Source organism: Cenococcum geophilum, assembly GCF_001692895.1.
Source record: "Cenococcum geophilum 1.58 unplaced genomic scaffold K441scaffold_9, whole genome shotgun sequence".
Classification (NCBI taxonomy): domain Eukaryota; kingdom Fungi; phylum Ascomycota; class Dothideomycetes; order Gloniales; family Gloniaceae; genus Cenococcum; species Cenococcum geophilum.
The window spans coordinates 3,248,503-3,392,183 of record NW_027137567.1 but is presented as its reverse complement, the minus strand read 5'-3'; the positions used below and the strand labels follow the sequence as shown (position 1 = coordinate 3,392,183).

The 143,681-nt window shown below is 39.6% G+C and overlaps 15 protein-coding genes across 15 annotated transcripts; 11 read left to right on the top strand and 4 right to left on the bottom strand.

The window, feature by feature from the left end:
- Positions 1-25,080: 25,080 nt before the first annotated feature.
- K441DRAFT_546405 (transferase family protein) lies at positions 25,081-30,335 on the bottom strand (the record flags this gene model as incomplete). The annotated part of the gene is made up of 8 exons (XM_067642861.1): positions 25,081-27,240; positions 27,316-27,734; positions 27,799-28,021; positions 28,079-28,501; positions 28,576-28,628; positions 28,693-29,383; positions 29,468-29,853; positions 29,915-30,335. 8 exons carry the CDS (start codon positions 30,333-30,335, stop codon positions 25,081-25,083), a joined length of 4,776 nt encoding a protein of 1,591 aa, XP_067507366.1.
- Positions 30,336-45,707: 15,372 nt separating this feature from the next.
- On the top strand, positions 45,708-51,540 carry K441DRAFT_655800 (ABC transporter-like protein). Its single transcript, XM_067647919.1, has 18 exons — positions 45,708-46,276; positions 46,325-46,529; positions 46,580-46,615; positions 46,687-46,755; positions 46,808-46,872; positions 46,932-47,091; positions 47,137-47,480; positions 47,531-47,774; positions 47,821-47,902; positions 47,950-48,140; positions 48,187-48,333; positions 48,383-48,558; positions 48,648-48,999; positions 49,057-49,369; positions 49,432-49,524; positions 49,611-50,143; positions 50,197-50,660; positions 50,772-51,540. The coding sequence occupies exons 1-18, from the start codon at positions 45,879-45,881 to the stop codon at positions 51,268-51,270; spliced, it is 4,371 nt and encodes a 1,456-aa protein (XP_067507365.1). The 5' UTR covers positions 45,708-45,878; the 3' UTR covers positions 51,271-51,540.
- Positions 51,541-78,141: 26,601 nt separating this feature from the next.
- K441DRAFT_373277 (uncharacterized protein) lies at positions 78,142-79,097 on the top strand. The gene has a single exon (XM_067641469.1). It carries the CDS (start codon positions 78,227-78,229, stop codon positions 78,764-78,766), a length of 540 nt encoding a protein of 179 aa, XP_067507364.1. The 5' UTR covers positions 78,142-78,226; the 3' UTR covers positions 78,767-79,097.
- Positions 79,098-80,544: 1,447 nt separating this feature from the next.
- Positions 80,545-83,063, top strand: K441DRAFT_685468 (meiosis induction protein kinase-like protein; the record flags this gene model as incomplete). Its single annotated transcript, XM_067651888.1, has 3 exons — positions 80,545-80,715; positions 80,766-81,515; positions 81,567-83,063. 3 exons carry the CDS (start codon positions 80,545-80,547, stop codon positions 83,061-83,063), a joined length of 2,418 nt encoding a protein of 805 aa, XP_067507363.1.
- An 8,332-nt stretch (positions 83,064-91,395) lies between these two features.
- K441DRAFT_373153 (uncharacterized protein) lies at positions 91,396-91,956 on the top strand. The gene has a single exon (XM_067641468.1). It carries the CDS (start codon positions 91,428-91,430, stop codon positions 91,815-91,817), a length of 390 nt encoding a protein of 129 aa, XP_067507362.1. The 5' UTR covers positions 91,396-91,427; the 3' UTR covers positions 91,818-91,956.
- A 26-nt stretch (positions 91,957-91,982) lies between these two features.
- K441DRAFT_373065 (uncharacterized protein) lies at positions 91,983-93,964 on the bottom strand. The gene is made up of 3 exons (XM_067641466.1): positions 92,802-93,964; positions 92,361-92,745; positions 91,983-92,305 (listed from the first exon to the last, which is right to left on the bottom strand). The coding sequence occupies exons 1-3, from the start codon at positions 93,763-93,765 to the stop codon at positions 92,227-92,229; spliced, it is 1,428 nt and encodes a 475-aa protein (XP_067507361.1). The 5' UTR covers positions 93,766-93,964; the 3' UTR covers positions 91,983-92,226.
- A 1,444-nt stretch (positions 93,965-95,408) lies between these two features.
- K441DRAFT_373150 (uncharacterized protein) lies at positions 95,409-98,759 on the top strand. The gene is made up of 4 exons (XM_067641467.1): positions 95,409-95,928; positions 95,989-96,350; positions 96,565-97,796; positions 97,854-98,759. Exons 1-4 carry the CDS (start codon positions 95,499-95,501, stop codon positions 98,584-98,586), a joined length of 2,757 nt encoding a protein of 918 aa, XP_067507360.1. The 5' UTR covers positions 95,409-95,498; the 3' UTR covers positions 98,587-98,759.
- Positions 98,760-100,088: 1,329 nt separating this feature from the next.
- K441DRAFT_694364 (uncharacterized protein) lies at positions 100,089-101,407 on the top strand. Its single transcript, XM_067652721.1, has 2 exons — positions 100,089-100,586; positions 100,645-101,407. Exons 1-2 carry the CDS (start codon positions 100,489-100,491, stop codon positions 101,087-101,089), a joined length of 543 nt encoding a protein of 180 aa, XP_067507359.1. The 5' UTR covers positions 100,089-100,488; the 3' UTR covers positions 101,090-101,407.
- A 2,962-nt stretch (positions 101,408-104,369) lies between these two features.
- K441DRAFT_489960 (HET-domain-containing protein) lies at positions 104,370-105,179 on the top strand (the record flags this gene model as incomplete). The annotated part of the gene is made up of 1 exon (XM_067641970.1): positions 104,370-105,179. A coding segment is annotated over one exon (810 nt), but the record flags the coding sequence as incomplete, so codon positions are not given.
- Positions 105,180-107,811: 2,632 nt separating this feature from the next.
- K441DRAFT_372904 (SIR2-domain-containing protein) lies at positions 107,812-109,990 on the top strand. The gene is made up of 7 exons (XM_067641465.1): positions 107,812-108,067; positions 108,159-108,400; positions 108,450-108,760; positions 108,892-109,019; positions 109,072-109,495; positions 109,547-109,726; positions 109,781-109,990. Exons 2-7 carry the CDS (start codon positions 108,178-108,180, stop codon positions 109,961-109,963), a joined length of 1,449 nt encoding a protein of 482 aa, XP_067507357.1. The 5' UTR covers positions 107,812-108,067; positions 108,159-108,177; the 3' UTR covers positions 109,964-109,990.
- A 298-nt stretch (positions 109,991-110,288) lies between these two features.
- On the top strand, positions 110,289-111,162 carry K441DRAFT_694360 (uncharacterized protein). The gene has a single exon (XM_067652720.1). The coding sequence runs from the start codon at positions 110,641-110,643 to the stop codon at positions 110,962-110,964; it is 324 nt and encodes a 107-aa protein (XP_067507356.1). The 5' UTR covers positions 110,289-110,640; the 3' UTR covers positions 110,965-111,162.
- Positions 111,163-112,113: 951 nt separating this feature from the next.
- On the bottom strand, positions 112,114-113,223 carry K441DRAFT_655791 (uncharacterized protein). Its single transcript, XM_067647918.1, has one exon. The coding sequence runs from the start codon at positions 113,002-113,004 to the stop codon at positions 112,552-112,554; it is 453 nt and encodes a 150-aa protein (XP_067507355.1). The 5' UTR covers positions 113,005-113,223; the 3' UTR covers positions 112,114-112,551.
- A 165-nt stretch (positions 113,224-113,388) lies between these two features.
- Positions 113,389-116,338, top strand: K441DRAFT_685466 (uncharacterized protein; the record flags this gene model as incomplete). Its single annotated transcript, XM_067651887.1, has 5 exons — positions 113,389-113,545; positions 113,605-115,169; positions 115,328-115,369; positions 115,406-115,948; positions 115,982-116,338. The coding sequence occupies 5 exons, from the start codon at positions 113,389-113,391 to the stop codon at positions 116,336-116,338; spliced, it is 2,664 nt and encodes an 887-aa protein (XP_067507354.1).
- Positions 116,339-116,939: 601 nt separating this feature from the next.
- On the top strand, positions 116,940-118,237 carry K441DRAFT_547698 (uncharacterized protein; the record flags this gene model as incomplete). The annotated part of the gene is made up of 6 exons (XM_067642926.1): positions 116,940-117,083; positions 117,141-117,285; positions 117,340-117,402; positions 117,458-117,559; positions 117,613-117,753; positions 117,804-118,237. The coding sequence occupies 6 exons, from the start codon at positions 116,940-116,942 to the stop codon at positions 118,235-118,237; spliced, it is 1,029 nt and encodes a 342-aa protein (XP_067507353.1).
- Positions 118,238-118,673: 436 nt separating this feature from the next.
- K441DRAFT_655785 (uncharacterized protein) lies at positions 118,674-120,097 on the bottom strand. Its single transcript, XM_067647917.1, has 3 exons — positions 120,001-120,097; positions 119,673-119,952; positions 118,674-118,994 (listed from the first exon to the last, which is right to left on the bottom strand). The coding sequence occupies exons 2-3, from the start codon at positions 119,832-119,834 to the stop codon at positions 118,833-118,835; spliced, it is 324 nt and encodes a 107-aa protein (XP_067507352.1). The 5' UTR covers positions 119,835-119,952; positions 120,001-120,097; the 3' UTR covers positions 118,674-118,832.
- Positions 120,098-143,681: the final 23,584 nt, after the last annotated feature.

The window sequence follows — 143,681 nt, the reverse complement described above, 5'->3', positions numbered from 1 at the left end:
TACCTAGATTCTCTATCACGGATTACCCAATAGGGTAATTCTTAGCAATCAATCGCAATCACTTCAATCAATCAGCTAATTCTCATCAGTCGATCAATCGCAACCAGGATTTTGGCCAATCAATCGCAACCGGGGGCCCCTGCCTGCGATTGATTGCCTGTCGAACACACTGCACTAACCACTCGTTTACGCGTCTGGTGCACTTATAAAGCACTAACTAATTAGGGGGGAGGTGCATCAGTATATAGACCACGTAGTCTGCTTTATATAATTGACAGTTACCACCATCCTAAAGAGCATACGATACTATACGTATTTCGTGCCCCGGGATACGACTTACTCGTGCTATTAAGTTAGTACGAACACTACCCTAAGCCTATTAGTAATTCTTTGTATAGGTACTCTATCCTTTATACAACCTAATATACTAGATCTTTTATCTAGTTTCTGTTCTTACTATGCGATAATTCTTTACCTAAACTCTTCTATAGTTTCTTTTAGTTTACGTCTTATAGATAAATCCTTAAAGTTTTCTTACTTCTTAATCTTAGTATCTATATTTTAATCCTATTACTAAGCCTTACTTGCAATTTCTTTAATAGTCCTTATTCTGTTACTAAAATCTTAGTCCTATAGGATTCTTAATCCTAAGCTTACTTCTATCTTAAGCTTAGCTTTAGCCTTAGTTTAACTAGGCTTTTATAGTGTTCTTATCTCATCTTAAAAGTCTTAAATCTTACTTATCTTATCTTAAGAGTCTTATATCTTTAAGAAACTTCGTCCTAAGCTTATTTATATATCGCTAAACTAAGCTATTACTCTACTCTATCGGTTATTGTCCGTTATAGGTCCTTAAGCTTACCTTATCTTATCTTAAGAATCTTAGTCGTCTTGCATCTCTTCTTAAAAATCTTAAGTCTTTAGCCTTTTGCCTTTATTAAGTGCTAAAGTAGTTTACTATTTTACTTCTCTTACGTCTTATAAAGCAATAGACATTATATCTAGTAGGGTCTTAATCCCTACTAATATTCCCTATTCCGTAGTAGAATTATCCTCTACCTCTTATATAATATCTGTTACAGACGCTTTAAGTACAATATTATGACTACTTAGAAAAGAGACGGAAGAAGCTAGTTAGTTAATCTAGGCACGGTCTAAGATAGAGCCGGTAGAACTATATAACGAGGAATGGTAGCCAAGGTTATATAATGTGCTACGTATTAAACGAGAGGAACGAAAGGAACTTACGTACCTTACGTATAAGACGTATATCACGTACAAAAAGGATTTTATAGGAGTACGGTTGTGTATTTAAGGACCCTTAGTCCCTACCTAGATAGTTCCTTCCTTATAGTAATTCTTAGAATATAATTAGAGTTAATCTATTAGGCAACCACTCTACTAGTTATTATTACGTTGTTAACTCTTATACTTGCATTTCCTACACACCTAGCCCAATAATAGGACCCACTGTAGTTCTTGCTATAAGGTTCCGTTATATAATTACTACCTAGTTATAGTATTAGTATAGAAAGTCGGATAACATGCCACCAAAAGCAGCCACTATAACGCTATTAACGGCGGCAACTATATTAAGATTAGGTAATGACACCAGCATAGCAGATACTGACTTACAGCAACCTATAACGGTTGGATAACTATAGGAGATAGTTAACTAGTTAACAAAGAATAATATAACGTTAGAAAATAGGATTAACGGGATAGGCGCAGCAAAGGTTAAGTTACTATTAATTAAAAGGTACTTAGGAGAGAGATTAAAGCTTAAAGGATTTCTTATATAAATATACTTTAAGGTAGTATAGGAAGGAGCAAAGCTGGTAACATTTATAGATCAAATAGCCTATACAGGACTATTCTTAATAGGAAGAGCACTTAAATAGTTTAAGCCTTACCTTATAGAGATATAAGCGAATGGTATAATAACCACTAACTAAGAGGTATGGTTTATGTTCTTAAGCTAGAATAGATTTGTAGAATAACTTATATAAATGTTTGGAAACCTAGAGGCAATAACTACGGTAGAAAGAAAACTCTAAGACATTATATAATAAACCTTAGTAATTAAGTATATAACGCAGTTCTAGACGTTAGTAACGTAAGTAAAGTGGAATAATAGGGCGCTTATAGTATAGTATAAACAGGGACTTAAGGCTAAAGTCTAGGACGTAATTATCCTAATGGAAGATGTGGATACCCTAAGGGAACTAATAGATTAAGCAATTAAGATTAATAATTGGATCTACTAAAGGGAATAGGCTAAGAAAGGCTAGGATAGAGTTCTATAGTTATATAAGGCGCAGAGCACGTAATAACAAAAGCTAAGTTAAAAACTATAGTATGGCGCAGAGCTAATGGACCTAAGTGGTACTAGAGAAGCCTATAAGAGATAGAATAAAAAACCGTGGAAACCTAGAGGATAAGGATTAAGTAATTAAAGGTCTAAGGAGTAGAGGCCAAATTAGGGATCTTAGCAGCAGAAGACATTTAGGCGAACTCTATAGCAAGAAAAATAGTTTAGAGAAGGAGCTTATATAAATTGCGGAAAATAGGGTTATTACGTTAGAGACTATAGAAGTGGGTAGAGTTACTATATAGTAAAGAGTATAAGACTAGTAGACGATATATACGTATAGAGGGACAATAATATACTACGAGGAACAAAAGAATATTTAATTAAAAGTTTTGCGTTTTGTTATAATAACGCATACCAAATTTATAAAGACGCTAAGTATAGCGTAAGCTATTAGCTATAGGAGCTAGCACCTATAGGATATAGAGGAACTAATAAATTAGTTTGTAGATCGGATATTAAGGACAATAAATTTAACGTAGGCGAAATATTCCGTAACGATAAGGTAATAAGAGCGGTTTACTAGGAACACGTAGCCATTGAAGATGTTATACTAAAGGTAGAGGATAATTCCACTACAGAACAGGGAATATTAGTAGGGATTAAGACCCCACTAAATATAATATTTATTGCTTTATAAGACGCAAGAGAAGTAGGATAGCAAACTACTTCGGCACTTAATAAAGGCAAAAGACTAAAGGCTTAAGATTTTTAAGATGAGATAAGAGATAACTAAGATTCTTAAAACGAGATAAGGTAAGCTTAAGGACCTATAATAGATAAAAACCAATGGAGCAGAGTAGTAGCTTAGTTTAATAATATACGAATAAGCTTGGGACGAAGTTTCCCATAGATATAAGACTTTTAAGACAAGATAAGAACACTAAATAAGCCTAGTTAGACTAAGGCAGGAGCTAAGCTTAAGTTAGAAGTAAGCTTAGGATTAAAGAATCTAAGGGATTAAGAATTTAGAGTACGAATTAGAACACCCATAAGTAAGAGGTAAGGAGCTTCTTTATAGATCAGAGAATCTATAGTATAAATAGCAATTAGACTAGGAGACAAATATATAGACCTAGAGGACTTACTAGTAGAACATAGTGTTCGGACTAAAGATTAAAAAGTTAATACTAAGATTAAGAAGTAAGAGAACTTTAAGGATCTAAGCGTAAGACGCAAACTAAAAGAAACCATAGAAGAGTTTAGATAAAGAATTATCGCATAGCAAAAACAGAAACTAGATAAGAGATTTAGCATATTAGGATATATAAAGGATAGAGCACTAGTATAAAGAATTATTAATAGGCCTAGGGTAGGCATACTAAGAGCTAAGTGGCTTACTAAACTAGAAGAAGAAGAGGATCTAGAAATCCTAACTAGGTTTGAAGAATAATATATAAAGGGCTATTATAATATAGTAATAAGAAGATACTTCCTTACGAATAGACCGTATACACTCTAGCAGCTATATTAAAAGTAGTATAGATAAAGGCACAATAACGAGTAGGAAGATTTCTATATATAGTTAAATAAGAAAGTTATCTAGGACCACCTAATTATAAAAAAGGCTATAACACACATTAAAGAAGCCTTAATTATAACGTTAAAGGATCTAGAGGAATAATTAGAGGATTAGAGAAGTAAGAGACGTATCTTAGTACCTATAAACAAAGTTATAACGTTTAGATTAGCATAATAAAGGTTTAAACTTAAGGATAAAGACGAGTTAAGAGTTAATCTAAAGCACCTAGCACACTATACGTTATTATAGATTGCGTGTATGGACAATATATACAAAATGCATAAGAATCCAAAGGAAAAGAATTGGAAATACCCTATAAGGATATACTGGATAATAGATAAGCAATAGTGCAGGAATACCAAATATATGTATAGATAGCATCTAGCAGAAGTTTAAGAGGAAGAAAGCTTAGTACTTTAACTAGGAAGATTTCTTATAGAAGAATGCTTAGACGGATAATAGTGGTAGGAATACCTAGAGAACACGTATTTATAGTATATTAAAGATAAAAAGCGAACTAGGTATTAGCTAAAAAGTAAGCTAAGTATATAAGAATTAAGCAGCTAATAGTTAGGAAAAGTAGAGGCCTATGGGACTAAAGGGAGCCAGTAGTAGAGCCTTAGACCCTTAAAGGAATTTAAGAACAACACCTAAATTTATAAGTAAAGTGGCAAGATTAATAGTTCGAGGTATTAATAGATAGTGAAGCAACAAGAAACTATATCTCGCTAATAGTAGTTAAAAGGATAGGATTACCTTATAGACAAAAGAAGGAACCTTACCTATTAGTAATAATTTTAGGAGATCTAATAACCTATAGAGGAGGGATTATTAATCTTAAAACAGGACCTATTTAAATAACTATTAAAGGAAGACGAATTAAGATGTCTTTTAATATCCTACTATTAGGACGGGATGAGGCAGTATTAAGTATGCCTTAGTTATAGGAATACAATCTAAAGATTGATTAAATTACAGGTTAGGTTAATATTAGGGATACTTAATAACGTAAAATACGATAATAAGCTAAGATAGTATAGTACCAAGTCGGAGTAATATATAAGGAGACTAAGCGAGGCTTAAGTTATATACTAAAGAGATACCATAAGTATAGCAAGAAACTATGGTCACTAGAAAGTAAAAAGCTATTAGAGTATGCAGCGTGGGACTATAAGATAAAATTGGAGCTAGAAATAAGTCTAAAGTTCTTTCTAATCTATAAGCTTACCGAAGAAGAAGGTAGAGCATTAAAAGAGTTTATCTAGAAAAACTTATAAAAGGGATACATTAGACCATTATAGTCATTAGCGGATTATCTAGTACTATTTATACTAAAGAAGAATAGTAAACTAAGGCTATGTATCGACTATAGATAGTTAAACAGCATTACTAGAAAGGATAGGTATTCTTTACCCTTAATTAGCAAAATTTAAGACAGAATAGGTAATACGCAAATCTTTACGAAGATAGATCTAAGATAGGCGTACCATTAGATTAGAATTAAGGAAGGTAACGAATAGAAGGCAGCCTTTAAGTCAAAGGAAGAACTATATAAGCTATTAGTTATATAATTCGGGCTTATAAACGTACTAGCAACGTTCCAGAAGCGTATTAATAATGTATTAGGAGAATAATTAGATAAATTTATTATAGTATACCTTAATGATATTATTATCTACTTAATAACTAAGGAAGAATACGGGGAATACGTTAAATGGGTTTTAAAGAGACTACAAGAAGAACAGATGCCAGTAGTAATTAAAAAATACGAGTTCTTTACCAGGAAAACCAATTTTGTTAAATTTATTATTAAACTAGGCTAACTTAGTATAGATCTAAAGAAGATTAAGGCTATAGTAAATTGGTAAGAACTAGAGAATATTATGCAGTTAAGATTGTTTTTAGGGTTTTGCAATTACTGTAGAAGGTTTATAGCATAATAGTTAAAGGATATTAAGCCGTTTACGTAATTAATAAAGAAAGAAGAACTATAGGCATAGGGAAAGGAATAAAAGGAACTCTTTAAGAAAGTTAAAGAGTTATTTACCTAGGAACCAGTTCTTAAGATCTATTAGCTAAAACTAGAGACGGTTATAGAAATAGATGCATTAGACTATATACTAGGGGCGTACTTTATATAAAGGCATTAGGATAGATAGCACCTAGTAACATATTATAGTTAGAAGATAATACTACTAGAGTTAAACTATAACATCTATAATAAGGAGTTGTTAGGTATAGTTATAGTATTAAAGAAATAAAGAGCATTCTTATAAGGCACAGAAAAACTATTTATAGTTAAAACGAATTATAAGAACCTAATAGGATTCCTAATAATAAAGGAACTTAACTAAAGATAGGTTAGATGGGCAGAGATGCTTACAGAATACTATTTCGAGATTTAGTATACTAAGGGTATAGACAATACGCGGGTAGACGCTTTAAGCTGTAAAGCTAAACTATAAAACGACGGAAAGCCATTAGGGGCTTTACTACAAAAGGATATAGACGGATTAATTAGGTATAATTATCCGAAAATTATAGCAACTTAGGAGAACGATAAGTTAGAAAGAGTCTACGAGATACTAAAGAGCTTTTAGGTATAAAGAATTCTAGAAGTATAACTAAAAGATCTATAGACAGATATATACGAAAACCAAGAAGTAAAGTATATCCTAAGAAGTATAGCAGAGCAGTTTATAGAGGACTTCTATAAGGGATTAACTTAAGAACATAATAGAGCTATGGGCTTAGTGTTAAGACTTTAGGAGGAGTATATTATTAACAGAATCTAGAGAATAGCTAGGAAGGTTATAAAAGAATATCTAGATTACTAAAGGAATAAACTAATAAGGCATAAGCTATATAGAGGGCTATAACCTATTAAAATACCAGAGAGACTATAGGAGGTTATATTATAGGACTTTATTATTAAGTTGCTAAAGTCAAAAAATCCTATTACTGGATAAGATTATAATGCGATCTTAGTAATAGTAAACAAGCTTATAAAGTAGGGATACTTTATAGCATATATAAAAGAAATCTTAGCGGAAGATATCGCTAGAATCTATATTAAAGAAGTGTTTATAAGATATAGAGCACTAAGTAAGATTATATTAGATAGAGATCTAAGATTCGTAGTAGCATTTTAGAAGGTATTCTTGGCGGAGCAAGGAGTTTAAGTAGTAACTTTTACCGCATATTATCTATAGACAGATGGTTAAATAGAAAGATTAAATTAGACGCTAGAATAGTATCTAAGATATTATATTAATTACGCATAGAACAATTAGGTATCGCTATTACTAGTTATATAGTTTGCATACAATATAACACCTTAAGAAGGAATAGGCATATTACTATTTAAGGCAAATTATGGGTATAAGCTAAGAACATTATTATTACTATAATAAGTAAAGAAAATAAGTAGTATAGCTAAAGAAAGAATAAAGACGTTAATAAATCTTTATATAGACCTTATAGAATTAGTAAAGAAGGTACAAGAAAGAATAAAAAGGTATTATAACGCTAAGAGATCTAAGGGACCAGATCTTAAGGAGGGAGATAAAGTATAGCTACTACACAAAAATTTCAAAAGTCGACAACTAAGTAAGAAGTTAGACTACGTTAGACTAGGACCTTTTAAAATTACGTAAAGGATTTTACCGGTTATATTTAAGTTAAACCTACTAGCTAAGATAAAGATCTACCCTATATAATATATTGCAATATTAGAGCCAGTATATAGGAATATTAAGCCACCGGTTTATAAAGCAGACACGTATAGAGAATAAGAAGAAAACGAATGGTAAGTTTTGAGGATCATTAGTTACGAGGATATTAATGATAAAATATAATATAAGGTTAAGTAGATAGGCTATACTAAGACTACCTAGGAGCTACTAGAGAATCTAAAGAATGCTATAGAAAAGGTACAGGAGTATTAAAAGAAATTAGGTTAGGCAGTATTAATAAAAAAGGATCGCTAAAGAATAAGTCACCTAAGGGGGACCTAAGAAGGGCAGTTGCCAAGCTATTCAAATCTATTTCCTTCTCTATTAGAAGAGAATCCGTTCTTTTATTACTAAGTTCCTGTAAATCTTACTCTATAAGTTTCTACTTCTTAGAACAAACCTTCTTATAAACCTTCTTAAGACGAAGTAAACGAGTAGACGCCGCAATACGAGCATCTAGGGCCTTCTGTTCCGTATCACAAGAACGTTCTAATTTAGTAAGGGCTTAAGATAGTTCACTATCTAGCTATATAGCAGTAGATTAAATATAAAACCCTAAGATAAATTAATTAGGGAACTAGACAACTATTAAGAGTAATAAGTCGCGCATATTTAGTATTAGAAGTAAAGCGAACGTCACAGGATAAATAAATATTCGCTTTAGTGTACTCTAAGTAAGAGGACGGTTGTCGCGAAGATAGGTTCGCTAACGTAATATAAACTAATCCCTTTTTTAAGCAGCGAGAATATAGAGACGGTATAATCTTACTAAGAGATAATATTATAGTAACAGTGCGAGCATAACGTTAGGCGTATAAAGAAGAAATTACTTTAGGTATAATAAGCAATAATATTAACCAAATTAATTAGACGGATATTATACCTCTAGTAAATAACTTAGAGATATTTTAGATCTTTAAGGACGAAGATAAAAAGGAGGGAGATAGTATTATAGACGCTTTAAGTACAATATTACGACTACTTAAAAAAGAAATAGAAGAAGCTAGTTAGTTAATCTAGGCATAGTCTAGAATAGAGCCGGTAGAACTATATAACGAGGAATAGTAGCCAAGGTTATATAATGTGCTATATATTAAACGAGAGGAATAAGAGGAACTTATATACCTTATATATAAGACGTATATTACGTATAAAAAGGATTTTATAGGAGTACGGTTATGTATTTAAGGACCCTTAGTCCCTACCTAGATAGTTCCTTCCTTATAGTGATTCTTAGAATATAATTAAAGTTAATCTGTTAGGCAACCACTCTACTAGTTATTATTACGTTGTCGACTCTTATACTTGCATTTCCTATACACCTAGCCTAATAATAGGACCCACTGTAGTTCTTGCTACAAGGTTCCGTTATAACATCTTTAAGGTTTATATACTCCTAGTAAGCTACTTTTATTACCTTATTATTATAGAATATTTCGCCTACGTTAAACTTATTATCCTTAATATCCAATTTATAAACTAGTTCGTTAGTTCCTCTAAACTTTAATAATTTTAGCTCCTATAGCTAATAGCTTGTGCTATACTTAGCGTCTTTATAAATTTAGTATACGTTATTATAATAAAACGCAAAACTCTTAATTAAACATTCTTTCGTTCCTTGCAGTATATTATTATTCCTCTATACGTATATATCGTCTACTAGTCTTATTCCTTTTACTATATAGTAACTCTAACTACTTTTATAGTCTTTAATATAATAACCTTATTTTCCGCAATTTATATAAGCTTCTTCTTTAAACTATTTTTCTTACTATAAAGTCCGCCTAAACGTCTTCTACTATTAAGATCCCTAGTTTAGCCTCTACTCCTTAGACCTTTAATTACTTAATCCTTATCCTTTAGGTTTCNATANTNNNTTATTNTATTTNTTANNTTNTTTNNTACTACTTANGTCTATTAGCTCTGCGCNATACTATAGTTTTTAACTTTAACTTTATTATTACGTGCCCTGCGCCTTATATAACTATAGAACTCCATCCTAACCCTTTTTAGTCTACTCTCTCTAATAGATCCTATTATCGATTTTAATTACTTAATTAATTAATTCCCTAAGAGTATCTGTATCTTCTATTAGAATAATTATATCCTAGATTTTTACCTTAAGTCCCTATTTATACTATGCCATAAGCGCTTTATTATTCCATTTAACTTATATTACTAACGTTTAAAACTATATTATATACTTAATTACTAAGGTTTTTTATATTAGGTTTTTAAAGCTTTCTTTCTACCGTAGTAGTTACCTCTAGGTCTTCAAATATTTATATTAATTATTCCGCGAACCCGTTCCAACTTAAGAATATATACTATACCTTTTAGTTAATAGTCGTTATACTATACTCCTATACCTCTATAAGGTAAGACTTAAACTACTTAAGTGCCCTTCCCGTTAAGAATAATTTTATATAAGTAACTTAATCTATAGGCGTTCCTAGCTTTACTCCTTCTTATATAACCTTAAAGTGCATTTACATAAGGAATCCCTTAAGCTTTAACTTCCCTCCTAAGAATCGCTTAATTAAGGGTAACTTAACCTTAGCTACTCCAATCCCGTTAATCCTTTCTTTAAGTATCCTATTGTTATCTATTAATTAATTAACTATTTCCTATAGCTATCTAATAGTAACTAATTGCGAGTTAGTATCTGCTATACTAGTGTTATTACCTAATCTTAAGGTAGTCGCCGCTGTGGACGCCGTTATAGCTACTGCTTTTAGTAGCATATTATTTAACTTCTTTTACTATAACCTTGGTAGTAAATATATAATAAAGCCTTATAGCAGGAACTATAGTAGACTTATTAATAGGCTGGGTATATAGGTATAGAATAGTTAATAACATAAATATAACTAGTAGAGTAGTTACCTAATAAATTAACTCTAATTATATTCTAAGATTTACTATAAAGGAGAGAACTATCTAGATAAGGACTATGGTCCTTTAAATACACAACCGTACTTCTAAGAAATCCCCTTTATACGTAAGGTACGTATTATATATACATTCCCTTTATACACTGCGTATACTACGTATAACGTTATATAACCTTAGTTACTATTCCTCGTTATATAGCTCTATTAGCTCTATCTTAGACACTACCTAAATTAACTAACTAGCTTCTTCTAACTTCTCTCCTAGTAGTTATAATATTGTACTTAAAGCGTCCGTAATACGTAAGGTATTAGCAACCTACCTATATAAGCGAGCTTTAGAATACTTTTAATAGTCTACTAAATTTAGGTAATAATATTGAGCTATAGGCTCTAGGCGTTAAATGGACCAATTAGAATTTTCTATCCTAGGGATAGAAAATTGCTATTAGCTTAGTTAAATGCGGGGGAGTCTTAGTAAGGTAAATCTAACTAATTAAATAACTTTAACCACTAGTTAAAGTTCCTTAATATCTTCACGCCGCGTATATATACTACTCGTCTCTCTATACGCAAAATTAAAACGCTCTTTTCCCTCTAAATTTTTTCCTTACTAAGGTTTTTTTAATAGGGTTTTATTAAGGCTTAAGTATATAAAGGATTGGGGACAACCCTTTTTAAAGGGGGGGTATTATTAGTAAAACCTAAGTAGATAGTTATATAGCTATAAGGTATAGGCGACCCTAGGGTAACCTAGGGGTAACTCGCCTATAAGGTACGTGCGTTATATATACCTAGGGAAAACCCTTCCTACCTTACATATAGACTCCTCCTTTTCCTTAAGGATTTGTCTCTGTATATACAATATACCCTATTATTCTATTATTAGACTCCCTATCCACATCCTTACCTTACAATAAAATAGTTAATAGTAAAAGGCTTTGTAAGTATAGTAATAATAGAAAATAGTTCCCTATAGGCCCTTACGTAGTATAGCAGTAATATTTTAGGGTTAAGAGAGTTGGTAATAGACTTTTAGTATTACAGATTTAGGTTAGGAATAAGACTTATTACCTATATTAGAATTAATAATAATATACTATTTCAATAATTTAAACCGGTAGATCTATTAATATTAGTTACTATAAGGCCATCTAAACATTATATAAGAATGACTTACTATAGTATTAAGTAATTGTTGGCATTACTCTAGAGTTCCTAAATAGTATTACGTGACCTTAGTTTCGATAGAGAGCTTTATCTATTAAGAATCTACTAAAAAATTAATTACTACCTAGAATGATAGCAATATCAATCTAGCTATTAAGCTAAACCTTAGAACTTATTATTGTAGATATATTAGTTAGCTTATATAATAGTAGGTTTATAAAATATAGGGGGGAGAAAGGATCTCGTTCTATAAAGGATTAATAATAAAAATTAGATTTTGCAAAGGATATGCTTAAAAATTAGCAAACTAAGTTAAATAGTATAATATCTGCTTAAATGAAAACTAGTTTATAATTTTCTTATTAGGAAAGGTTGTTTTTTAATAAAGCCGTTATAATTAAAGCTGCGATTATGCTATAAGGCCGCTATTACGTTTAGCTTTATTTTTAATTATTAAGGCGCTAGTATATTACCTAACTTACTAAAAGTACGTTTATAGTTATAGTGTTACGGCACTATTCCAGGCCCTAGTTAGGGGCTCGTCTTAGGGCTTAGCGCTATATATATAGGCGTGTCCTTTCCTTAACCTTTTCCTAGTCCTTATTTTAAAATTCTAATAACCTAGCTACTAATAGATTCTATTTTATTGACTAAGCTTTTATATATAGCTTATTACTAAAATTAAAAGAATATTAAGCACTATCTAGCTAATATTTAGATATTGCTCTATTATTATAATCTAGTAAAGGGATATGTTTTAAGCTAGTAGGTACTTCTCTAGTAGTAGGTTAAGCTTTTTCTACTCCTTATACTTATTGTCGTTATTATTATTACCATTAGCTAAAGAAAAAGAAGAGGGCGTGGTATTAAAGCCTATAAGGCCTCTAGTAAAGTTATTAATATTAAATTGCTAGCTTTAGATCCTTTAAACTACCTACTTTTTAATTCGCGGCTTTTTACCTTTATATTAAAACTAGAGCCCCTAAAAGGAGGCGTCGCCTTTAATAATCTATTCGGGCCTATTTACCTAGGCGTTTTAGAAGAATTGCTTTAGATTTAGGTGTAGAAGAATAGCTATATAGTTAATAGGCATATTGTTAAGCTTCTTATAATTTTTTTAAGCTTACTCTACGCCGCGTTAATATCAATATTATAGTAAACCTTAATCGTCTCTTAATTAGGATAATCCTCTATTACCACCTTAGCTATTTAAGCTTTAGCTTCTTTAAATATCTTTATAAGCTACTTTATATAAGGATACACCTCCTAAATTACGCCATTACGCCTAGATCTACCTCTTACTTTAAGCTTAAGAGTTGCCTTATAAAGCGGCTAGAGGACCGCAATATACTACTTAATAATATCGTAATTATGCATAGTAAGGCCGCCGACTTTAACGTAGAGGGAAGGCTCCGGAAGCTTTGCTTTTAATAGCTTTTTCTATTATACTTAAGCTGCTTTAATAGCTGCGGTCTTCTTATTCTATTTATTAATGTTATACGCTATTATTGCTATTATAGGTCCTTAGAGATTACCGGCCCGTATAAGCGTTAGTAGGTAGTTATTCTACTAAGTCTTAATAGGTTTATCTACCTCGCGGACTATAAAGTCGTCGCGCGGTAGTATATCGTTATTATTAGCGACCCAGTTAATCGAGGCACTAGCACGACAATACAACGCGCGCAAGCCTATAGAATTTGTAGTCTATAAATGATGATCTAAAGCTAGAGAAAGGAAAGAAAAAAAAAGAGCAGCGCCGTTTATAGTAGGGTTCCTTTATGCGGCCCTCTAGTTACGTAACCGCATCTCTTTACTAAGTTCTGCCAAGTTCTGCCAAATTCTACCAGTACTGTAATAGTTATCCTCTTACTAAAATTAATAGAGCGCTTTGTATATTTAAGGTAAATAGATTAAGTAGATAAAATTAATAAGGGTTTTAAGCGGGCCTTCTTTTATTTTATTTTATCTATTATATTATACTATATATAATACTGCGTATGCAGCCTCTAGGCTATAGCTCTATAGCTCTATATATATAAATCCTTTCTAGGCAGCTTAATATATACTAGTAGCTATATTCTAGTAGTTTATAAACCCCTAAAAGTTTATAGCTCCTTAGTAAAGTACTAAGTTACTAATAACTATTATGGCATTAGTAGAAAATAGCAGAACTTAGTTAGCAGAACTTAATAGAAATTTATAATTATGTAACTAAAGGGCTATATAAAAGAACACTACTTTAAACGGCTATAAGAACTGCTCAAAACTAGAGACACCCCTATATCTTAAAATGACCTATTAAACAGACTTACTATAGCTAGAGTACCTTAACCCTTTTTTTTTAAAAAAATTATATACCGTTTTAGCTGCCATTAAGCGCTATGCTAGGTCTTTTATTATAGTAGAATTATATAGAGAGCTTGTCTATAAATAATAACTTAACCAAATAAAGGAAACCATTACTCTCTCTATTATATTCCACCCCCCTAAGGGGACTTCTGCCGTATAGTGTATCTAAAGCCACACGTACTATATACTAACTCCACCCCAATTAAATATCCCCTAAGTAGTAATGTTAAGGCCTCTACCTCTTGCGTACCATAGCGTATATTTATATTAAAAGGATAGCAAATCTAATAAAGGTAGGGGCTGTGGGTAAGTAGCTTAGCGCCGCTAAAACTATAGTGTTTAACACTAAAACGTGGTTTTTCTTTATTGTAAGCTAGTAGTTATAGTGCAACGGCCGTTCCTCTAAGTCGTTAACGGCTGTAATCTTAAGCGTTAAGGTTTGAGGTATTCGGATTGAGGTTAAGTTGTGTTCGTATAGACCCTATATACGCGTTAGATTTGATTTAATTGGTGGATAAGAGACTGCCTTCCTCTCTCTCTCCCTATTGTGCGTGGCCGCTCGTGTCGTCGTCTACTCGAACTCGTCTTAGCTTCTTAATACAAGTCGGTTCACCACTCCGACAGGTAAAGATACTAGACACCGGACACTACGAGAAGGTGCGAGTCTATTCGTCTGGTGTACCTTAACCCTTAGATATAGGAAGAACTAAGTACTAAATCTTTAAGCGCTAAAATATGTCCTATTAACCCTATTAATAAACTACTATAAGTAAACCGAATGGGCCTTTCTCTATAGGAATACCACGAAAAGGTAAAGGACGTTATTAGCCCCTAGTCCCTTAAAAATAGATTACTTAAGTACTAGGAACGACTAGTAGTAATAAAAAAAATAGAACTTATAAATCTAGCTTATTGCTAAAGTATATACCTAGGTCTTTACGGCCTACCCTAAGAAAAATAAGACCTATAAAATTATTAGTAACCGTTACTGTATAATTATAGCACCTGCTATACTAACCGCGTGCTTACGCGGTTCAATATACCAAGTACGCGTTTACGCGTTCGGTTCGCTTACGCGTCTAATACACTCCTAAAACACTAGCTTAGGGGGGAGGTGCGTTAGTATATAGACCACGTAGCCCACCTTAATAGAATCGACAGTCATTACCGTCTAAATAAGCATACGATACTATACGTATTTCGTGCCCCTAGACACAACTTACTTATACCATTAAATTAGTACTGATACTGATCAGTAAGCGCGCACAGATTAGGAGATACGCACTTGCTTAGAAGACGTCCAACGCTCTACCTTGTAAGCCCCTATTTCAGTTAAAGAGAATTAAAGTACTCTAGATTTGGAAGACGTCTGACGCTCCACCTTACCTAGAATTACCTTAAATCTACCCTGGTTTTAGAAGACGTTTACGCTCCACCTTAATTAGAGATATTGACTACTGTACTAGTAGTTAACGCGACCATATTAAGAACACGATTATACTAAGAACGCGACTACCACACCCTACTAAAATACCCCGGCCTCCTCTCTGACCCCTTATGGAGACCTCTTACCCTTTTACGAACTGTTACGGACCCGTTAATCACTTTTACGGACCATTACGGAGACCTCTTACCCTCCTGCAAACCACTACGGACCTATTAAGACCCTATGGAGACCCCCTTACCCTTCTACGAACTGTTACGGGCCCGTTAACCGATTTTACGGACCCTTACAAGACCTCTTCTACCCGCTACGCATTATACTATACTATATAGTATGGTAGATATTAGCAAGCAGGTTAATAAAGGTTAAAAGAAGTGGAGACAAGGAGTCAACGTTACGTCTATAAATAATATTAACAACTATATTAAATTTAAAATCCTTAAGTACGAATACTTTAAGCTTATAAACGTTGACCTATAGAAGCAATACTAGGAAGACTTTACGGACTTTATAAAAGCCATCTTTAAGGAATGCAACCCCACTACTATCCGTAACCTACGGACCCTTTTATATAACTAAGGCGTATAGGTTAAAAGGAACAAATGGGTTACTGTTGCACGGTCCTTATATAATATAATATATAAAAAGGACCAAACGGAATAGACTAAGGAAGAAATCTTAGACGAGTATAACACTATTAAGGAACTCTTTGCTTCTTCTAAACTTAATATAATTACTAGCCTTATACCTAACCCTCTTAACTAAATTTGTCCTATAAACCTAAGTAGTTTTAGAATTAATTTTACTAGCTAAAGTATACCTAGTACTTATGTTACGGACTATAATACCCCTATAACCTAAATTACGGACTATAATACCCCCGCGAACTAAAATACGGACTAAACCCCTTCTATTATTTAAACTATAGATCTATAACCCATATATCCACAACCTATAAATCTATAAGCTATAGACCCATAAACTACCTAAGTAAAGACCTATGGTAAGGAGCTAGCTAACCTAGCTAAGCTCTATACCAACAAATCTAAGTACAGCAGTAAAAATAATAACTTTAACTTTAAACTGACTATCTTTACGGACCTCTGTTAGAAGGCCGATATTCCTAAATAGGAGTTTAGCCAAGCCTACTCTACTATGCTGCGCGGCCTAGCACTTGACCACTACTACACTAACCTTAAGAGTAACCCCCTTGGTATTTCCTTTAATAAGCTATATAAAGCTATATATAACTACTTTAAAGGGCCGGAATATAGGCGTAATATCCTTACCTAATAGAATGCGACTAAGTTACGGACCGTAATGGATAAGAATACCGAAAAATTAACCATAGAGTGCCTACAAATCCTTATTAAAGACCTCCGCCACCTATAGTACGGTCTTAATATTAAGCTTTAAATGGACGACTTCTTGCATAATAAACTAATTACGGCCTGCTAGGAAATAGAACCCTATAAATACGCCTATTATAAGCCCGCAGACACCATAGCTGGCCTTATTAACAATTTATGGTCCTCTATTATAACGTATAAAGCCTTAAACCCGCTAGGTAGTACTTAAGCCTTTATTACGGACCTATAAAATCCGCAAACTAACTTAGATGCCTACTTTACGGACCGCCGCTACCGCTAGCAGCACCCGCATCAACCAGGTTCTACCCGCAACCTTTATAGCAACTCCTATACAAAAGTATACCCCCACAGACAAACTAATTAGAAGTGCTTTGTGTGCGGCAAGGAAGGATATTAGTCTATAAGGCATACCTAAGAAGAACGTAATAGGTCTAAGAAGAAATTTAATAAACGGATTAACTAGTTTATCTTAGAATACAAAGGAGAGAAAGTAGAAGAGTCTCTTAACGAGTCAATGGAAGCCCTTATAATTAATTTTAACTTAAACACTTAGGAATAGGAGACCTTAAAGACGTTCCTAACTACTTTCAGACCTTTTATGGATAGTTAAGCCTTTAATACTATGACCATATTAACCAACCGTTCCTTTATACACTCAATTGCACCTAAAAACTGGCCCGTAAGTATACCTATTAGACCCGTTACGGACGTTACGGACCGTAAATAGGACCTATTTATATATATCACTACAAAACACTATACCCCTAAAGAATTCTATGGCGTTATAATCAATACAGGTGCCTCTAAGAAGTCTACTATAGGTTATAGATAATACCTTACATATAAGACCACCGTAAATAATAATACGGATATTAATACTATACAATCTGGGGCCGTAAACGTCTAATTTGGCATCAGCTCAACTATATTAATTGGATCAGTTACAGTTGAGACCCCAATTAGCCTAGTTAACTTCCACGTGGTAAAAGCGGACACCCCTTTTCTACTCTGCCTTGCAGATATAGATAGGTTATAGGTCTACTATAACAACGTTACGGACACCGTAATTGGCCCTATAACTGCCCCAGGAAGCAAATATATTACCCTACCAATTATATAACGTTTTAGACACCCGTTCCTTATATAGGGAGAGACTTTACAGACCTATATTTAGGAATCTTTTAACTATAACCCATACTACCTCACTAGTACGGAGATCCACCGCCTACACCGCCGCTTCGGCCACCTGTTAGCTAAAAAGCTATATAGAGTCCTTGAACGTTCTAGACACGACAACGTTAATAGGAAGGCAATCGACCACCTAACTAAATACTACTCTTTCTGCCAGAAATACGGACGTTCCCTAGGTAGATTTAAGTTCACCCTTTATAAGGACCTTAATTTCAACCACTTAGTATACGTAGATATTATATATATTAACGGCAGTCTAGTATTATATATAATTAACAAGGCAACCCACTATTAAGCCGCCCGTTAATTGCAAAATATATCCACAAAATATACTTAGGACATTTTACGGACCTACTAGATTAATATATACCTTAGGCCTCCTAAGTATATTACCTACGACGCTAGTAGGAACTTTATTAGCAAGAAATTCCAGCAGTATACTATGGCCATGGCTATATTAATAAAAGCCGTTCTAGTTAAGGCATACTAATCCGTTAAGCTTATTAAGTGAGCTTACCTAGCTTTATAGAGAGCTTACTAGATTATTACGGACAAGTATAAAAATATCTAAAAGGAACTGGCTTTATAGATAGCCGTAAAAGCCGTTAATAACACCGCTAGCCCTAACGGACTAGTACCTACCCTCTTAGTCTACGGAGCCTACCTAAGGATAAGTAACCTAGACCCCCCTACCCCATCTATTACGGAACGAGTAGCTACAATACAAAAGGCAATGGCTAAGATAGTCAAACTACGGGCCAAACAAGCTGTTAATAACGCCCTATACTACCGCAACGGACCTAATACAACCCTAGTATATAACCTCCCGCTTAACTCTAAAGTCCTTATGTGGCGAGAAAGCGGCAATTAGACTAGACCTTACCGTCTACTGGCCGTAGAAGACGAGACCTGCTATATACAGCTCCCTAGCGGACCAATAAGCTTTAGAAGCACGTCTATAAAACCCTATTTTCGGCCCAAAAGCACCTATAACGTTAAGCCAGACGAACTAGAAGCACCCGCTAAGCTAGATAAACTAGAAGCACCTACCAAATTAGATAAACTAGAAGCACCCGCCGAACCAGATAAACTAGAAGCACCCTTACCTACCAAAGAAGTCCCCTAGAAACCTACTAAGCCTGCAAAACCTACTATAAAGCGTGGCCGAGGGCGCCCCCAAAAGTACCCCATAACTAAAAACCCTATAACGGAGAATTACCTAACCTCCGCAGACACCTCCGCAGGTACATCTGTAAAACAATATCCGCCTGCGGATATATCAGTTCTAGTATAGGAAACCCCCTTTACGGACTTACGACGCAAAGAGATTAACGGACTACTTAAGAAGGGCGTCTTTACGGTTATAATAGAGAGAGACGTTCCACAAGGCGTCCGTATATTTAACTCGCGCTTTATTAACAAAATTAAGCACCCTAGTACTAATAAAGCCTTTAAAAAGTTAAGGCTTATTATACAAGCTTATAATAACTAGGGAAAGGACCTTATCCTTATATAATCGCCTACAATTTAACGGGTTAGTTAACGGATTATACTTACGCTTATACTAGGTCTACAGAAAACCAAACCCGTAGCTCTCTACTTACGGGATATCTTACAAGCCTATATACAGTCTAATACCTACCTAAGTAGGGATATCTTTATACGGCTACTACTTAAGCTTAATCTATAACTAGGAATAATTTTATAGGTTATAAAACTACTTTACGGAGTACCAGAAGTTAGAAACTACTAATTTAAGATATACTACTAGCACTACGTTAGTAAACTTAAGATGGAGTAGTCGACCTATAACCCTTGCCTTCTATATACCCTATTAAACGGCCTTAGCATCGTTAGACTCTAAATAGACGATACCCTTTTTTTAGCGGACTAAACTTTTATGGATATAGAAGAGACCGAACTATAAGAGGCTAAGTTCCTAGTAAAGCCATAGGAGTAGTTAACTAAGTAGACTCTAATTAAGTTTAACAGAGGCTTAATTACACAAAAGGGCAACTTAATTTAGCTAACTTAGGAACGCTAAGCTTAAAACCTAAAGCCTATTACGGTAAAGCCTATAGACCTTACTAGTTCCCGCGGAGAAACCCGTAAAACCGTAAATATAAAGGACTAATACGCTGCATAGCGTGTAAGAGGTGCCTATATTGCTATAGTCTGTCAACCTAAATCTGCCTATAACTTATCCTTTACGGCCTAGGCAGTAGATCTGCAAGAAGAAAATATTAAGCAGCTTAATAAGCGCATTTAATGGCAGATTAATAACGCGATAAGAGGACTTACTTTTATACCGCTAGACCTAAATTCTATTAGCGTAATGGTATTTATGGACGCCTCCTTCGCTAATAATAGGGACCTATTATCGCAAATTGGCTTCATAATTATACTTACGGACCGTAATTAAGACGCAAATATACTGTATTAGTCTTTAATTAAATGCAAGCAAGTAACCCGCAGTGTACTAGCTTCTAAACTATATATACTAGCCCATGGCTTTAATATAGCAGCCGTAATCAAATTAACGATCTAGAAGATCCTATAATTGGAGCAGCTACCCCTAGTTTTATGCACTAATTTAAAGTCCCTCTATAACTGCCTAGTTAAACTAGGTATAACATAAGAGAAGAGGCTCATAGTTGACCTAATGTGCCTATATTAGGCCTACGAACGACGCGAGATTACGGAGGTTAAATGGATTAGCAGCGGAGATAACCTAGCAAACGCTATAATGAAGGCAAAGCCGTGTTAAGCTCTTAAAACCCTAATTAATATAAATAAGCTTAACCTAAAGGTTATAGAATGGGTAGAGCGAGACTAACGGAGCATTTANGGTTTAGTTACGGCCCGTTNGGAAGGCCGTANNGTGNATTTACNGCCCGTTAAAGGGCGTATAGTTTATTTTACGGACCATAAGTAGGACTTACGGCTAGCTTGGAGCACCGTTCGGAAGGTAACCCAAAAGGCACCTCGGGAGGGATTTCCTATGTATTTTCTTACGTCTTTTATGGTTCTATTAAGGCAATTACGGAGGCTATACGCAAGTGGTTCCATTTTCCAAGTACCGCTAGTATATAATTATAGCACCTGCTGTACTAACCGCGTGCTTACGCGGTTTGATACACCAAGTACGCGTTTACGCGTTCGGTTCGCTTACGCGTCTAGTGCACTCCTGAAACACTAGCTTAGGGGGGAGGTGCGTTAGTATATAGACCACGTAGCCTACCTCAATAGAATCGACAGTCATCACCGTCTAAATGAGCATACGATACTATACGTATTTCGTGCCCCTAGACACGACTCACTTATACCATTAAATTGGTACCGATAGTTACTACTAGCCTAAAATAGTTATAAATATTAACCGTTATATATAGAGCTGTAATAACTACTATATGTTTATAATTCTAAGAGATAAAACCCTAGAACTATTAAAGCCACTTCTAATACTAAAGCGCCCCTAGTAGTATATCTCTATAGACTTTTATAAACTACTAATAATCTATAACAGGTATAATATAGTTATAATCCTAGTTAACTAGTTTAGAAAACGCCCTTTCTTAATTCCCTATTACAAAAATATTAATACTAAAGAGGCGGCCTAACTATATATCTACTATATTCACTAAATTTATAGACTACTAGATACTATTATATCGGACTATAGGCCGTAGTTTATATTAGCCTTTTAGAACAAGTTTACCTAGATCCTAGGGATTAAACTAAAACTTTCTATAGTGTACTACCCCTAAATAGATAGTTAGACAAAGATTATAAATTAATACTTAGACTAGAGACTTTGGCCCTTTATTAACTACTTTTAAAATAATTAGGGTAAACTATTACCCCTAATAGACTACGCCCAGGTAACCCTACCCTATAACTCTATAGGATTTATACCTATTTAACTAAAAATAGGGTATTTGCCCTAAATAAGATTTAATTAGGATAGGCTAAAAGGACCACGGATTATATGTAGGAAACTATTTTATAAAGAAGCCTAGCAGTACGCTAAGCGCTTAGAAAAAGCCTAGATAGTAGCCTATACAAATCCAAAAAAGGCCTAGAAATTAATAGAATAGTAGGCAAATAAGTATAGGCGTAAGCCCGACTTTACTATCCCATGCGCCGTCAAGAAAGGTCCAGTAGGAAGCGAATTAACCAAATCGTCTAGATTTAACGTAGTCTTAGCAAAACAAAGCTAAAGACTTAATTAATTAATCGTGATACCAACTCGTGATAATAAAGTTCAAAATTGATCTATACTTGACTCTACGGTCCTTTAATTCAATCAAGGTATTCCTGCATGTTTGCGGCCCATTAGAGTGATATAATCTAGGTAAGAAGTTATAGACTCTGTAGTAGAGACGTTTGTTAAAAATTTTAGTGTTCGCGCACGGGCCATATTCGCTATTGGACCTTGACGGCGCATAGGATAGGTGATATAGTTTAGGTTATAATAAAAAACTAAAAGATGGAACGGCTTAGCTATCCCTTCGCACGTTGGAGTCCTACACTTGGCGCCAAGCCTAGGAACATCGTACACACGGGCGCCCAACGGGCGCCTCTTATTGGCCAGGCCCTTATCGATACCGTAGGACGCAAACCAACGTGCGAAGGGATAGGCTAGACTATTAAGTAGCAGGACTATATAAGGTCCTTTAAAAAATAGGCAACTTATATAAAGTAAAACTCCTAAATTTAATTAAGGTTTACCTTATTTTCTTACTAAATAAGCTATAGAAAGCCGTAAATAACCTATTACCTGTGAGGTGATAAGCTCCGCACCACTTAGCCACACAAACCCACAAAAGGTAAGCGAGTGACTGGCTTGACGCCAGGCACGGCTGTGCGGAACAATATATATAAGCGAGGTGGCTCGGTTACCTAACATTACCTAAATAAAAGAACAAACCTCCCCTACTAATTTAAGTTAATAGCGACGATAAATAGGAAGTTAAAGAAATACTAGTCTATAAACTAGTAAGGAAAACGCTAAAGTACTATATTAGTTAAAAAGGCTATAACCTAAATCCTACTTAGTGCCCTATATAGAACTTTATTAGCAGTCCCCATAAGCTTTAAAAATTCTATAGCTATTACCTAAATAAACTAGGACCTTTAAAGAACCTAGATAAGTAGATAAAGTGCTAGTATAGCGAAGATAATAAGCTACTGGAAGAATATAAGGATAAGAACGCCTTATAGGTATAATATGGATATAAAGCCTAAGGGCAGGCTTTACTAAAGGGGGGGGGTATGTCACGGCACTAGCAGAAAACAGCAGAACTTAGTTGGCAGAACTTGGTAGAACTTTATAGTTATATAACTAGAGGACCGTATAAAAGAATCCTATTTTAACCAGCGCTACTCTTCTTCTCCTTTCCTTTCTCTAGCTTTAGATCCTTATTTATAGACAATTTAATTATATAGGCTTACACGTTCCTCTTGCTGTACTTACACCTCGATTAACTAAGTCGCTAATAATAACTATTAGGTAATAAGAAAATAATAGAAAAGACTATAAGAAATAAGAAATCCTAACACTTGTCCCTATTCTTTTACTCTCTATTATCTATTTACTAGGAACTTAATAGGAGTTACCTTTTTCTAGAAATCCTAGCCACTTTCTAGTAGTTATTTCTATTTTATTTAAAAATAGAAAGACTATTTCTTTTTCTTTTCTTATATAAAATAACTTTTTTAGAGAGAGAGAAGAGCTTAGTTGCCTTTATATTTTCTTTCTCTCTTCTATATATAGGCTGTAGTTTAGTAGTAGGGGTTTAGGGGTTTATATAGCGTTATATTCCCTAAAGTATCTACCTTTTTTATCCTTCCTTATTGTTTTAGAGAAGGATTTAAAGTAGCCTTTCTCTAGCTTAAGCTACAAAAAAACTAATTATAGCTTTTTAGGATATTTATTCTTAGGGGCTTTAAGAGAAAAGGAATAGCCTCCATTATAGATTCTAGTATAGTGTTTTCCTTTATTCTTATTTTACTGCTAGTTGTTTTTCCATTATTCTAGTATCTTTTCTCTTGCTAGTCTCCCTATATAGGATAAAGAAGTATAAGAAGTTTATATCTTTCTTCTAGATACACGTAACTATGCGTGGTTGATACAAAGACATTTGGATGAAGAAACAGAATATGTCGGTGGTCAAAGAAATAGGGGCCGTCGTGGAACGTGCGTAGGTGTCACGGGACGAACGTGCGCGGGTGAGACCCGTGACATACTTATACAGCCAAACGGTCGATTTAGCACTATATTACTGCTAAAGTCGCCAGGAATAGTCCCAAACATAGCTTAGCGTACGTTTTAGGTTAGGCTGAGGCCGTTAGTACCTTAGTACCTTATTCCAATTAAGCCCTATACTAAGTTAGTAGTATCGTCGTCGGAGGCTTCGGCAGCCTCAGTAGTCGCAACTAAGGGTATTTCCTCCATATAATCGACAAGGTTAGCTTTAGCAAGATAGTAAGATATATCGGAGGCGGTATATTAATAATAGACGACGTAGCAGTAGTAGGTGTTAACTTTTCCGCGATTAAGTATATTATATTACGCCTGCGTATATTATATAATTGCCTAAACCTTAACCACTGAATATATATATAAACGACCCAATCTACCCAAACAAATAAGCCCCCATTTAGATTAATTAATTGCCTAGTTTAAGCCCTATAGATTAATCAATTGTTTGGTACAAATAAACAAACGATGGAAACAGGCAAACAGCTGTTTGTTTATTAGCAAGTCTGGACCCGAAGGGCCAGCACGATCAAGAGGGTATGTAGCCCTGCGTATCCTTGGTAGCGACAGCAGCCATTCATTACTTTGACGTTTGACAGGCCTGATCAGTCTCGTCTCGCACGTGGGAACAATGTGGATGCATCATCATCGGTACCGCAGGAGAGACAGCGATTGAACATTTACCCATCTACAGAACGATATACAGCAATCTGGTTCAGACTTAAAGTGACGAACATACGGAGTAGACCTATATGAAACAAGTACCCAGACCAGCCTTAGCAACTATCCACAATCTTTGCATACTTGGTGAACTCTTCATCCGTTTTAAACATCTCCAACTCCTCAGGGAATGTGCCTAGTACCAGCTCCACGCCTCCATCCTTCTTCATGGGAAAGATGACCAAAAACCGGAAACGGCCGTTGCCCCGTTCGAGTTGCGGTCGCATGGTTTCAGGTGAGCCTCCGTTGGCGAAGAATTTATCTCCAAAGGAGATCTCACTCGTCTGGAATAGGATCATGTTGGAAATCATGGCGTGCATATGCGCGAGACCCATGTTGGCAGTAGAGAACCTGCTATGGTCTGGCAAAGACTGCAGAAGCGTAAACGCATCGTGCACAAGCGAGGGCGTGATACGCGCAGCAGACCCGCGGAGCAGATATGCGATGCGTCCAATGCTCGTCTCGGGCGAGCAGAGTGTCTCGATGGGCATGCTGGATCGATTCAGTATGAGCATGCTGCCCATATACGTTGATGGCAACAAAGAAGAGAAGTAAGGGCGGCCATCAGTAGGTAACTCCAGAATGGACATCTTGTCGGGTCCAAATGTTTCTCCCCGGAGCTCCTTGGCCACACGGTATCGTGCTCTGATCGCAGAGCGCCAGAAGAAGGCTTGCACAATATCACTGATAGATGTGATAACCCCCTTGGCCTCTGGGTCGGCAATTACTTCTTGTTTAAGATTCTGCACGTTCTCGGGTGGAATCAAAAATAAGGTAGTGCTCAAGGCTCTCTCAGCGCAAGGCAGTGGCCAGACGGAGTGCAGAGGGAAAACAGGTGGCCGAGGGAGAGCTCCTTCCTTTGGAAGGCGAGACTTCTCAGTCTTAACTATACCGTTCGTCTGATTCTCAAGGGGTCCCTCTGGGGGAAAAAATGGCAGAAAGCCCCATGTACCAGAATCTACCTCATGAACTGGTCGGGCGTACCCTTCCTGTTCATGTAGGATCTCTGGAAAGCTGTGACTGAAGCTCTCCGGGTCGTACCAGTCGCATGTTGCTGACTTGTCGCCTTGCAGATATCTGCAGTTCTCGGCCCAGGCCTTGAGAGCGACCATAACACCGAGGCCATCAAGGCAGCAATGGTTCAGGTTGGCGGCGAGAATACAGCCGCCTTCGACAAAGTTGGCTTGTGCGACCAAGATGTCAGCGGGCATCTTCGGGAACGGATCATCTGGTAGGACAAGTTCGTCCTTGAAGGCGGATGGCACGAACCCTGCATCTCGCAACTTCTCGAATGGCGGAAGAACACGAGACAGATCCTTATAGATCAGACGATTGCTAACCGAGGCTGACAATGAAAGGGGGGGAATTGTGACGCAGAGGTCGCCCTTCTTGTAACCAATTTCTTGTTCCGAGCAATTCATCATCTTGCCGCCGAGGGCTGGAATAAGTTTCAATGTGCGATTGAGACCCTCCTGTAGATTCGCAAAGACTTGTTCGAAACTGACCCGTTTATGTAGAGGAAAGTAGAAAACCAATCCCATGTAGTGATTCGGGTTGACGTAATCGAGTGCGTTCAACTTGAACGATTGCCGCGCCTTGTGTTGGGCAATCATCCTTTTCATCTTGGCCAAATCGTCGTCAACAGGGTTCCCTGAGGCCGTTCCGTTTGTACTTTTCGCCTCGGCTGCTAAACGTGCAAGAGCAGCAGAGAACTTGGCAAGGGTGGGATTGGCGTAAAGGTGTCGAAGAGCAAGTTGATCCCGTAACCCCGTGGCTGCCCGAATGGTCTTGACAGCCGCGAACACACCGAGGGAGTCTAGCCCGAGACCGAACACGTCGTCATCTGGCGAGGCTTCTTGAATTGCAGGCAATGAAGAGGCAATGATCTCGCGGATAGAATCCTGAATCGACTCAACCGAACTTGTATCGACGGTGAAAGCAACCAGGTCATCACTTCGTGAGCTATAGAAACGCTCAATGTAGTCAGCATAAAGTGCCAGAGTGGCGGGTCGCTTGACAGTCCCCTTGTCTGTGCGGATAAAGAGTTTGTCTGGCTCTGTAAAGGTAATGAAGTCCCTCAGCAGCTGGTTCTTGTGTCGAGACAGCGAATTTGCTTTTTCGACTGTTGCCCATATGCTGTCGAGGAGCTCGTCGGTTTTGGATGACGGATCTTTCAACTCAATAAGCAGGGCTGCCTGGGGCTTTCCGGTCCCAATCTGCGGCGCAGTGCTGCGTTAAATATGGGGCGCTCCTTCTTGCGACTTGGGGAGAGTTTGAATGGGCTCACTTACAACAAGGCACCCGTTGATTGCAGGGTGTGTGGTGACAAAGGCTTCCGTCTCCAAGGGCGATATTTTATACCCATTGGACAGGACGACGAGATCATCGCTTCTTCCCTTGAAGGCCCACAGATTCGGCTTGGTGGGATGCCTCATGTATAAGTCTTTGAAGTTGACGGATTGCTTGTCCGGAAACGTGTGGAAAATGCCCTGGAACAAGGGCCAGTGCTCGTTGCGATGCACCCAATGCTCATAGGTATCGGGCTCCACTTCTTTGAACTCGAAGCCGGAGTAGGGGTGAAAGGCGAACCAGAACCAGTCTTCCCTTGGTACCACAAGGTTACCAATGAACAGACCCTCGGTTGTACCGGTTAAGTTCAGGACTCTGATCACGTCGTTTACTTTGCCAGCACTGACTGGGCTAACGGGACCTGAAGAACAAGAGAGTTAGTGCTATGACTGTGAAGGGGGAAACAATAAAAAGAATATGCTTACCGCCAGATGCACATATGAATTTCGATGACTTGAGCATTGCTAAGACTTCAGGAGCCTCACCCAGCTCATCGACAAGTGACGGGACCATACTCCAGATGTCGATCTTCCCATGGTCTGCGAGAGATTCCACGAGGTTGATATTGGGCAGAACACCCGCAGGTCCCAAGACGCAGTGCAGGTTGAAGAGGGCAGGCATAAGGATGTCCATGATGATACCGGCACCCTAATGTCATGAAATTAGCCCACAGGCTTCCAGGGCAGCTAGGAACAAGATACGTACGTGACTCATAGGGAATGACGAGTAGATCCTATCGCCTTCCTCCCAATCAGATGTCCACGGGGCCAACCCATCATCGCCCTTGGTAGGCGGGAGCAGCCGCACCGCATCCATCGTGCCAATCAGACCGTGGGACCATGGAATAGGCTTCGGCACTCCTGTGGTCCCAGAGGTATGCAGGAAGCAGAATGGGTCATTGGTAGCTTCCTCAAACGTCTTGGTGTATGGGAAAGGCTCGGTAGATTTAGCATCGAGAAGCTCGTCGAGTATAGGGAGATCTAGAACTTTCATGGGGCGTTGCTGCAGGACGTCTTTCACCAGAGGAATAGTGGCCACCTCACCAGGTTTGACCCAGATGTTGCATTTTACTGCATTGAGGACTGCTAGTGCCCCTTCTGTGTTGTTCTTGGGCGAAAGGAACAAGGCCTGCGGGAATGAACTGCGTCAGCCAGCCGAATTCCAAGTGATATTCATGGTGGTACGGAGGAACGTAGACTCACCGCGTAACTAGCCTTGACACACGCGTAGGTCAACAGAATGTGTCGAAGATCATCTTTGTATAGTCAGTCATGGACTGGAACAAGAATGCTCAGCTTGAGGCTTTCTCTCCAACTTACGCGGTCCAATATAGCCCACCGGCTGGATCGACGTGGGTTTTCCAACCTGGTTGTGAAGCCACCAAGCGGTTTTGTCAACCGCCTTTGTAAAGGCGTGAGCAGAAATATGCCGAAATCCAAGGGAATTATCGGAAAATGTCGCTACTGAGAATATGGTGCGATCTGGCTCGGCAGAAGCCAGGCTGTCCATGATCTGAGGGATGAGCCTTCTGCCGTATGGTGTCGAAGTAGTCCCATTCGTATATGAATTGGTTGGCTTCTTCACAGCAGCTTCCACACCGGACACAAGGCTGGGAGAGCGCCCATTGGGTGTAGAGTATCCACTGACTCCTGAGGCCACACTGGGTGAAGAGTATCCACTGAGGTACCCACTGAGTCGTTTGGGTGCTTGTAGGTAGCTTGCTGATGTCTCGCTGATACTAGGAGCATTGGCCTCACGCGGCTTCTCCTTGAAATAGCTGGGTCGGCCGTCCTCGTACACGAGTTCCAGCCTGGGATCTTTCTTGAAATCACCCATTGGAGCGCTGATCCACTCCCCATCCGCCAGTAAAGCGACGCTACAATGCCATGGAGTCGTAAATCCGGTCTTGGTGTTCAGCAGACTCATGGATACCTTGTGCTCGCCTATCGATTCGTGGATAGAAAGCCGCAAATGGTTTGGAAAGGCGTTCTTGACCGCCCCAGCAAAAGACTGTTTGAGAAGTGGTTAACCAGAGACATTACTAAATATGCCATGCTTGCAAAGGTCTAGAGAGGGCAGTTGGAATATACTTACATATCCTCGGATCAGCATTTGCTTGGCAAGATACTTCACGTCTCTCTTATAGCCGTTGCTGGTTCTATTCTGCCCGAGTGTGAAGATATGCCTTAAATCTGACTCCAGGAATCTTCGGTATCCGAGGTAAGTCAACTTTGTATCGGGATTCGTGGCAATTTCGTGATCGGTGTCGAGGTCAGGTCTGCCGTATTTATCAAGGAGAAATCGGCGAAAATTGGTGCAATTGGCGACGTAAGTGATCTCTCTTAGCTTTTCTGGCAGAGGGAAATCGAGCAAGTCTTTCATTCTGGAGAAGCCAATATAGTTAAACCCCTTCTGGATAGCCATTTTGCGTAGAGCCTCTCCGTAAGCCCAGGTATCGCGATCCGATATGGACAATAAGTCTGACAATGCAAAAAACAATTACATTAGCGAGGGAGACGATTGAATTGGTATTGGACACACCATTGTATGTAATGCCGTCCGAGATGATGGTGACTTTAGCGCCAGGTGGGTACACGTCCCGGATGCGTGTGCACATAGAATTCAACCGTTCAAGAGCCAACTCTTCGGCTTTATCAGGTAGAGTACCGAGCACTTTGTACACCTTGTTTGCCGACTTGAACGGGAATGCTGGGAGGCACGCTTCCACCCGTGTCCCCGCTATGACGAACTGGTCAATGACTGACAAGAACTTGGCCGCGCCCGCGGCGAGTCGGTCCTTCGAGTCGTCGAATTTGTTGAGCGCGTACTCAAAAATTATATCCAAGATCAGATGAGAAACATCCCTCACCTCCAGGGTGGTAGGCGCGGCTTGGGAGGATTGCTCATCAACCGGAGAAAGCCCAAGAAGGCCCAGGCCGTTTGTGGAAGTTTTCACCTCCATGGTGGTATGCGAGGCATCGGAGGAGTTGTCGTCGACCGGGGCAAGCCTAACGAGGCTGTCTATCGGTTTTACCTCCATGGCGGTCTGTGAGGTATCGGAGGATTTCTGGTCCATCACCGCGACGGAGTTTGTGGTTTTGGGATTGATGTGCATGATTGGCAAAGTGACGTTGAAGTCCAAATATAACCAAGACGGAATTACGAGTCAGAAGAAGAACGACTCAAAGTACAACTGGACTAAAAGGCAGCTAATATTGGAGGCCGCTAAGTATTTATTCTCCCACCAGATGCCTCACCGTGATATGAGCCCGAATACGATGACGCGGGCCTCACTGAGGCAATATAATTAAGCCGTCTCACACAATCATGGCACAGCATCTTATAATAGAGCTTTGTGCTGTCCTCGTGAACATCCTTCCTAGATTCCTTCGCCAGATTCTCAGGCTTTCGTATTACCCGTATCGAGTGGCTTACTGTTGGCGATCCCGGAAGCACAAGATCTTTGTGTCGAACGGCCCGACTGCTGTTGCAAGATTGCAAGACTCTGTTTTAAAGAAGATGGCCATAATAACGCTGTATGAGGCTAGGCAAGAGTTCCAACAAAGTCTTTGCACGCTAATAAGCGCCACAAGGTGGTGAGGATGTCAAATCCTGCCGATGCTTCTCCAGGTTCCTGGCCGGTTTTTGTGGCGTAGATGCCATTGATGATGTGGTGTTTCACGGCTCGGAGTCGCACACGGCTCGGAGTCGCACACGACACATACGGGTTCTCCCCCCTCCGTGCACGGTCCCACTCAATGCACGGTTTTCCTCACCAAAATTTGCCTAAATACACCTTTTTATACCACCTATAACTTAATAACCTTTTAATAGAATTTTATAAAATTTTAAATATAGCTTATTAAATATTAAAACTATAATTTTATATAAATATATTATAATATATTATAAAATATATATACTTAAAGTTAGGTTAAAAAAGTACTTTTTTAATAAAACTTAATATTAATAATATTATTATTAATAAGGCCATTATATAGCTAGATTTTATATATATCTATATTTATAATATAAATAAGCTTTTTAATATATAGGTAACCGGCTTATATATATAGTTAGCTTGTATATAGTTCTGGGGAAATTTTTATAGAATTTTTTTAAAATGCTTATAACTTAATCACTATAATAGCAATTAATATAAAAAATTTAATATAGCTTATTATATAAAAGGTAAAAGCATTTATAAAATAAAAATTTAAAAATATTGTTGGTTATAATATAAAATAAAGAAGCTTACTTTTTATCCATACTAAAAAATTTCAATTTTTATATTAGATATAATAATAAGCTTAATTGTATTTTTTATACTTAATTTTACTTATAGTAAAGTATTTTATGGCTTTAATTTATTATATAAAAACTTTATTTATAATATAAATATATATATTTTAATATAATTTACTTAATATATAAATATTAAAAACACTTATTTATATAATAAATATAAATATATATAAAATCTAGCTATATAATAGCTTTATTAATATTAATATTAATAATACTAAGTCTTATTAAAAAAAGTACTTTTTTAACCTAATTTTAAGTATATATATNTTATAATATTTTATAATATTTTTATATAAAATTATAGTTTTAGTATTTGATAAGCTATATTTAAAATTTTATAAAATTCTATTAAAAGGTTATTAAGTTATAGGTGGTATAAAAAGGTGTATTTAGGCAAATTTTGGTAAGGAAAACCGTGCATTGAGTGGGACCGTGCACGGAGGGGGGAGAACTCCTACACCCCCGTTGACATTCGCGAATGTCCACGGCTAGGCTGCAGCCAAGCCGTGGATATATTCGAATATCTTACCCCCCACTAATTAAGCCGCTAATACGCGCGTACCATTAGCTTATTAGGCCAGCCGTGCGCCTATATATTTACCCTATATAGTAAGGTTACTTATCCGCTCGCTAAGCGGCCGGTAGGTATACTTTCTCTACCTCTTCTCTCTGGTCTATGTCTGTATATATATATATAAAATAGAACTCTCCCCCCCTAGGGCGCTACTTCTCTATTAGCGTCCTATTTTAAAAATAGCATTAATTAGTTATATAGAGATTAATATTATAAATAATACTAAACTACGCTAACGTGTAAAGTATTCTCGCCCTTATATATCTTAAATTATAAGCTAAAGTAGAAAGAGTATAAGGTAGGTAGGTAGGTAGGTACTTTATAAAGTTGTATACTTATAGCTAACGCGTGCCTTCTTTTTAAGCCTTTTATAAGTAGAAGTAGTATAATAATAATAATATAGTAATAGAGGATAAACTACTTCTATCTCTTTATTAAGGAGGTTATAGGCTAGCTACTAAAGGCTAAAAGCTATAAGGCTAGTAATAATATACCCTAAAATAAGATGTGGCTCTTTTAACGCTTAATTTATAGCTGTATTATAGCTATAATAGACCTCTATTAAGTATAGGAAGCTATAAATATATTACGGAACCCTACCGCAGGGGCCTCCATAGGAGAGCCCCGTGCTCTCGCATACACCTCACGTACAGCTTATGTCAGCTACGCGTAGGTATATCACCTCCTTACGCCCTCGACCCTTACGATCGATCGCGTAACGTCTTATAGACTCCTCAAATACATACGCTTATAGCCACTGCCCCCGTCCCATGACATTACGTTGCGCCTTTTTACCACCAACGCTCAGCCTACGACCAATTCTACGTCTTTGCAATACTATAGGCGCTGCTAGAAATAGCGTGTCTATAAATTACCTTACTTTATATTTCTAAGGAACCTATAATAGTAAGACAATATTTCTTACTAGCTATTATATTAAACCTAAAGAATAACCTAATACCTACACTTAACCTACAACGCCAATTAATCCTAGGAGAATTTAATTTATTAGTACTAGCCTTAACCCTTAAGGAGACAGACACCGATAATATCTTATCTTTTATTAACTATATAACTACAGACAAGCAAACAGAAGGGCGACTACCCATTAAAATCAAAATACGAGACGCTAAGACGTTTGCAAAAATGGTAGTACGAGACCCTAATAAATACTACTGCCTTCTATAGAACTACCACCTAAAGCTTATACAAGCCAAGATGCGTACTACTTAAGATCGCGATATTATCCAAGACCTACAAGCTCGTAAGGCGCTTGCTAATAACACACGTTAAGAAACTAAAGATAACCTCCGCGTGTCTAAACGCGACGTCTAACAGTTAAAGAAGGCTAAGATTACACTAATTGCTACAGTCACTAAAAAAGAAGGCATAATTAAATACCTATAATCTTAGCTTAACGAACACATTTGTAATAATATTAGATACCTCTCTACTATATATAACGCTACCTAAGTCTCTACGCCCCTAGCAACTTTACCTACTTAACGCTTAATAGAGGGCTAGTGTTAAGCAGCTTTACCTAATAGGAACCCCTACTAAAGCAGTAATAATAAAAGCTATAATAACTGGACCTAAACTGCTACTATAGGGTCTAATATACGCTACCCTAATCCCCTAGTCTTTTAGGGAGACCGCAAGGAATACAGCTACTAGAAGATACAAATCCGCGAAAAATTAACTTAGAGCGCCTACCTTTTTTTTACGGAAGATACTAAGATCGGCTATATTATTAGGCGAATAAAAGGTACACTATTTAATAGACTCTTCGCCTAATGGGAGACTAGTAGCCCCTAAAAGTAGCAATTCTACTAAGAAGTCCTTAACGATCTTAACTTAATATACCGTAACTACAACCTACTAGCCACCAACTGAGCTAAACTACGTGCCCTAAAGATAAGCCCTACTAAATTATTTAACGAATTTTATATTAAATTTTAGGAATATACTAGAGCCCTTACCTAAGATAATACTAAAGACCAAAAGGACCTTCTTAAAAAAGTTACTTATCGCCTTAGTCACGCAGCCGCCAGCTATAACTACAATAACGTTTATAATATAGTAGCAGCTCTATAGAAAATTGAATAATAACTAAATTAGATTATTACCGCTAACTCTTACCTAAAGACCTCTCTATAGAAGCCCTCTAGGCCTACTAAACCTATATACACTAAGCTACTAACACCTACTACCTTAAGTACCACGGGAGCTAATATTGACTTCTCTATACTAACCTTTCTATAAAAACTCCTAGACGGAGAGCGCGAGCTACTTTAGAAACTAGAACGCTGCTATAGATACTATTAAGAAGGCTATTATTGTAATAACCTAAACTACCTAATAGCTAGGTTTAGTAGCCGCCGTCTAATACCTAATATAATGCCCTAAATACTAAATATATTACTACGCGCCACTACTATATAAGACGAAGACGTAGTAATAGTAGTAGAATCGGATATAGAAGCGGAAAATGCTAAGTCCTTACCCTAAGTCGCGGGTTAGGACGCCCTAATAATAGAGAGATCTATATATCGGCCTACTTAATAGATAACTTAGTAAAAATAAACGGATAGAAATAGATAGTTTTACCTATAATAGGAACTACTACCAAAAAATAATATAAAAGCCGTTTTATAATTAACTGCGGAGCTATTAATAAATTTATAGATACCTAATTTATGCGTACTTATAGCCTACCTACCTTACCCCTTACTAAAGCCCGCGCCCTATAACTTGCTAATAGTAGTTCTACCGTATAGAAGATTACCTATATAGTATAACTCTACTTAGATATAAACGGGCACCAGAAAGAGCTCTAGGCCTATATTATACCACTTACTAACTACCCTATTATCCTTAGAATAAGCTGGCTTAAATAATATAACCCTACTATTAACTAGGAAAAGAAAAAAGCAACCTTTAACTCTAAATACTGTAGAGAGACTTGCCTAGGACATAGCCTAGCCGCCTCTATTTACTCACTAGGATATTAACCTAAGAAACCCCTTATTACCCTACCTACGACCAACTGCTACTATATAAGTGCCGCAGCCTTCTACCGCATAGCACGTAGAAAAGGCTAAACCATTACTATAGCCTCCTAATTACGACTATATAAACTTAATAAAAAATAAGACTATGTCCTCTATAGTAATAGAATAGACATAGTTAACCTTCTAGAAGACGACGCCCCTGTAAAACTCTACAGACTTTTACCTTTAGACTTTAAGAAGTTTATAAAACTTAAAAAAGGATTTACTAATAAAGAACTCCACAAGCTCCTCCCTAAGAGGTACTATAACTTTATCGACATATACTCATAAAAGAGCGTAGATATACTCCCCCTACATTAACCCAATAACTATACTATTAACATTAAATAAGGAAAAATGCTACCTTATAAGAGACCCTACCTAATATCTAAAGACGAACTTCTAGTTATAAAAAAGTATATTAACAAATACCTTAATAAAGGATTTATTCGTCCTAGCATATCCCTAGCAGCCACCCCTATCCTTCTCACTAAGAAGCTAGGAGGAGGTATTAGATTCTATATTAACTATAAAGGACTTAACGCTATTATAATTAAGAACTAATACCCCATACCGCTTATATATAAGACTTTTAAGCGGCTTAGTTAAGCTAAAATCTACACTAAGCTTAATATTATTGCCGCCTTTAACTATTTCCGAATACGGGAAGGTAACAAATAGAAAACCGCATTCGCATTACGCTTCGGCCAATTTAAATATACTATTATACCCTTCGGCGTATATAACGGCCTAGGCACCTTTTAAAGCTATATTAATAACGCCTTACGGGACTACCTTAATAACTTCTGCTCTGCGTACCTAGACGATATACTTATTTATAGTAATAACCCTTTTAAGTATACTAAGCACGTTTAAAAAGTCCTAGAGCGCCTTAGGGACGTAGGACTTTATATTAATTTAAAAAAGTATAAATTCTTAGTTACAGAAGTAAAATACTTTAAACTAATTATTATTACTAAGGGTATCTGTATAGACCTTAAGAAAGTACGCATAATTACTAAATAATAAGCCCCTAACTGCATTAAGGACGTATAAGCCTTCCTTAGTTTTGCTAACTTCTATTAGAAATTTATATACAACTTCTTAGGCGTAATAGCACTACTTATAGCAATAATATAAACAAAGGGCCTTTCTATAAAAGGAAGAAAAACGTACCTATATTTTACCTAGACGCCTAAATATAAGAAGGCGTTCTAAGACCTTAAAAATACTTTTACTAAAGCACCTACCCTAGCTTACTTTGTACTAAAATAACAACTTTACCTTAAAACCAACTCCTTAGACCACGTTAACGCAGGTATTCTCTCCTAGATAGGTAATAACGGCCTCCTCCACCTAGTCGCATTCTACTTATCTAAGCTTACACTATAAGAGTATAACTACAAGATCTATAATAAGAAACTTCTCGCAATTATATAAGCGTTTAAGGAATTCTAACTGGAACTCTCCTTAATAGAACCTAATTAGCTAACTAAAGTCCTTATAAACCATCGCAACCTTAAATACTTTATAACTATAAAGTAGCTAAACTAACGCTAAGTACGCTAGAATAAGTTCCTCTCTAATTTTAACTTTAAAATTATATATAGACCGGGAGTATAAAGTACTAAGCTAGATAGCCTAATACGCCGCTTATAAAACCTCCCTTAGTTAAAAAAAGACCCTTAAAATTAGTTTTAGTAATAGATAATCCTAAAAGCACGGAATCTGGCCCTAGGTATGCTACCTATAACAGAGCTAATAGCACCTTAGCTTTGTACTATAGAACTAAAGTTACCTCCTAAAATTAATAAGCTTATTACTACGGCATATAATACTTCTATTAACCTATTACTATATTAATTTATTACCGCAAAGACCGCTAGCGCCCATATACTACCTACTAACCTCTAAAGCCTAGGCTAGATTAATATAGCAGCCTTAAAAGTAAAAGAGAACAGACTCTATTATAGAGGCCGCCTATTTATCCTTAACTTAAAGAACTTATAACGGTAATTAATCTAAATAGCCTACAACCTCCGGTTAAGCGGCCACCTAGGTAAAAGAGAAACCTATAAGCTCCTTAGCCGATACTACTTCTAGCCTAAAATAATAGACTTAGTTAAACGCTTTATAGGTGCCTACTATAGTTATAAGTGTACTAAGGCCTTTAATATAAAGTACTAAGGACTACTATACCCCCTACTAGTACCTATATAACAATAGGCGGATATCGCTATAGATTTCGTTGTTAACCTACTACCCTATAAATAACACGGCCGTACCTATAAGAACATCCTTATAATAATATACCGACTTATAAAAGAGCGCCACTACGTCTTAACTAAAGGCGTAGCCGTCAGCGATGTTACTAACGCCTTCTTCTATAAAGTTTATTAACTATATAGGTTACCTAACTTAATTACGTCCGACTAAGGTATATAATTTAACTCCAATATATAGAGACGAATTTACTAACACCTTAGCATCTTCGTTAAGATATCTATATCCTTTTACTATAAAACTACCGGGCAACTAAAAAACGCTAATGCCAGTATAAAAGCATACCTATAATAGGTAGTTGCCTATAGTTAAGATAACTAGGTAGATTACCTCCTACTAGGTAAATTCGCAGTAAATAACCATATCTTAACCACTATAGGACTTACCCCGTTCTTTACAAACAAGGGTTATTACCCCTAATCTAGCATAAAGCTACCAGAACCTATTAATAAAAAACTGCCATATAGAAAACGCCTTAAGATGCTACTTACCAACTAGTATATAGACTGTATAAAAAATCTACTTAACTACTATAAGGGAGAAATAGCCTAGGCTTAAGCAAAGTAGGCCTACTTCGCTAATTATTATAGAACGCCACCACCGGAGATGCGTATTGGCGACTAGGTATAGCTAGATATATATAATATCTCTACACAAAGGCCTATAAAGTCACTTAATTATAAGAACCTCGGCCCCTATCTAATTAAACGAGTTATTAATAAGGGAGCCGCATATAAGCTAGAACTCCCGCCTACCCTAGCCACCCGCGGGATATAGCCTATATTTTACCTATAGCTACTACACCTCTATTAGCCTAACCCCTTACCGGGGCAGATATAGCCTAAACCCCTACTAGTATTAATTTAAGATAAGAACGAAGATAAGAACTATAAGGAGTGGACCGTTAAACAAATTATTAACTTTAAATACTTTAGCAAAGGTAGAGGACGACGGCTTTACTATAAAGCTATATATACAGGATTTGATATAGATTAGCCAGAATGGTAACTATAGGAAGACTTTAAAAATGCAAAGGATCTAATTAGTGACTTTTACTACGCGAACCTATAGAAACTAGGCCTAAGTAGAGATTTTATACCTAATCCTCTATAGGAGCCCTTATAGAGTTAAACCGTTATATATTACCACGTAAGAGCAAATTACCGTTAGATTACGGTAAAGTGCGATCACGTGACCGGAATATCGTTAAGATATCTAGGAACTTTAACCGGCGGTTAAAGTTATCTAATTGGTTGGATTCTTAAATACTAAGCCCTATTATATAACGTTGTTTTAAGCCTTTAGCAATATCCCCTTTCTTCTTTTCTATACCTTAAGTGTCCCTTTTATATATATATAGTAACCACAGCGTCGCTAGAGCTCCGCCTCTATAGGAGGGGGGTAGTATTACGGAACTCTACCGCAGGGGCCTCTATAGGAGAGCCCCGTGCTCTCGCGTATACCTTGCGTATAGCTTATATCAGCTACGCGTAGGTATATTACCTCCTTACGCCCTTAACCCTTACGATTAATCGCGTAACGTCTTATAGACTCCTCGAATACATACGCTTATAGCCACTGCCCCTATCCCATAATAAGATATTACTAGCTACTAGTTCTTATAAAAGGATAATATTAAGGAGTCCTAAGATTCTATAGTAAAGGGGCGTATAGCGTAATAAGGAGTAGTTTATAAGTAAGGGTAGGGATATACTACTTAATAGATATATAAAAAAATAAGTTTAAGGATATCTACTATAATCTATAGTTCTGTAGATACTCTTTATTAAAATACTACTTTTATATACTTATAGATATCCTACTAGGCTATTATATACTTACCTATAGTAGTAATAGGTGCTTTACTAAGATCTTAAATCTATTTACCTTTAAGTTTAAGGGTAATAGCCCTACCTACTATATACCCCTTATATTTACTACTTACGCTAATAAGTAAAACTACTATAGCCACCTTAAAACTATTAGAGCTCTATATAATAAGAAGCTACTTATCTATATACTTAGTAGGCTAGCTTTCTATTTTCTATACTATAGTCAAAACTCTTTATAACGATGCGGGTCGTACAGCCGACCATATTGTAATATTAATGGTATTGTTATATATGGAGTCACGTGTTGGGTTAATAAGTAGGAAAAAGGAGGCTAACGCGTGGCTAAGCATCCTAAAAGGGTGTAGGGCATTTATTTCACGGGCTAAGTATAACCCCTCCTATACAAAATCTCTACTGGTTATAACGATTTTAGTGGAGAAAACTTAACGATATTGTAAATAGTTAGTATATCGTAATATTACACCAAAAAAATTTGGATTAAGGGGTGTAGATCGTAATATAGAGTATATCGTTGTAATTAGATATTGTACTAAAGAGTTTCAACTGTACTAAAATATTAATAATAAGCTATTTCTAGACTTTAGTAAGTAGTTAGTATAATATAATATATACTTAATTAAAAGTAGTACTAAGGGCTTTAAGGCGGCCTTTTTATATAACTTATAGCGGAAGTAGGTTACTAAGGCGTTTTAGTATATTAGCGTCTTTTTATAGAAGAAAACCTATATTAGATAAAACGCTAGGACAAAAATAGTAAAGCTAAAAAGGGTTAGTAAAACCTAGATTAAGTACGCTAGTAGATAAAACTAATAGTAAATAGTTAGCTACTATTTAAATTTACTACTATAGGAGTTTATATAGATAATAGCTGGCTATACACTATAGATAGGTTACTTTAATATTTATAAGGTAAGTGTCTCCCCCCCTAATATATTACTATTAATAATCTAGCTAGGGCTAAATACCTAAAAGGGTTAGTTTAGCCCAGTTAGATTAATAACCTTATAATTATAGGTATTATAAACCTCCTATTCTACCTTTAGGAGGTTATCCTATAGGGCTTAGTAGTCCTCTATAAAATATTTATAAATAGCTCTATATAGAACTATTTAGTCTTTTATTATAAGGCCTATCCACCCTTTATATAGGAGGTTAAAGCCTACCTATAATAGGAGAAAGATAGCCCTAGCTAGCTATATTAGTTATTATAAACTATTTAAAGGCTATAGACGTCTAGAATAACTAGATAGTATATAAACTATAGGCGTTATTTAACTATATAACTAAGTCTTAGTAAGTATAGTCTTTATAACTTTAATTACTTATATCTAGTAGTCTTACCTTCTAGATTAAAGTCTCTTTAGTACCTATATATCTATATCTAATAGTATACCTATTAGTACTTATATCTAAGCTAGTATATATAAGCTTAGGTAAGTACTATAGCTTCCCCTTTACTGGCGCCGCTATATCAAGGGTCTAAGTCTAAGCTTAAGCTTAAGCTCTAGCCTAAGTAGCTATTTATATATTATATATACTATATAGTAAAGTCTATATAGGTCCTTTAGCGTAAATAGACTAAAAGGCTTCGAGGTAATCCTTTTATAGTAGCGCTAGATTCTAAATAGAGTATTAAATAATATAGTATTTAGTATAATAAACTTTAATAGTACTCTCTATAGCTTAAGGTTATTAAGGAGATTAAATTGATCGCGTAGGCCTAAAGGGTTAGTAAGGAAGCGGCTATATAGTAGGTTAATCTATAATAGGAGTAGATATAGTATTTACTAAATTAGCTTTATAAACGGCTTTAAGTAGGTAAAAAGGCTTTAAAATAGTTATATATTATCTATAAGGAGTCCTATTAAAGCCTTTATCTATAACCCCTTAGGGGCTTATTTTAGTACGCTATAAGTTTAGTAGGGTGCTTATATAATAGTAGCGCCTAACTTAAAATATAAATATCTTTATTAACCTATAGCTAATTCTCACTGTTTTAGTATAGGTAGAGAGCTCTAAGCTAGCTATATGTATAGTATTTAATAGGTATTAAAGGTGTAGTATTACTAATAATTAAAGATTAATTATAGATATAACAGCAGGGTTTTATAGGCAATAGTAATTTACTATAATAGCTAGTAAAGTGCGTAGTCGGCTAGCCGTTGGCATATTTAACTAACTTATTTAATAAGCCTAGGTTAAAATCTTTTAATAAGCAATCTGCGCGCAACCTACGCGTAATCTATATAATTATCAACTTACCTATATAACCTATAAAAAGATTTATAAAGTCCCACTATCTTATTATTTTACTACCTTACTATATAATATAAACTCTTTTTAAGTAAACTTTTTATAAAATAAATTTTTATATAATTAGGCTTTTAATGGCGTTATTAAGGGAAATTAAGCGGAAATTAAGCGAGGTAAAGAAAATTTAATTATATATTAAGTTATATATTAAATGCACTAAATATATAATTGGCGTAATTAATAAGCAACCTACGTACTTTTTACCGCATATACAACCTTACTAAAAGGTAGCGCCACACTCTAGAACTTACGTATACCTATCTTTTTATTAAAAATGACTAATTTTCCAACTTTTAAGTCCTAATTACTACTGCTTAGCGAGCTAGAAGTGGATTAATTTAGCTTTTTACCCCCTTTCCCTAATAGAAAATTCTTTTAAGAGATAGTTTTAACTTATAAGCAAAATAGGTAAGATAGGGATAGAAATACCAAAACTATAAAATATAGACCTTTTCTAGATTTTTCTTCTATAAAAAGCAAAAGCCTAATAAAATAAGAGGTATAAGTATTTTTTCTATATTTCCTTTAGTTAGATTTTCCTTAGTAAGAGAAGAATTGTCTTTTAGGCTTTTCTGCTAGTAAAAGCCTAATAAGTACTTTTTTCTAATAGTTTTTTCTACTTTTAATAGAGAAGGAAATAACTAATATAGTCTTTTACCTAGTTTTTCGACTACCTTTTAGTCTAATTTCCCTAGAAACTCTCTAATAGGGTTAATAAGAAAAAAGGAGATAGAAAGATAGTAAAAACTAAAAAGGCTTTTTACTTAGTTTTTTACCTCTATACTAGGAGATAAGAGACTTAAGGAGGTTATTATCTACTAAAAAAACTAGGAAGCCTCTTTATAAGCTATAAGCTATAAAATACCAAAGGATCCTTAGGATATTAAGCCTAAAAAGCCTTCTAAAGGTAACTTTTTTATATAGAGATAAGTAATAATAAATTCTTATCTACTTTATTTACCTCTTTTTTCTATCTTTCCCCTACCTATCTAAAAAAGATATAGAAAAAAGGGAAAAAAAAGAAGATACTTATAATCTTCTTCTAAAGAGAACTACTAAAAAAAGATACTAATGCCTAAGCCTATAATGGCTAGTATGTTTTCCCCCTCTGTCTCTAAAACAATACCTATAAAAGGCCCTAGAAAACCTAAACTAGGCCTATATAGTATTAGAAGAAGAAGAAGAAGGAGGAGGAGAGTAAGTTAGACTACTAGGGGACAATATATAAAATATCCTAGTATAAGAAACCCCTTTATAAAAGAAAAGAAAAGAAAAGAAAAGAGAGAGATACCCTAAAAGGCCTATTAGAAGAAGTAAGACCTCTCTATAAGGAGGTAGCCCTAAAAACCTAAACTTATATAAGATCAGATACCTGGAACTCGGTTAACCCTAGAACTCGGTTACCCCACCAAAATTAACTTACTAACTTGTTAATCTATTTTCTCTATAATGAGTTTATTAATATAGACCAAAACAAGCAGAACTTATAAATAGCTATCGTAGATTCCAAATCTGGTGTTTATAAATCTATACAAAGAGCAGTGTTCGTATATAGTGTCCCTTTGTCAATTTTAAGCGATTAATTAAATAGCATACTACCAAAACAATTTATACTCTAATACAATTATTAACCAGCTCCTATATAGAAGGTTTTATTTATTAATTGGGTGCTTAAACAAGACCTATAAAGATTTACTCCTTTATATTTATAATTGTAGAAATATAGTAGCTTAAATATTTAATTAAAATGGCAATACTAAGCCCTTTAGTAAAATATAGGTAATTAGCTCTTTTAAATTAAATATTTATTTATATAATTAATAGAAAGCATATAAATTAATAGGGCATAATTAAAGTAAATTTAAATGTTTTATAATCTTTATAAGAGGGTATAAAGGAAGGTTAATATATAGGCAAAAAAACCTAGAATATAGATGAATTTAGAGTTATATTAAGTATATATATAAACATAATAACTATAAGAAATGCCTCTAAAAAGAAGGTTTTTATATAGTTATTAAATAAGTATAAATAAGTACCTATTATAGGGATAATATTTGCCCCTAGTTAATTAATTAAATTTTCTATAATCAATATAGTTATACTAAGCTAAAGTACTTTAATAAACATATATAGCTTTAAAAAATAATTAAATAACTAATTACATCATATTTAGGTGGTTTATTTATTTATATTTATTTAAAACCAAACTATTTAGTAATAAAGCCTAATTATTTTCTTTAATAGCTATATAAGCTAATATATAATCAAGTTTTTGTTAAAATATAAAATAAATATATATAACTTATTTTTTTTATTACTTTATTTAACATAATAACCTTTAAATCTATTATATTTCTCCTTTATTAGATTAGGATATTTAGAGTAGATTATAAATCCTATATCTCTTAACAATATAGCTTTAATTAAGGAGCACTATTTACTAAGTATTACTATAAGACCTAAATGGAAGGTTTTATAGCAAAAATGATTAAAATTTGGTATATCTTTTTTAGTATATTTCTCTATGAAATCTATAAAATAGCTTTAAATCTTTTTAGGTTAAAAATAAGACTATAATAAAGGTTTAAGTTTCGGATAAACTAATAGTAATTAGTTTAACATTATAGTCACCCTAAAGAAGCCCTATAATGTGTCTTAGGTAGTTTAAAGCCTTTATAACAAGTATACACTTAATTAAAGATTTAGTTATTTTTATAAAAAGTAAGTCGCTAGCCTTAGCAACTTATTATAAAGGCTTAAATATATAATAATAATTCATTGCTTAACGTCCGATTCGGATCCCTATTGGGCCCACGCGGACTACTCCTTATTTACATGTGGGGAGAAAACTTAAATTAAGAAAGACTCAAATTAAGAAAGACTCAAATTAAGAAAGACTCAACTTAAGAAAACCCCGTGATCCATCTCCCCGCCTTTTGGGACTCGCCTAACTGCATAAGTGCTGTAAGGCTGTGGTAATTGTACATAGAAATCGCATGGAGCTGCATCGGGTGCATATACTCCCTATTGCGCACGGTTTTTGATAGGGGGGGCCGTCTCTGACCGGTTTATGTTACCCCCTTGCATACCGAAGACCAGCTGGGATAGTAGCTGACGTGTGACAATATATGAAACTTGCGCATCTGCTAGGCTTTCAACACGGCTGAACGGTCACCAAGGAACTAGCCCTTCGCGAACCCTGTTCCGAAGATCGCGCAATGGGCTGAATGATTTTGTTCTCTTGTGCACTTTCGTGTAGGGGTTCTCCTCCTCCGTGCACGGTCCCACTCAGCGCCCGGTTTTCCACACCAGAACCTATAACTTAGTAACCTTCCAATGGAATTTTATAAAATTTTAAATATAGTTTATTATATACTAAAACTATAATTAGCTTATATATAGTACTAAAATATATATATATAGAAAATATATTTAAATACCTAGAACTAAATAACTATAATAGCTATTAATATAAAAATTAAAATATGGTTTATTATATAATAACTTAAGCTTTTTATATAAAAATTAAAATATATTATATATTATAGTATAAACTAAAAAAAACCCTACTTTTCTATATAGTAAAAATTCTATTAAATATAATAATTAGCTATATAATTTTTTAAATAACTAATTTTAATAAATTAGAAAGTAGAAGCCTATATCGATCTAGAAAAGAGACCGAATCGGGCAATAAATAGAACAAATAAATTAATAATTTTAGTTAATATAAAATATATTATAACTTTATTTATAAAATAAATATATAAATTTAAAATATATTAAATATTATTATAATAGATATAAAAAAGAATGATTTATATAATAGGCCTATTAATATTATTATTGGTAATTTTAAAAAGTACTTTTTGGCTTTATTTTTAGTATGAATATTCTAATATTCTAAATATTTTTAATATATAAAATTCTATTAAAAGGTTATTAAATTGTAGGCGGTATAAAAAGGTGTATTTGGGCATATTTTGGTGAGGAAACCCGTGCGGAACCCTACTTCATCGTGGAAAACGCCATTCTCTCGACCTTGTCCTATACACTATACCGACATTTCCCGTCGCTTCTCTCGTATCTTCCTCTGAGTTGTTGTAATGGCAAAGGAAACGATGACTGAGCTTGCGAGGACACTGTCATACCACAGCGTCAAGAACGAGAGGGGAGAGCTTTCCAACCCTTTCCTTGGACCTGAAAATCCTTTGCTGGTTCCAAACTCTGGCAAGTTCAGCTTAAAGGCATGGCTTCAAACACTTATGAGCATTACGTCGCGGGATCCTGAACGGTATCCCAAGAGAGTTGCTGGCGTAGCTTATAAGAACCTATCTGCCTATGGATTTGGGGAGCCGACGGACTATCAGAAGACTTTTGGGAATTACCCTTTGAAAGTACTGAGTTCGTTCAAGAAGCTTGTTGGGAAGGCGCAGAAGACCAGAATTCAGATCTTGCGTGATCTCGATGGCTTGGTCAGAAGTGGGGAGATGCTTCTGGTACTGGGAAGGCCGGGGAGGCAAGTGATGCTTTGAAAGAGCAGGGAGAATACTACTAACAAGTGTAGTGGTTGTTCGACGCTTTTAAAGACCATCTCGGGAGAGACTGATGGTTTCTTTGTCGCTCAGGACTCTCATCTCAATTATCAAGGTATTCCGAAGGAGACCATGCACAAGGACTTCAGAGGAGAGTGCATTTACCAGGCTGAGGTCGATGTACACTTCCCTCAGTTGACCGTGGGTCAGACTCTCGACTTCGCTGCTCGTGCCAGGGTATATTGAATGAAATTCATTAGCGTTAATACTTGGCTGACTCTTGTAAGGCTCCCCGCAACCGCTTGCCTGGCGTGAGTCGAGATGTGAGTGTCCATAAACCATCTTCTCTATAGAAACACTGCAGCGAAGCCCATTATTCTAATTGCTTCCCTAGATGTACGCGGAACATCTACGCGATGTTATCATGGCAATCTTTGGTCTCAGCCATACGGTCAATACAATGGTCTGAAACCCTCATATATATCTTCACTTGCTCCAACTGACATGCATACAAGGTCGGTAATGATTTCATTCGAGGCGTCTCTGGTGGTGAACGAAAACGTGTTAGTATCGCAGAAGCGTAAGTCATCCGCCAAATGGCACGTTCATAATTATCTTGCTAATACATACTTTGTGTAGTGCTATTGCGGGCAGTCCCCTGCAGTGTTGGGATAACAGTACACGTGGACTTGACAGTGCTACTGCTCTTGAATTCGTGCGAACACTTAGGATGTCAACAGAACTAACCGGAGCGACGGCGATCGTAACACTCTATCAGGCCTCACAGTCTATCTATGATGTAAGTCTCACTATTCCAGAATCATTACTAGACTAACGTTCGAAGGTGTTCGATAAAGTTGCTATACTATACGAAGGTCGCCAGATCTACTTTGGCGATATTCATGCAGCCAAAACGTTCTTCATCAATCTAGGCTTCCAATGTCCATCACGACAAACAACGGGCGATTTCCTCACATCCCTGACCAACCCAGCAGAACGAGTAGTCCGCGAAGGCTTCGAAGGCAAGACACCATACACACCAGATGAATTTGCTGCTGCATGGCAAAAAAGCGAGGATCGAACACGTCTACTCCAGGAGATTGAGGAGTTTGATAGCCAATATCCAATTGGAGGGCCGTCACTCGATGAATTCAAGCAATCGCGGAAAGCTTTGCAAGCAAGATCACAGTATGCTGAAGCCTCTACTTTCGACTTGTGCCTATACTGACCCAAGGCAGGCGCGTACAATCGCCGTACACCCTTTCGGTTCCAATGCAGGTTAAATTGTGTATGCAACGAAGTTACCAAAGGCTAAAAGGAGATCTGGCTGTCGCCATCACGGGCATCATTTTCAACGCAATTATGGCGCTTGTTATTGGCAGTGTATTTTACAACTTGCCCAACGAAACTAGTGCTCTCTACAGCCGTGGCGCTTTACTCTTCTTCGCGGTCTTGTTGGCAGCTTTTGCTAGTGCATTGGAGGTTCGTTTATGTTTCAGAGCCCATGGAGTTTTACTAACATGAGTAGATTTTGACTCTATATGCACAACGTCCAATTGTGGAGAAGCAATCCAAGTATGCCTTTTACCATCCATTTGCTGAAGCGATTGGTTAGTCGAAGATACAATATTTACTTGCTTAAGCTAACGCATCGAAGCTTCTATGATCTGCGACCTACCAAATAAGATTGGTACAGCTGTTGGATTCAACCTTAGTCTTTACTTCATGACCAACCTACGACGCACCCCTGGTCATTTCTTTGTGTTCCTGCTCTTCTCCTTTGCGTGTACACTCACTATGTCAATGTATTTCCGTTGTATCGCTGCACTATCTCGCACATTTCCACAGGTAAAGCCATCTTTCCGCCTATTGTGCTTGCATGCTGACGACTTAGGCTATGGCACCAGCTTCTATCTTCAGTCTAGCACTCGTTATCTACACGGGCTTTACAATTCCCACCAAGGACATGCACCCTTGGTTTCGATGGCTTAATTATCTAAACCCTGTCGGCTATGCTTTCGAATCACTAATGATCAATGAAGTACGAACACCATACTCCTATGTATCTACCAAATCTAACAGGAGTCTAGTTCCACAATCGTACAATACCTTGTACGCGATATGTTCCTCAAGGTCCAGGCTATGGCGACGTTTCTCCAGACGAGAAAATCTGTGCAACCACCGGAGCTGCTGCTGGAGCTGACTTTGTCGATGGAGACACTTACTTGGCTGTCAACTTCAATTACGAGGCTGATCATTTATGGAGGTATGTGTTACCTCCGAAGTTCTTGAGAACGTTTGGAACAGGGCAAATGGAGTCCAGGAAAGGACGACCATACTAACAGGTACTCCCAGAAACCTTGGTATCATGATTGCACTGATGGTCTTTGGCTGCTTTGGCTATCTTGTAGCTACAGAGTACATCTCAGCAGAGAAGTCCAAGGGTGAAGTCTTACTTTTCCGACGAAATCGAGTACCAAATCTACAGCCAAAGCCCGACGAGGAAGCACACGGGGATGATAGACTCAACGTAGAAACGCTGGCTCGAGAGAAGACGTTGCCTGACGCCCCTGCTAGTATCCAGAAGCAGACTGCGGTTTTCCATTGGGATAGCGTCTGTTACGATATCAAGGTTAAGAAAGAGGAGCGAAGGCTCTTGGATGAGGTCGATGGTTGGGTTAAACCTGGAACTTTGACAGCTTTAATGGCACGTTCCCTCCCCCCGACAAGAGAGTGGAACAAGATGGCTAACGATTGCCTCCAGGGTGTTACCGGAGCCGGCAAGACCACTTTACTCGATGTACTGGCTAACCGTGTAACGATGGGTGTCGTAAGCGGTCAAATGCTAGTCGATGGTCGACTTCGAGATGCAGGTTTCCAACGCAAGACTGGATATGTTCAGCAACAAGATTTGCATCTAGCTACATCTACTGTCCGAGAGGCATTGACTTTCAGCGCTATTCTGCGGCAGCCGAAGGCTGCTCCTCACGCTGAGAAGCTCGCATATGTCGATGAAGTCATCAAGGTTCTCGAAATGGAGACATATGCTGATGCTGTTATTGGGGTACCCGGAGAAGGTGCGTATCTGGACCAAGCCTGAGAGTAGGGAGGGAAATATTATGTGCTAACAATTGTCAAGGTCTGAACGTCGAACAACGAAAGCGCCTGACCATTGGGGTCGAACTGGCTGCCAAACCTGCTCTGTTACTCTTCCTTGACGAACCTACTTCTGGTGAGCTGAACTGTTATGTCCAAGTAGATCGTTCTCCTAGCAACGAATCATTGGATCTGGAGGAGGCCTTGCTGACTAGTATGTAGGTCTTGACAGCCAAACTGCTTGGTCCATCTGCGCCCTTCTCCGAAAGCTCGCCGACAACGGCCAAGCTATCCTTTGCACCATCCACCAGCCCTCAGCCATTCTATTCCAAGGATTCGACCGCTTACTCTTCCTCGCCATGGAAGGCAAGACTCTTTATTTTGGTGAAATCGGCGAGTCTTCGAAGACTTTCACCAGCTACTTTGAACGCAATGGGGCTAGGCCATGTGGTCAAGTCGAAAACCCCGCCGAGTGGATGCTCGAAATCACTGGCGCAGCTCATGGCTCGGAATGCACTCAGGACTGGCCAGCTATCTGGAACAACTCAGAAGAGCGTAAGGCTGTCAAAGTCGAACTTGCCCGTATGAAGGAAAACCTGTCTCAACAGCCAATATCAGTCAATGACCCTGATGCACTTCGACCATTTGCTGCTTCATTTGGTACACAGCTCTGGACTGTGCTTATGCGAGCCTTCCAGCAATATTGGCGTACTCCTTCATATCTATACTCCAAAGTCGCTCTCTGTCTCTTTAGTGTAAGTCCGAACCGGTCCAAAAGCATCACGAAACGCGTCTAATACTAGCCCAGGCATTGTTCATCGGGTTTTCCTTCTGGAAAACGCCCAACTCGCTCCAGGGACTACAGAACCAACTCTACGCTGTTTTCATGCTCCTCACAATCTTCTCCAACTTTTGTTCACAAATCATGCCCCATTTTGTGACGCAACGCGCACTCTACGAAGTCCGAGAACGGCAATCCAGGACTTATTCCTGGAAAGTATTCATCCTGTCAAATATCCTCGTTGAGATCCCTTGGAACTCCCTTATGGCTGTGCTCGTCTTCGTAAGCTGGTATTATCCCATCGGACTGCGCCAGAATGCCGTGGAGGCAGATCAGGTGGCCGAAAGAGGAGCACTGATGTTCCTGTTTACTCTGACGTTCATGATCTTTGCTGGGACATTTGCGCATATGGCTATTGCAGGGGTTAAGACTGCGGAGGGGGCGGGAACTATTATTAATCTCTTATTCTCGCTTTCATTGATCTTCTGCGGGTATGTCAAGTCGGCCCCTCCTCACCTTTCCCTCCTATCTGCTACCTCCAGATATCCTCCCCAGACCCAAGCGTCACTTTCAAAAGGCCTATACTGACAAAACCCTCCCAGTGTCCTAGCAACACCCGAAGCCCTTCCCGGCTTCTGGATATTCATGTACCGCGTCTCCCCCTTCACCTACCTAGTCTCCGGCATGTTATCCGTCGGCCTCGCCAACGCGCGCATCTCCTGCTCCACAGAAGAGTTCCTGCGTTTCTCCCCTCCCCCGCTCTCAACCTGCTCCAACTACCTCACACCCTACATCGAAGTGCATGGTGGCTACCTCGTACCTGATAGCATGAACTCAACCACTGAATGTGTGTTTTGCACCGGCAGCGAGACAAATATTTTTTTGAAGGGCGTGAGTTCAGAGTATGGGGATCGGTGGAGGAATTTTGGGATCTCTTTAGTTTATGTGGTATTTAATATTGCAATGGCTATAGGGCTGTATTGGCTTGCTAGGGTGCCAAAGGGGAAGAGGGAGAAGAGTGATGACGTCTTGAAAGATAAAGATAGCGGAAGTCTCGAAAAAGTGTCAAACGGTACCGAGAGCCCTGCAACAACTTCATAAAGGTAGCGGAAGGGCAAAGAAGGAAAGAAAACCCCACCCACCTTCATACATGTTTAGCATCTATATGCGGCTGTGCAACTAGCAACATCTTTCTCTTATCAAAATCTATAGAATCCCTATTAACGTTCTCAACCCTTGATCTAACCCGCCCTACTTTCATCGGTGCCAGTACAGTGTGTCCAACAGCCAGCGTCCAGCGAGCTTTGAGCAGAGTTGGTAACAAGCAAGCTAAAAGGCCCGATTTGGGCAAGCAAGCAAGCTAAATGAGCCCCAGCTTGCTTGCTTGCTTGCCCGCTTAATAGGAAATATATATATAAAATTTTAGGTTAAGAGTTAAATCTAATGATATATTTTTAAATATAAATACTATAAACAAATACCGTTTATTCATTTTTCTGTGCCGAGCGTATATATGCTTCGCACATGTACTTTCATATAACGCGTTACGTGCAACAGCACGTACCTCTCGCATCCTTTTAGAGCCTCCCTTGGAGCCTCCATTAAAGCCTCCGTTAAAGCCTCCGTTAAAGCCGTCCTTAACACCACACTAAGCCTCGTAATCAGGGGTCTTAACAATTAAATCTTATCGCGATTAGATCCGATTATGGTCTTATCGATAAGAATTCCAGAATCGCGATAATCAAATCGCGATTGCGATTATTCTTGGCATTCCCACAATAAAATTCCAACCCCAATATCCTTATATTTTAAGTTCTATTCGTATAAAATAGCTTTTAACTTAGATTTATCCCTTCTTACTCCATTAATTACATCCTTAAGAACCTACAGTCGGCACCGAAATGATGTGAACACTGTGCACGGACGGAACGCCAAACATCGCCCACCACCAAAATCCTCATAGAAATCGATGAATCGTATTCAGCTCACCACATTATGGTTCGTCGTCTCCCAATTGAGGTTGTAAATTAAATTAAACTCCGACTTGATTATAACGAGACGATTACCGACATAGCAAAAGCTCTAAAGGTATTGAGAAACTCGGTTTATAAGCTCCAATTAAATTTTAACCTTTGGGGTTAACCGTACGCGCCACCTAGTGTTAAGCTAGGTAGACCAAGTACTCTACTAGAGTACCAGAAGCTGGTATAAGGCCTTAGCATGGTACTAAGTGTCTGCTAACGTTGTTATCTAGAGACTGCTTAAATTCCTTAATAGCAAACCTACCGCGTATATCAATGAGATGCAAGACTTCCTATTTAACGAATTTAATATCCAAACCTCACCCTCTACTATCCGCCGTATCCTCTAAGCCGCTCGCTAATCTAAAAAGGCAGTCTCTAAGCGTGCTGCTTAACGTAGCGCACCGCTCCGCAGTGCGTGGCAGGGTAGGTAGAAACAGTGGTTTACTAATCAGCTTATATTCCTTAACGAGTCTGCTGTAAATAAAAGGACTAGTGATAGGAAACAAGGCTAGGCACCAATAGGGATAGATTATAAGGTATTAATGCCATATAGAAGATCTAAAAGATAAAGTATTCTACTAGCATTAACAGTTAAGGGCTATATAAGCCATGTTATCTTTTAGGGAGCTATTACTGCTACGCTTTTTAAAGATTTTATAGAGCGCCAGGTGTTACCAAATTATACACCGTATCCAGGACCGCGATTAATTATTATACTGGATAATACGTCTATCTACAAATCAGCACGTCTTTAAGAGCTCTATAAACGTTCAGGTGTTATACTAGAGTTTTTACCACTATACTCACCAGATTTTAATCCTATTAAGGCAACATTTAAGGATCTAAAGGCTTGGATTAGGAGGAACTATATACTAGCATCTAAGTTTAAGAGCTTTAAAAACTTCTTAGAGTTTGCAATTGGTCAAGCATATAGAATACACGCAGAGGCGCACTTTAGAAATGCAGGATATATTGTAGATTAATATCAGCTAATCTATACAATTTGAAGCTCTCTAGCGCTTAAACTCCGAGATCTTCTCTCGCAAATCGTGGCATCGATTTCTATAAGGATTTTGGTGGTAGGCGATGTTTGGCGTTCCGTCCGTGCACAGTGTTTACATTATTTCGGTGCCGACTGTAACACTCTTATAAAAAAACATCTCTAGTCTATAAATATTGCCGTAACCCATATAAGGATAAACTAAAGAGAAAGAACGGGCGGCTATTATACTACTATAGGATCTATCCAAACAAAATAAAAGAGAACGGTTATCCCTTAACAACTAACCTTCGGAACTATCTTTTTAGCAAGCATTAAATTAAATATAATGCTCGGGAAAATTATATAAAAGGAGAAACATATTAACAGCTTACTAAACTCTATACTAAAGTAATAGAGTTAGACGTTTATATAACTAAGATTAAATCTATAGTCCTAAAGAAGATCTTAAATAAGGATATTCTAAACTAGGCACTTATAAATTTAATTATTATATAAAACCTCCCCTTTAGTATAGTACAATGGCCAGAATTCTATATTCTCTATAGAGCCTTAAATCCAGAATCAATTAAGCCTAGTATCCTTTTAACAGCGCTTATAACAGTTATTTTATATATTAAGGAATTATTTATAAACTAGAAGGATATTATATAAAAGAAGCTATAGTTAGCCCTTATTTAGATTTATATCTTAATTAATATCTAGATATCTCTAAATAATTACCTCCTTCTTATAATCTGTGCTTACTTTATAAATAACCAAAAAGAGCTAAGAAAATCTCTTTTTACTCTTTATACGGTTTTAGGACATAGTGGAAATAACTAATAGAATACTCTTTTTTTAGTCCTTTAGGAATACGGGATTATATATAAACTTAGAGCTCTTATTATAAATAATTCTAGAATAAATAACACTCTCTATTATACGATCTCTAATTTTATAGCTCTTTAGAATATTTATTAGGATCTATCTATTTAATAAATTTATTGCTAAGGGTATATTATTAACCTTGCTATCTAGGACTTTCTTTTTTAAGGAGTAATTAATATTTCTATAATTAAGTTATATAAAGAAGATAAGATAAACGGAATAGATCTTAATAAAAAGGAAAGAAAGAAGAAAGAGTAGACTTTTTAAGCTATAGGAGTACTTAGAAAGCTCTATAATATCGCCGTCTATAGCTATACTTCTGCGGGTTATACGGCTAAGTTTAAGCAAATTATTGGAAGGATAATTCCGCTAGATAATTATATAAAATGGAATTCCTAGTTTAACCTTCTTAATATAGCGCTTAAAGTGGGGTTAAAAGTTAATAAGTACGTAAAGAAGAACCTAAAAGCTTTTAAGGATAATATACTTTTGCTATAGGACTAGGTAAACCTTTGTATAATCTACTTCTTTTTAAAACTTTTCTATTAAGCGACCCTTAAGACATAAGGTAATTCTATACAAATTAATTAAGTTCTCCTTACTATAGATATTCTTCTTATATATATTAAGCGTGCTTTTATTACCTATAAGAAGAATAAAGACTTAGTTACTCGAATTTAACGTTGCTAGGAAAAGTATACTTTATACTACCAGTATATAGATAATTTACCCCTCTATACTGCTGCACTTGTCCTCTATCCTACCTATTATATAAGATATATTAAAGCAAACTAGAAAAAGGCCTAGTAGACGCCAGCCTTATAAAAGGTTAAAGAGTTTTAGAAGTAATATAAAGAGACTTATTAAGCTAAAATACCGTATAATTATATTAAAAGTAATCTTCTTTAAGAATAGGAGCCTCTTAATAAGTATAATTAAATTCTAGAAGGGCTTAGAAATAACATTAGAGCAAATAAAAATAAAGATAAGTATAATAATTACTGTTTTAAAGTATTATACGATATTTAAAGCTAGCTAGCACTTTAGTGGTGGTGCCAGGATCAGCAATAAAAGAGATAGCCCCTTCTTTTACGATTTACAATTAAAATTCTTTTAATTTCTGCTATAAGCGATAAGCCAGAGAGGGTATTTTCTGGAGGACGTCGTACGATTACATAGGAAAGAATATTACTTAGACTAGAGAATATTGAAAGAACTAAGTATTTAAAAAGCTAGTATAGAAGTAGTATCTTAAAAGGGTAGAAACAAACCTCTATATAAGGTAATATTTAGGAAGGCTTCTAAGAATAGTCCTTGTAGCTTTAAGTTGCTAGTAGGCAACTTCTAACGCTAAGAACAGCAGAAAACGGCAGGGTAGGTAGAAATAAGGTATTACGGGTAAGCTCCGTGACAGCTGTATATATATAGATTAGTATAAATACTCAGGCAAGGGTCTTATTAATAAAATAGCTATGGCTTAACTATGGCTTAGCTGTGTGGCTTAACGATTATCGCGATTTTACGCACGATTCTTAGCGATTACGATTATTTTATCGATAAGAATCCCGTAATCGTTAAGACCCCTACTTGTAATAACTATCTGCACTATATTATTACTATAAGTTATAGCTATAAAGGAGCTTTAAGGTAACTCCAGCCTTAATTTTATATATACTAAATATTTCTACACAAAATTAATTAAGCGGCTAAGCAAGCAAGTAAGCCAAACGATTTAACCCAAACAAGCCAAGCAAGCAAGCTCAAGGTATCAAAAATTGCAAGCCAGCAAGCTAAGGCCTCTCAGCTTGGCTTGCTTGCTTATTACCAACTCTGGCTTTGAGGCCTTACCTCTCTCTCGCTGCCACCAATTAAATCGCTCGCTGTTCGCTGCGTCAAGATAAGTTCGCTTGCTGTTCGCTGTCAGCCTAATTTCCTAATTAGGCAAATTGTAGGGATGTAATAGTGTTTTATACTAGATTTTTAGCAGCACCTTTATATATAAAATATTAACATTACCCAATTAAAAACCAGCCTTAATTTATCTAGTATAGTATTTAAATACAGTGGAAAGCGCTGGGTGCGTACACGGAGGTTTAAATAAGGTAGTAAGGGCTCCGGAGGCTCTATTTTAGTATTAAATTTTAATTTAATGTAAAGCTTTAGTCAAAGAAGCTTACCAAGCTAGTGTTTCTACCTTTATATTTAACTTATAGCCAGTAAAATTAATATTAAAGCTTATTAACCAGGGCGTAGTTAAGGCTCTATTAGTGTTAATATAGTTAATTAAACTGCTTAATAAAAGGCCTTTAAGCAGCCACCATTTCTAACATTAATCTGCTTTAATTATATCAGCTAATAATCTATTACGCTTATTAGTAACAATCTTTTTAGCTTAACTAAAAACTCATTTATATATAGAGCTTATAGCTAGTATAGAAAATATATTAAGAGCAATTTTAGTAAGCATTAAATAGAGGATTTAACCAACTTTAAGCTACTAGGTAAAAGGGTTCGGAATAATATTGTTTACCTTATCGCCGTTATTAGTACGGATCTTAATAAACTTAAGGCCTGCGTTATAGTAGTAATTAAGCGCACTAGCGAGCTTAATACGCTTTTAACTACGCCTAGAGGAAGTAAGGCTCTTGTCTATAACCAACAACTATATATATTTATTAGCTAAATCGGTATTAGATATATAAGGAACTTCCTATATTATAGCTTAATTAGTTCTTTATCTTCCTTATCTTCTCAATTATTAATATAGTTAATAAATATAGTTTCCATACACCGCTTAGCGTGCTTTTACTATTAAGGCTACCGTTTCCACTTATCGTAAAAGTAGGCGCGTTTAAGAGACGGATAAAGGATTACTGCGGCAAAGTAGTAAGGGCTCTTGTCCTTTATTTTATCGAAATATTTATTAATCTTTTAGATAGCTATATTAACACCTAATTTAAGGAAGGGATTGCTTTTGTTTTTAAGGCTCTACTAAGTTTACTAGAGGATTTAATAAAAGAGTTTTATATTAGTAATTGATTTCTATAGAGCGCTATATAAGCCTTTAACACTAGGGCTATTAGCGTCGCCTTTTATACACTTAGTGGCTAATATAAAAGGCTTTAGAATTTTAATAAGCTACTTTACCTACTTCTAATTATTATTAGTAAGCGAGTCCTGCGTTAAATTATAGCTATTATTAGCTGGCTTCCTCTAAGCAAGTAAATATTTATTAATCGCCTTTTAAAGAAGTAATGCGCGGCGGAGCATAAAGTAGGTAGAATTTCACTAAACGCCTCCGTCCTTAATAAGTAGAAGCTCTATATAATTAAATAGCTCGTTCTCTATATAGGCCTTAAGCTAATTCTTAGCAAAGTCTTCGCGGCGTCCTAGTAATTGCATAATGTATTTAATAATATTATAAATCTTGCTAATGAAGCCTTTCTACCATATAAGGTTAAATTTGGCTTAGTCGCTCGCACTAATTAAAAGGCGTTTAAGCTTGCTTACGCCTTTACTATATATTAGAGCCTTAATAATAAGGTTAATAATATAACTAACGTACTAAAGCCGTTCCTTTTTACGCACTAAGAGGCTTTATAAGGGGTAATTATAGAGGTTGTTATTATTATAGGTACTATTGGTTATTAAGTAACCAAGCTTATAATTAAATTAATACTTTTTAATTACCTCTGCTAAAGCCGTTATAATATTCTCAGCAGTATATAATTCTCGTAGTTGTAAAAGCCCTAAAAGTACTAACTAAAGCTTACCGTCTTTATTAATAAAATGAGCCACTATACTAAGTAGTAATATTCCATTTATAAACGTCCAAATATTATAGCTAAGGTGGATTTTGCTAAGCGCGGTAAAAAGGAGGTCTTTAATATTAATACGTTGCTATTTAAATAAGGCTTTAATCTAATTGCTTAATAACATAAGCGCCTTTATAAAACACTTTTATATCTAAGGATAATTGAATATAAGTAGAGCGCGTATATAGGCACTAGTGGCTTAACGGAAGGTAATATCCTATATGATCGTCTAATTAATATATGCTGAAATATAGCCAGCTTCCCGAAACGGCTGGCGTTTATAGCCACCTCCTAAAGTAGATAAAGCTTAAGCGGCTACTCTAAATAGGCTTAGCGCAATTAGTAATTATATATTACTCTTATAGCTTCTAAGGCCTATATTAATATTATACTTTAATCTTAAATGGCTAGTAATATAATCGTTACTATTAATTATAAGTAAAGTACTTGGTTTTTAAACTAGGTAGCAGATTTTATATAGCTAGAGTCTCTTTATGCCTATAGAACCGTCCTAAAAAAGGTCTGCTCTATACTACTAAATAGCTAATATTAAAGCTTTGCTAGATATTAATCGCTTATAAAGAACCCAGTATCTATATTTACTAATAAGCCTATCGTGCTTTAATAGGTAGAGATAATTCTAGTTAATAGAAAAGATATAGCTATAGTTCTAATTAGCTAAAGGAGGCTTTCGTAATATACTAGCGGAGAAAGAATTGTTTTAATCGCCCGATTTAGTAATATTATTAATTAGGAGGGGGGAGAAAGCAGTTAATTAACAAAGCCTTAATATTAAAGAGCTTGATTAACCCGTAGATTATAAAGATAATAAAGAAGAAATAGAAGAAGAAGTATTAAAAAAAAAAGCTCTGCTACCTAGTTAGCGCGTAAAAAGTAAGGTTCTTTATATAGTAGCAGTTAACTTTTAGTAAGATATTACGTAGGGACCCTAACGCGTACGTGGAGAAATCGGGGGAAATATTATATTTACTATAGATAAGCGAGAGTTTCCTAGGAGTTTCTTACTAGCTATTCCTCTAAATATTAACCGAATATCCTTATAATCTATAAAAAGCTTTAAAACACCAAAATTCTTCCTTACCTTACCTTACCACTAAGGCAGCAAGCTGTCAGCGCGCTGTCGACTTTATCGCTCGCTAACTCTAAATAGAGACCGCTCGCTGGTTGCTTATATTATCAGCTTCTTAGCAGCGTCGCCACTAGCGACGCTGGCTGTTAGACACACTGTACCAGTATAAAGGCACAAAGAAGGCACGGGTTAGTTTAAATCCGTCGCATTTCGACCAAACTGTTCTGGCTCTTAGGCTAAGGGGATCGTGCTTTCCCTTATATATCGAGGATCCATAAACAGGATCAGCTTTAAGTGGTAAGGTATTAAGAAAAAGGATTAAGCTTAATAAGTAAGGTGTCTTTATACTTTACCTTCTAATACCCTTTTAATATATAGCCGCAACCTTACTAATATAACTTTGTTATAATAGCGCAATTTAGGAGAAAGAAAATACGCCTATAAGCTATCTAGCTATTACTTCCTTATAAAAACTAATTACAAGGCCGGGGGAAGGTAATTAAGATGTTAATCTTTAACGTATATAGGTTAAATTATACCTAAACAATACTACGGTATTAAAGAATAATATTATGGACGTTTTTAATAATTGTATAATAGCTACAAATGCTATTATAAAGTGTCCCTCCTATTTATTAGGTAGTAGAGCTACGCCAATTATACAGTATAGGACTACTAGATTTAAAAGCATATATACTAAATCTTAAGAGATAAGTCTCTTTAATTAACTAATTAATTACCTAACTGTATATAATAGCCTAAGGGTAAGTATAAAAGTAATGTATTAGTGATGTAGGGGATTATAAAGATCGCGTCTTAATAGTTAAAGACGATAATAAGCTAAGGCCCTATATATTAAATCTTATACTAAAAGGTTATACAAAATTATACTAGAAACACTAAATTACCTATAATACTCGCGATTAATTATAAACCAGCATAAAGGCTTAGAAGTAAAGTTGTATAAAAGCTTTTACTATATATACGACCTTACCAAAAGGTGGTGCCGCACTTTAAAACTTACGCACACCTATCTTTCCATTAAAAACAATTGATTTTCCAACTTTTAAGACCTAATTCTTACTACTTACGTCTTCGAAAATCCCTTTTCCTTTATCTAATATTTGTCTAAATTAATAGGGCCCTTTTTATTACCCTTTATATACTAGAGCCAGTCTAGAATATAGCCTTAATTAGCTATAACCTCTATCTTAAAGCCTTCTAGTGTAGATTTAGTTGGAATATTAATAGTTTTAAAAGCTTAGCCGGTAAACTAAGTAATCGTTTTATTAATAGCGAGGTAAGTTTTAGGCTTTTAATATTGCTAGAAGTGGTCGCGTAAGGTATTACTAAGTGTCGTAATTTTATAGAAAGGAGACTCCTTTATCTTATTATTAGGGCGCTAAGGTAGTAATATATAAAGCTTTAAATTAATCTACTACTAATAGTCTTTACTAATATGTTTCCTAATAGCAAAATAATTAACTCCTCTTCTACGGGTTTTTGTTTAATATTCTTTAATATCTAATTTTAGTAATAACCCTATATAAATTGTTACTGCTAAGTATATAAGAAGCTCCTTTATAGTAGTTGGCTTCTATTTATAAGGTCTTTAAACTTTCCTACTTTTATCCTTATATACTCGTTTATATAAGCTGCTAGCTCTTTAAGTAAGTCGTCCGTCTATATAAGCTTAGATAAGGTAAAAGGATCGGTTAGATCTATATAAGGTAGTAGATTTAAAGCTTTATTAGTATATGGATTAATAAGTAAGGGGTTAAATTTAAGCAGTGGCCAGGGCTCTAGCGGTAGGATTTTAGCCCGCTTATTCTTTGGAACAATATATTAATTAGGTTACTATAAGGTAAGGATATAAATAGGAAGTCTAATAATAGAACAATAGGTATATTATATAGACAGAGACAAATCCTTAAGGAAAAAGGAGGAGTCTATATATAAGGTAGGAAGGGTTTTCCCTAGGCACGTATAGAGCACGTGCCTTACGGGCAAGTTACCCCTAGGTTGCCCCAGGGTCGCCCATACCTTATGGCTATATAACTATCTATTTAGGTTTTACCTAATAATGCCCCCCCCTTTAAAAAGGGTTGTCCCTAATCCTTTATATACTTAAGCCTTAATAAAACCCCATAAAAAACCTTAGTAAGGAAAAATTTTAGAGGGGAAAGAGCGTCTTAATTTTGCGTATAGAGAGATAGGTATATATACGCGGCGCGAAGATATTAAGGAACTTTAACTAGCGGTTAAAGTTATCTAATTAGTTAGATTTGCCTTACTAAGACTCCCCCACATTTAACTAAGCTAGTAATAATTTTATATATTTAGTATAGAAAATCCTAATTAGTCCATTTAATAGTGTTACGGACGCTTTAAGTACGATATTATAACTACTTAGAGAAGAGACGGAAGAAGCTAGTTGGTTAATTTAGGCACAGTCTAGGATGGAACCAATAGAACTATATAACGAGGAATAGTAACTAAGGTTATATAATGTGCTACGTATTAAATAAGAGGAACGGGAGGAACTTACGTACCTTATGTATAAGACGTACATCACGTACAAGAAGGATTTTATAGGAGTACGGTTATGTATTTAAGGACCCTCGGTCCCTACCTAGATAGTTCCTTCCTTATAGTAATTCTTAGAATATAATTGGAGTTAATCTGTTAGGCAACCACTCCACTAGTTATTATTACTTTATTAACTTTAACTTGCTTTACCTATACACCTAGCCTATTAATAAGCCTACCGTAGTTTTTGCTATAAGGTTCCGTTATATAATTACTACCTAGTTACGGTAATAAGTACAGAAAGTCGAACAATATGCCACCTAAAGTACCAGCCATAACGCCATTAACGGCGGCAACTACTTTAAGGTCAGGTAACAACACCAGTATAGTAGACACTAACTTATAGCAACCTATAACGGTTGGACAACTATAGGAGATAGTTAACTAGTTAATAGAGAATAATGTAACGTTAGAAAATAGGATTAACGGGATAGGCGTAGTAAAGGTTAAGTTACCATCAATTAAAAGGTACTTAGGGGAGAGATTAAAGCTTAAAGGATTTCTTATATAAATGCACTTTAAGGTAGCACAGGAAGGAGCAAAGCTAGTAACACTTATGGATTAAATAGCCTATACAGGACTATTCTTAACAGAAAGAGCATTTAAATAGTTTAAGCTTTACCTTATAGAAATATAAGCGAACGGCATAACAACCACTAACTAAGAGGTATGGTTTATATTCTTAAGCTAGAATAGATTTATAGAACGACTTACGCAAATGTTCGGAGACCTAGAGGTAACGACTATAGTAGAAAGAAAACTCCAAGACATTATATAACGAACCTTAGCAATTAAGTATATAACGTAGTTTTAGACATTAGTAACGTAAGTAAAGTGGAATAATAGGGCGCTTATGGCACAGTATAAATAGGGACTTAAGGCTAAAGTCTAGGACGCGATTATCCTAATGGAAGATGCGGACACCCTAAGGGAACTAATAGATTAGGTAATTAAGATTAATAATTAGATCTACTAAAGGGAACAGGCTAAGAGAGGCTAGGATAAAGTTCTATAGTTATATAAGGCGCAGAGTACGCAACGACAAAAGCTAAGTTAGAAACTATAATATGGCGCAGAGCTAATAGACCTAAGTGGTACTAAAGAAGCCTATAAGAGATAAAGTAAACTATAGAAACCTAGAGGATAAGGATTAAGTAATTAAAGGTCTAAGGAGCAAAGGCTAAATTAGGGATCTTAGCAGCAGAAGACATTTAGGCAGACTCTATAGCAAGAAAAATAGTTTAAAAAGGGAGCTTATATAAATTGCGGAAAATAGGGTTATTATATTAGAGACTGTAGAAGTAGGTAGAGTTACTATATAGTAAAAGGTACGAGACTAGCAGACGATATATACGTATAGAGGGATAATAATATACTATAAGGAACAAAGGAATATTTAATTAAAAGTTTTACGTTTTGTTATAATAACGTATACCAAATTTATAAAGACGCTAAGTATGGCGTAAGCTATTAGCTATAAAAGCTAGCACCTATAGGATGTAGAGGAACTAATGAACCAGTTCGCAGATCAGATATTAAAGACGATAGATTTAACGCAGGCGAAATATTCTATAATAATAAGGCAATAAGGGCCGCTTACTAGGAGCGAGCAGACCTTAGAGATGTCATACTAGAGGTAGAGGATAATTCCACTATAAAATAGGGAATATTAGTAGGGATTAAGACCCCACTAAACACGATGTCTATTACTTTATAAGACGCAAGAGAAGTAGGACAGTAAACCACTTCGGCACTTAATAAAGGCAAAAGGCCAAAGACTTAAGATTCTTATAATAAGATGTAAGATAACTAAGATTCTTAAGACGAGATAAGGCAAGCTTAAGGACCTATAATAGACGATAACTAATAGAGCAGAGTAATAGCTTAGTTTAGTAATATATAAATAAGCTTAGGACGAAGTTTCCTATAGGCATAAGATTCTTAAGATGAGATAAGTGAGATTTAAGACTCTTAAGACGAGATAAGAATACTAAGTAAGTCTAGTTAGACTAAGGCTAAAGCTAAGCTTAAGACAGAAGCAAGCTTAGGATTAAAAATCCAAAAGGGTCAAGAATTCGGAGTATGAATTAAAACACCTATAAGCAAGAGGTAAGGAGCTTCTTTATAGATTAGAGAATCTGCGGCATAAACAGTAATTAGACTAGGAGATGAATATATAGACCTAGAGGACTTACTAGTAGAATATATTATTTGGACTAAAGATTAAAAAGTTAATACTAAGATTAAGAAGTAAGAGAACTTTAAGGATCTAAGCGTAAGACGTAAATAAAAAAAAACTATAGAAGAGTTTAGGCAAAGAATTATTACATAGTAAGAACAGAAACTAGATAAAAGATCTAGTATATTAGGACGTATAAAGGATAGAGCACTAGTATAAAGAATTACTAATAGGCCTAGGGCAGGCACACTAAGAGCTAAGTGGCTTACTAAACTAGAAGATAAAGAGGATTTAGGGATCCCTACTAGGTTCGAAGAATGATATATAAAGGGCTGTTATAATATAGTAATAAGAAGATACTTCCTTACGGACAAACTATATATACTCTAGTAACTATACCAAAAGTGGTATAGGCAAAGGCATAATAATAAGTAGGAAGATTTCTATATATAGTTAGATAAAAGAGTTATCTAGGACCACTTAATTATAGAGAAGGCTATAACGTATATTAAAGGAGCTTTAATAATAACGTCAAAGGATCTAAAGGAATAATTAGAGGACTAAAAAAGCAAGAGATGTATCTTAATACCTACAAACAAAGTTGTAATATTTAGATTAGCACGATAAAGGTTTAAACTTAAAGATAAAGATAAGTCGAGAGTTAACCTAAAGCACTTAGTACACTATATATTATTATAGATTGCGTGCATAGACGACATATATAAAATGCATAAGAATCTAAAGGAAAAGAATCGGAAATACCCTATAAGGATGTACTGGATAACAGACGAGTAATAATATAGGAATGCTAAATATATACATAAATAGCATCTAGCAGAAGTTTAAGAGAAAGGAAGCTTAGTACTTTAACCAGGAAGATTCCTTATAGAAGAATGCTTAGACGGACAATAGTGGTAGGAATGCCCAAAAAACACGTGTCTATAGCATATTAAAGATAAAAAGTGAACTAGGCATTGGCTAAAGAGCGAGCTAAGTGTAATAGGATTAAGCAGCTAATAGTTAGGAAAAGTAGAGGCCTACAGGACTAAAGGGAGCTAGTAGTAGAACCTTAGACCCTTAAAGGAATTTAAGGATAATACCTAAATTTATAAGTTAATTAGTAAGATTAGTAGTTTAAAGCGCTAATAAATAGTGGAGTAACGCGAAACTATATCTTACTAGTAGCAGTTAAGAGAATAGGGCTACCTTATAGATAAAAGGAGGAACCTTACCTATTAGTTACAATTTTAGGAGATCTAATAGCCTATAGAGGAGGAATTATTAATCTTAAAACAGAACCTATTTAGATAACTATTAAAGGAAGACAAATTAAGATGTCTTTTAATATCCTACCATTAGGACGGGATAAGGCAGTATTAAGCATGCCTTAGTTATAGGAATATAATCCGAAGATTAATTAGATTATAGGTTAAGTTAATATTAGGGATACTTAATGCTATAAGATATAACAATAAGCTAAGATAGTATGGTACTAAGTTAGGGCGATATATAAAGAGACCGAGTAAAGCTTAAGTTATATACTAAAGAGATACCGCAAGTATAGCAAAAAACTATAGTTACTAGAAAGTAAAAAGCTGTTAGAATATGCAGTATAGGACTATAAGATAGAATTAGAACTAGGAATAAGTCTAAGGTTCTTTCTAATCTATAAGCTTACTGAAGAAGAAGATAGAGCACTAAAAGAGTTTATCTAGGAAAACTTATAAAAGGGATATATTAGACTATCGCAGTTATTAGCAGGATATCCAGTACTATTTATACTAAAGAAAAATGGCAAACTAAGGCTATATATCGACTATAGATAGTTAAACAGCATTACCAGAAAGGATAGGTATCCTTTACCCTTAATTAGCGAAATCTGAGATAAGCGTACTATTAGATTAGAATTAAGGAAGGCAATAAATAGAAGGCAGCCTTTAAGTTAAAGGAAGGACTATATAAACTATTAGTTATATAATTCGGGCTTATAAACGTATTAGTAACGTTCCAGAAGTGTATTAATAATATATTAGGAGAACACTTAGATAAATTTATTATAGTATACCTTAACGATATTATTATCTACTTAATAACTAAGGAAAAACATGGAGAACACGTTAAATAGGTCTTAAAGAGACTATAGGAAAAGCAGATGCTAGTAGTAATTAAAAAATATAAGTTCTTTACTAGGAAGACCAATTTTATTAAATTTATTATTAAACTAGGCCAACTTAGCATAGATCTAAAGAAGATTAAGGCTATAGTAAATTGGCAAGAACTAGAGAACATTATGTAGTTAAAATTATTCCTAGGGTTTTGTAATTACTGTAAAAGGTTTATAGCATAATAGTTAAAGAATATTAAGCTATTTACGCGATTAATGAAGAAAGAAGAACTATAGGCATAGGGAGAGAAATAAAAAGAACTCTTTAAGAAAGTTAAGGAGTTATTTACCTAGGAGCTAGTTCTTAAGATCTATTAACTAGGACTAGAAACGGTTATAGAGATAGATATATTAGATTATATACTAGGGGTATACTTTATACAAAGATATTAAGATAAATGGCACCTAGTGGTATATTACAGTCGGAAGATAACACTACTAAAGTTAAACTATAACATCTATAATAAGGAGTTATTAGGTATAGTTACAGTATTAAAGAAATAAAAAGCATTTTTATAAGGCACGGAAAAACTATTTATAATTAAGACGGATTATAAGAACCTAATAGGATTCCTAATAATAAAGGAACTTAACTAAAGATAGGTTAGATGGGTAGAGATGCTTACAGAATACCATTTTAAGATTTAGTATACTAAGGGTACAGATAATACGCGGGCAGACGCTCTAAGCCGTAAAGCTAAACTACAAAACGATAAAAAGCCATTAGGGGCTTTACTGCGAAAAGATATAGACGGATTAATTAGATATAATTATCCGAAAATTATAGCGACTTAGGAAAATAATGAGTTAGAAAGAATTTATAAGACGCTAGAAAGCTTTTAAGTATAAAGAATTCTAAAAAAAATAGCTAGAAGATTTATAGACAGATATATACAAAAATTAAGAAGTAAAGTACATCCTAAGAAGCATAGCAGAGCAATTTATAGAAGAATTCTATAAAGGACTAACTTAAGGATATAATAGAGCTATAGGCTTAGTATTAAGACTCTAGGAGGAGTACATTATTAACGGAATCTAGAGAATAGCTAGAAAAGTTACTAGAAAGTGTCTAGATTATTAAAGGAATAAACTAATAAGGCATAAGCTATATAGGGGGCTATAACCTATTAAAATACCAGAGAGACTATAGAAGGTTATATTATAGGACTTTATTATTAAGTTGCTAAAGTTAAGAGATCCTATTATTAGATAAGATTATAACGCAATCTTAGTAATAGTAGATAAGCTTATAAAGTAGGGATACTTTATAGCATATACGGAAGAAATCTTAGCAGAAGATATTGCTAAAATCTATATTAAAGAAGTGTTTACAAGATATAAAGCACTAAGTAAGATTATATCGGATAGAGATCTAAGATTTATAGCAGCATTCTGGGAAGTATTCTTGGCGGAGTAAGGAGTTTAAGTAGTAACTTCTACCGTATATTATCTACAGACAGACGGTTAAACGGAAAAATTAAATTAGACGCTAGAACAGTATCTAAGACATTATATTAATTACGTATAGAATAATTGGGTATTACTATTACTAGTTATATAGTTTGCATATAATATAACACCTTAAGAAGAAATAGGCACCTTACTATTTAAGGTAAATTATAGGTATAAGCTAAGAATATCGTTGTTACTATAATAAGTAAAAAAAACAAGTAGTATAGCTAAAGAAAGAATAAAGACGTTAATAAATCTTTATATAAACCTTATAGAATTAGTAAAGAAGGTATAAAAAAGAATAAAAAAGTACTATAATACTAAGAGATCTAAGGGACCAGATCTTAAGGAGGGAGATAAAGTATAGCTACTATACAAAAATTTTAAAAGTTAATAACTAAGTAAGAAGTTAGACTATGTTAGACTAGGACCTTTTAAAATTACGTAGAGGATTTCACCGGTTATATTTAAGTTAAACTTACTAGCTAAGATAAAGATCTACCCTATATAATATATCGCAATATTAGAGCCAGTATATGGGAATATTAAGCTACTGGTTTACAAAGTAGACATATATAGAGGATAGGAAGAAGATAAATGGCAAGTTTTAAAGATTATTAGTTATAAGGATATTAATAATAAAATATAGTATAAGGTTAAGTAAATAGGCTATACTAAGACTACCTAGGAGCTACTAAAGAATTTAAAGAACGCTATAGGAAAGGTATAGGAGTATCGGAAGAAATTAGGTCAGGCAGCATTAACAAAGAAGAATTGCCAAAAAATGAGTTACTTAAGGGGGACCTAAGAAGAGCATTTGCCGAGCTATTCGGATCTGTTTCCTTCTCTATTAGAAAAGAATCCGTTTTTTTATTACTAAGTTCCTATAAACCTTATTCTATAAGCTTCTACTCCTTAAAACAAACCTTCTTATAAACCTTCTTATAAACCTTCTTAAGATAAAGTAGATAAGCAGATGCCGCGATTTAAGCATTTAAGGCCTTCTGTTCAGCATTACGAGAACGTTCTAACTCCGTAAGGGCTTAAAATAGTTTACTATTTAGCCGCATAGCAGCAGATTAAATATAAGACCCTAAGATAAATTAATTAGGGAACTAGACGACTATTAAGAGTAATAGGTTGCGTATATTTAGCATTAAAGGTAGAGTGAACGTTATAGAACGAATAAATATTCGCTTTAGTGCACTCTAAGCAAGAGGACGGTTATCGTAAAGATAGACTTGCCAACATAACATAAACTAACCCCTCTTTTAAATAGCGAGAACACGGAGATAGTATAATCTCACTAAGAGATAATATTACAGTAATAGTGCGAGCACGACGTTGGGCGTGTAAAGAAGAAATTGCTTTAGGTATAATAAGCAATAATATTAACTAAATTAATTAGACGGATATTACACCTTTAGTAAATAACTTAGAGATATTTTAAATCTTTAAAAACAAAAATAAGGAGGAGGAAGATAGTATTACGGACGCTTTAAGTATAATATTATAACTACTTAGAGAAGAGACGGAAGAAGCTAGTTAGTTAATTTAGGCATGGTCTAGGATGGAACTAATAGAACTATATAATAAGGAATAGTAACTAAGGTTATATAATATGCTATATATTAAACGAGAGGAATAAGAGGAACTTATGTACCTTATATATAAGATATACATCACGTATAAGAAGGATTTCATAGGAGTATGGTTGTGTATTTAAGGACCCTCGGTCCCTACCTAGATAGTTCCTTCCTTATAGTAATTCTTAGAATATAATTGGAGTTAATCTATTAGGCAACCACTCCACCAGTTATTATTACTTTGTTAACTTTAACTTACTTCACTTACACACCTAGCCTATTAATGAGCCTACCGTAGTTCTTACTATAAGGTTCCGTTATATATAAAAGAACGCTAGGAAACTATCTACTATAATATAATACTGGCTAAACTAACGCTAAAGAGGTGTATAGGAGTTAAAGGTACAGAGGCTAACTAAGGCAAAAAAAACCTAAGCTGTAGCATAGTTAACGCTATAGGGGGTAAATACTCTAGGGCTCTAAAAAGGCCTAATAAAGGTAGAAAATATAATAGAATACTTTTAAGAATAGGAATAATAGGACTAAAAGACTGGCTCTACTAGGTAAGTGTCCTAGTAGGCAGCCTAAGATGTAAATATAGCTGGCTAAGACAGACACCAAAACACGTAATACTATTATACCCCTTACGCACCAACCGAAAACTAATACTCTTAGTAGCTGGCATAGAGAACTATAATACACTACTCTTAATATAAAAAGGCCTTAAGGCGGTTACTTAGTGGCTTATTAGCTAAAATATACTAAACTAGTTCTGGGTTATAAAGGAAATAGTAAGGGAGGGTAGAGGGGGGGTAAGCAACGGGCGCCCCCTAATAACTCTACAGTGGTAAAGTAAAGTTTGCGATACTAGCGCGTCCGTAGGCTTATTACGGCAGCAGTGGTTCCTAAGAAGGTTAAAAAGTAAGGTAGTAGAGCACTATAGGTGACTTATAGGCGCCTTATAGGCGAGTCCTAAAAGGCAGGGAGATAGATTATAGGGTTTTCTTAAATAGAGTTTTCTCCCTATATATATATAAGGAGTAGTCCGTATAGGCCTAATAGGGATTTAAATCGGACGTTAAGCAATAAATAATAATAATTAATTAACTATTTTCTATAGCTGTCCAACGGTAACTAGCTAAGAGTTAGTATTTACTATACTAGTGTTATTACCTAATCCTAATATAGTTGCTGCCGTTAACGGCGTTATAGCTACTGCTTTTAGTAGTATATTATTTAACTTCTTTTATTATAACCTTAGTAGTAAATATATAATAAAGCCTTATAGGAAATACTATAGTAGACTTATTAATGGGCTAGGTATATAGGTATAGAATAGTTAATAATATAAATATAACTAGTGGAGTAGTTGCCTAATAGATTAACTCTAATTATATTCTAAGATTTACTATAAAGAAGAGAAACTATCTATAGAGACTATACGTCCTTAAATATATAACTCCTCCCTATAGTAAAGGGTTTAGTATATTAGTACGTTAGTACGTTAGTATGTCGCGTTTCTATATTCCCATGTTCCCACGTTCTAAACTTATAACGTAACTAGCTACGTAACTCGGCTACCCCTTATCCTATAGCTCGATCGGTGCCAGCGCTTCCCGTACTATCTTAACCAACCCGTTTATATCTTTCCTTAATAGTCGTACTACTGCCGATATAAGGTCCGTAACAATCGCGCTCCCTATAATAAATTTTGGCTTTTAGTAATCTAAAGTCTAGATTGTTAAATATTTAAGGCGTCTCTACTACTATAGTAGCTACTATAGTAATAGAGATATCCTATATTTTAGTAAGTAATTAAGCCTATTTTATATAAGAATCTTATACTATTAGTACTTACTAAATTACATACTTATAGGGCCTCCTCCCATCTATAAATACTCCCTCCTTTATACCTTTTTTTCTTCTTCCTTATAAGAGCTAGAGGTGCTCTAATACTCCTCCTTAATCTCTACTAAGGGATTTATTAGTTAACGTAGTAATATAGATAGTATTAGATAAGGTAAAAAAGGAGATAAAAAGGACGGAGGAACCTTTAGTAGGTATTAGTTTAGTAATATTAACAGCTAGTTTTTATTACCTAAAAATTGCGTTATATAACGATATTTAGGAACGTAAATATATACCCTGTCCTATACTTATACTACTATTAAATATTTTAATTTTATACTTAGAGCTGCTTATAATAGGTATTTTTAAAAGATCTACTAGTTTAAAACTCTATAATTTAATATTATTAATATTTTATATAGGGGTCGTTAATTAAGCTCCCAGGATATAAATTTTAAAATTTAATACTACACTAATATTACAACCTTTTTATAGTGGCTAAACCACCTCTAATATCTTCCCCCCTTTTCCATCTCTCCTATTACTTAGCGCTAAGCTATTATATTATTACTAAGTCATTACGTTATTATATAATTAATTTCTTCATTACTTAACATCCGATTCGGATCCCTATTGGGCCCTCCTTATTGCGTTGTTATATATACAAACTAATAAGGTAACAATATAGTTAATTAATTATATAAGACATTACTATTATAGCTGTACCGCCTCCGCCCATTAGGGGGAAGGGTCTTGGTGTATAGTTATATCTCTTCTTATACGCGTATTTAATTGAGTTAGGGTAGTAGACTTACTTTAATTCTAGTTATACAACGATTTAGTTATTAGGTATTGAAAATATTTACTATATAAAGCTTTAAATTAGAATTATAATCTACTATATTAGATCCTATATAGAGGGCTTTATATTAAAGCTCTACAATCTAAATATATACTAGATTTATAACTAATATAATCTTTAAGTCTAGCTTAAGTAGGGTACCTTAGTTACTATAGTAGATCCTTACCTAGTAGTAACTAAGGCGCCTTAATCTTACTACTACTTTTAAATTAAGTAAAAGCTCTATATATGGGGGTCTTAGGGGGTCTCCCTCTAGAAAACCTTATCTCTATATATAATAAAGCTCTAAATTAAGGCTTTGAGTTAATTAATTAGCTTATTACTTATAAACTTGGGTTAAAATTTTCGTTAGGGGGTACCAACGATCCGCATATTTAATTCTATTTATTGCCCAATTTATTCCCTTTTCTAGGTCTATGCAGGCTTCTACTTCTATATATAAGAAAAATCCCTAGTAAGGGGAAAACCTAGATGTATCCCTCCAGTTAGTCTAACGCGCTCCGCCTTCGCCTAGCCTGTTTGCCTTTGTAATATGTCTACTTTTCGTACCATGCTTCCAAGGTATCTTGGAAGGTCTAGGGGGTAGCGGGAGGGTCTAGTGATTCGCCTCCTTGCCGCCTTCGGCTAGGCGGGGGTGTCCAGTCCCTAAGGGGCTGGAAGGGGGGGTATCCTCCGGTGTCCTCCTGTTGGATCTCATATGCTATCTGGAACTGCTAAAGGACTCCTTGGCCCATAAGCCATTGTGCTGCTATAGAGAGTTTCGATAGAGCTTAAATAGTCGTACGCCAAGAAATGTGGCTAAGGCTATCCGAAGACTATCCGGATAGTCATACTATCAACTGATAGGTCTATCTGGCCTATCCTCCGCAAGTCTGGTCCCGGAGCAGCCATCGTTTGTCATACCAGCCTGCTGAGTTAAAACTCATGGCCAATACGAAGTCGAGGTTTGGGCCTTCGAAGTTACACGGCAAGTGACATTGGAAATTCTGGAGGAAGGGATATATTTTTATTTATTCAGCTTCTTGCTAACTTGTAGCAGGTAGTGGGTCGGTAAGTTGGGACCCTCAATAAACTGGACTCCCCATTCTAACAGTTGCTAGGCCAAATCAGTTGGTTAGAGTGTGGTGCTAATAACGCCAAAGTCGCGGGTTACCCCGTATGTGTCCAAAACAGATTCAACGTTTATCTTAGTAACTAACACGAGTTCCAGCGTACTGACCATTCCACTGCGAGTATTCTTTTTTTCCTTCTTTCACTTTTATGAAACAGTCGAATTATGAAGTTAGATGGAGCTTACAACCTCTCAAATCGGTATTATCACGGCGTAACCTACGCCTTCTACTGATCAGAGTTTGTCTTTTTACTTTACTATCTCTAGGCAGTTGGCGTACGTCGCGGCGGTGTGCGCATTCGATGTGCACGGATTCGATATACGCACATTCGGTGTACGCACATTCGGTGTACGCGCAGTCGGTGCACACGCGCTCTCGGTGTGCACCTCCGGGTAGATCGTCTATATCATTCAAGATGATCTAGCTAGTTGAGAGAAAGAAGCGGCGTTTGGGAACTATATTCGAACGAGCAATTTGCACCATCTGTTTACACAATAGATGAGACCTCAAATCAGGATATTGGTCCATTCTTCCCGCGCAAGAAACATTCATATCAGAATGAATTGTAGATTCGATGAAGAGTTAGATGATCCTCCGCCCCCTGATGATCCATGTTGGGAACTAAACTTTCAGCGGCTGCCTTGCCAAACGGCATCTGCTAGCAACAGAGATACTGTACAGTACAGTGATCGTGATCGTGATCGTGATTTCATTTACCCTGACCTCTCCCTAGTCGGGATATGCAGGCTACCACTACTACGACTATCACTACTGAGTTCCTGTGTATGTACCACTACTTACAGACAAAATTGTTGCCTCGTCGGGGCCTATGTCTGTACCTCTACTGCAGGTCACCACTAGGAGGTATCTCCACTAATTCTTTGGCATGTTTTTCTGCCATCATGTTCTTCAAAGTCTCAATTTGGGTCGTTTAAGTCCTTGCCGCAACCCAATTGTACCCAGTATCATAACTATGATTGCTGTGTATGTTCATCAGAAATTTGGTGAATGCGGGGAGTGCTGAGATTAGAGGGCTTGATAAAGATTATGTCGCTGTGTCGCTAAAATTGTGATGTTGATTATCAGTGTGGTATATCGAATCGAGAAGGTTTCAACGGTGACGGTCGGTTGTGGAAACGCTTGCGTGGGTCTTCTACCGAAAGGATCCGCTTTGGCGGATTGCTATGTGATTGAAGCGTCGACGAGCTCGACGGATATGGCGAGGACGATCGAGGAGTGATCGGACGCGAGCCCGGTTTTGATTCTGGTGGGGATCTAGGCAAGGATTTGAGGACAGAGGCATATGTCGGTTTTGCGGCGGTCGTCGTTCCGGTGATCGCTGGTTTTATAGTTGGTAGGGGTTGGGCTTATAGTAGTGTTCTCGGTTTGGGTGACTGGGAATCTGCTTTAAACTCTTGTGTTGGTCGCGCGTCGACTTGAGAATCGGGTGATGTTGGATGGCCTTTGCTGGCGATGGGGTCTCGGTTTGGGCTTGAGTCCTCATAGCACATCTGCATCTCTCGACGCATTTATGCCCACATATAGTCCTCCTCATGTAATTCCAACAGCTTCTCCGAAGTGTAAGGTTCGGTTGGGTCCCATTGTGTTATCTCCGAGGGGCAGGCGAAGCAGCGGACTGTGTCGCGCTACCCGCCGTAAGGGTGATAGTAGAACCCGAATCTCGCTAGTTGCTACAGGGTGATATTTGTGTGCGGCCAGTTTTTAAAGGAGAGCTCTCCTGAGGATAGTAGAATAGGTTGTGGTGATGCGGATGATTTGTTCGTCGAGTTTTGGTTGTGGGCAAGTTCCGGTCGCTCTCTGGGTCGCTATCTACCTGGCTGCTTAGCTAGGATTGATACGGCTTGATTGGGACCGAGGGAGGCGGTTTCTGAAATTCCATTATGGTTCTGCCCCCTCTATTGTGGGAGTACACAATCGGCTTGTTCCCGCGCAACCCTGCGGCGCTTGGCATAGACTTTAGAATAAGGAAAGTGGTTCGAGCCGCTATTGTGGGGGCCTTTCTAGAAGCTTCGACAGAGCCTCAGCCCTCAGCATCGTCGCTAGGTGGGCGATCCTGTAAAATCTATAAAATAGGTGACTATCGCCTTTAATCGACTGAGCAATGCTAAACCTCTGTAAAACCTGTCAAGTACGATCTTTGACCAAAGCTCGAAGCAGAAGGAGGACTCAGAGCGAGCGACCATCTACCCAAGCTTCGCGACGCGATTCCAACAAGTCGTAGGCTGCGTAGCCAAGGCTCGCTGCCGCTGCTGCAGCTGGCTGATTGGAGTGAAGACATAGCATACGACAAACACTCCCACCTGCATCCATCTCCATTGAGTGGAAGTTAATGGTCAATAATAAAGCAGTTGCTAGGGACACAGAACCGAATCTAGTTTTTGCGCCGAGTGATTTCTGGACGACTGTTTTGCGACCGAAATTGAACAAGCTAGAAAGCCAGAAAGCTACCCCAGAATAAGTCTTTCAGAGTGGACGACACTACCGTCGTAGTTTCCGCCACAGACCGCACAGACCGCAACCTTGTCAAGCGCTTCCATAATCTCGACATTGATTGGACAATCTTGGAGAAGCAGCTCCAAACCTGGAGCTATTTATTCTGTATCGGAATGAAGCTCAGGATCGATATATCGTTCAATTACATGGAGACTGGTGATGCGGTTGGGACATCAACTTGACAGGTACTCTTCAGCCTCTCAGTACAGCTCTCAAAGCAAGCCATGCAGCCTCTAAAGAGAACGCTACGGGTTACTAGTCAATCCGGCGCGATGTATACAATATCATGCGATGTCCCGGGCCCCTTTACCACATAGGACCCCATTACTGGCGCAACAACGTTGGCAAGAAACACTATCAGCTCAAGACACACTACCTGAAACGCCCTATTAAGCACGTAGAGGAAGGCGGTACACTACGGACTCACGATAACGACTAGATAATTTTCGCGAACAGCTATATACTGAAGAGCAATAGAATGTAGAACGTCAGCGGAAGCATAAAGCTTCTTCCCTAGCTAGTTGTCCACCTATCAACATTACTAACGTTCTGCCCCCTCAAGCCTCAACCATGTATTTAATAGCATCAACACCGGGGTCTATAGAAATAGTACCATCTAGGTCTTCCGCCCATCTTGAGATTTCGGGACCACTAGATTTTGCCGTTAAGAGGTACAGTAGTTGGCAGTACTCGCAGGTCACTAATAAGACCCTCAAGATAGAGTACTAGAAGGCTTGTAACTTAACATTGGCTGAAGGTCTTGACCTTGAATTGGTATATAAGGATCGAAATTCTGAGTTCTATATTAAGAAAGCGGTGAAGAGTAGCGTTGCACGACGGTTTTTCCGCGATATCGAGACTTGGGCCAAAAAATGCAATACAGTAGAGTATAACATATTTCTCATTGGGATAAAATGTTACAGTTGCTTTCACAGTTCTTTAATAAAAAGCCCAGCATGCCGAAAATGCCCCTCGGCACTTGGCTTCCTTGACCCTACAGTCTTAATACACCACTCCAACAATGCTCCGAAATCTTACTGGGGAGTGTTGCTGTAAGGTTGCTAGTTTCGTTTGATGAACGTCTTTAATCCTGCAAAGAACTCTTTAATGAGATTCAAGTCTAGCGAGTAAGGCGGTAGATAGAGTAGCTTTACTCCTACTCCGGCCCCGGTGCATAATTGCTCGATTTTGGCCGAGTGATAGAACGAAGCATTGTCCACTATAAGGACTGACTTTGGTTCGGGCCACCTGCCATGATGATACAGCAGCAGCTCAATGAAATCCTTAAAAACGGCCGTATTAGTTGGTCACTGGCATACGCGTGCAAGGACAGGCCATCGGAAAGACACTAGGCGGCAGGAATATTGTTGCCACCTTAGGCTCTCTTCGACAGCTGTTTAAGAGGGGCACGAAAAATGGGAACCTGAGAACTTGGAAATAATGTGGAACTGCGGAAAACATATATCAGTAAGATTGCGCCACGCAAAAATTATACAGGCTCCCCAGCCGCGCTAGTCTACAGGGTTAGCCCGGGTATTATTGGCCCTAGTGAGCTCATTAGTACTAAGGGTAGCAGATTTACTGTAGAAAACAGCGTTACAAACCGCTAGAATTAGGGGCCGGTCTGGTCGGATCTTTTAATGAGGTAGTGTCGCGATTTGGAAAGTTGAACAACTGGCGAGGTGTTAGGTGCGGTGAGAGGAGCTGGATTCCAGTTTGGGCTCGGACTCCGCCATGACAGGATTTGCTCCTGCGCTGTTTGGATCAATGGCTGCGGATCCGTGGAGCCACACCCGTCCGACAGCCATGGGTGGGATTGAGGTTAAATGAAGTGACATGAGTGATAGGTGGTCGAGCTTTGGAATCGAAAATTCGAAACTTAGAAAGACGTCTGGCGGGACCTGTAAAGCGCAAGGCTCACACGGCTGCGCCGTTCGCGAATTGCCTTTCGCGAGTTAGGGATTGATGCCCGAAATCCAACGGCCATTCCTAATTGCGAATGGAGGGACACAAGGAGACTCAGGTGTTGTTGGCATACCTTATTCCGCGAGGCTGATCTGCAGTCAGAATGCGCAGAAATAGAGCACAGCAGCAGTTAAAATATATCGGTGCTTCTTGGGTTTCGAAAGGGGAGTTTCGGTTCGGAGATATTGTGAATGGTAATTTTTCGCACGAAAGCACTCTACAGAGGGTATTGGAGTTGGTGTCCGACTCACGTAGTTCAGCATCTAAAAAACGGTCTCGGGTCAAAATCTTCAAGGGTAGGTAGCATGTCTTACGTAGCGGGTGTATCCGTCAGCCCACTTGCATCATCTCACGCTCAGGCTGGATCCCAGAAGCAGGATTGCAGTCAGAAATGTCCTGTGAGCTGGCCGGCGATCCCGCACGTCTTGTGACAAAAGCGTAGGGTGGGACTTCATTTATTTTGATGACATCTGATGAAATTGGTGCAAACGAAGAAAAGTGGTTTCGGCCAAGAAATGAGTATGGATGGGGTTACAGACCATGTAGGAATCCCTCGTCCGTGGCGGCGGAAATTATCGACGCAAATAATAGGGTCATGGGCTTTTCGCTGGGACGCGCCTGGAAATTCGATGCTGCTGTCAGTGTCGATGCATGAGCAGGCCATCTCGATGATTACTGCATGCAATCCTCTGCAGCGGGCTGACACCACGACAAGCTTCTGCTCGAGTCGCGAGAAGGTCCTGAGTTGAGAAAGGGCAACTGCTCCGCAGCAATGTCGCCAGTTAAACCTTGGAGTCTTGGAAGCTGTTCCTGGTTTACCGTGATAGTGCCCCCCGTCCCTGCGTTGCGGCAAAGGGCCACCGTGCAAGAGCTGTGCGGGCATCGCATCGACTTCTGTCGGCCGGCAGATGCTTGTTGCTTGTTTCCTTCTCTCGGATACTCTTCCAAACCCGGCGTGCCACACTCGGGCAGCCTCGTCGGAGCTTGATGCCACCCGCACCATGGCGAGATTTCAGCGTGGTGGGTGAGGACGATCGCAGGCGCGGATGGTGGGTTGTCGCATCGCCCCTCGCCTACCAAAGTGCTCGAGCTGCCCATCTGGGGGTTCACCCAGTGCTGAATCGCTGGTCTGGCGCGGACCCTGTTATTATGTTTGGAAGCCAGGTGGATGCCGCGTGCGTTACAAGCACTCTGTCCCAAACGATCCCCGTGTGGGCGGCGTCGGGAGCGAGGCGGGTGTGCCAACCAGCACCCGCCAGCCCTAGTCCTCCAATTAGGGCTGCAGATAGTCAGGAACCCGGCAGCTCAAACAAGGAACCGCCAAAGAACGAGGCTAAAGGATTCCACCACTCGGCGCGGGACAGGGATGAGTGGCCAGCACAATCTCCTGCCCCGGCCACCGAGCATCGTCGCGAACAGGAGAAAAGGGGCCGCAACTCTGAGACAACGTGGCCGCCATCGAGTTGCTTGCCAGACGCCTGTCCAGCCTGCCGTCAAAGCTGCGAGGGGAGACACTGGGATGGCTAGATCAACGACGGTGCGCAACGGAGGAGCGGAGGGGGGGGGCGGGGGGGGAACTGGGGACTGAGGACTGTGGGCGTGACGCGAGGCAAACACAGCAACGCGCGCGCGATATTACTTTCGGACTTTTTGTGGCTATGGCGATGGCGACGATATGTACACGCACCCTGCGAGATGTGGGATAATGATGGACAAGAGGCATAAGAGGGATAAATTTGGCACAAGCGGGACAGCGTGTGCATAAAAATAAAAGGAAATTAGAGGCACTCTCTGGCACGAAATGCTAGATCAAATTCGAAAATGCAACAATAAAAAAAGGAGGCCTGACCAATTGCTGCGACTATCTTTTCTGCCTCCGTGCACGTTCTGGGAGTGGTGCAACACGGGCGCTGCTCAGGCTCGCGGATCCAGCCGGCGCCTTCTCTGCCAGCTCGCAGGCCCTGCTCGAAAGCAGTCATCGGTATCGTCAACCTCAGCCCCCCGTCCCACCCAGTGCAAAGACGTACTGCTCGCCCAAGACTTGCGCTGTGCTAGCCCTTCTGAACCGTGCTGGCTTACCGGCTCTCCTGTGCCCTCTGCCTGTCACCTCTCCCCCCAGCGCGCCGCCACATCACACTTTCACAAAAACCGACCCTCTCCGCCATGGGCTGTCCGCGACCAACTTCGCGCATTGATCGCGCTCACGCATAGTTAGGGGCGAATCGCGACCACTCAAGACAACTCTGCAACCACCACACCGCTCCCGTCCTCCGCTCGTTAACTAAGCCAGTCGTGTTGCGTGTCTGACAGTTTGCGCCAAATCAGTCCTGTCGCCGGCCAAGCTTCCTCTGCCAACGCAGCACGGCGCGCCTTCACTTTTCCTCAGCTTCCTCTCCTTGGATGGCCAACAGCCTCTGACCCAGCAACCTTCCGCATACCATTTCCAGACCGAGCCGCCAGATCTTCGTTGCTACCCTTCATTCTCGTTTCTTCCCTAATCTCAAATGCTCTAGTGGGTCCAGCCCAGCTCAAACTCACCCGAGATTGACGGAAACGATTCATGCCCACTGTTCGTCGCTCGAGTCCCAAAGAAACTTCCCAATAATCAGTAGATCCGACTTCCACTGGTGCCGAGCCTGCGGGCGATCATTCCCTCGCTTCAATTCAACTTTCCAAAGCCTCTCGGCCGCTTTCGAGGCCCCAGCAAGAAACTAGGGACGTCGTTCCGCAACCTCCTTTTCTGCATCTTTCTCCACATCCTCTGTCTCTCGGACGCACAGTCCCCAAGCCAATTACCCTGGTCATCAAGCCACTCAAGCTATGGTCACGCCGTTGTTCCTTTTGATCGATTAGAGCGGATCCTTTCCACGGAAGTCCATCCGCCTACCGTGGTCCTGGAGCACGTTAGCCCGCAAGCCTTTTTCCCAGCCGTTCTCCGTCTTTTCTTTCTCCCTCCCGCTGCTGCATCAACCTGGACCCTGAGTATCTTGCTTCCTATCTGGAACCTCGAACTACATTGATACGCATTGAGCAATAGTTAACTCAAGCTCGACTCGCGCTCACGCCTTCTTGGATTTACCGCCTTCCTTCCCCCCATCATCCTATCTACTCTGAGATGAACACTAAAAGATCGTAATATCTCTGCTATAGCACTATCGGGAGGGCCCTTCGGTCGGTGAGCTGAACACTCCGTCTCTCCTTTGACATGACCCTAACTCTCTCCTTCTCACAGTTCTTTGGATTACACAGTAGGATTCTCAGAAGAGTATAACCGTTCTGTGCAGTTCAAAGCGTAACCCGTCGAGATGCTCGCATACGAGACACAACACCGGGGCTGGTCTCAAAATTCTAATTCCGCTGTCTGCCTAGAAGATAAGTTCGAAATTTTGAACGATATTGGTGATGGCAGTTTCGGAAGCGTCGCGCTTGCACGCGTCAGAAGCGCAGGCGCTCACATTGCTCGGAGAGGTACTTTGGTATGCAAAATCCTACACTAATATGAAAGCACGATACTAACGCGTAAAAGGTCGCGATTAAAACGATGAAAAAGTCATTTGAATCATTCGCACACTGTATGGAGCTACGCGAAGTCATCTTCCTTAGGTCACTACCAAATCACCCACATCTTGTTCCAGCACTAGACATTTTCCTGGATCCGTACAGCCGGAGGCTCCATATTGCTATGGAGTATATGGATGGCAACTTGTACCAGCTGATGAAAGCGAGAGATCACAAGCACTTGGACGCACACAGCGTTAAGAGCATCCTATTTCAAATCATCTCTGGACTTGAACACATCCATCAACACGAGTTTTTTCATCGCGATATTAAACCAGAAAACATTCTGGTGTCGACATCAGCGCCTACAGACTCTGGGAGCGCGTTCCGACGGTACTCTGCGTTAGTGACACCGCCATCAACGCCGCCCGTTTACACGATTAAAATTGCGGATTTCGGTCTAGCACGTGAAACACATTCAAAACTACCATACACAACTTATGTTTCGACAAGGTGGTATCGAGCTCCGGAGGTTTTGCTTCGTGCCGGAGAATACTCGGCGCCAGTCGATATTTGGGCCATCGGTGCGATGGCCGTTGAAATCGCCACATTAAAACCTCTCTTCCCTGGTGGAAATGAAGTTGACCAGGTCTGGAGAGTATGTGAAATTATGGGCAGCCCTGGAAGTTGGGTGAATAAGCATAGTGCACGTGTTGGTGGTGGTGAATGGAAGGATGGTGTTAGGCTTGCCCAAAAGTTAGGGTTTTCTTTCCCAAAGGTAATGCTTCCCACTACAATGGATTTTGAAATGCCGCTTACGAACATACAGATGGCTCCACATTCTATGGACACAATTCTCCAAGCGCCACAGTGGCCAGCAAGCCTAGCACATTTTGTCACATGGTGTCTCATGTGGGACCCGCGGAACAGGCCAACTTCATCACAGGCCCTAGGCCACGAGTATTTCGCCGACGCATTCGATCCTCTGCGTCCGAAATCCTCGGCCTCGCGACTTCTCGGCCGTAAGCAATCTGATCTTAGCGGCCATATATCCAAGGATTCTCCAGATTCAACGCCAGGCTTGACTTCGAAGACATCTTCGTGGTTCAGAAGATCTTTGGTTGCACGAGAAAGCGCCCCAACCGTCCCACAGCACACTGTCGCGCGTCCTGTATCACCCCGCCCTTCACCTGCGCATTCAAATACAGATACAACCTCTTCTAGCAAAGCCCGTACCAGTGCGAACAAGCGAGCCACGTGGACGAACGGTGTACCGTCCAATGCTGCACCTATCCCCATATTACCCTCTATCAAGCCAATCTCCCCATTGTCGGACGCAGTGACAGCCCAAGCTAGTGTTCGCCCCGCCGATGGTGATGAAAAGGTTGCGAAGAAGATTGGACGTCAATTATCTGTCGCCTCTCACGGCAATCATTATGCAGATATTCACCGCCAAGAAGCGGAGAGGGCATTAAACGGCCAATCTGGTCTTGCGTCACCTCCCAATGGGCAGAAAGAGAGTTTCTTTTCTCATCTGCGTAAACGGGCTCGTCGATTATCAGGTCGATATCAACCCCCACTATCACCCAACTCTGACGACATCGAAGCTAATGCCGGATGTGCACCTTGGTCAAGCACTCGTCAGTCAATGGTGGTAGATCAGGCTTCAGGTCCAAACCCGTCTTCTCAGTCGGAATATTCCGATTTGGATAAGGCCTTACAAAATGTGAGGTACAGCCTTGATGCTTCGGCACAATTAGCTAATACATCAAAGACTTCATCTCGTGTCGCAGGCAATCCTGTGCTTAAACGGCATCATTCGTTACCGCATGGCCAGGAGGCTAGGTCCTCAGAGAATAGTCCTTCCGGTGGACCAATCTCCAGCCGGACCAGGAGAGCTCTTCAAAAGCAGTCCAATCCCTCAAACCGATATGAAACTCCAAACGAGGAAGAGGAACTACTTGACGAGGCTCTAACTTCCGCGCACAAAGCCGCAAAACGATTAGATCGACATACTCAGTCTGGTGCAGATACGTACAAATCTTCAACAACATCTGTGCAAACAGTGCGACCATCAGTGCAGCAATCCTCAAGTAACCTGGGTCCATCAGCATCTTACCTCACTCCTTCACCATCAGCAAATCGAAACGGGGTCAGTTTCGGACAGAACGAATATACGACACCTACCAAGCCCGTCGATATTAACAAAACTCGTAACAACAAGGAAGAGATTACCTCTAAGTGGCCTACCCCACCGTATGAAGAGAATGACTGGGCTACGGCGGCTGCAGAGAGTATCTTTGCTACGCAAGCAAGATATCGGTGATACTCATTATATTAGAATCTTTTATACTGTTGCATTCGACTTTCACGTATCTTTCAACTATAAAATTAGTGTAATATGGTCAATCTGGCGGATTTTTATCTCTTCAAGTCTTCAGCTCGACTCTACCATCATCACGTTGACGCAACACGAGCTCCGTCAGGTACGGTCCCATCGCTGGGAAGGGGAATGAAAATGAAGGTCGCATTTGGATGGTGTTTTGGGCGTTCCAAGTCGATCATTCAAGCCTTTCGCTACAACATATTTTCCTTGATATCCACTTTCCCATATATTATATACTCTTCTGGCGGCATAGTCTTGCGGGGTGTCGGATAGGGTTGGAATTCTCTTGCTTCATACCCCCTTTCTCACAGTGGCCCTTTTCCTTATATTCGTACCTTTTAGTGGCCACTTGTCTGTTAGAGATACCTTGCTAGACCGCTTGTTCCATTTTTCAAATTCTTCTGGGCACCAGCGCTTTACTCGCGCTTCTAACCCAAAATATCTTGTTTCCTTTTATTTGGCCAAATTTCAAACGGCAGATATCTACAACCAGATTGCACCAGCTTGTACAGCATCAAATTATCTCATTGTTCCCACATACTCGGAATCACATTCGTTTACTTCTGTACTCCGCAGGAGTGTACTGAAGAAGGGACTTCGTTTCCTTTTATTACTTGGCCTCTTTTCTATTTATCTCTTGAAGCGGGGTTATTGTTTGAACCAAACCTTTTGTGACACTAAACTGTAATTCTATTAATGCTACTTAGGCGAGAGTGTCCGCAGGACGGGGGATACGGTGTACAAGTTCAAACTTATTTCGGAATCCGGCTTCTACTAAGGAATAATCTTATTGGGGTCTACGGACTTTTTTCCTTTGGCGCTAGAGCGGGGGGCGGAGGGAGATGGCCATTCTTCAGATTGCCCTATCTTTATTTTTTCTTTTTTTATGTACTTTATTTTTTGCGTGCTGCGAGAGGCAGCTTAGCTAGCGTAGTACGTGGCCTAAGGACTTAGTTCTGATTATGGAATGAGAACGCTTTGGTAGCAAAGAGACTTGTGCTCTGTGCTGACAGGCTTGCGGACTGATTAGGGGAGGTTTGAGGCGAGAAATCTGGCTTCGCAGCCTGAAATTGTTCTCTTGATAGGCCTTCGTTTTGCATGACTTCTGTGATATCTCTCCAATCGACGAATCACTAGGGGATTGAGTGGTCACCGGTTAGCCTTTTCCCATAAAATGAGGTCGAATCACAACTCAGCTGGAACCACAGCGTCGTCGTATTTGACACCTTGGATTAGGAAAGCACGCCGAAGCCCACTCTTGCGGATGTTCCCCGGCCTAGACGTCAACCCATCGTTCAGGAAGGGCCCTTGAGATCGACGCTAGAGAACGCTGCGAAAGCCGCCGCCCCCAATGCGGCCAGGCGTTGAGCGTCCCGTGTCCCCACACCAACGCTCCAGTCTCAGGTCACGGGCTTTTTAGCAACGAGCCGAGCCGAGACGATAGAGGCTTTGGCGGGTCTTACGGGCAGAGACCGTCTAAGATCTCGTTGCTCAGGCGATAGAGTCCCCCGAGGTTTCTTCCGTTGAATGTTCTGAATCGTGGAAGATTCCGTAGTGGAGAGATGTAACATGTAACCCATAACAAGAGACCCCACAGCTCGCATAGTGCAATGCAAATATTCTATTGGGAACAAATTGACGCACAAAACGAGCGTATAGTGAGCATTTGGCTAGAAGTTAGTTACAGAATTCAGCCGGTCGAGAAGGCGGTCTCTCAGATGTTACCTGACCACCTCGCCAAGACGCCGTTGAAGAGATTTCAACAACTACGGGAGATGCACATCATCTAGAGCATGCATATGTCATGATTGCATACTTAAGTCTGCTTTAGCTGATGCTACGGGCGTATGACTAAAAGGGATACAGAGCCGCTAACACGATGTTGCTGAGCTCCCAGCCATCCCACTTTGCCAACGAATTCACCGTGCTTCTGCTGACCGCCTTTCCCGATATTGATATCGTATCAGAGACATTAAGCACGAAAATCTGACATATGCGGAATTTTTCTCATTACCTGCGCCGTTAGCTTGCCACGTCTCTCCTCTCACACCGACATGCACATCACGAATATTGAAACTTAAGCCCTTGGCCTTCGGCTGTCACCGGCATGGAAAAGTGTAAATATAACCGAGAGAACTTTGATTTTTGCACTATCTATTCTACTGCTACTTCGGGAGTTTTGGAGCATCACTAAGGCCGATTAGCAACAGTACCTGATGCAAATCGGAACAATTAGAGTGAGTTGGTAACAGGAATCAGTTCTCCAAGGTGATGTTTGCTTCTTCAACGGAGGAAAACCTCAGGAAAAACACAGCGAATACATTTTGCTCATCAGATGCGGGGAAGGAAGCTAAGGTATGCAAGAAGTGGGAAGCTTACTGGTTATGTTTTTCCGAAAGGCGAGCAGAGCGCGATTACATTTACCTGTACTCCCCCCATGGGATTTGTCAGTACATGTTTGCGAATCACGAAGTGTAGGATGCGTAAGAAAATAGAAATATAGAAGCGACCATCTACAATCAGGCTTTTGCGCCTTTGGTTAGCCTAGACTCGGAGAGGTTGTAAACGTGGGGAAGGGCCATACCTCATTAAATCAGAATTTTCAGTGTTATACGCTCATGTCCGGACACGCCTTCGTTACAGGCAGCCCGGTCACACAGTGTGAATAGAAGTGATCATCATAGGAGAAGATGGCCTGCTCATATACCCAGGAAATAGTGTTATTACCTTTCAAACCTGGAAAATCGTCAGCAAGTATTTACATATTTCTATTTGTGCATCAATAACGAAGCAATATAAGTATATCGTAGATCAGCTGACGAATTCTCAACAAGTACTTCCCCGAGCCAACATTCACGAAGGTTTGTACGACCTCGTTTTTGATGAATGCCAACTAGGGAGTACGCAGTCTGTCCGCCCGTTCGTTCAAATGTTCTTCATGTAGATGTGTGGTATAGGGGAATGGTAGAGTGCGGGTGGTATGTACCTAGGAGACAGCACCGTTAGTGATACTGTTTTAGTATTCGTTCTGAACATGATTAAACATGAAGTAAGAAGCAGGTCAGACAAGGCTGAAACTATTTAAGACGGTATCGACAATGTATGTTCAGATTGAGGAATGCCTTTCCGTGTCGTATGATCATCACTCTGCGGGGGGGTTAAGAAGGTGTAACACTGCATACCTTACGAGAGTTCAAGGGAGCTAATGAAGCTGAGCCGTCTTCCTTTTTTTTCTACGGGGGACTGTCAGCATTGAAACATGATCTCAAGAACTTTAGAAATATGAAGAGGTAGATTTTATCAGGGCAATTCTTTGAGTGTTTTCAAGTCCTTCATGACGCTATAGGATTTGGATTGTTCATGGTAAAAGTTCATCATCTGTGAGGTATAGAAGGCGGGAAAGATAACTCACTTCTTAGTATTAGATAATTCAAAGGTCTTGGAAGTGATACGATTATAGCTAAGGAAATAACGCTGTAGGTATCGAGTGCAGAATCTCTCTGATGGATGGAGATGGATGTGGAAAATGAAGTTGAAGGTTTTCATGGAGTGTGGAAGTTTCGAGAGAAAATCCGCAGTGCCGAGCCACTAGTCACGGCAACTACAGAAGCCGACTGCGAAGTTTAAAATGATTATTTGAGCCGCACTTGTGGCCGTGCAGTATCAACCCTCTTCCAATTCTTGTGAGAGGCCTCTTTCAAAATTGAATTTTCCAAAAGGGAGTTCTGCCTTTACATAACCAGAATTACTTCAAGGTTGGATTGTAAATCTGAATGGACTACTTGAAGAAAGCTTGCCCACTTCTGGTCAACAGTCTGGGCGGTTAAAGCGCCCGCAGAAGGAAGTAACAGGATATACGCGGCGGGAAGGTAACTCAACATTATACCAAGACTCGCGATAGGCCTATATTGAGGGCGGGGGCGAAAGGAACGCCGGTAGGAAGCGGTCTAGGCGTCGCCGGGTAGGTCCTCCTGCATCAACACTATGCCAAGACTCGTGATAGTTATTAACTACTACACCAATTGAATTTAGTTGCAGCCGTTGCAGTATTGATTCAATCAATTCAATCGATTGAGCCCTCTGCTTACAAAGTTTTCAATTCAATCAACTCGAGGCGTCAATTGAATTGAATTGAATGATTTGCAAGCCTGCATACGTTCGATTTAATCGTAGGATGCGAAATTCTCGCGGGGATATTCGAGCTAATGGTCCGCTCCATGCCAGGAATGCGTACTCTACCATTACTCCGTTCCCTGTCTTGACTTAGAGACTCCAAAAGAGAAGGCTCCCGTCTAGCATGGGCGATATGCATGCTCTGGTTGCTCGTCAACATCGGGGCGCAAAATACTTGTTGCAGCGTTGAGTCCCTTCTGGCCAGTGGGTCCATCAATACCGCAGGTGCTCCTCACGACAGGCGACGTCACCGTGGCTAACCTCACGCAATGGAAAGTTAATCCTTCGAATGCCTCGAACGCAACACAACTATCTGCGGCAAATTCATTTGGCATTGAAGCTCAAGATTACACTGTACTTCCTGTTGGCCCCCTTAACAATAGTAGCACTCAAGGATCCAGCCCTACTATTTTTCAAAGCAATAATTATTGGGAGTATCAATTTCTCAACAGCAATCCAAAGCATCTCCATTCTGATGTGCTCGTCTCAACTCGAACAGTTATCTGTTATGCCAACGTGGATTATTGATAGTGGCAGATACTATGTGAATGCATCTGTAAGTAACAACTACATTTCCCTACGGAAATACCGCTAAATTTTGTCGCAGTGTGTCCAACAGTCAGCTTAGCTGCGAGTTTGAGAAAAATAGCTGACTGACTGCGTCAATTGGATCGCTCGCTGTCCGCTAACTGTTGGATAACGTACGCTGACTGTCAAGCTGCCAGCTAGCTATCCCAATTAGGAAATTTATATAGATTTTATGGTGTTTTATCTCGGATTTTTAGCAGCACCTCTTTATATACAAATATGAACATTGCCTAATTAAAATCTAGCCCTAATTTACCTAATACAGTATTTAAATATAGCTAAATTCGTCCTGCACTCGCAGAGGCTTTAAAGGTAGGTAGAATAGTCGGTGGTAAGGGCTCCGGAGGCTCTATTTCTATATTAGATTTAATTAAATACAAAGCTCTATTAAATCTGCCTTACTAAGCCGGCTTTTCCGCCTCTATAGTTGGCTTATAGCCAGTAAGATTAATATTTAAGCTTATTAACTAGGGTGTAGTTAAAGCTCTATTGGAGTTAATATAGTTAATTAAACTGCTTAATAAAAGGCCTTTAATTAACCACCACTTCTAATATTGATCTGCTTTAATCGTGTCGGCTAATAATCTATTACGCTTATTAGTGACGATCTTTTTAGCTTAATTAAAGGCTTATTCGTATATAGAGCTTATCGCTAGTATAGAGAATAGATTAAGAGCAATCTTAGTAAGCGTTAGATAAAGGATTCGACTAACTTTAAGCCACTAGTTAAGAGGATTAGGAACGACGTCGTTCCGCTTATTGCCGTTATTGGAATGGATCTTAATAAACTTAAGGCCTGCGTTATAGTAGCGGTTAAGCTTACTGGCGAGCTTAATACGCTTTTAATTGCGCTTTAAGGAAGTAAGGCTCTTATCTACAACTAAGGACTGTGCGTATTTATTAGCTAAATTGTTGTTAAATTTATAAGGAACCTTCCTGCGTTATAGCTTAACTAGTTCCTTATCTTCCTTATCTACTTGCTTATTAATATAGTCATTAAATAGAGTCTTCATACACCGCTTGGCGTGCTTCCACTACTAGGGCCACCGTTTTTACTTATCGCGAAAGTAGGCGCGTTTAAAAGACGGATAAAGGATTACTGCGGTAAAATAGTAAGGGCTCTCGGCCTTTATTATATTAAAATATTTATTAATCTTTTTAATAGCTATATTAACGCCTAATTTAAGAAAGGGGTTGCATTTATTCTTAAGGCTTAGCTAAGTTCGCTGGAGGATTTAATAGAGGAGCTCTATATTAGTGATTAACTCCTAAAGAGCGCTATATAAGCCTTTAATACTAGGACTATTAGTGTTGCCTTTTATACGCTTAGTAGCTAATATAAAAGGCTTTAGAATCTTAATAAGCTACTCCGCCTGCTACTAATCTTTATTAGTAAGCGCGTCCTAAAATAGGTTATAGCTATTATTAGCGGGCTTCCTCTAAGCTAGTAGATATTTGTTAATTGCTTTGCGAAGAAATAATATACAGCGGAGCATAAAGTAGGTCGAATTTCACTAAACGCCTCCGTCCTTAATAAGTAGAAGCTCTGCTTAATTAAAAAGATCGTCCTTAATATAGGCCTTAGTCTAGTTCTTAGCGAAGTCCTTACGGCGTCTTATTAATCGCATAATATATTTAATAATATTATAAAGCTTGCCTATAAAGCCTCTCTACCGTATAAGATTAAATTTAATGTGGTTACTCGCGCTAATTATTAAGCGTTTAAGCTTGCTTACGCCTTTGCTGTATATTAAAGCCTTAATAATAAGGTTAATAATATAGCCAACGCACCAAAGCCGCTCCTTTTTAGCCACTAAGAGACTTTATAAGAGGTAGTTGTAGAGCTTATTATTATTACTAGCGTTGTCGGTTATTAAGGAGCCAAGCTTATAATTAAATTAATACTTTTAAATTACTGACACTAGGGCCGTTGTTATATTCTTAGTAGAGTATAATCCTTATAGTTGTAGAAGGCCTAAAAGTACTAATTAAAGCTTTCTACCTTTGTTAATGAAATGAGCCACTATACTAAGTAGTAATATTCCGTTTATAGATGTCCAGATATTATAGGTAAGATTAATTTTACTAAGTGCGGTAAGGAGGAGGTCTTTAATATTAACGCGTTGCTGTTTAAATGCGGTTTTAATCTAATTGCTTAGTAATATAGGCGCCTTTATAAGACAGTTTTAGATTTAAGGACGGTTAAATGTTAGCAGAGCGCGCGTAGAAGGACTTATAGCTTAACGGAAGGTAATATTTTATAGAATTGTTTAATTAATATAGGCTTAAACATAGCCAGCTGCCCAGAACGGCTGGCGTTTATAACTACTAGCGGAAGTAGAAGCTTCTACGGCTGGTTGTTATATTCTACTACTATAACTTTTAGGGTTAATAATAAGGTTATGCTTTAATTTTAAATGGCCGTTAATATAATTGTTGCCGTTAATTGTAAGTAAAGTACCTGGTTTTTAAGCTAGATAGTAGAGCTTATATAGCTAGAGCCTTTTTTTTACCTAAAGGACCGTTCTAAAAAAGGTTTACCCTATGCTTCTATATTGGTAATATAGGAGCTTTACTTAATAGCAACCGCTTATTAGTAACTCGGTATCCGTATTTACCAGTAAGCTTGCCGTATATTATTAGGTAGAGATTATCCTAATTAATAGGAAAGATATAGCCGTAGTTCTAATTAGCTAGAGGAGGCTCTCGTAATATAGAATTATCTTAATTGCCCAATTCGGTATTATTATTAATTAGAAGAGGGGAGGAAGCAGTTAATTTACGAACCCTACACGGTATTAAAGGAGTTAAGTAACGCGTAAATTATGGATTTAATAAGAAAGTAGAGGAAAAACTAGAGGAAGAAGCTCTACTATCTAGCTAACGCGTGAAATGTAATGTACGTTGTATTTTGCATAAATAGTAAGGTGGTAAATTTTAGTATAGGAAAACGGGTTTACGGCGCGTATAGAGATATTAGGGAAAATGCTTTATTTACTATGGCTAAGTAAGAGATTCCCATAGGTTTCTTATTGCTTAGCGTATAATCTTAGTTAAAGATTTAAATATCCTTAACTTCTACTAAAAGCTTTAACTTACTACCAAATCTTACCACTAAGGCAGCGAGCTGCTAGCTAGCTGCAGTCTTATAGCTGACTGACTGTCACAACTCTATAAGCTCGCTGACTGCTTACGTTATCAGCCTCTTAGCAGCGACGCTAGCAGCGGCGCTGACTCTTGGACACACTGTTTTGTCGTCATCTCTGCTGTATCGATATTCCTTCTCGATGGTCTAATATCATACACAGAAAGATGGCATGCGCTAGTTTCCGTATGAAATACCAGTCTGGGTTGAGGGGCCGATAAGCTACATTGCCGACCACAGGAACTTCTTTGGTGACCGATGCACTAATCTGACAGTCTCCCAAACGCTCGGCGATATAATTGTTACTCCCAGTCTGTTTCAATGCAACAGCACGCTCGATCTCATTGTCGGCGGCGGCGAGGATCTGCGCCGGGGCAATTGCCTGGACAGGCTACGCCATGAACCAGCATAATACGGTTCAGACAACACCATACTTAGTCGGATCACCTTGGAGTCCGTATTGCGTCGTCAACGTGGACGACATTCAGAACATCATACCACGTTTTTCAATTGGTTCTATTGCTGCTTTGGACGACCATAGGCTAAATTACACCATTCCGAATCAGAAAACAAAGCCGACCCAAGGGCAGATGCTCAGCGTAGACTGGGGCTACGCTCCGACAATTCTCGGCAGTATCTGCGCTATACAGCTCACTGCACTTCTCTGTCTTCTCGCCTTCGCTAACAAAGCCATCATTCAAGATGAAAGGTTTTTTCTCGTTAGCAATGCTATTGATGCCAGTTGTTCAGAGAGTTGGGCCGAACGGTATGAATTTAATTGGAGATGAGATTAAGCACCATAGCACTCTACAAGGACAGAGAATCAAATATGGCTACCGAGAGGGTGATGTTAAGCATGTTGATATCCTCTTTGAGGGGAGGGATCCGCTGAGAAACAACGTTTCAGAGTGGGATTTACGCCAGGCCACACTCTAGAAATATATCACATTAAGCTACGCACATTGCTTCTATCAGGTTAAGGACCATGCATCGGGCCTGATGGCCCTCATTCGAAGGTCCTTAGAAGCATAGTTAAAGTATGTTTTGTGTGGCAGCCACTAACTTATTCACCCTTCCCTCTCAGTTTACTCAAATACATAAGTGGACCCCTCGCGATCAACAGCTGCCAGCACATTCTCAAACACCATAAAACATCAACGGCCGGACAACGCACCAACTCTTCGGAAGGTAAAGTTATTAGTGAGAACACGTTCGCCAAATCGCCACACACACATAGCAGAATTCCCGTCTGCATTGACACGTCATATGGTTGCAACTGGAAAATTTCGTTAGCGGCCTAGTATCATTTAGCCCGTTAGGAGATACTCTACCCGTCAATCCTTTCCACCAAATTTCTGCATCCTGGACATCGCCTCCAGCCTCGGGCTGCACCAAGATATAACGCCTGTTGTGTCGCTTCATCTTCTGGACAATCTCTTTCTGGGTGATGTGGAGCGTTGCAATGCCTGCACGTATTGTATCCGCATGCCAGGCACAGGGCAACATCAGGTCCTCGATATTGTGTTGGTGGGACAAAGGAGCCACAGTTACGGTTTGAGCAGTAAGTCCGGTTTGGTGTGGCGAGCTCTAGCAGGAGTAGGTCGTACCTCACAATGAAATCGAGTTGGAGGAGATTAGCGGGCAGAAGAGATATTGGAACTTCCTGCCCACAACATTGAAAGGGTCTTCTGCTATCCAAAGCATTCTGGAATGCATCTAATACCCGTTAGATAATACCAACGGCTTCCTAGGATTTTCAGTGGTTGGCTTACCGGACAGGTCTTCTGGGCAATACCAATGTGGACAGGGTACTTTGATCATGAAATCCATATCATGGCGATCCATACAGACCGCGCATTCCCTTTCTCGCTCTCTCCGTATTCGCTCTGCCTCCACTGCCTCTAATCTAAGCCTTTCCGCCTCCGCCGCTTCTGCCGCTAATCGTTGACGTTCTGCCTCTTGTCGTCGGCGTTCTGCCTCTTGTCGTCGGCGTTCTGCTTCCTCTGCTTCTAGTCTAAGTCTCTCCGCTTCTGCCGCTTCCGCCTCTAATCGTCGGCGCTCTGCCTCCGCTGCTTCTAATCTCCGTCTCTCAGCTTCCGCTGCTTCTGCCGCTAGTCGCTGACGTTCCGTTTCCTCCGCTTCTAATCTAATCCTTTCAGCTTCCACTCGCCGCCGTTCTACTTCAGCTATCCGTTCCTCCAGCTGCCGCCGTTCTTCCTCATAGGCCTCTCTCCGCAATCTATCAGCTTCGTCTCTTCGCTTTTGTCTTTCTTGCGCGAGCCTTACTCGCTCGGTTTCTTCGCGCAACAGCTCTAACCTCTTTCTCTCTGTAGACTCCGCAAGTCGTGCTTGATGGGCTGCTTGTTGCAGCTCTTGAAGTCTTTGACGTTCTTGACGTTGCTGATCCTCGACCTGCTGTCGAGCTTGCCGCGAAATCCTTCGTACTTCCTCATGTTGGAGCCTTAATGTGGTTACTTCCTGTGTGGCACTATTCAACCATGCTTCTTGAGCCTGTTGAGCAGCAAGAAGCCGATCTTGAAAGGTACCCGAGCGAATCGACTGGGGGGCTGTTCTGGTAAGGTTGCATCCATGATTTTCTGGCGCCTGGGTGACCTGGACACTGGGCGTGCATACCTTCCGTGGCTTGATGCTAACTTTATGAGTTCCTCGAGCATTACTCGGTCGAATGGGTAAGACTGAGATTTTTGAACGCGACAAGGCTGGATTTTCGGACATTGATGTTTCCTCTATTAATGTCCAAGTATGTCCCAGGGCTGTCGTTGCACCATATTACTAGACTTCTAAAAATGACAATAAATACTAAGAACCAGTTTAAAGGATGAGAGCTAGGTAGAGGTAGAACTATCGCAGGTGGGGGACATTTCTGACGCATTTCCACGCTAGGTCCAATTCGTCCAACCAGGCTGCAGATGGCGTTCTTTGGCCCCTACATACATGCATCTTTTGGGCGAATGGAAGTTAATCAAGTGGCACGTTATCGTACGGCAGCTGACGTGGTGCGATTGGCAATAATAGGTGTTTTATTGTATTGACAAAGACTGAGGCATCAAATGCCAAGGCTAGCCTTGGGAACGTAGCCTTCACGGTGAATTGACTCCATCGAATTCACCATCTTCATCTGCGCGTGTTGTATGAGAAGGGCAAAGAAATCAAGTTATTGTAAGGACCTGTCGAGCTATGACTACATCCCCGCCTATCACGCTCTCGGTAGATGGACAACACGGATCTATAGCAGCACAGGCTGCTGGTCGCCGCTTGGCTGAAGAGTTTCATGACGATGAAATTTTTGAAGATGATATCCTTGTAAGTTATTATTATTTTATTTTATTACGATAGTACCATCTCTTAGATTCCTAGTGGGACCGAAAGACTTATCATCTCAGCACTCTAATATTTCATACCGTTTCGCTTGTCGAATTGATATTAAAGATTATAGTACCATTCATTAACAATACTTTTTTCCATCGCACTGTAGCCTGAAATCCTAGACGGGAAAAGCGGGAAGCATGCTCGTACAGCAGTCGAAGGCTCCCGAGCAGGTTCATTTGCCGTGGAGCTTCTTGAATCCGCGGTAGTCCAAGGTGGAATTCGTGCGAACGTGCTTCAGTCCCAGTCACTGCAGCAGCCGCCATCAGCAGTTGAGGTGCCAGTTGGAAGAGATATCCTACTGACAGCGACTGGAGGTGACGGTGAAGCGGGAGATTTTGGTGGCAATGGGGGAAATGGATCAGATGGAGAGCATGGTACTGCCGCGACACGCACTACTGATGCAACAGTGAGTATACCGCTCATTATTCTTGCCATTTTTCTGATACAGACCTCATCCGCTAATAACACCCTTTAGCCTGGAGCAAATGGGGGCAACGGGGGGAAGTGAGTGTCATTGTAACTCTTTTATATGGCCTAATTTGGGGCCTCACGCTATGGGGCGGTCTTGTAAAGGGTAACTAACCAAGTATCACAGCGCCGGAAGAGGTACTGACGGAGCGAGTGGTGGTGACGGTGGTGATATTGAGATACGACTGCATGAAGATAACACCCATCTTCTCCTTGCCACGTCTTGCAACGTGAAAGGGGGAAAAGGTGGTCCCCCAGGTCGACATGGCTCACCCGGAAAGGGTGGTAAAGGGGGGAAGGGGGGCCCTGGTCATAGATGGTGAGTTCTGGAAGCAATTTCGGCAGAGCCGCATCTAATAGTCTTTAAGGAATGAAATGATCGGTTATAAGTACTACTGTACTCCTGGTAAACCACCCTAAGTCCAATGCTGCTGCTTACCTCGGTCATATTATAGGCTGACGAGTTTAGCGTGCATCGGTAGAAATGGAGTTTCGGGGTCGAACCAACTAGTCAGAGTTAAATCCACGATGATTTCGGGCACGTGAGTTTTCTACATTGACCAGCACAACTTTGGCATCCACTGATCTGGGTATTGAAAAGAACAAACGTAATGACAGGTATTCGGGCACAAGCCGTAGCGGGCGGAAATCTCCCAGGGTTAATTGCAGAGGTCGCCGCTCGATATGGCGCTATGAGACATCAAAAAGTCGATCCAGGGGCATGTAAATGCCACGGTGGGGAGGGTAATTGCATTGGATGTGACCCAAAGCCCGTACACAAAGACTTCCAGAGAGTCGCAGCCCCAGACGGGGAAGCCGGTCTAGATGGGACTCCTGTCGTAACTACTTTACGAAAGGGAGACGATGGTCACAGCGGCTCTGTCACTATTGTAGTTTATAATGACAATGGTGCGGAGAACCTATATCGATCGGTTTATAACCTGGAACTTGTTGATTTCGATATCGAGGATGAGAACGGAGACGGAATCTTCGAGCCCGGAGAACACCTATTCATCAAAAGGATTAAAGTGAGAAATACTGGTTGGTCATCAATCCGAAACTATGCACATTATGCATTCCGCACTACTAATGTCATTGCAGGTGGCATGCCATCTCCAACGCGCCCAATTCCGGTCACAGCAGTTGAGTCGGATTGGTTCAAGCCGGTTCTAGGACATGAAGGAACAACTTCCCTTCCAGTATCAATTCCTGCTGGACACTCCATGACAGTCGAAGGTTCCATTAAGGTATTAATACGGCCTAACGAGGTGGACCCGCTGCCTGGCGTACAATTCTTTCGTCAGGAAGATATAGTCATCAACGCGGAGATGCCCTGGCTAAAGCGTCCATTGCCGCATTTCGAGTACACGAAGACCGTGGACCTGCAATATCCATGTGAGCTCCGAAACTTCAGCAATCTTGCCACTCTTGCCCAGGGGACTACAGGGAAAATCACTTGTGAGGTGAGAGAAATTTCCGTGCGTTTATCAGAATAGTGCACGAAAGCATTCAGAAGTATTTCGGGTGATTTGGAGCCTTTTGATGCTTAAAACGGTCCTCTTTATGACAGAGATACTCTAGCAATGGCTGGTACTTTCAGTAATCTTTCTCTTTTCTTTTTTTCGAGTAATACTGAGCTAATCTTGCTTTACTCGATGTTAAGTTAACAATGTCTAGGTGTATAACAAAGGACACATCCCAATCGGTTCCGCAGCACGCATTCCTCGAACAGTAGAAGTGGAAATCTTGATACCAGCAGACTACGGGGCTTTACGTACATTGGAAGATCAGTGGTTGGATAAGGTGGCTCAGGACATAGCTGCGGTGCCTGCTACTAGCCCTTGTGGTGTCCAGCAAACCTTGCGGATAAACGACGATGCCCAAACTTATCAGCACGTGGTTATCCAGCTTGACCTTTACATTGCCAGCCCAATACAAACATTTCCTGAAGACGACGATGAAGGAGCTGGAGAAATTCTGACTCTCATACACCGCGTTGAGATCGCCACCCAAATCTCAAATGAGTACCATTATAATCCTAAGTCGGACTTCCTGTTGATAACAAATTCGGTTACTTCAAGACAGCGCTCCCGCCTCATCGAGAAGTTCATTAGAGAAGACTTGAAAATGGAATTGGACACCTGGAATGTTGGCTTGTATGGCGGACTCCAGCCACGTCCTGGAGAAGGACAGCTAGTCAGTGAAACTGTGTTGGAATCCTATCATGGCAAAACAGTCCTCTTCCTCGGCAATAAATTCGATTTCTTCACGCATGGTAGCCATAATGTTGCAGAACTCTGCGACCCACACTGGCTAGCTGAAGCAATCTCGAATAGGACTAATTGCCTCTTCTTGGAGTCCTCCGACTTTAAATCATACGAAGAGCTACTCACGGCTGTCGCATTTGCCAATCATCACCAGATGTCGACGCTTGACGAAACCGTTCCTGAATCACAAAAATTTTCTGATGTCGACGAATTGGTTAGGTCGATTGCGCAGCAGAAGCAGTTTGGTCACCTTGGCTACACTCACTTTACCATCCCAGTCAAGAAAAGATGGCATCATTTCGGTAAGGCTAACCCCGAGTCTGAAGCTAGGAGGATATCCAAACTTCTACAAAAGCAACTGCCGCAAGAGCGTTGCTTGGTCAGCTTCAAAGCTGCAGAAAGGGAGTCATCAATGGCTCAGATTGACATGACCATGGAGAGACTACCTGAACTGGGAATCAGTGAAAGGAGAGGCTTCGAATCGGATTGTGGTAGTATTGTCATTTCAATTGGGGCAGCGCCTCATATATCTCTTGCTGCTATCGAGCCAGCGAACAGTACGTTCACTCATGCTCAGCAATCTCTATACAATGAAGCTTCTCAGGAAGGAACTGTAAACCATCAGCTGGATGCCTTCGAACGGTACATGATCGTTGCAAGCCTCCCCATATCGCGCCGCGTTGACCTTCTATGGTTCAGCGCCCACTCCCCTGCCGACCTCCCGACCTCCCCTGCAAATATCTGCTCCAGCGCCGCCCTCGAAGAAACCACCCTATCCCTTATCAGCACAATCAACACCGAAATCACCACCGTCCTCCGCCACGCATCCTGGACCGACTCCCTCATTCCCTCAAACCCCCAACCGGACGTCGTCAAAGGCCTTCTCGCAACCCACTTCCCCGCGCTGCACACGCTGCTCTACCACCAGCTGGCCTCCGACGCCGCCGTGCCGGTGACGGGTGCGATCCTCACGCTGCTCCGGTACGCGCTGGCGTCGACGCGACCGCAGAAGAAGCGACAAGCCGTGCACTCAGCGCTCGCGCCTTCGGACCGGCGCGCAAACACGCAGGCGCTGCTGACGGCCGCCGTGTCCGCGCTGCTGGCCGGCAAGGGCTACGCGGCGGACGAGCTCGCCGACTTCTTCGCCGAGGCGCGCGCGCTGCACTCGCTCACCGACGCCAGGAAGCGCGATACCGCGAAGCTGATCACGCGGCGCGTCGCCGAGGCCACGAGGCGCTCCGAGTATGCGTTTGCGAAGGGCAGGAGGGAGGCCAGGGATGTGGTGGAGGGGACCACGTGCGTGAATCCTGAGGTCTGGGATCGGAGGGTGCAGTGGGCGGATCAGAGGTCTGGGAGGGTTAGGGCGTGGAGTGAGGGCGCGAGAGGCGTGCTGGGGCGGATGTTGGAATCGGGAGCCAGGACGGAGATGTAGATGGTGGGGTTTGAATTTGTTTGCTGTTGTGGGTGAGACCTTTGGTGTGGGGAGTGACAGAGTCTGACCTAGAAAATTTCCTTTGTTTTGGGCTATATGGTTGTTTAACTCTTATTCTATCTCTACACCCTCTGAATGTACGTCCTTGTCTAGATGCGGCCATATAAATCCGCGAAATATATCACACTGTTTAGGGGCTAGAACTGCTCCGTTCGTCCCCCATTAACCCATGGCATCTGGGCTTAAAGGTCACGATAGAATCTTGAAGCACCTTCGAGTCCGTCATCTGGTTCCGAGAGTCATAAAATGTGGGATTTGGGAGTACTGCACGTAGTCGAAGGACTTCTAAGATGGGTTAGTGCATGTTTTTATGGAGGGCAATATTTCACTCTTCATAGAAGCAATAGACCAGTTTTTCTGGCCAAATGAGGATCCGCGAAACATCTGCCGCGTAGAGTTAGTATATAAATTAGTCACGGACACCGCCGATTGAAGTTCTACTGGGGCCCCTTACCAATATACTATACCCGATTGATTAATATCAAGTCTCTCATCGCGATCTCGCCGCGTCGCTCGAATTTGACTTGTATACTGTAACTAGAGTCGTGTAAAACAACTAAATCAATGAGCCGCCTCTACAACGATGAGGACGACGACTTCCCCCCCCTAGGTAGCCTCGAGCCTCCTGCCGGCTCAAATTCGACGTCGCGAGTAGTAACGGACGGTCTGGAAGCGTGATACAAAGTGTTGACCGCTAATTGGCGCCAAAAAGACCGGTCCTATTGCCAGCGCTAATTAGGACAATAACTTATCGGTATTTGTCTGCACGGACCGATTTTGGGACCGCATCAGACATGAATCAAGAACAAATGATAATAATAATTAGGACAATATAACTTATAGCCTCAAATTCCGGTCGACACAAAGTCACCAAATCGTAAGGTGGTGAGAGAAAGGGTAGACGAGCTCCCTCGCGCGCCCCCCTGGCCCGTAAGGTTCAAATAGCCTCATCGCTGCGGGCACTACGAAATCAACTACTCCTCATACGGCAGATGTTGTGGTGTTATCCTAGTGCATATCCACCAAGGTGTTACAACTGATCCACCAGGTGTTACAACTAATCCTCCATCCACCTCCTTGGCAAGAGTTGTGCAAGCCATACTGATTCGGGCAGGTGTTGTAGCAGGTGTTCTGCCAGAAGACCTGGTCTAATAACGAACAGGAAAACTTACTAGCGGCTAATATAAAACGCAATGATTAACGAAGGACCGAATAGATTCGGCGAATGAAAAAAATGCTGATTCGGATCAAATATGCCTCTGTGTAAGAATAACGTATGGAAGTTCCCGGGTTCGAAGCGCTATTGGTGGCCTGACAAGATAGGCTTCACTTGCACAGGGTGAGCCAGTCCTCTTGGCATGAAGCGACATGCGAAAATTAAGATTCTGAGGGAGTTGCGAGAGGACAAGGATACCATTGGCCTCGAGAAACCCTCCTCCACAGATTACTGGTGAGAACAATATAGGTTGAGGAACGGAAAGTAGCTATCCGCGTCGACAGCTTTGCAGCTCGTCAGCGTTGTCCCATGCATGCAGAGACTCAGCCGTTCCAGGACGCGTAGGCGGTTCTGCACACCCTGTGAGTCAGCCGGAGTTCTAGTCCTCCAGGGATGCCATTATTGGGCGGACGCCGAATCAAATCTTGCATTAGACACCACCAGCAGCACCCCCCAGCCCGTCTGGATTTCACGGCCATATATACCACGAGCGCCCTTGTCTCAGGAGGAACCCGTCACCTCATGCTTCAGCACAACTGCTTCGTATTTCTATCTATAAGCAACGCTAAGCCCGTCTTCCCCACGCTCGTTCAGCAATTCAAACGCGTTTGTTTGTGCTTGCCAACATGAAGTTCGAGACTTTTATCATTCCGGCCTTGTTCAGTCTGAGTGTTACTGCTTCTGGGCTGGAGAAGAGACAGAGCGCCAGCACCACCGAGAACCCGTTCGTAAACCCACAGTCACGTAAGAGACTACCTGCAAAAGCTAATTGTCATGCTCAGAACTGAGGCTTCTGTCCTTAGCGTCCTTGCGACTGCTCTACCTCCCTCTTTGCTCGCCATTGGCATCACCAACGCTCCTGAGGTTGGCTCCATCATCGCGTCGTCCTTTTCTGCCGGCCAGACCCCAGCATGGTACTCCGCGCTCCCGGAAGACGTGAAAAGCTACCTGCCCATCCTCTACTCTGAGCAGGCCCCCACAACCCCTGTCCCCAGCGTCCAGGCCTCCATCAGCGCCAGCATTTCATCCTCTCTCAACACCACCACCATTTCCTCCGTGCACTCTGCCTCCCTCAAGGCCACTACCACCGAAGCTAGCAGCGTGGCTGGCAGTGCATCCAGCGCCGGTGCCTCATCAACCTCTAGTGGCGGAGCCTCGTATCCCTCCGCCGTGGTTGGCGCAGGTGTTGCTGGCGCTCTTGGCCTGCTCGGCATGCTCGCTCTGTAGATACAGGCGGCTGTATGTTAAGGAACTTAAAAATTAATACTTTCTTGGAAGGGGGAGGGAGGAGCGCGGCGCAATTGTCGGGGAATTTAAATAGTTTTCACGAAGGTTATGGGGGGTTGGATTGGGGTCGTTTAGAGGATTTTTGAGTGGGATGACTTTCATTTTACGATTTCAAGGCGCACGCTTCAAAAGTCGCTTCCGATATTTATTTCTAAGCTTAATCCGTAATTAATTCGACGCTTGATTGAATGATCCTATAGCTTCTGAATGTTAGGTGGAGAAGCTCTTGATAATTGACGTGAAGTCTGGTGGAGATGGTGTCCTTGCTCGTAGTATGGTTCTGGACTCCGCTGCAGAAGTAGCGCTGTGACAGGGGAGTCCCGGTGATGAAGTGGTCTCATCCCCGGAATTGGGAGACCTATTCGCTCGGGAGACATCTAGAAATAACTGAGGGTTGTCAGGCGCTCTATTTAGGCCAAAGTACCTGCATCGTTATGTGCAGCAAATACCCCGAGATCGGTCTCATAGCGGGCCTTCCATCCTGGCCATTGCCCGTCAACCTTTGATGTCAGTCCCACCCCAACACCTGTTCACACCCGTCCACACCCGTCCACACCCACCAAGCCGCATCCATGAGCCCACGACACGTAACCGCCTCATCAATTCGCAGCGTTGCGAGATTCCCAGGTCCCGGGATCTCGCACCGNATTAGCGGGCTGGTCCGGTTCCCCTCAAACCCTTCGACATGCGGAGATGAACCAATCGCACCACACGCTCTTCCGGCACACGGAGAGCTTCAGCATCAACGCACCTCTGGATCGGCGTGCTTGCGTCACACCTCGCATTTTGTTTCATCCAAGTTGCTGAGAGAGAAGGGCGCAATGTTGCTGTGTATTTTATGGGGTTGAGGCGGATTCACAGAATCAAGCAAGAATGTTTCTATATTCGCTGTTTCTGGCGCCGCTGGCGTGCCCGTGGATGATTTGGGCTATCAATCCTGAAGTTGTGGCCAGACAGGGCAAAGCCACGACGACAACCTCGAGTACACTTAATTCGTACGGTCATGTTCCTTCTCTCTTGCCCTCACCAGTATTGTTCACTGCGGAGCCCAATTGCTCTCCAGAGAGACGCCAATATAACTGACTCCTTTCCAGCGCATCCGTCTACTCGGTCCTCCTCACAGCTCTCCCGTCCTCCCTCCTCAACCTCGCTCAAACCAATGCCCCGGCCGTCTCCTCCATCATCCAGTCCGACCTCGCGAATGGCAAGACCCCCGCCTGGTTCACCGCGCTGCCAAAGGACATCCAAACCTACCTCGTTCCCGCAACCGTGACCAACACCCCCGACACCACGCGCTCAAACCTCGAGCCCACAATAGAGTACGTCAAAGCCCGCCGCCCAGCAGCACGCAACCCGTCAGCCTAACTAACCCTCAAACCAGAATCCCCACCGCAACGACCCTCCAAACCACCAGCACCCCGGCCCCCGGCCCAGCCGGCGAACCAACCCCCCCGACAGGCCTCTCCATCGGCGCCAAAGTCGGCATCGGCGTCGGTGTCCCCATCGCCGTGATCGCCGTCGCCGCCGTCGCGGGCGCCTACCTCCTCGGCGTGCGCAGAGGCAGCAAGCGCGACGTCGACTTCGGCGCGGGTGCGAAGGTGCTGGACCCGAGCGACGAGCTGAACGCCTCGTCGTCGTCGTCGCGGGCCGTGGACGACCCGGCGCCCGGCGGTGCTGAGCTGCCGACTGCGGCGAATGTCGTGGAGCTGCCGGCGGACAAGGTCGAGTCGTCGTCGTTGCCGCCGCGGCCGCGGCTAGGTAAGGATGCGAGGACGGCACCGGCGAGGACGGCGTCGGTGAGGCCGGTGTCGGGGGGTTCGGGGCTGCATGAGTTGCCTGGGTAGGACGGTGTGCGTCTGGGACCTTTTTAGGCTGTGGGTTTGGGGCTTTGGGGAGGGAGCGGGGTTTAATGGGTTGGTGCGGGGTGCGCTGGTGGATGGCGGGAAGAGAGGATTGTCGTTTTTGGGGCTTCTTGGATTACTGGCCCTTGCGATGGCGGGAGGGCTTGGTGCTGCAGTCCGTCTTTGGGACCGGATTGAGGTCCTGACGTAGGGCAAATGTCAAGAGTATATCTGGGGTGTTAGATTGTATATTGATTTAATGGGCAAAGTAGGGGCTATATATCCGATTGGGGAGGATACTAGGTGTTCCCGGTGAAAGGTATTGTAAAGCATAAGGGACGCTAAAAGCTGAAATTGTGGATTACTCTTGGTAGTTAGAGTTTGACATGGCCTTAGATAAGTGGCTATTAAACGGGCCGATTGAAGATAGGCGCTATAATTCAGAGGATAGAAAAGAATTAAAACAGAGTTAAGGAGCTGTTCGGTTGAAACTTCAGAATCAATCTAGAGGCTCCAGAATATAGCCAATCTAGATGATGCGATCGTTTGGTATAGTAGCTTGCAAAACCGGTGCACACTCTCAATTGTTTTCATTGCCTGTTAGACAAGGGGCCGCTGGCCAAAGTCCATCCAATCATAACTTCTCTCCAAAGTATACGCATTGAGTAGGCATGCGCATAACGAGGCAGTGCACTTGCGCCCACTGTACACAGCCATGCTTCTTTGCCTGCTTGCCACGAGCTGTCCGCTCAACTTTTTTCAACATGATCATGAAGATATGGACATTCTTTTTCTAGAGACGCCTTTCTCCTTCAGTCGAGCATCCATACATGAACAGAACCTGAAGAGCCCGGCCTGGCCAACACTAGCTTAATCATCGAAAGATGAAACGAAAAGTCAATTCCCATGGCTCCCAAGGCAACAGAAAATCGAAAACTTCTCGTCTGGATGTGGCCGGTCTGTCTCAAGGACCCTTGAATGAAGAAGGGGATCAAACGGATTATCTCTGCGCTTCTTGCAAAAAAATCGATTTCGCTTCGATCATCAAAACTGCCGAATCCGATCTTCCTCGTCGAGTTTGCAGACTGAGACACATTCATTACGAGTCGAAATGTAGTCTCTGTGGTTTTCTGCGTCATATGCAACCTCCGGGGTACCAAGTAGAATCCCTGCACCTGGTAGCCGTTTCTGCAAAATCACTTTTCACGATCCCGAAATCAGTGCAAGTCAACGACTGTATGCTCCTATCTGTAGGTATAAATACATTTCGCTATTATTACGACCAATTGAATTTTTTTGGAATTCCGCAAACTGGCCCCCAACAACTCTCCGTTCGAGAAATATCAGAATACCTACCTTGGGAGCTACCTGTTGAATGGCTCGACTTCTGCGGTACTCATCACAAAACGCCTTGCAACGGCTACACGGGGCCTGGTATAGCCAATCTTCGAGTTATCAACTGTCGTACGCGAGAAATACTTCCTTTACCAAGTTCTTCGACACCATATGTGACGCTCAGTTACTTGTGGGGCAACAACCAAGACGACGATCAACGAAACTACGATCAATTGCCGCTCAGAGCCCCTAATACAATTGAAGATGCTATACTAGTAACATTGCGACTTCGTTACAAATACCTCTGGGTTGATCGATACTGCATCCGTCAAACTCATGCGCCGGAGAAGGATGGGCTCATAAGAGATATGGGTCAAATCTACAAGAACTCGGCTCTAACGATTATTGCAGTTTCTGGAGAGTGCCCTGCTTATGGGCTACCTGGTGTTAGCCGACCAAGGATTCTTCAAGACAGTTTCAAAGTCGGAGAAACGCTTCTATTACCTATCCCAGATGCAAAGAAAGAGATTAACTCCTCTAAATGGAATACACGTGGGTGGACGTACCAAGAAGGTTTACTTTCCCGACGTCGATTGGTTTTCACGGACCAGCAAATCTATTTCCAGTGTGCCAATATGCACTGTTTCGAAGCATTTGCAGTTCCCCTGGCCGACTTGCACATATCAAGCTCGACACGGTTCCCTGAGAACATCAATCTTTCGAAGGCATTTCCCACTCGGGGTGCTGGAAAATGGCCTTGCGAGATATTCAAACGGATTCAAGAATATAGGAAGCGCCATCTATCATTCGAGGACGATGCTCTTCGGGCCTTTCTAGGAATAATCAGTGAATTCAAGGGCATCATATATCACCTGCATGGCTTACCGATTCTCCCACCGACGGCCTATGGCACACGAAAAGGGGCACGTGATTCGACAAATATGGCAAGTGCTAGCATTATTCATGCTTTACTTTGGGACGGCGATAGAGGCATGAGGAGACGGCAAAGCTGCCCAAGCTGGTCCTGGGTTGGATGGAGAAGCTCCGACGATGAAACCGCGCGTTACCCTCACTGGTCCCCTTATGGCACTGGGATACACATGACCAACCAGAACCGAGGATACGTACGTAATAGGCACAATACCACACCTATTCCGATGGTGGATATTTTCGTCGAGCGACGAGAGCCGAATGGGGATGTCATAAAGTTCCTTGTTTCGAATTCTTTCGATGTTGTCGTGGAGGCTACCAAGTCGCTCCCTTGGCCTACTCATCTGCATCTTTCCGGGTGGACGTTCGATATTTCCGTAACTTGGACGAGCAAGCCTACCAACGGCTTCGCGGATAATAAATTAACTTCATGTTTGGACGAGCTCGGCGCTGAAAAAAACCATACGTTGCTGCCTATGAACGGTCGTCAGATTGGAAGAGAGTATAAGTTCATTTGCACTTTCATGACGCATACCCCAATGTTCAAATATGGCAGGCCCTATGTCCGGCAATATTTAAAGAACAAGTTTGACACTCTGGTTCTTGAAGAGAAAGAGAAAGCCACTTTTGAACGCGTTGGCATCATTCAGTTCAGGCTCGGGGAGCCCCAAACCCTGTTCAGCTCAGATTACACAAGTGTCAGTTTGGCTGGAATTGAGAGGCGTGAGATACGCCTTGGCTAATGATAATTCATAATAGCTGTATCGATCAAAGAAGAATATTTTGTAACATGATAGGTGTGTGTCGAGGATACTATAATAAGCTCTTTCAAACTACTCAGAACAAATTTGGAGTTTTAAGCACTATCAGGTGCTCAAAACGGTCCTCATAGTTCTGGAACATTCCACCACTCCGCCCACTTAATTCCTGTTGCTGTTTCTGTACCGATTGCAGCCGGATTTGCCGAGAATTCTAGAAATTTTCTCCAAGCAACCTGCAAAATACCATTTCTTGCAGCCCCTGCACCTTGCTAGCCCTGATTGGTTGGACGTCAGCCGGGGACCCCATGTCCGACAAGCGATGAAAACAATGAAGAGTGTGCAAAAGGTGACATCGGTTTTGCAAGCTACTGTAGAACTGACGACTTTCTGATCCGAAGCTCCATTAGACTAAACCGTATACAGTAGTTGAAATGAAGTTCTTGGCGTCAGGTTGAAAAGGAGCCCTAAGTTCCTGACTCAGAAATCAGATTAATCTGAAGCTCCTGCATACGCGCCTGATTGACAACTTCTGATGATATGGCGACTCTACCCACCCCTATCGCTGCTATCGCAACTGCGTGCCCTCTATGATGTCATAACTTTAACTTTCGCGATCGCGATAATCTTGTTTTCAAGTGGCGTCCGTACTCAGCATACTGATATAGAGGCACGAGGTAGACGACGCATATGCTCTATGGCCATAAGGCGCGGCTTCTTAATACCACCTAGATAAGACTTAACGTAGGTCGGCGGAGGCGTAGGGAACGTTGATTGAGGATCGGGATGAGTAGGACTCCATTACTACACCATATACCAAAGTCGTGATAGAGGTGGTGGCAGAGGTGATCACTCGGGTCGCCCGGATCGCTCACCAAAATCAATCGCCCATTGTGCGACGTCAAATTCCATCTAGAGCAGCTTTATCTAAATCGTGGTAGTAGACGCCACTAATTACTAACTAGTCAACACTAAAAGGTGCACGGATCGCAAACCAGAGAGTTAACACGTCGGAAATTTTCACAAATTCTCCCCGATAGTGTTATCGCTCCTGCATAACTGTTTCTTCTTGGAGTATTGGATAAACATGATCTGGAGTCTGAAAACAGAAGAAATTTCTGGGAGAAGCCCGATTGGCCCAAGATTAGCTTACTCTGAGAGGATGGAGTATTCCCGAATTACTCATAATCCTGCGGTAATCTAATCTGCGTTACTGTAGTAGGTCATAAGCGGCTAAAAGGAGCCTTTACCCCAATAAACTAAGATTTAATGCGACGTACTTTGCAATACTTGTTGGCTAAAGTGTTGCACCATTCCAGGCTATCCGCCGGGTCCGGTGAGCGATCTTCTGAAGACTTTAGGCGGCTATCGAAAGTCCTGGCCTGCGTGGCAATGACTTGGACAAATTGCCTCGCGCTCTCCTCTCTAGAGCCAGCCCGACACATAAGATTACGCTAAATTGACTGAAGCAGCGAATAGGAGCCGGGGCTAAAAAGGAATACTTGCAGGTTGGTCTCGCGTAAAAAAATTTAAAACGGGAATCCCGTGAGCTGAAACGATTTCTCCTGCACAGAATCTCACCTTTTTTTTCTAATGACAGTGCCTAACGGTTTCCCCGTCGGGCTAGGGAAAACTCTTTGTGGTGTGCAATGCGCTTACAGAAAGCACAAAATGACTCAGAATCGAGCCCGAAACGATGCGAAGTAGCAGAGACAATATATAGGATGAATAATTTTTAGGCGCAAAATAAGTTAATTTTAACATCATCACGCGCAGGGAACCTCGCCACCCTGCAATACCACTAGTGTCGCCATTGAGTACGCCATCGGCTTCGGAAGCGTCAGGGATAGGGGGGCTTTCGTTAAATGGAATAGGGGAGAACGAGATAATATGTTGTGAATTCTTGCAGGCAGCGATTTTAATTTGGTTTCACGGAGAGAGTACTTGTATTATAGGTGGCCCGTTTAATTGGGACCGACAAAAGATTGCTATCCTGCTCTGTTGGAAATAAACTACACACTATACCTAACCGGTACTACATGACTACAGATAAGGTAAGGATCCTGAACCAGTCTGAATCGTCTGGTCACAACCATCCTAATCCTGGACAACTTCTTCACCAAATCTTTGACACATGTCGTATAGCTGAATTAGTACGGAGAACATGACCACCACCAGTTTCTCTTCACCAGTTTTGGTGCAAGAGAAAGCCGCTCCTCCAATCATCGATCTGACCGCCGAGCCAGTCCAGCAAACCGCAAATACGAGGAAGCAGAGGACCGTGTTGGCGCCTCAGAAAGTAGACGAGGAGCCCGAGGATAACTGGGACACTGCCTCGATGTGCGAAGAGATACTCGACGAGGAGGAAGCATATGAATACGCTGGTGGTATGTTTTATGCGCCTCCTCGATCTTTGCAGCGGTTAACCTCTATTAGGAGTAGATAGTTGTTCCGCCGAAGAAGCCCGCGCATACCGACAACGCCTTCATGAAGTTGGCGCTGGGCGATTTGTATTCGAGAATATTACTACGGGCAAAGTCACTGCGCGGAAATTATGTACAGCATTCGGCGTCCGCATACCCAAGGATTTTGAGGGACGACCAGATTCGGGCTACTACCAGCTGTTGGGACACGCAATCAGTAGGGAACTGAATAAGAGGCGACGCCTAAAACAATACAAGGACATCGACGATGCCGCGCGGTTATTGCGGGAGCGGAAGAATATAATGATCATAACTGGTGCAGGGGTGAGTGGAATTTACGTTAGGTGTAGCTCTTGCACATTGCTGCCCGCAGGCGGCATGGCTGAGCCCTACATTTCAATTTCCACAGAGTTGCAAGTTCGTATCATTACTCGGATGCTGATTGAGGATACTAGATTTCTACAAGCCTTGGAATCCCTGATTTCCGTTCAAAAAACACCGGTTTCTACTCAAAACTTCAGGAGATGGGCTTCTCAGAACCGGAGCAGGTCTTCGACATTCACAACTTCGACGAAGATCCAACGTAAGTAACTTAACTATAACAAACCGAACGCCATTGGCTAAAGATCGTACAGTACTTTCTACGCACTTGCTGGCGATATACTTCCAGACTTAGAAAAATGGACTCCAACTCATGAGTTCATCCGCTTACTTCAAGAAAAGAATAAGCTTCTGACTAACTACACGCAAAACATTGATAATGTGGAAAGCCACGCTGGCATCTCAAAGCAGAAACTTATCCAGTGCCACGGCTCATGGGCAACTGCAACGTGTCGAAAGTGTGGTTTCAAAATTCCCGGTGAGGAAATTTTTGAAGAGATAAGAGCGCAGAAGATTGCAGAATGTAAGCGATGCGTGCAGGAACTCCAGGTCCCCAGGCCGGGCATGAAGCGTAAACGAAGCTCCAATGGCACCTCGAAGTCCAAACGACGCCAAGCCAGTGATGACGATGATGACTCTGACGGTGCGTATGACATTCCCCAACCGGGAGTCATGAAGGTATGAACCTATTTTCCTATACGTAAGCTTATCTTACTTATATTCTTCCAGCCTGACATTACGTTCTTTGGCGAGGGCCTGCCGCAAGAATTTTTCGACCGCCTCCGGACACACGATAGGGACAAGGTTGACCTTGTTATCGTCATTGGTACGAGCATGAAAGTTGCTCCTGTTTCTGAAGTCCCGCAGATTATTCCACCTGAAGTGCCCCAGATCTACATATCTCGTGATGTAAGTATCAACACTAGCTCTAGTATCCCGATTTAAATCTAATCGAATTCTTAGCCAATCCACCACATCAACTTCGATATTAACCTGCTCGGCGATTGCGATGCCGTTGTCGGGGAACTCTGTCGACGGGCCGGATGGGAACTAAAGCACAAAATGCATCCTGAGGACCAGAAAGTCGACGTAAAACCTTTCGAGGACCTCGACCATTCCTTCACTGTCAAAGTTCGGAAAGAGTAGATGTCCCATGCAATGGCGTCCAGGTTTAGCATCTGGGGAGTTTTTGCGCATCCATCAGCATTTTAGCCTCTGATATTTCTTATTGGATACAACACGGTGCTTAATAGCGTGTGGCAAGGCTTGCATTTTACTGTTGTCCTCCAGCTTCAGCACTGGCGTTTTTTGGGGCGGAACAGATGCTTGTCTCTTGATATCACTTTGTTCGGATAGACGACCCCGAGCGATGCGCATGAAAGGTGTAATAAGTATACTCGGCACTGCTCTGGCTGGTGTATATATTAGAGCGCAATGACTTTGTTATGACCTTTAAACATATCTGAATAATGCATGTGATTATTATCTACAAGCTTTTGCTATATTTTTGCATAATGTATGGCAGTCTTACGACTCCTAAGTTCTAATATCTACATATACACAAAGGCCTAATATCCATTCTCAGTCCTTCTCTTTTCCTCTTGTCTCATACCTCCCACGATACACACCCTCCGTCTCCCGAACCTATTCGTAAAATATCTCACCCCCACAACCGCCACCAGCAACAAAGCCACTCCTCCATAGACCACAACTCTCGGATCAACAGATACACCCGACAATGCAGCGGCATCCCCCCATCCTCCTCAGAATACAACTCCGGCTCTTCAACCGGCTCCCTACACTCCCTATACACCATCCGCATCATGATTCACCCGACACGCCCACCCCCCAACACTCCAACCGGCAGTACTCCACACCCCCGTAATCATGCCGCATATCCAGCACCGCATGCGCGCCCCTGCTCCACCGCTGCCCCGGCCCGGGATCATGCCGCGACGCTATCCGGAAAACACGTCATCATCGTCATCGTCGTCGTCGTCGCTGGACGCCTGCGCCAACCGCAGGATGCGCGGGCCGGGGCCGCGTGCGTAGGAGAGCGCGAAGCCGGGCGGGCGAGGACGCCGGAGGGCCTTGATGTCGTGCGAGACGTTTGGCGACGAGCGTGTGGAAGGTGGCCGTGGCTGTGATATCAACTTGGGCGCTGTGGGATGGGGGGTGGGGGGACGAAGAGTCGGTCGGCGGGGTAGCTGGAGAGGGAGGGCGGGAAGGTGGATTCGTGGGTGGGCTGGCCGTTTAGGATGCATGCGTCTGGCCCGACGATGGCCCAGCGGTGGGAGGGGTCTGGAGGATTGAGAAGGTGGGGAGGTAGCTGACGTCCTGGAAGGTTCCGTCTTCGAAGGACGCAGCGGCTGCGAGAGCCTAGGATGGCTAGAGGTGCGAATGGCGCCCTCATACTCAATACAGTTACTAGCGAAATTGGCTTCCTAACTAAGAGGTTTGTTCTGATCAATGCCAGTGTGTCGATTCAGGTTGGATTTAGCCTATTACCCTATCCTTGTTCCTATTCTGGTTGTACCACACCCCCTGTCCTGTTACGTACCCCCTTTTGCTTCCCCTTTATTTTTGACACTTTCCTTGTGTATATATAGTTTCTTTTTCTTCGTAGTTTGAATAGACAGAGTCCTCATTTTTATCTTATAATCGGTGCACGGATTACCGATTGACATAGTGCCTGATTCCGTGATACAGACACAACCCATCAAACCTCATTTCCCCTCACTAGGGATGCATATAACTATTCTATCAGTTACATAAGTTATGATTACTATATAATCTAACCGATCATAATCATAATCAATATAATTACCTGTGGTAAGAACAGGTAGGAATAAAATGTGGTGATAAAGCTTTGGTGTTGAGAAAGCTGTTTATTGATTTTCCTCCTATATGGTCGGCGTTACTAAAAAGCGCCGAGCATGCTGTTTTACATATAAAAAACGTCCGTGCGGGCTTTTAGGAAAAGTAATTGTATACGCGTCTACGCGTATCTCATCTGGAGCTCCTTCATCAAGTCGGGAGGCTTCGCGACGGTAGATGTAGCCGTCGAAGCTATCAACTTCGAGGAATCTGTTGATAAAACGATGAGCGGCGATGCGGGCAGGAACATGGTGAGTAATAAGGAAGCAGGTGGGGCAGTAGGTGGATGAGAGAATTAAGTACAACTCGTACAGCCTCTCTCAAGCCAAGATCAATATAATCCTAATTAGGAAATTGGTGCATAATCAATATAATCAATCATAATCAGGTGCGGTGATTTTATAATAATCAAAATCAATAGGCTAATTACGATTACGTTGATTATATGCATCCCTGCCCCTCACCAAATGCCAATTGTGACTTTTGACTTATTCTTGCTAGTAACATCGGTGATCGATTGCTGAGTCACCTTGTCGACAACAGAAGCTGGCATTCCAAGCCTAACTTCGGAATCCTCGGTATTGATACCCCTAATAGTCTGGTTCAGCTTGATCGCTTGAAGTTGCTCTGCTGTTTGACCGCTTTGTTCAACAAATATCTTCAGTACACTCTCTTCCTCATCAAGCTCATCGACAACTCCGCTATCCTCAGAGTCATCTAATGTCTTCAAGCTTGCCGAGATCACCTCTCGCTTCTGCTCAGCCTGACGTTTCCAATCGTCAATCTTTTGCTTGAGGGCGGACATCTCAGCGCCTCGCTCGGCCTCAGATTTGTGGACTAGTTTCCTGGTTGGACGTTTAGCGCATCGCTTCAAGACGAGAAATTTCGCCGTACAGTGTCAAGATGCCTATGGCCATGTCCAACATCCTCGCTGTGGACCAGAGCCTAGCCCTGTTCTTTTCGATCTGCGCACTATGCAGCTTGAACTTCAGCTTGCCGATAAAGTTGTCCACGCCGTCTTTAGTCCACCTAGTCAGCTGCCTGATGAATTTGTCACAAGCGCTGCCACAGTCATTCATGCCTTGAGTGACGCCTGTGGCTCTGACTTCTTTCAGTGTATTTTTATCGGCTTTGGATAAGAACTCCAAGCTGGATAAATTGTTTTGTAGATAGGAAATCTCGACCCAGATCTGCGGCAAGTTCTCGCGGGCGTCCTGTAAGTCCTGGAAGAAGTCATAGAGGCCTTTGATACCTCGCAGTGCGAAGTCAGTAATTCCGATGACTCCAGCAGCCACTTCAAGTCCGGACATGATTCGCTGACAGAAAATAAATTCTGCTTGACTTGATGAAAAGACGGCCTCGACTTCCACGATGAATTCTTGCTACGCAGACTGTGGAAAGTGATGTCCACGTTTGAGACGTTGACAAGTTTTCGACCAAACCGAAGAGAAGACAGCTGGTGAAAGAGGCAACGAGCTGTATTTGAGGGCTGAGGAGCCCCGCTTCAGCTAAGGCGATGCTGAGAGGTTGCGACAAATCATCGCGAACCTGCTTGACGCTGCCGTTTCTGTAAACCTGACAAACCATCCTAGTGACTACAACACCATTTCGGACCGAAGTGAGAACAACAGTTTGTTGTAAAAACACCCCAAGTTCTCCAAGCCAGCGAAACGGGACGATAGCACTAGCGCCTGATGTCCAGCCAACCGTCACCCCGCCAAGAACATACGCCGTTGTCGCCGGAGCCTATATCAGGAATCACTCAACACATCAGCGATGTGTCCATCAACAACGATTCGCAGGCCGCGGTGGGTATTTTCTACGGACCAGTTAACATCGGGAGCAGCCAAAGTCAGTTGTTTCGCGCTAGCTATGGCCGCGAAACAACAAGAAGCTAATCGGCAGCCCAGACCTGAACAGAGTGCTCAACTCCCTGCCTACCGCTAAGGACGCGCCGTTCAGCACACGCAAGCGGGAGCACGAACAAACCTGTCTCCCCGGAACCCGTACCGATCTCCTCCGCGACATATACAATTGGGTCGATGGCGAATCCCCACAAAGCATCTTCTGGCTGAGTGGTATGGCCGGCACTGGCAAGTCTGCAATAGCCCAAACAGTGGCCGCCACCTACTCCGCAAAGGAAGCCCTCGGAGCCAGTTTCTTCTTCTCGCGGGGCGGTGGAGATGTTGGACATGCTGAAAAATTCGTTACAAGCGTTGCATTCCAGCTTGCGAACACCGTACCAGCTCTAAAGCTTAAGATTTGCGATGCCATATCTAAGCGCAGCGATATAGCAACCCAGTCTCTCCGCGATCAATGGCACGATCTCGTTCTTGATCCGTTGTCGAACCTTGACGGAAAAGATTGCCAATCGAGATATGTCCTCGTCATTGATGCGCTCGATGAATGTGAAGACCAGCAGGACATTCAGATTATTCTACAACTTCTAGCTGAAGTTCGATTGCTGAAGATTGTCCAGCTACGAGTGTTTCTGACGAGCAGACCTGAGGTTCAGATTCGGTACGATTTCAAGCAAATACATAAAGACGAACACCAAGACTTTGTGCTTCATGAAATCGAGCAGTCGATTGTAGATCACGATATCTCTGTTTTCCTAAGAGAAAAACTCGGACTTATCAGACGAAAATATCAGCTCCACGCTGACTGGCCGGAGGAGAGAGCAATCACAGTTCTAGTTCAGAACTCCCATGGTCTCTTCATCTGGGCTGCAACAGCTTGTCGATTCATCGAACAAGGCGGCGAGCTTGCGGAACGCCGTCTGTCTCTTCTCATACGGCCAGCCAACAGCGCGCTTGAACCGGAACGCAAGCTTGACGAGATATACACCACCGTTCTTACCAACTCTATCCAAGGAGAATACGACGGAGAAGAAACTAGAGAGTTGCGCAAGCTATTCCGCCAGGTTGTTGGACCTATTATAATTTCACAAGAGCCTTTATCCGTGTCAAGTCTGGCAAAGCTACTTGGGAAAGATGTCGAGACTTTGAAACGGACCTTATCTAACTTACATTCTGTCCTTCATGTGCCAGAGAGCGAATTAAGTATTGTTCGGTTACTCCACCCATCGTTCCGCGACTTTCTCCTTGATCAGGGCAGATGCTTGGATCCTCAATTTTGCATCGATGAGAAACTGGTCCATCGCGAGATGTATACAAACTGTCTTCAAGTAATGTCACAGCAGCTACGGCGCGATATCTGCAATCTACGACGTCCAGGGGCCTACACAACCGAGCTGAGCAGGAGCGAAGTGGATAGACATATTCAACCTCCTGTCCAGTATGCATGCCGGTTCTGGGTCTACCATTACAATCAAAGCGACGTAGACATTGATGGCTATTGCAATGTTGAAAAGTTCCTCCGAATACACTTTCTTCATTGGCTTGAAGCGCTGGCACTGTTAGGCTGTGCTTCTGACGCGGTCGTTATGGTTCATATACTGGATTCGGGATTCTTGGTAAGAAACATTATTTCCGCAGCAACTATAATAAGCTGACCTGTAAGAATAAGCGAAATGGGCGACTTCAGAAGCCAACAAGGCTTCGTGGCAAGCTAAAATCGATATTTGCATTTAGCGATGCACCTGAGATCGAGAGACTTTCAGAAAATCCCGAGGAAGCAGCACGGTCAAGTTTGCAAGCGCTAATACATGATGCGGTACACTTTGTTCTCACTTTTCAACCGGTTCTAGAGGTGGCACCGCTACAAATCTACTCCGCCGGTCTAATATTTGCTCCAAATACCAGCATTATCAGGAAGAATTTTTCGGATAACATACCAGATTGGGTCTCATACGTGTCCGGGGTGTTAGAAAATTGGAGCCCGCACTTGCAGACGCTCAAGGGCCATTCGAAGTGGGTCAGCGCCGTGGATTTCTCTCCGGACGGCAAGACGCTGGCGTCGGCATCGTGGGACGGGACGGTCAAGCTATGGGACGCCGGGTCAGGGAAGCCGCTGCAGACGCTCAAGGGCCATTCGGACNGGGTCAACGNCGTGGCCTTCTCTCCGAACGGCAAGACGCTGGCGTCGGCATCGTNGGACNGGACGGTCAAGCTATGGGACGCCGGGTCAGGGAAGCCGCTGCAGACGCTCAAGGGCCATTCGGACTGGGTCAACGTCGTGGCCTTCTCTCCGAACGGCAAGACGCTGGCGTCGGCATCGTCGGACAGGACGGTCAAGCTATGGGACGCCGGGTCAGGGAAGCCGCTGCAGACGCTCAAGGGCCATTCGAACTCGGTCAACGCCGTGGCCTTCTCTCCGGACGGCAAGACACTGGCATCGGCATCGATGGACGGGACGGTCAAGCCATGGGACGCCGGGTCAGGGAAGCCGCTGCAGACGCTCAGGGTTACATCTGTTGCCTACAGTCTTTCTTTCACCGACGATGGGTCAAGTCTCCTAACTGACCACGGATTGTTACCCATAGGTCCTTCTAGTGGCCTAGCTCCCTCCCACCCAAGTTCTCCGCAATCCATCCTCGTCGAGGAGCAATGGGTCCTTCAAAATGGCGAGAGATTGCTTTGGTTGCCCTCCGAGTATCGGCCAGACCGAGTTACTGTTCATGGTGGTAGAGTCGGATTTGGATACCTTTCTGGTCGAGTGTTCGTCATGGAATTCACCATCTGAATTGTTTCAAGCCTCCTCCCTACCCACCTCCGTTGCAGATGATGTATTTATATACTGCTGAATAGCGTGAGTGGCGACAGCTGATTAGTAATGTTTGGTTAGAAATGTAAAGGCTTTGAAACCAAGTTGTGCCTTAACGCGATAGCAATCAACGTGATCAAAGCCGTGTTTGGTGCTGCCATTGAAGGTGTTTGAAAAGTATGGCCTTTCCCAAACCACCTCCTGTTACCTGTAACTGCTATGTAACGGTGGCGTCAAGGTGTACAGTAGCGGGGCTGAGGGATATGGTATGATATTGGTATGATATTTAACAGCAGGCTAAGTAGATCCGGACGGGATCGATTATCTTCTAGAATGTTCACGCGGCCCTAACCGTAAATTTTGGTGTGCTTGGGCGGAAGCCAATTTCGCTAGTCACTGTAACGAGAGGATGGCCCTCCCGAATAGCGGGAATCCACTCAATGTGACGCGTTGTCTGAACTGTGCCGCTTAATCCGCAACAGGCGCTGCCAAGACGCAAATGCTTGTAAGCTTTGTAGGGCTGAGGATTTTGTATCAAACCCACCGCAAGCTGCACTGAAGATCCCAGCAAACCTCTGCAATGTTCGAATTCTCGAGACACGAAACTCCATCGTCGAAGTGCTACTTCACGCATAGTGTACTGCCCAATTATGCCGAGCATGATCGGCCTCCGACAAAGAAGAAACCCTTCTCAACTTTTCTGTCGCAACCGTTTGCGCATACGGTAAAGGAGCTTATACCCGCATGTTCGGATGGAACAATCGCTAATGTGGAGCTCTAGCTAGACCTGATACTTCCTAGTGAAATCTATGAACTTATTCGGCATGAATTAGACAGCGATGTCGGAACGGTACACTATGCTCGAGTCTACATGTCCCTTAAGGAGATACTCGCCGGCGACTTCTTCAACGAATATATCAAGAAGGGTATGCAGTTATGATATAGGTATTGCAGTAAATATCGGGCTGAGGATATAATAGGAAATATCTTAATGCTTTCAGAGGGTCGGCGAGGCGTAGATAATGTGTTTTCATTATACGAGGGTACCCCGCCATTGATAATTCTACCGTTGGCGATCTAGGGCTAATATCTTGGAAGGCATACTGAAACTCGAGCTGGACCGACCAACATATGAGCGGTGTGGACTTGTGGGGAAACCTATACCAGATGGAGGCAGGAAACATGCAAAAGCACGATATGGTTAGCTTCACAAAATCCTACTTGCAAATGAGTTTCACTTAACAACTCATTAGCTATAGAGTATAACCTCCGCTTACCCTCAATGCTTCATGGCAAACGCGGCTTCGAGCGCCTAGTCTGGGCTTGCAAGAATGTGCTGAACAATTCCCTCACCTGGCTCTTCCACGACTTTCAACCTCCCAGCAGTGAGACCGGTACGAATCATGTCGCCCAACCCTCCCTCAATCACACTAACGTGGTGTAGAAACTCCTATAGCAAAACATTGCCCTATGCTTAAATCCATCCGCCCCACCATAACTAATCTTCCGAACACCCTCGTCCCTACCATAACCTCAGTGTCCGACATGTACGACGCTGACGCCGCAGCCGACCTCCTCGAATGGCTCGGCCTCGTCTCCCTAGATTCGCCGCGCATCCGTGCAGACGACTCCATCGACCCGTACCTGAGCCGCTACCAAGTGCCTGAGTTGAGCGAAAGCGGTCCTGTTGCGCGTAATCTGGTGAAGATGCAATGGTACGGTTTCATTCCACCAACCTTCGTCAGGGACGTGTATATGTGTGCTAGGAAGGTGGTGGGAGAAGAGTGGTTCGCGGTGAATGTTAGCTGCTTCCACGGACAGGCGTACTCGGTTCTGAACTATGGGGTCAATGATACGCTGTCTTGGGAGTATAGCTGAACTGCGTCTAACGAGATAGAAGAATCCGAGCCGAGTAGAAAACTCACCACTATTAAAGCACTGAAGCGTCCTAGGATATATTACTCCCACCAGACATTTATAGATTCCAGGAAATCGCTATGCACGCCTTTCAGTGTTCTGCGTACAGACCACTGGAGAAATCCCAATAACCTAAGCTGGACACTTTATGTCTAAGAACTCGTTTAGAGTTCAGCATGCTAGAAAATGAGTCATGTGCTCTGAACGGCGCGATTTCGGACACGATTTCAGGCTCAAGAATGCGGTATGTTGATACATGGCCTCGAGGGATCCTCCGATTCCTTTTCCAGACTAGGGACTATGCAGCATATTGAAATTCAATGGTTACCGCGACCATTATCTCTGCAAGCTCGAAAGTGAAGAATTGGATACTATATACTTCTAATCTAGCTTTATTTTACTCTCCTCCACTGCGTCTCATTATTCTAGTCTATACAAGATCACATATTACCAACACTCGAACTCCTCATCACGTCACAATGCCACCCAATTGCACAACCGTGCGCCAAACCCTCATGCGGCTAGAATACAATCCAAGAAGAGAGAACGAAGGATTCTAAAGCCCGAAATCCGTCTGCTCATAAGCATGCGGCCCATTCCACCACGAGTTCCAAGACACGCAGCCGTTGTTATAGATGGAGACGTCGCCGATCGCGGATTTGATCTCAGTCTTGCGTTCGAGGAATTCCATGATGAGACCTTGTGAGGCGCGCCAGGCCTAGAAATAATTGGTGTCAGCTACCATCTTTTCAATACGCTTTCTTGTAGCTGAGGAACTTATGATATGGCAATGCATGAACTAAGCGCCCGGGTTGTCTGCTGGGAATGCGAGGGTCAGGTAGCCGCCGGCGGGCAGAGTAGCGATGTCACGGTGTGTCGGGTTGAGGCCGGTGGTAGTGCCATCCCAGACGTCGTCACCTCTGCCGACGATATAAAAGCCATGGCCATGCAGGTGGATGGAGCGGGGAAGCTTGATGATGCTGGTGGTTTGGATCCACTAGTAGTACCACTGTTATAAAGAGATTAATGAGGTGTTGATGGAGGCAGAGCGGAGAGGAGAAGGATAAACTTACACCTTTCGCTTCTGGCATTTCAAAGATATTACTCTTATTTGCGTAAGCAGTATCGCCACCCAGTGCATACTGCAGTGTAGGTTTACCCTAGTTAACTTGCATATCCGTACCATTGATAAGCCATTTGAAGAGGTTGTTCTGGGAGGAATCGATGTTGAAGTTAAGAGTAATTTCCTTAAGGGTGCTCTGGAGAGGGGCCGATGGGACGGTGTTGGAGACCAGGGAGTTAGGGTTGTCTCATCAACGTAGGACGTTTTAAGAGTCGCTCCAGCAGTAGTCGGCTCTGCATCTGATGCACCATCATAATGGAAAATTGCACCTACTTGAATGTTGCTGGACAAGATGGCGTTGTAACCACAATCCATACCAACGCCAATACAGAACCAATAGTTATCGGCCGTCTGACTGGCGTTGACAATCACATCGTAACGCTGGCCTACCGAGTAGACAGTTAGCTCTGATATAAAACACCCATTGTTATTCATTTGGAGAAGAATAAATACGTGATAGTCCTAGCATACTAATATTGATGGCTACCTAGTCAGTGACATAAGGCTCGATTGGGATTAAGTCAGAAGTGATGACATTAAATGGGTGGCCGTCCTTCACAGCATGTTAGCAAGGCTTCACGCAAAAGAGCTAATAACCCACAAGTGTGACATGTAAAAACTAGTCGACGCTCGTATTGATTAGTCGAATACGATATTTCTTTCCCTTTATAACAGTCATCTTAAAAGCTACCTCCGCCATTATCATTCTTCATGGTGCCATTGACTAGAACGTTATCGGCTGTCGGTGGCCCCGTGAATGAGTGCCGGGCACGTTCGTTGAGCATGAATGCTGGTTCATAGTACTAGTCCGTTGTTGGTAAGGTACCAAGGTCGTAGTCATCGCCATAGCAGGTCCGTTGATGATAATCGTTCCGGCAACGCCATCCCCACATTGCGCGCTGTGATGAGGGCAATACCACGTTGTTCCAAACTACGTGCATTTAAAGGTGTACGTCTAGCTCTGACCCGGTGCAATGGGGCCTGGAAAAGGGTATTAGTCGGTACCCTTATAGTATGGGCTAAGGATTTACTTGTATTCGGTGACCCCGTTCACGCCGTTATACTAGCATAAGTTCAATTGTCAAATTCCGTGCCAGTGATACTTATTCCGTTGTCTTATAGCGAATTTTTAACGATAGCAGCGAAAGTATCTCCTAGTCTGTTATACTAGATAAGCATAGAGCTCCCACAGCTCTATCCTAAAGAAGTTCTTAAATACCTGCAATAACAGTAGGTCTAGGATATTTCCGGTTAATTAGTATAGCGAGCCGTGTACCATTACCGTTAGTCAGCGGTAGTACTAGTAATCTCCGAATTATATTATCTTAGTAAGCGACTTAGACGGCAAACGAGACAGTAAATCTCACTAGTACTTAACTAGTATAGCTTTATATAAAACCTATGCTAGCTTTATTTAACCCCTGCTAGTATAAATTAACCCTTATAGTTATAAGCGCTGTCTCGTTTGCCGTCTAAGGGCCTTTAGTGTAAAAATATAGGGGGGTTGACTTATTAATTGAACGCGACGCTACTATAAAGTAATATATCTCCACCAGTTAACTAGTTAACCACTTTAAAAGGTAATCGATTATATTTTAAGGGCTACTTTATTTATCTATGTACTTATTTATATATTTTAGCTAATATAAAGTTCTAAAATTATAGGTTAAATTTTTTTAACTCGTCTTGTTGGGTCGACTTTGCAAATCCTCTCTTAATACCTTAAAGTAAGCGGTATTACTAATAATAACGTGGGAACTTGCGCTATAACCCCTTAACTCCTCTAGCCTCTTTAACTTCTTTAGCCTCTGCGACTCTTCTAGCCTTTATAACTCCTCGCTATACCTAGCTATATACTACCCGAATAAAATATATACTAACCTTAACTATCTTACAGCTCTAAAGGCTTATATTAAATGGCTTTAAACCCTAGAATATTAAATATTAGATAGAAATGCTTACCTATACTATATACTAACTCCTTAGGGGAAAGAATCCCTATACTTAGTAGGTTAGGGTACTTCGCTAACTAGTTTATAAAATAGGGGATACTATACTTATTACAAAAACTGGCTTTAGTAAAAGTATTATATTCTATACTTTCTTAGTCTTAACCGGCTAGATTATAATATAGCTTATCCTATTAAGTAAGCTAGGGGAGGAATAGGTTAAGTTAATTCGTTAGTACCCTAATATAAACCTATGTTTAATATTAGTGGATATAAAATTCTAGAACCCTTAACTGCTTAAGGATATTAAGAATAGTATATATACCTATATACTACTTAGGCCTAAATAAGCTATATCTCCTAAATTCTAAAAGATCCTATAGGATCTATTCTTCTAGTGTTAAATTAGACTAGTAGCTATTAATAAGTATTATATACTTTACTAGTAAAAGGAGTTTTAGAGTAACTTTATCTTAATTTATAAGCTACGCCGGTCTCTCCTATTAAGTGTTATTTTCTTTAGCTGCTCTATAACTATAGATATTAGGACAGAGTAAGTAGTAAAAAATTATAGTAGGTTTTAGCTAGAGGGAACTAGCCTAGGTACGTTAGAGATTATCTGTATATCTATTAACCAACTAGATATCTTAATTTATATATTTTTAATACTAAAAGGAAAGATAACCTGCTATAAGCAGTTATAATTCTTACTTAACTAAGCAGTTAAGTCTTTAGACGGTGGCTTAACCCCTTAAAAAATCCTAAAAATAATTATATTTATTAACGGTAGAAGATATATTACGGTAGTCTCTTAGTACCTTAAGGAGTCTCTTATCTAAAAGGGCTACTTAGCGCGTCTTATAAACTAGATAGTTAGGATATATATATCTTATATAGTGAAGTATAATTAGGATAGGATATATAATATCTTCCGCAGCGAGTAGTCGGATATTCGGATTATAGTAGCTATAACTACTCTTAGAATAGGTATAGATATACTAGATATTAATAGGGTTGTCTAATAGAATTTCCTAATTATAAATAATGTTGGAGATCTATAGCGGAGGTTTAGTTGTATAGTAAGGGGTTGTAATAAAACTAGAGTAGCTATATTCTTTACGCTATATTAGGCGTTTAATTAGCTAGAATACTAGAAGGAGTTAATAGAAGAAGTTACTAGTTAAATAACGTCTAAGCTAAAACGTAGACGTAATATACTCTTACGTAATTACTGGGCGAGTTAGTTATAGCAATTATTTTCTTAGGGGAGTAGTCGCGAGTCCAATTTAGATTATAATGGTAACTTATTAGATTAGTACTATTATTTAAACCAGGAACTTAACGGTATAGCTACTAACTAGTTAACTGGTAAGAATAAAGTTTATCCCTAGATAAAGTAGGAGATTAAAAGTAGGGACTTTATAAGTAATTGCTGGAGGGCTATACTAAATAGTAACTGCTACTATAAATACCTATTTAAGTTTCTCTAGGAGGATAAATATAATCCTAAAATATAAACTCTAAAGGCACTATAAGAGAGTTGTTATAACAGTATAGGTTATAACCCTAATTTTCTTATTATAACCACTGCGCTAACTGCTCCTATCTCCCTTTAAAAACTAACCTTAGGCTTAAAGTAAGGTGTTACTCTCTAATAGCTGGTTAAATAGTATTAAGTATAAGCGGATAAGTTAATCCTAATAAAAGAGAGATTTACTCTAATACCTTCTTTATATTTCTTGCCTGGTTACTACTAGTAGGTAATTATATGCGCCTTTAATAAGGTTACCTTAGTTACTAATTTTTAATATAAACTATAGAAGATCTCTATAAGTATTTCCTATTAGATAAATAGAAGTATACTATATCTTAGGGAGAGTGGCTAGTTTAGTTCCTTTGCTAGAATATAGACAGTATACTAGCTAAGTAGTTAGAGTCTAAAAAACCTAAAAAAGTGGTATCTAGCACTAGTAACTTATTCCTTAGGATTAGTAGCGCTAGTAATAGTAAGCTTACGGCTAATAAATAAAGGGTATAGGTTATAGAAAGATGAACTAAGATTAATAATAAGACTACTTTACTAGTTGTATTATAGTAGAAGAAGCTTATAGAGAACTATATATGCTTATTTAGCTTAGTATTAAAATTCCCTTTCTTAATAATAGTGCTGTCTTTAGCTAGAGGAGTTACTCCATCTTCCCTTAACTAGTGTAGTATACTATCCCCTCTGCTATAGTATAACCAGTTACTAGGACAAGGTTGTAGTAGTTTATACTAGTTATAGTAGTAAGAAATTAAATATAAGTAGTTGTAGGAACTAGAATTATAGAGTAGTAAAAGCGTAGTGCTGGAGACTAAACTACTAATACTAAAGACTAAACTACTGTTACTAGAGACTTAACTAATAGTGCTAGAGACTTAACTAGTAGACTTATAGACTGCTTTGCTAACTAATAGTATAGAGCCTAGCCTAAAACTACTATAAGGTAAGAATGTGGATAGGGAGTCCAATAATAGAATAATGGGTATATTATATAGACAGAGACGAATCCTTAAGGGAAAAGGAGGAGTCTGTATGCGAGGTAGGAAGGGTTTTCCCTAGGTATATGTAGAGCACGTACCTTATAGGCGAGTCACCCCTAGGTTGCCCTAGGGTCGCCCGTACCTTATGGCTATATAACTATCTACTTAGGTTTTACCTAATAATGCCCCCCCCTTTAAAAAGGGTTGTCCCCGATCCTTTATATACTTAAGCCTTAATAAAACCCTATAAAAACCCTTAGTAAGGAAAAAATTTGGAGGGGAAAGAGCGTTTTAATTTTGTGTATAGAGAGACGGGTATATAGGCGCGGCGCGAAGATGTTAAGGAACTTTAACCGCCGGTTAAAGTTGTCTAATTGGTCAGATTTGCCTTGCTAAGACTCCCCCGCATTTAACCGAGCTAGTAGCGATTTTATATGCCCGGCATAGAAAATCCTAATTGGTCTATTTAACAGGTAGAGCCAGTGAAGCTTAATACCGCCGCCTAAATTTGGTAGACTAGAAATATTCCAAAAGCTTACTTATATAGGTAGGTCGCTGGTACCTTACGGGTCGGTTATAGGTTATTTATATGTAGCCAGATTTATAAATGGTAAGGCTATATACCTATTAAACCCGCTACTAACCCTGCTTTAGCCTTACGCTATACCGGCGTAGCGCCGTATATACTTTGCGGGTAGGTTATAGGTTACTTATATATAGCTAGGTTTAGGACGGTAAGGCTATATGCCTATTAAATCCGCCGCTAACCTATGCTTTAGCCTTACGCGTTATCTATATAGTATATATATGGAATAGTGTAAGTTATTAATATAGGTTACTACTAGCGGGTTACTAGTAGGTCGTGGACCTTAGTTAAATGGATCCTAGTTATAAATGGGCCTGTTCTCTAATATATAAGCAATCTGCTTAGCTAGTATAGAGTGACGGACTAGGTCTAGGAAGGGTGCTTTCTAAATTAAACTTTGTTACTGGTATACGCCGTGGCCTCGCCTATAAGTTACTAGCATCGCCGGGTTACGTTAGAGTGTGGCTTATATAGGATATTAATAAATTAAAACTTCACCCTGTATATACGCCGCAGTTCTTATAGTAATTATTGCTTGTTTTTTAATCCCTTAGGACGTCCTCTACTCCGCTTTAATGTAGGTTATATTTTAATAGCGGCGCTTACTTTTCGCCTGCGCTTTAGCTATAAGGCTAGGGTGTCCCACTTACGGTACTTATCTAGCAGTTATTAATAATTCTCGAGTTCTATCTCATATTTCTATTTATTATACTTATTTGGCCATTCTAGCCATTTAATAAGGTACTATAGTTGTCTAGCATAATCCTAGTAGGTGATAATTACTTCTACTTCCTAGCTGCCTTCCTTAAGCTCTTTTACTGCCGGGGGTTAAAACCTAGGGCGTGACCTATAAGGCTCTAGTAGGGAGATATAGAAGACTAGGTGGAGCTATACTATAGTAGGTGGGAGCTCTAGCTTATATATTTGCTGCCCTATACGCTCTAGAATCTAAAATGGTTCTATAAACTTATAGTTAAGCTTTTTATAAGGACGTTTTATATAGATATTCTTAGAGGAGAGTAGGACTTGTTTACTGACGGCGAAATACTTGGCTAGATGGTGACGATTATAGTATTTTACCTAAAGCTGTTAGGCGTGCATTATTGACGCCGCCGCTGCCTTATATGTGAGGCGTAGGCGTTATAAATGCGTCTCTGCAAGTTTGATATTTGTTGACTTAGACCCCTCCCCACCTTGCTAGGCGTCTTAGACGCCGTTTAGGACTCTATCTAGGACGTTTAGTAGCTAGCTATAGGCGAGCTTAATAGGGGAACGCTTTATTATGGTATAGACCTTAGAGTTATAGGTAAAGGCTGCTTTTTTAAGTAGGGAGGCCTAATTAAACTGTTCCTAGTTTGTAAATATGCATAGGTATACCTTAAGCTCCTGGTTCTGACGCTCCGTCTAACTATCTATCTATAGGTAAAATGTGGTGCTAAGTTTACGTTAAACGCGAAGATAGTAGTATATAGTGCTCTAGTACTCGCTTATAAATATACTACCCCTATTAGAGATAATATTATCTGGAGGCCCTGTTTATATAAAGACTTTAAATAAAAGTTCTGCGAGTTATATAGTATTAATTATCTTATATACTAGATAGTAGCGCACTAGCTTTATAAAACGGTCTATAAGGATAAGGATAGAGTTATACTCTACGCTATTAGGAGTCTTAGACTCTAGGAGATCCGTAATAAAGTTAAGTAAATAATATCGCTAGGCTCGGGTGGGGGCCTAGAGAGGCTGCAGCTTACTATAGGGCTTATAGCGGCGCGATTTGGAGCGTTAGTAGGTATTGTAATTATCTAAGTATTTATAAAGGTCCTAGGTAAGGCCGTTCCAAGTATACTTTCGCGCGATTACCTTAAAAGTATAGTTAAAACTATAGTGGCCGCCTATAGGATCGTTATAATTCCGCTTAAGGATCTCCTATTATAGTAGTGTATAATTTAGTACCTAGACCTTGTTGTTTTACCTTAGAAGTCCTTAATTATTAAGGGTATAGTCCTTATTACTAATAGGAATTTATTTCTAGGTTAACTAATTATATATAGAGCGTGTAAAGGCGTCCCTTTTTTGTACTTTATAAATGAAATTAACTAGTAACTTAGGGGGTTGTTCTATAAACGCCGTTTCGGCTAAAGCAGTTACTATTACTTCTTACTATAGCACGAGACTCTACGCAAAGTTGGTGCTAGTGAAGTAATATATAATACGTAGGTAACTCACTAGGTTATTGTAGGGGACCGTAGCCTAGGCTAAGGGGTTTTCCCTAGAGTTAAGCGCCATTAGGTTAGTTAGAGTGGTTTTAAAAAGAATAGCAGGACGCTCTGGTCCGCCGGCGCTAAGTTTATAAGGGTTGCTTGTATACTACACGCATACTACTTACTAGTTTGGTATAGTAGCACTAGGGCCGCCCACAAGGCCTATAACCTATAACTTTTGCTGTAATATAGGCAGTATAGCATTAAGGATTGTCCTCTTACTGCTATCTTTAAAGCCTTTAGCATAATCTAGGTGTTAGGATAGTGTATTGGCGGGATTTACTTTGCCTAGCTTATATTTAATCTTAAAATTAAACTTAGCTAGTTCCTTAGTGTACTAGGCCTAGTGAGCAGATAAGCTCTTAGTGGTTATAAAGTACCTAAGATTGTTATAATTATAGAGCACGCGCGTTACATACGCGGCGTGTTTAAGGTAATAGCGCTATATCTTAAAGTATTGCACTATAGCGAGTAGTTCTTTGTTATACGTATTATACCGTACTTTTAGGCTAGTAAGCTTCTAACTATAATAAGCGATCGGGTGCTAGTGGAGTTAATCTCCCTACTTTAAAGGCTATAGAAGTATACCGCTATAGGCATAATTAGAAGCGTTAGTAATTACTATTAGGGGTAGATTAGGGTTAAAGTGGCGAAGTAGAGGGGCCTGTATAAACGCAGTGCATAGCTTATAGAATACCTACTGCGCATCGTCAGGCCAGGACTAAGGTTAATGCTATTTAGTAGGCCCTTTTAACTTACGCTTCTTCTTCTCCCTATTTAACGTTGGGTTATAATATACCTATATAAGATATATATGTAGGGGGTATACGGTATCTAAGTAGTTCTAGATAAATCGCCTATAGAAGTTGGTAAAGCTAAGGAAGACTTAGATGTCCCTATAGGACTTAGGCTTAGGCCATTCCTTAATAGCTTTTACGCGGTTAGGGTCTATTATAATACCCCTAGGGGTAATAATAAAGCCTAGGAACTCAACGTTCTTAATATAAAAGATGCATTTTAATAGTTTGGCGTATAGGCCCTAAGCGCGGAGCTGTTACAGTACCTACTTAATATGCTTGACGTACTTATCCTTATTATTTAAGTAGATAAGAATATTATCTAGGTAAACTATATAGATGGTATCTACTAGGGTTTCTAGAGCTTTATAAATATAGCTTTGGAAAGTTATAGGGGCGTTAGTAAGACTAAAGGGCATCACTAGGTACTTAAAGTGACCGTAGCGTATCTTAAATATAGTCTTCCATTTATTTCCCTTTTTAATGCGAATCCTATAGTACGCATTACGAAGATCTAGCTTTATAAATATCTTCGCATAGCTAAGCCTATTAAAGAGCTCGCCGACTAGCAGTAGGGGGTACCGATTTTTAATTGTAATCTTATTTAGGCGTCTATAGTTAACACATAGCCGTATTATACCGTCTGCTTTCGGCACAAAGAGGATAGGCGCTCTAGTAGGCGACTTACTAGGCCTAATCTAGCCCTTTTTAAGAGCACTATCTAGGTACTCTTATAAGATCTATAACTCTTTCTATAAGAGGTTGTAGAGGGGCATTTACGGTGGCGTCTTACCTTCTTTTAAGTTAATCGCGTGGTCGTACTTAGAGTTCTACGGTAGTATACTTGCTAGCTTATTAGAAAAGATATTAATTTCCTCCTTATATATATCTGGTAGGCTAGGGGCTACGGAGGTTAAAGCGACTATTGTATAGTAGTATGCTTCTAGGAGCTAGTAAAGAGAAGGGTGTAGCTAATATACGTTTCGTAGGTATACTTACACTAAAAGTGCATATAGCTCTATTATAGTATACTTAATAGTTTCGGGGTTTTAATCACCTCCCCCTTATATATAGGTAATCTGCGCTAGCACCGGAGGGTCTCTACGGGTACTCGCTGCTAGTAATAGCAGGTCCTCTACTGTTTTTATAACTAGTGTCTCTACGTCCGGAGGGTCTATACGGGTACTCGCTGCCAGTAATAATAGGTCCTCTATTATATTCACAACCGGCGTAGAGAAGGAGTCTTCTGGCTATAGCGAATAGACTATTTTACTAGCCTTAATGTCTGCTAGGAGAGCGTTAAGGGTAACTATCTAGAGGCGTTTAGGGTCTAAAGTACCCTAGATAAACTATCTAGAATAGAAGCTAATTAATAGATTTACTTCCGCGAGCCAATCCTATCTAAGAACTATATTGTAACTATTAAATAAGCCGCCCTAAAAGGTCTGCGGGCTAATAGTGTAAGAGGTACTCTGGGAGTCGCTAGTGGTGACTATTAGATTATAAGTATTCTAGATTATTATCTAGTTGCTATTAAGAAAATGTGCGATAGGTTTATATAAACGTAGCGCGTAGTATATAGGCAGGTTAAACCTATAGACGATATCTTAATTAATAAGGTTAATTTGGTACCTATTATTGTATAAAGCACGTAGGCGGACTTCGCCCTAGGGTGTATCTATTGCGACGTATACCATAATGCGTTTTTTCTTTCCCTCTATATTAGGCCCTAGTTGCAGTTAAGAGAGATGCGCTATTAGGGCTTTAGGTTTTCTGAAGCCTAAGCTAACTTCTCTTTAGCCTACTTCCAGTGTTCCTTATAGTGGCCGCCTGCGGTCCTTTAACTCGCCTGCGTAGCACCGGCGTCTAGGGGGTCCCCTAAGCTATCTGACTTTTAGATGGTCTCCCTAGAAGGTTACTTAGAAAAGCGTTACCTTTTTTAGGTTCTGTTCCCTAAGCCTAACTTTATAGAGCCTATACTGCGACCGCGCTTTATACGCGATAATTTACCACTGCTACTTACGCGATTTTCCGCGAGCTTTATAGTATTGAGCAATTGCTCTATACGGCGGATTTTGTTAAAGAGGTCTTTAGCGGTTCTTACCCATTAGGTGAAGTTCTGGCGGAAGAGCTCTGCTTATAGGTAGGCTAGGAGATATAAGAACTAAAAGTCTACCTGTTATTTAGGATTGATAAAAGGGGTGTATAAGAAGAGGTCCTTTAAGCTACATATACAGGCTAGGAAGATGTTAAACCTTTAGTTCTCCTTTATAATAGCCGTATAGTATATTATAGCGTTATTAAAGCGTCTTACTATGGGGTTCCTAATCTAGTCTTAGACTATAGTCTTAAATTCGTCCTATAGTAAAGGACCCTTATCCTTAGTGCCTAACTAGCGATAAACTAGTTAGGTAATTGTCTTCTTTTTTATAAGACCTTTAATGGCCTAGCGCGTACGTTGCTTACAGTTATAGTCAGCGTTATTAACCTTAAATTAGTTCTTAACTGCGGCGATTTACCAGTTAAAATGCTATTAAGTAGTACCGCTAATATTAGGTAGTGACTTCTTGACTAGGGCGTTAAGATTTATTTGGCGTATGCGTTTGCTATATAACTTATACTCTTTACTAGAGAGGTAACAGAAGGGCTTTATTAAATTAATAATGCTCTATAAGTTAGCTATTTTTTTAGCTAGCTTATCTAGCTCCTTTATGTTAGCAGTATTAAGTAGAACGCTAGTAACCTTGCTAAGCTCCTATTAAGCCTAGGTATATAAGTTAAACTAGTCTCTAGCGTTTGTAGATGTCTGATTATTTTAAGATTTAGAAAATGGCTTAGATGCTGCTGGTGTGCTTCTAGCGGTTTCGTCTACACTAGATCCTAAGGCGTTCTGTAGTTGCATTGCTAGCGTATTACCGTTAGGTATAGGCGTTGGTTTTCTTTTCGGAGGCATTATAGAAAAATTAAACCGGCTATCCTCCTAAGGGGATTGGTAAGGATTTAAATATAAGGTAAGAATATAGATAGGGAGTCCAATGATAGAACAATAGGTATATTGTATAGATAGAGACGAATCCTTAAGGGAAAAGGAGGAGTCTGTGTATAAGGTAGGAAGGGTTTTCCCTAGGCATGTGTAGAGCACGTGCCTCACGGGCGAGTCACCCCTGGGTTGCCCCAGGGTCGCCCGTACCTTACAGCTATATAACTATCTACTTAGGTTTTACCTAATAACTACCTATAGCTTCTAGTAGTGGAACCTATAGAGGTAAAAAAAGAAGGGTAAGAACTGTAGATTCCATTACTAATAAGATATAGTGGGGTTTAGAGGGTATAGCTTCTATCTTATATAGGCAGTTAATATTAGCACCTATTAGTGAGAATATTAGCGGCCTAGTGTTAAAAAACTATAGTAAAGAGATAAGAAATAATAGGCGGGATAGGCGTAAGCGGTTGTTAATACTAAAAGCTATATATTTAGGAATGTAGGAGGTATAAATAAGATGGGCTTAGCATTCCTAGATAGTTTACCTTTATTACGTACTAGTAGGGTATAAGTAGTTAATCTTTAAGTAAACTTTTATATTAAATTAAACTAGAAAGCAGTTAAGGAATTAATTGGCCTATTTATTTAACTATTCTAAAGGCTATAAGTGTTATAGCGACTTAGTTAATTGAGGCACGAGCGCCGTTTAGAACGTATGCAAGCCTATATAATTGGAATGTCTATAGACCCAGATATTAAGATAAGGAGCAGAAGGTGGAAAAGGACACGTCTATATATATATGCCAAGGCTTAAGCGAGCCCCCTGACTAGATCCGTTACGGAGCCGTAATAATAAGTTACCACTTATTTATCCTAAAAAGAGAACTATAAACCTATCTATTAAACCATCTACTAAATTATAATTTATTAGTTATATATATAATTCCTAAGCAACTTATAAAATATACTCCTTATTATTATATATATTTATAAATATAGGCCTAAGCTAACGGGTTAATTAGGGAGGAGCCTAAGCAGTTAATAATATTACGGACGCTTTAAGTACGATATTACGACTACTAGGAGAGGAGTTAGAAGAAGCTAGTTAGTTAATTTAGGCACGGTCTAAAATGGAGCCGATAGAACTATATAACGAGGAATAGTAACTAAGGTTATATGGGGTAATCTATATAATCTATAGGATCTATAGGATCTATAACAAAGTAAATAAAGCATACGTATATCGCGTATAAGAAGGATTTTATAGGAGCACGGTTATATATTTAAAGGACTATAGTCCCTACCTAGATAGTTCCTTTCTTATAGTAATTCTCAGAATATAATTAGAGTTAATCTATTAGGCAACCACTCCACTAGTTGTTATTACGTTATTAACTTTAACTTATATTACCTATATACCTAGCCCAATAATAAGCCTATTGTAGTTCTTACTATAAGGTTCCGTTATATAATTACTACCTAGTTACGGTATTAAGTATAAAAAGTTAAACAACATACTACTAAAAGCAGCCACTATAACGCTATTAACGGCGGCAACTACTTTAAGGTTAGGAGGGGACACCAGTATAGCGGACACTAACTTTTAATAACCTATAACGGTTGGATAATTATAAGAGGTAATTAACTAGTTAATAGCAAATAATATAGCGTTAGAAGAAAGGGTTAATAGGATAGGAGTAGTAAAGGTTAAGCTATTATTAATCAAGAGGTACTTAGGGGAAAAGTTAAAGCTTAAAGGATTCCTTACGTAAATACACTTTAAAGTTACGTAAGAAGGGGTAAAGTTACCAACACCTATAGATCGAATAGCCTATATAGGACTATTCCTATTAGGAAGAGCACTTAAATAGTTTAAGCCTTACCTTATGGAAATATAGGCAAATGGAATAACAACCACTAATTAAGAAGTATAGTTTATATTCTTAAGCTAGAAAAGGTTTACAGAGTAACTTATATAAATATTTAGAGACCTAAAGGCAGTAACTATAGCGGAAAGAAAACTCTAAGATATTATATAATGAATATTAGTAATTAAATATATAACGTAGTTCTAGATGCTAGTAATATAAGTAGAATGGAATAATAGGGCGCTTATAGCATAGTATAAATAGGGACTTAAGGCTAAAGTCTAGGACGTAATTATCCTAATAGAAGATGTGGACACCCTATAGGATTTAATAGATTAAGCAATTAAGATTAATAATTAGATCTACTAAAGGGAATAGGCTAAGAGAGGTTAAGATAGAGTTCTATAGTTATATAAGGCGTAAAGTATACATTAACTAAAGCTAAGTTAGAAACTATAGTATAGTATAGAGCTAATAGACCTAAGTGGTACTAAAGAAGCCTATAAAAGATAGAATAAGAAACTATAAAAACCTAGAGGTTAAGGATCTAGTAATTATAGGACTAAGGAGTAAAGGCTAAATTAGGGATCTTAATAGCAGAAGACGTTTAGGCGGACTCTATAGTAAAGTTAATGGTTTAAAAATAGAGCTTATATAAATTACGGAAAATAAAGTTATTTTATAAGGGATTGTAAAGATAGTTAGAGTTACTATATAATAAAGGGAACTAGACTAGTAATAAAAGACATATACGTATAGAGGGATAATAGTATACTATAAGGAATAAAAAAATATTTAATTAGAAGTTTTGCGTTTTGTTATAATAACGCATACTAAATTTATAAAGACGCTAAGTACGGTATAAGCTATTAGCTATAAAAGCTAAAATCTATAAAGTATAGAGGAACTAATAAACTAGTTCGTAGATCGGATATTAAGGACGATAATTTTAATATAGGCGAAACATTTTATAATAATAAGGTAATAAAGGCGGCTTACTAGAAGTATATAGACCTTAAAGATATTATAAAAGAGGTAGAGGATAATTCTACTATAGAATAGGGAATATTAGTAGGGATTAAGACCCTACTAGATATAATATCTATCGCTTTATAAGACGTAAGAGAAGTAGGATAGTGAACCACTTTAGCACTTAATAAAGGCAAGAAGCTAAAGACTTAAGATTCTTAAGATAAGATAAGAGATAACTAAAATTCTTAAAGTAAGATAAGGTAAACCTAAGGACCTATAATAGACAGCAACCGATAGAGTAGGGCAATAGCTTAGTTTAAGGATATACGAATAAGCTTAGGACAGAGTTTCCTATAGGTATAAAACTCTTAAGACGAGATAAGAACACTAAGTAAGCCTAGTCGTCGTCTCCCCCTTCGCTCCTCCGTCGTCGTCGTCGCTCGGACGCCCCTGGCTATATAGCCCCTACGGACACGTCACCAGACGCCAAATACCAGACACATCACAACCTCTACTACAACCAGTCTACAGCCATTACGCTGCAGACGACCTCCGCAACCAGTCTACTGCCATCGCGTTGCAGACGACCTCCACCACAACCTGTCTACAGCCGTCAAGCTGCAGACGACCTCCACCACAACCTGTCTACAGCCATCAAGCTGCAGACGACCTCCGCAACCTGTCTACAGTCAAGCTGCAGACGACCTCCACCACAACCTGTCTACAGCCATCAGGCTGCAGACGACCTCTACCACAACCTGTCTACAGCCATCAGGCTGCAGACGACCTCTACCACAACCTGTCTACAGCCATCGAGCTGCAGACGACCTCCGCAACCTGTCTACAGCCATCAAGCTGCAGACGACCTCTACCACAAACCTGTCTACAGCCCATCAAGCTGCAGACGACCTCTACCACAACCTGTCTACAGCCATCGAGCTGCAGACGACCTCCGCAACCTGTCTACAGCCATCGGGCTGCAGACGACCTCTACCACAACCGCAACCACTACTACCACCACTACCGCTACAAATATACCATACAACACCGCACTATAGGCGTACCGCAGATGCGCAGATAGGGTAGCTACAGCAGGGGGAAGAGGGAGGGGGCGGCCGTGTTACTTTAGCACGTAAAATATAAGGTGTATAGGCGAATTGGTGTTTATACCCTATACAGACAACCTCGTGAAAATTTTCCTATGGGAGTGGGTTTATGTAACGAGGTTCGCCCTTATAAAATACCATTAGTAGGTTATTTTTGGGGAGAGTACCTATTAATTACTAATTCCCTACCCATTTCTTTAGCAAGGAGAAGAGATAGGGTATCCCTTGACCCGTCAGGGCGAGCAGAGGGGAAGGCCCGTGCGCGAACACCAGAATCAGAACAACGCGTAGAATTCAACCATCAAATACATCACCACCATGTCTTCTAATCATGCTAGAATTGATGCAGATCTTGTTCGGAAGACTCAATATAAGATTCCCCCAAATAAGTCGGCGAAAAACCCCCCCCGAAGCCTTGGCCACTCCCCGAATTTGTATTCCTGAGCACGGCTACCGAATCCTACTGATCTGATTGGTGGGCTCTTATCGATAACCTGCGTGCCCAAGTTAACGGGTCAAGGGATAGGATAAAAAGTCGCTTTAGGGGTAATTGGTAGCTGCTTCTAAGCTAGCAAGCTATTATAACGCCTCTTATTCTTAAGTGTAAAACTATTTAATAAAAATCTTTCTTTTAGAGCGCTTTTTCTACTCTAGAAACGGCAGAATACGGCAGAAATAGATAAAAGAGCCAGGATTTCCTTAGTGCGATTTTCTTGGCATAAACTAGACCATAGTAAGTAAGATATCAGGATAAAACACTAATAGGCTAGGAGCTCCCCCTAGTATTTAAAACGGGCCAGAGTATCCACTTAGCTACTAGTACATGTTAAGCTGCCTAGAAAGGATTCATGTATATAGAACTATAGCGCCATAACCTAGAGGCTGCATGTGCAGTATTGTACGTAGTATAATACAACGGATATAAATAAATAAAAAATAAAAAATAAAAGTAAGCCTAGTTAGACTAAGGTAGGAGTAAAGCTTAAGTTAAAAGCAAGCTTAGGATTAAGAATCCTATAGAACTAAGACTTTAAGTAATAAATAAGGACTATTAATAAGATTAAAGAATCTGTAGTATAAATAGTAATTAGATTAAGAGACAGGAATATAGACCTAAAGGACTTACCAGTAGAATATAGTGTTTAAACTAAAGATTAGAAGACTAATACCAAGATTAAAAAGTAAGAAGACTTTAAGGATCTACTTATAAGACGCGAAAAGAAAGAAACTATAGAGGAATTTAAAGTAAGAATTACCGCATAGCAAGAACAGAAACTAGATAAAAGATCTAGTATATTAGGACGTATAAGGGACAGAGTACCTATATAAAGAATTACTAATAGGCCTAAGGAAGGTATACTAAGAGCTAAGTAGCTTATTAAACTAGAATAAGAAGAGAATCTAGAGATTCTAACTAGGTTTAAGGAACGACATATAAAGGGCTGTTACGATATAGTAATAAGAAGATACTTCTTTATAGACGAGCTATATATACTCTAGTAGCTGTACTAAAAGTGGTATAGGTAAAGGCATAATAATAAGTAGGAAGATTTCTATATATAGTTAGATAAGAAAGTTATCTAAAACTACCTAATTACGGAAAAAGCGATAAGTTATATTAAGGGAGCCTTAATTATAATATTAAGAGATCTAGAGAAGCGTTTAGAGGACTAGAGAAGTAAGAGACGTATCTTAGTACCTATAAATAAAGTCGTAATGTTTAGATTAGCACGATAGAGGTTTAAACTTAAGAATAAAAATAAGCTAAAAGTTGACCTAAAGCACTAAGCATATTATATATTGGCGTAGATTATATATATAGATAATACGTATAATATGCATAGAGCACTAAAGGATAAGTATTAGAAATACCCTATAAGAATATATTAGATAACTAAGGAACAAAAATACTAAAACGCTAAGTATATATATAGCTAGCATCTAGTGGAAGTTTAGGAGTTAGGAGACTTAATACTTTAGCTAGAAAGATTTTTTATAGAAGAATACCTAGATAGATAATAGTGGTAGGAATGCCTAGAGAATATATATTTATAGTATATTAAAGACAAAAAGCAAACTAAGTATTAGCTAAAGGTAGACTAAGTATAAATAGGATTAAGTAGCTAATAGTTAGGAAAAGTAGAGGCCTACGGGACTAAAGGGAGCTAGTAGTAGAGCCTTAGACCCTTAAAGGAATTTAAGAATAATACCTAAATTTATAAGTTAAGTGGTAAGATTAATAGTTTAAAGTATTAATAGATAGTGGAGTAATAAGGAACTATATTTTACTAGTAGCAGTTAAAAGAATAGGTTTACCATATAGGAAAAAGAAATATTCTTACCTATTAGTAACGATTTTAGGAGATCTAATAACCTATAGAGGAGGAATTATTAATCTTAAAACAGGACCTATTTAGTTAACTATTAAAAGGAGACAGATTAAGATATCTTTTAATATATTACTATTAGGAAATAATAAGGTAGTACTAGAAATACCTTAGTTATAAGAATATAATCTAAGGATTAATTAGGTTACAGGTTAAGTTAATATTAAAAATACTTAACGCTATAAGACGCAATAATAAGCTAAGTTGGTATAGTACTAAGTTAGAGTAATATACGAGGAGACTGAGTAAGGCTTAAGTTATATACTAAAGAGATACTATAAGTATGGCAAGAAACTATAGTTATTAAAAAGTAAAAAGCTGTTAAATTATATAGTATAGGACTATAAAATAGAATTAAAACTAGAAATAAGTCTAAGGTTCTTTCTAATCTATAAGCTTACTAAAGAGAAAGGTAGAGTATTAAAAGAGTTTGTTTAGGAAAACCTATAAAAGGGATATATTAAACCATTGCAGTTATTAGTGGGTTATCTAGTACTATTTATACTAAAGAAGAATAGTAAACTAAGGCTATATATTAACTATAGACAGTTAAACAGCATTACTAGAAAGGATAGGTATCCTTTACCCTTAATTAGCGAAATTTAAGATAGGATAGGTAATGTGTAAATCTTTATAAAGATAGATCTAAGATAGGCGTACTATTAGATTAGAATTAAGGAAGGTAATAAATAAAAGGCAGCCTTTAGGTTAAAGGAAGGACTATATAAACTATTAGTTATATAATTTAGGCTTATAAACGTATTAGCAGCGTTCTAAAAGCGTATTAATAATATATTAGGAGAACACTTAGATAAATTTATTATGGTATACCTTAATAATATTATTATCTACTTAATAACTAAGGAAGAATATGGGGAATATATTAAATGGGTTTTAAAGAGACTATAAGAAGAATAGATGCTAGTAGCAATTAAAAAATACGAGTTCTTTACTAAAAAGATAGATTTTGTTGGATTTATTATTAAATTAGGCTAACTTAGTATAGATCTAAAGAAGATTAAGGCTATAGTAAATTTATAGGAACTAGAAAATGTTACGCAATTAAGATTATTTTTAGGGTTTTATAATTACTGCAGAAGGTTTATAGCATAATAGTTAAAGGATATTAAACTATTTACGTAATTAGTAAAGAAAGAAGAATTATAGGCATAGGGAGAGAAATAGTAAAAATTATTTAAAAAAGTTAAAGAGTTATTTACCTAGGAGCCAGTTCTTAAGATATATTAACTAGGACTAGAGATAGTTATAGAAATAAATATATTAGACTATATACTAGGGGTATACTTTATATAGAAATATTAAAATAGATGGCACCTAGTGGCATATTATAGTTGGAAGATAATACTACTAAAGTTAAACTATAATATTTATAATAAGGAGTTATTAGGTATAGTTATAGCACTAAAGGAATAAAGAGCATTCTTATAAGGTATAAAGAAACTATTTATAGTTAAGACGGATTATAAAAACCTAATAGGATTTCTAATAATAAAGGAACTTAACTAAAGATAGGTTAGATAGGTAAAAATACTTACGGAATACTATTTTAAGATTTAGTATATTAAGGGTATAGATAATATATAAGCAGATACTCTAAGTTAGAAGGCTAAACTATAAAATAATAAGAAGCTATTAGGGGCTTTACTATAAAAAGACACAGATAGATTAATTAGGTATAATTATCCAAAAATTATAATAACTTAGGAAAACTTAGATAAGGTCTATAAGATACTAAAAAGCTTTTAAGTATAGAGAATTCTAGAAGTATAGCTAGAAGATTAATAAACGGATATATATAAAAATGAAGAAGCTAAGTATATCCTAAAGAGCATAGCAGAGCATTTTGTAAAAGATTTCTATAAGGGAATAACTTAAGGATATAACGGAGCTAGGGGCTTAGTGTTAAGACTCTAAAAGGAGTATATTATTAATAGAATCTAAGGCTTAGCGTAAAAAGTTATAAAAGAATATTTAGATTATTAAAGAAATAAACTAATAAGGTATAAGCCATATGGAGGGCTATAACCTATTAAAATACTAGAGAGACTATAGGAAGTTATATTATAGGACTTTATTATTAAATTATTAAGGTTAAGAGATTCTATTACCGGGTAAGATTATAACGCAATCTTAGTAATAGTAGATAAGCTTATAAAGTAGGAGTACTTTATAGCGTATATAAAAGAAATCTTAGTAGAAGATATTGCTAGAATCTATATTAAAGAAGTGTTTATAAGATATAGAGTACTAAATAAGATTATATTGGATAGAGATTTAAGATTTATAGTAGTATTTTAGGAGGTATTCTTAGCGAAGTAAGGAGTTAGAGTAGTAACTTCTACTACATATTATCCGCAGATAGACGGTTAGACGGAAAGATTAAATTAAATGCTAAGCAGTATCTAAGATATTATATTAATCACGCATAGAATAATTAGGTATTATTACTACTAGTTATATAGTTTATATATAATATAACACCTTAAGAAGGAATAGGTATATTACTATTTAAGGTAAATTATGGATATAAGCCTAGGATATTATTATTACTATAATAAGTAAAGAAAATAAGTAGTATAGTTAAAGAAAGAATAAAGACGTTAATAAATCTTTATATAGACCTTATAGAATTAGTAAAGAAAGTATAAAAGAGAATAAAAGAGTANTATAATGCTAAGAGATCTAAGGGACTAGATCTTAAGGAGGGAGATAAAGTATAGCTACTATATAAAAATTTTAAGAGTTAACAACTAAGTAAGAAGTTAGACTATATTAGACTAGGACCTTTTAAAATTATATAGAGGATTTTACTAGTTATATTTAAGTTAGACCTACTAGCTAAAATAAAGATCTACCCTATATAGTATATTATAATGCTAGAGCTAGTATATAGAAATATTAAGCTACTAGTTTACGAGGCAGATACGTATAGAGGATAAGAGGAAAATAAATAGTAAGTTTTAAAGATCATTAGTTATAAGGACGTTAACAATAAAATATAGTATAAGGTTAAGTGGATAGGCTATATTAAAACTACCTAGAAACTACTAGAGAATTTAAAAAAACGCTATAGAAAAGGTACGGGAGTATTAGAAGAAATTAGGTTAGGTAATATTAATAAAAAAGGATCGCTAAAGAATAAGTTACCTAAGGGGGACCTAAGAAGAGTAGTTGCTAAGCTATTTAGATCTGTTTCCTTCTCTATTAAAAGATAATCCGTTCTTTTATTACTAAGTTCCTATAGACTCTATTCTATAAGTTTCTACTCTTTAAAACATACCTTCTTACAACCCTTTTTAAGATGAATTAACTAAGTAAACGCTATAAGACGAGACTTAAAGGCCCGTTATTAAGTATTAGTAGCCTCCCACTTAGCGTCCCGGGAATGGCGTAACTCCACTAAAGTAATAGATAGTTTATTATCTAGCCGTATAACAGCAGATTAAATATAAAACCTTAAGATAAATTAATTAGGGAACTAGACGACTATTAAAAGTAATAGGTTATATATATTTAGTATTAGAGATAAAGCGAACGTCGCAGGATAAATAAATATTTACTTTAGTGTACTCTAAATAAGAGGACAGTTATTATAAAGATGGGTTTACTAACGCAATATAAACTAACCCCTCTTTTAAATAGCGAGAATATAGAGATAGCATGATCTTATTAAGAGATAATATTATAGTAACAGTGCGGATACGACGAGCAGTCGAAGAAGAAGAAATTGCTTTAGGTATAGTAAGCAATAATATTAACTAAATTAATTAGATGGATATTACACCTCTAATAAACGACTTAGAGATATTTAGAATCTTTAAGGATAAAGATAGAGAGGAGGGAGATAGTATTACGGACGCTTTAAGTATAATATTATAACTACTAAAAGAGGGGTTAGAAGAAGCTAGTTAGTTAATTTAGGTATAATCTAAAATAAAGCTAATAGAATTATATAACGAGGAATAGTAACTAAGATTACGTAGGGTAATCTATATAATCTATAGGATCTATATAATCTGTAATAGAGCAGATAGAGTATACGTATATTATATATAAGAAGAATTTTATAGGAGCATAGTTGTGTATTTAAAGGACTATAGTCCCTACCTAGATAGTTCCTTCTTTGTAGTAATTCTTAGAATATAATTAAAGTTAATCTATTAGGCAACTACTCTACCAGTCGTTATTACGTTGTTAACTTTAACTTGTATTACCTATACACCTAGCCTAATAACGAGCCCATCGTAGTTCTTGCTATAAGGTTCCGTTACAAATAATAGAGGATTTTAAGTAGCCTAATTATAAGGAGTAAACTACTAGGAAAAAGGCCGGTAAGTTAAAGCAGAAGAAGTCTAAGGGGTTAAAGCTAAAGGAGTAGAGCGTTAGGAGGGAGTTTAAGGAGTTAAGTAAGGATTTATAGACATATATAAAAGCGGCTAAATTAAGGAGTTAGGAGGAGCTAGTTAATCTACTAGCGGAGGTATACTATTATGCTACTTTATTTAGTCTAAAAACTAAGCTACCTATTTCTTAGAGTTGCTAGTAAACCGGCCGACTAGTTAACTAAGACTTAAGATATTATAGAAGGAAATTAATAACGTGTGTATTATATTGCTATATAATAGCAACTCATTAGAGAATAGATTAAGTGGTTATACTTAATAGTTTAGTTAATTATAAGTATTAAGACTCGCCACTACTATATATTAAGGTAAAAGGAACGCCAAAGTAGTTAACCCACATATAATACTAATTACAATAGCACCTTAATAACTTGCTATATTGAAAAGATTAGTCTAATATTCCTCTATTAGATAGACTAGTAATAGTTAGGTAGACGTACTTAAGGCTGCGCTATAAGATGCTAGAGCACTATAACTACGACCAGTTAGTATTAGAGTACTCTTACTAGTTAATATTCGACCTATAGAAAAGGTATATAGCTATTATTACCTCTCTCTAAGAGGCGTGGGCTCCTTATTATCCGACAGCTTAATAGGGTTAGACTGCTGCGACTCCTATAAGGTATATAGACGTTATTATCTCTCCCTAAAAAGCGGGGACTACTTATTATCCAACTGCTATAACTGCCGTAACTGCCGCAACTGCTAAGACTGCTCCTAGCCGGCATTACCCTTATCCTTATTACTGCTAATTATAATTAATTTACTGGTATTTTTACTACTCTTATTACTGCTAATTTAAGTTAGCTTACTTAAGAGGCTAAAGCAGATAGTATATAACTAAAAAGGCTAATAGCGGTTAACTGGGTTGCGGTTTATGTCCTAGGTTAACTACTAGCCTACTTAACCCCTATAAGCAACTGCTGCCTACCTATCTATAGCGATAGTATTAGAGGAGCCTATTAACTAGTCCTTAATATTATTTAGAGTTACTATATTTACGCCCTTAGGTAAAGTCTAGTCGCGAAGCCTATTAGGGTGGAGGTAAAGTAATAGCTATTAAATTTATAACTTTAGGAACCTAGTAGTATATATCTTAAACGGGTTAAAATAGAGGATATTAAAAAAGTTAATATTAAGGAGAAAGAAGTTAGGACGGCTAGTAAAGCTATTAGGATTATAAATGCTAACTATAATAAGTAATCTACTATAAGCAGTTAGTGAGATGGTTTTCTTAAAATAATAATATAAGAGATGTTAGGTATAAACCGTGCAGTAACTTAAAGGGGTAGACTTTAAGGAGTGAGGAGTAAGGAGTTAGTAAGTAGTTATTAGCTATAATAAATAAGGCAAAGAGAGTAGAAATAAGGGTAGTTTTTAACTAGTAGTTATAAAAGAAGTGGTTAATAATAAGCTAAATAAGTAATTAGGGGGGTGGTGAGTAATAAGCCGAATAGGTAGTTAAGGGGTTAAGGGGGTAAAGTGTAGCAGTTAAGTTAAGTGAAGTTAAAGTAAAGTAGTTAATAACCTCTATCTTTAGTATAAAATATATTATTAATTGCCTTTATATAATCTTTAAGTGCTAATAGCTTAGTAGTAGTAGTAGTAGATTACTCCTTATCTTTAGACGAAATAGAAATAATCTTATTAGGTATAGTAATATTTTAAAGATTAAATAAGTAAATCTTTTCTTTAAGAAGCTCTATATTATTAGCAAGAATATTAACAGACTTAAATTAACTATTATAATTACTATTAACTGCTTAGATATGTGTATAACCCTTAGCCTAAAGATAGTATATAAGACTAAATATATTAGCAAGTGCTAACTTTTTACTATATTTAGAATTGGCTCTTTAACTAAATAAAGTCTTTAGTATAGCGCGTAGTTAAGAAATATATAAACTAGAAAGCACAACCCGTCTAAATATCTTTTTAATATTATAAGTAGAGTTCTTATATAGTTTTATATTAACGGTATAGTAGTAGTTAATATACTCTAGGGCAAGATTAATTACTTTAAAGGTATTTAGTTAACCCGCTAGATTTACTAAACTTAATATAAGAATTAATTATTAAAGCTTAGTAGTTATAATTTAATCCATAAGAAGCCATTAAAGATAAAGTATCTTATACCCGTACCGTAACTATTTAGCCCTATAAAACTAGATAGAGAGTAGATTAATAAGTTAGCGGATTAGATTAATATTGCTATAACGGATAGTATGCTATAGAACTATAAAAGCTTTAACTTGTTAGAGATATTAATATATACTAAAAAACTCCTTATTATTATACCCTTAACTAGTCTAAGCGGAGTAGGTAAATACTTATTGTTATATATATTTAATTAACTAAAGAAATTAAGATGGAGTTAGTTATATAATAGCATTATTATAGGATTCTTTCCTATTATTTTCCTT

Excerpts from the sequence above, each read along its gene's own strand:
- K441DRAFT_373150 (XM_067641467.1), top strand. The coding sequence starts at position 95,499 with ATGACAGGTATTCGGGCACAAGCCGTAGCGGGCGGAAATCTCCCAGGG. Across the intron at positions 96,351-96,564 it reads CAGGGAAAATCACTTGTGAG|GTGTATAACAAAGGACACAT; the intron begins GTGAGAGAAATT and ends AACAATGTCTAG. Across the intron at positions 97,797-97,853 it reads CAGCTGGATGCCTTCGAACG|CGCCCACTCCCCTGCCGACC; the intron begins GTACATGATCGT and ends TCTATGGTTCAG.
- K441DRAFT_655785 (XM_067647917.1), bottom strand. The coding sequence starts at position 119,834 with ATGAATAACAATGGGTGTTTTATATCAGAGCTAACTGTCTACTCGGTA. Across the intron at positions 118,995-119,672 it reads TCTTGTCCAGCAACATTCAA|GCCTGGCGCGCCTCACAAGG; the intron begins GTAGGTGCAATT and ends AATTATTTCTAG.
- K441DRAFT_373277 (XM_067641469.1), top strand. The coding sequence starts at position 78,227 with ATGCCACCCGCACCATGGCGAGATTTCAGCGTGGTGGGTGAGGACGAT.
- K441DRAFT_655791 (XM_067647918.1), bottom strand. The coding sequence starts at position 113,004 with ATGTCCGGACTTGAAGTGGCTGCTGGAGTCATCGGAATTACTGACTTC.
- K441DRAFT_694360 (XM_067652720.1), top strand. The coding sequence starts at position 110,641 with ATGATTCACCCGACACGCCCACCCCCCAACACTCCAACCGGCAGTACT.
- K441DRAFT_655800 (XM_067647919.1), top strand. The coding sequence starts at position 45,879 with ATGACTGAGCTTGCGAGGACACTGTCATACCACAGCGTCAAGAACGAG. Across the intron at positions 46,530-46,579 it reads ACTTCGCTGCTCGTGCCAGG|GCTCCCCGCAACCGCTTGCC; the intron begins GTATATTGAATG and ends GACTCTTGTAAG. Across the intron at positions 49,525-49,610 it reads CCTTGACGAACCTACTTCTG|GTCTTGACAGCCAAACTGCT; the intron begins GTGAGCTGAACT and ends ACTAGTATGTAG.
- K441DRAFT_373065 (XM_067641466.1), bottom strand. The coding sequence starts at position 93,765 with ATGTCCGAAAATCCAGCCTTGTCGCGTTCAAAAATCTCAGTCTTACCC. Across the intron at positions 92,746-92,801 it reads TTGCCCAGAAGACCTGTCCG|ATGCATTCCAGAATGCTTTG; the intron begins GTAAGCCAACCA and ends AACGGGTATTAG. Across the intron at positions 92,306-92,360 it reads TTGGTGGAAAGGATTGACGG|TTGCAACCATATGACGTGTC; the intron begins GTAGAGTATCTC and ends GAAATTTTCCAG.
- K441DRAFT_372904 (XM_067641465.1), top strand. The coding sequence starts at position 108,178 with ATGACCACCACCAGTTTCTCTTCACCAGTTTTGGTGCAAGAGAAAGCC. Across the intron at positions 108,401-108,449 it reads AGCATATGAATACGCTGGTG|GAGTAGATAGTTGTTCCGCC; the intron begins GTATGTTTTATG and ends AACCTCTATTAG. Across the intron at positions 109,727-109,780 it reads AGATCTACATATCTCGTGAT|CCAATCCACCACATCAACTT; the intron begins GTAAGTATCAAC and ends TCGAATTCTTAG.
- K441DRAFT_694364 (XM_067652721.1), top strand. The coding sequence starts at position 100,489 with ATGAAGTTCGAGACTTTTATCATTCCGGCCTTGTTCAGTCTGAGTGTT. Across the intron at positions 100,587-100,644 it reads GCCAGCACCACCGAGAACCC|AACTGAGGCTTCTGTCCTTA; the intron begins GTTCGTAAACCC and ends TGTCATGCTCAG.
- K441DRAFT_373153 (XM_067641468.1), top strand. The coding sequence starts at position 91,428 with ATGAACCAGCATAATACGGTTCAGACAACACCATACTTAGTCGGATCA.